This window comes from Nansenia antarctica (genome assembly GCF_963989245.1).
Source record: "Nansenia antarctica genome assembly, chromosome: 4".
Lineage (NCBI taxonomy): Eukaryota > Metazoa > Chordata > Actinopteri > Argentiniformes > Microstomatidae > Nansenia > Nansenia antarctica.
In genome coordinates, this window is record NC_137689.1 from 32,361,875 (window position 1) to 32,469,031 (window position 107,157).

The 107,157-nt window shown below is 45.8% G+C and overlaps 1 protein-coding gene across 1 annotated transcript; it reads right to left on the bottom strand.

Annotated features, from left to right (window-relative positions):
• Positions 1–16,946: 16,946 nt before the first annotated feature.
• Positions 16,947–83,230, bottom strand: kcnj6 (potassium inwardly rectifying channel subfamily J member 6; the record flags this gene model as incomplete). Its single annotated transcript, XM_080529920.1, has 2 exons — positions 82,308–83,230; positions 16,947–17,305 (listed from the first exon to the last, which is right to left on the bottom strand). Exons 1-2 carry the CDS (start codon positions 83,209–83,211, stop codon positions 16,947–16,949), a joined length of 1,263 nt encoding a protein of 420 aa, XP_080386046.1. The 5' UTR covers positions 83,212–83,230.
• Positions 83,231–107,157: the final 23,927 nt, after the last annotated feature.

Genomic DNA, 107,157 nt, shown 5'->3' on the forward strand with positions numbered 1-107,157 from the left:
GCCTTTCGTACATGAAATGCAACTCAAAGCACCTTACAATAGAACATATACAACCAAAGATTACAAGAAGGGGGGGGGGGGAAACGAGACACAACAGCAGGGGAGGGGTGGGGGAAGGGAGGGGAGGGAGGGGTTACATCACCCTCTGTAGAACTTCTGCTATCTAATCGGCGGCGAAGGCTGGGGGATGGGGTGGGAGGGGGGGGGGGGTGCATGTCCATGTATGTATGAGTCCTTGACGGAAGTCCGTGTTTGTGTGTGTGTATGCTGTGGCTCCCTCCCGGCTGGTCCACAATCTCGGTGACCGCAGAGTGTCATCGCGATAACACCTCGATCGGGCCAGTCAAAACAGGTGTCCATGAGGGATGGGGGAGGGGGGGGGTGTAGAAGGCATCTTTGCATGTGAATCTTCTGGGGGAGTTTTCTGCAGACGGCCTAGCGGGCCGAGCAGGGGGGGCCCGGAATGGAGATTAGTTGTTTGGGTTAGCAATTTTCACAGCAGGTTGAGATGACCTGCTATCTGCGCTGGATCTCCTGACTTCGAGCAGTGAAGCAGTGAGCTTCTCTAATTTAAGTTTTCCATCTTGCGATTTAGTTCAGATATCAAAACAGTTTGATTACTCACTGCTCTGCCCATCTCGTTTAACATGACGGCCAGCTTAAGGGATGCAGCTGCCGTCTTTCCAATTTTCCGATAGACCAGGACAATGCTCAGGCCAAAAAGCAGATGTCCTGCTATCATTAATCCAAACAGGTTCCCCGTGTACCGATAGTGGCCTGTAGGGGCGCTATACCAGCTACTGCATGTTGAATGTACAACGAGACCAATAAAGCTCAGCTTTGTGAATGGCGACCAAGTGTGTGTGTGCACATTGATACATGGTACCAGGAGTGGGGTGACACTAGCCTACAAAGATGGATAACATTCGGTCGCCGGACGAGTTGAAGTTAAGTGGAAATGTCCACGAGAACTGGAAAGCTTTTAAGCAAAGTTTTGAGCTGTACGTGTTGGCAATCGGTCTGGAAGAGGCGAAACATGAACGTCGAAGGGTAGCACTGCTTCTCACAGTGGCAGGCAGAGCCGCGAGGGACGTTTTCAACACGTTTCGGTTTCCTGAGGGCGATGACCAAAAGTATGCAGCAGTGCTAGCAAAGTTTGAGGAATATTGCACACCTAGAAAAAATGAGACGTACGAACGGTATGTTTTTCGCAACAGAGTACAGGCCGAGTCAGAATCCATTGAACAGTTTGTCACGGACTTGCGTCTGAAAAGCCAGTCGTGCAACTTTGGCACATTGTGTGACTCGCTAATAAGGGATCAGGTCGTCATCGGCGTTGTCGACAAGAAGGTGAGAATGCAACTGCTCAGAGAATCCGATTTGAGCCTGGAGAAGGCAGTACAAATCTGCCAGGCGTCAGAGAGCGTCAAAATGCAGCTCAAGTCATTCGAGCCCGAACCAGCATCGGTGGACGCGGTGCATGAGAGAGTGCATGAGAGGGCCGCTAGCAAGTGGAACAGCAAAGGAAAGTCCTGCGCGCCCAGGCCCACAAAGGACACAGACTGTGACAGATGCGGGGGCAGACATGCAGCGAATAACTGCCCGGCTTACGGTGTGGACTGTCGCAAATGCGGTAGGAAGAATCACTACGCCCGATGCTGCCTGTCAAAGAAAGTACAGGTGGTGCAACAAGGCAGCGACACGACCGACACAGACGAGGATGACGAGAAGTGGTTCGTGGGAACTGTGGAGAACGAGGACAATAAGGAGGAGTGGATAGCCAATCTGGAAATCAATGGAACGACAATTCCTCTGAAATTGGACACGGGGGCTCAGGTGAACATACTGACGATGAAAGACTTTAATAAACTGTACAAGAAGCCAAAGGTGCATGTGAAAAAGGTAAATCTGAGAACGTACAATGATGAACCGATTCCTACAAAAGGGGTATGTAGGGTCACACTGTCAAGGAAAGGGCACTCTGTTAATGCTATGTTTGTGTTGGTTGAGGGTGATAGACAGCCCATATTAGGTCTGAAATCCTGTGAGAGATTGGGTCTCATCAAAAGAGTGCATGTAATTGACAGGTCTGTAGTGACACCTAGTGGTGCAGCTGAGGAACAGCATGAGACTGTAGCTGACACAGAAAAAATAAGGAAGCAATATAGAGACGTATTCGGTGGTATAGGATGCCTACCTGGGCAGTACAGAATCCAGTTAAAAGCAAATGCGGAACCTGTCATCCACCCGGCACGGAAGGTACCGGTGACCCTTAAAGCTAGGCTGAAAGCAGAACTACAAGCCCTTATAGAGAAGGGCATAGTGAGGAAAGTAGAGGAACCGACTGAGTGGGTCAGTTCTCTGGTGATAGTTGAGAAAAAGAATGGTGACTTGAGGCTCTGTATAGACCCAAAAGACCTGAATAAGTGGATCAAAAGAGAACACTACAAACTACCAACTAACTCTGCCATAATGCTATGGCAGGCGCGCGTTTCTTTTCTAAGTTAGACGCATCATCAGGGTTCTATAAGATCGTTCTAGACGAAGACAGCTCCAAACTGTGTACCTTTAACACACCATTTGGAAGGCATTGCTTTCTCCGCTTACCGTTTGGGATATGCTCAGCTCCAGAGGTGTTCCACAAAACAGTGCAGCAGCTGTTTGATGGTATGGAGGGTGTGGGTGTGTTTATTGACGACATAGTGGTCTGGGGCACAACAAAAAAAGAACACGACGAGAGGCTACGCGGGGTGCTAGAACAAGCACGTAAAGCAGGGCTTAAACTGAACAAGTCGAAATGTGAGTTTGGGGTGACAGAGGTTACTTACCTAGGTGACAAGTTGTCCGCGGAAGGGATACAGCCTGATCCAGAGAAAATAAGGGCAATAGTAGAGATGCCAGCGCCAAAAGATAAAACAGACCTGCAAAGAGCATTAGGGTTAGTCAACTACATGGGGAAGTTCACACCAAATCTGTCTGCAAGCTCAAAGGCCCTCCGTAGTCTACTGGAAAAGCAAAACGAATGGCAGTGGGAACACGAACATGCAAATGAGTGGGAGGTGTTAAAGGCCAACCTGATCAGAGAGCCGGTGTTAAAGTACTATGATGTTGACAAACCGGTCAAAGTCTCTACTGATGCATCCAAAGAGGGTCTCGGAGCGGTGCTGCTCCAACGACACGGCACAGAATGGTTTCCCGTCGCTTACGCATCCCGAACGATGTCATCTGCAGAGCGCAACTATGCGCAAATTGAGAAAGAGACATTAGGCGCGGTTTTCGGATGTGAAAAGTTCCATGAATATATCTACGGCAGGGAAATAATACTAGAGACTGATCACAAGCCGCTTATTGCCATTTCCAGAAAGCCACTTGGAGATGCACCGCCACGCATCCAGCGTCTCATGTTACGGCTACAGAAGTACCACATGACGCTCGAGTTCACTCCAGGAAAGTACTTAATAGTGGCAGACGCTCTCAGCAGAGCGAATTTGAGTGACACGGGCCCGAGCAGCACCGAGCAGGAGGTGCAAATCCATGTGGACTGTGTGAAGGCCCAGCTGCCTGCATCAAATGAGAAATGGGCCCAGTTCGCGCAGGAAACAGCAAGCGACAGAGAGTTGCAGGAGGTCATAGCGGCCATCCTCTCACCAGGAGATGAGGCCAGGATACTGCCAAGTCCGTATCGTCACACTAGAGATGAACTGACAGTGATCGACGGGGTACTCCTTAAAGGTAACAAAATAGTAGTTCCCGGCTCCATGAGACCAGAGATGGCTAAGTTAGCACATGAGGGCCATTTGGGAATAGAGAAAAGCAGAAAAAAAGAGGCGGGCTCGTGAGGTACTGTTTTGGCCATACATGAACAGAGATATTGAGACTGTAGTACAGCGATGTGGGATTTGCCAATAGCATAGATATATGCAGCCTAGAGAGCCGCTTCTGCCTCATAGCAAACCAACCGAGCCATGGGAAAAAGTAGGTGCAGACTTATTTCAGCTGAAAGGGAGAGACTATTTAATCATAGTTGACTACCATTCAAACTATCCAGAGTATGCGCTGTTGTCTGATACCACAGCAAAGCAAGTGATCGCTCATTCTAAGTCTATTTTCGCAAGGCACGGTATTCCAGTGACTTTAGTAAGTGATAATGGGCCGCAGTTTAGCTGCCAGGAGTTCGCAGAGTTCGGAAAACAGTATGGATTCAAGCATGTAACCTCAAGCCCACTGTACCCGCAGTCAAATGGTCTAGCGGAAAAGGGAGTGCAAATCGTGAAACGACTGCTAAGGAAAGCAGCGGAAGCGGGTGAGGACCCGTACCTGGCAGTCCTCAACTACAGAGCATCACCGCTGGAAGGTGGCCGCTCACCAGCAGAGTTGCTGATGAACAGGAGGCTCAAGACAAAGCTGCCGTCAGCAGAGCACCTGCTCCAGCGCGCTGACCACCGCACACAGAGAGAGCACCGGTCCACACAGAGAGAGGACCGGTCCAAACGTGCCTATGACAAAAGAGCACGGCCCGTGGGACCTCTTGAACGAGAGGACCTAGTGAGAGTCAGATGCGAAGGAAGATGGGGACCGGTCGCACAGGTCCTTAAAGAGACTGCTCCAAGATCATACGAGGTACTTACCGAGAATGGCAATACAATCCGCAGGAACCGGAGACACCTGTTGAAGATTCCACGCCCAGAACCACAGCCTGCAGAGAATGGCAATGACAGGGAGACTCCGGGAGAGCAAATAGAAGGGGGGCATACTCAATCAGACACGGACAGCCCTCCTGTCGAGTCACCCTCCCCTGGGGGGGAGCGGGTTCAAAGGCCGAGTAGGTCCATTGTCAAACCTAGGAGACTTGTAGAGGAGTGCTAATAACACGCACAGAAAGGGTGGGTTTATTATTTTTATTTTATTTTTTATTGCGGACTTGGAGTTCTGTTCTCAGGGTCATTACTGTTTGTTTCTGGACTCAGGTTATTTGTGAATTGATGCTGTATGGTTCCATTACAGTTTGTTTTCATTGAAAAAAAACAAAAAAAGGAAAGAGGTAAGAGAAGTGTAATAATTGTACTGTTTAGAGTACCGTTACATTGTTTATTTGTACAAGCTGGAGAGTACATCTTGAGAATTCTAGTACGTATGCTAAGCTATAGATATAGACTTGTAATATCTGTGAACTGTTATTCTCTGAGATCAACTTCATCTTAATCCTTAGAAAAAGGGAGATGTACCGGTAGGGGCGCTATACCAGCTACTGCATGTTGTATGTACAACGAGACCAATAAAGCTCAGCTTTGTGAATGGCGACCAAGTGTGTGTGTGCACATTGATACACCCCGTATCCCGAGTTTCTTGAAAAAATGTTGTCAATTGTGTTGAGAGACCAGTGTATCAATTCCATGTTTGTAGTTTCGAAAAGACAGTGCAAAGACTCCGGAGGCAGAAAGCAGACAAGACAAAGGTGGTGGGAGGGTAGAGAGGGAGCGAAAATGTATCACTGTAACCTCACTGTATCACTGTAACCTCACTGTATCCTCACTGTATCCTCACTGTATCATCCCTGTATCATCACTGCCATCGTTCGGTTTTAGTACTCCAAGGAGCCACGATGATTCCAAAGCCACAGGACAACATAACAAGCATACTGTGAGGTTCTCGTCCGCATATGTTTCCATTGTTTCATAATCAAAGGCGAGTTGGAACATAATGCTGATCAAGAATGAAAACACCTGATCATCTGAGGGTTTTGAAACTGCAAAGGTCATTCAGATTTACCTTAGTCTGTGAGTGTGTGTGTGTGTGTGTGTGTGTGTGTGCATGCATGTGTGCATATATATATATATATATATACAGTATATGCATATATATATATATATATATATATATATATATATATATATATATAAAGAGAGGAGAAGGATATATATATATGTGCGAGAAGGATATATATATATGTGCGCACGTCTGTGTGTGGTCATATTATGGTGGCTTCAGCAATGGAAAACTTCCTTGAGTACAGAGCAAGCACACTCCCCTCCCACCCCCTCCTTCTCCTCTCTTCAGCCTATCTCAGAAACAATGAACTGCCATTTGACCCGGCTGTTGTTGGGGGCAAAGTGCGTTGTTTTATTGCTTAACTGTCAAGCGTTTTTATGAAAATCAAGTCTTGATCTATATTAAATCAAATTGTGCAGAAGCAAGGCATTTTCGACACCCGCTGATGTGATGCTGAAGATACTGAGGTTGTTGTTGAAAGGGTTCCCCGCTATCAGGGAGAAAATGTCTACAGTCAATTTGAAACTGCCATTTCAGAGCCCCAGCCTTGGAGTCAGGCTTTTAGATCAGAGACACAAGGAATTTATGGCCCTATCGTTATCTTGGAAATCATTAGCTTCATTTGGCTTGGCTGGGAAACACACACACACACACACACACACACACACACACACGCACACACACACACACACACGTACACTCGCACGCATACATGCACGCACACATGCACACACACAAGTGCAAATTCACTGCATCTTGTATGAATCTTGAAATCTAAACAAGGCGAGTGTGAGGAGATGTCAGGGAGCAGGGCTGGACTGGGACAAAAATTAGGCCCTGCCATGTGGCTCAGACCGGCCCAACACAATCGGTCCGACACCGCCGATCAACATGCTGGCAGTCTGTTGAATATACCATTTGTAAACCGCTTGTTAAGTCGTGACGTGTTTCCGGGTCCAACGTTAGCTGAGGCGCTGTCTTCGAAATGCCTAAATAATAATCATAATTAATTATATTTACATAGCGCTTTTCCGAGGCTCAAATACCCTGACAATATGGAGAAAACGGGAAAGTGCTGTGTCCCTTGTTGTATGAATAGATCCGAGTCTAAAAAACGATTAAACTGTCATTCTACCGCTGTAGTTCACAGGTACTCTGGTGCGGGGAATTTCTGGTTTGGACTTGGAAATGGCTAAACGTCACTTTTGACGTCAGACTTAACAAGCGGATAGAGCGGAGTAAGTGACATGGACAGCAAGTATACCAATGCAAGTGTGAACCAGTGTACTCACTCACTGTTGACGTACTCCACGGTGATGAGACATGGCTGCTGTATCTGTAGTAGGCCTAGCCCCCACAGTCGATCCAGAGAACATATCTGTCAGTTTCTGACATTTTGAGGTATCCTCTGCTAGCTTCTTACTTGTTTTCTCCCTAATATTCTGGGCACCCCCTTTCACTATCTTATCTACGAACATGACACTGCACTTGGGTTGTCGGCCGAGGGATCAGAGTGGGGGAGGGGGCCGATGGACAGCAGGGCCTAAGCATGTGATTGGTATAAACGGGGGCCCATGTGTTAGTATAAACGGGGGCCGCCGCTTGATTCAGCGCTAGTTGATGCCGTGCTATTTTGGCCCGCGCTAGTTTGGGGTCGGCCGCGCTAGTTTTATATATACAGTATATATATATATATTACAATTTTTAATTACTATTTTTTTTTGGGGGGGGGGCAGCCCGACCGGCCCAAAACTAGCGCGGCCCACCTGCCAGCGGGCAGGTAGATTGTATGGCCAGTCCAGCGGTGTCAGGGAGTCTCCTCGGGTGTCAGTCAGGCTGTAACGGCCAAGCTCCACCTGCTGCGTCGCATCAACTCGCCATCGACGTTGCGTCAACTTCCCGTTGTCCAAGCTCCACCTGCTGCGTCGCGTCAACGTCAACGTTCTACTCTAGCTCCACTGGCATTTTTTGTATACGGGAGTAATTTCACCCTTGACTGCAATTATGTCCACAACAATAACAACATCATACAGAACATTTTACAATCAGGGTAATATTTTATCTACATATTCCCAAATAGATAGTTGCTAGTTCAGTAGATGTTCAACTAACTGTCAACAACATTTCAACTAACTAACCACTAATCCTAAACCTTGCCCTAACCTTAAATCTAACCCTATCCTTAACCATAAATCTAGTTACATATCAACAGAGTTGCAGTTGATAGTTTGAGCAGCTGTGGATCATCTATAAGGGAATAAAGTGTGACCCCAGTCAAGTAGGAAATGTCATACTGTCATATGCTCCACCGAGCGCGAGGAGAGCTCAGAGCGCTCGGTTATTAACAAAGACGTTCATAGCGGGAATTTCTGGATCAGGAGAGCACCTACATTCTCTTACATCTCTTTCATCAATTATGGGTACGTATAGCTTAATTTATCCACATCTGCTAGCGGTTTTAATACACTTATTGTCAAGGATGAGCCGTTCGTCGTCCATTACTGCAACAAGAGTTCACCACAGGTGCGGTGATTGACGCCCCACGTGGGTGCCCCACGGCGCCCACGTGGGGCGTCTCATTGTGACATCTGCGTCCATCCACCGTCAAAACTCAACCTTTTTTGAAAGTCTACTTTGGACGCAGCCATCGGACGCAACGCTGACGTGACGCAACGCAGCAGGTGGAGCACCTTTCATTGATTACAATGCATTTGATCCCAATTTCGGACGCAACGTACATTAGACGCAACGCTCGATGGCCATGGTGGAGCTTGGCCGTTATGTAGCGCCTGGTCCCACCATTAGTTGGGCTTTTGCATAATAAAGCAATTCAATGCAAAGTACTCTGAAGTTAAGCAATTATGCTGCTAAACTATCTGAAGTCTAAACTCAGTCTTAATTACAATCTACCATGTGCAAAGCTCTAATGAGAAATCTAGTCCATGAACATCCTGCCCCTCCACGGCCTGTGGTTCTGTCTCGCTGGGCAGCCTCACCTCTGGTTTCCAGATCACTGGGAGAGAAGAGAGAAGATTTCCTCCCCTGCTGTCGTCGTTAGCACAGAGTGAGAGCTGAGAACTAAAGGTTACAACTGTCACCCAGGTTACAACTGTCACCCACCCAGGTTCTCTGACGGAGATGAGGGAGACCCCTCACCATGGGACGCGCACTCTTGTGTACCTCTCACTGAAGGCCCCTGTTCAGTCACGTCTGGCGTGAGGGGCCTCCCTCATCTCCGTCAGAGAACCTGGGTGACAGTTGTAACATGGGTGACAGTTGTAACCTGGGTGACAGTTGTAACCTTTAGTTCTCAGCGCCAGTGAGGCTTGCAAAGAGACAGCGCCGCCTATAATCTGTCCTAATAAAGAGATGCAACACAGCAAGCGGGCTGTTTCATCCATAGGGCTTACACACCGGCAGTTCCGAACGCCGGTTCGCGTTCGCGTGCCGAAACCTCCGAACGTTGGCGCTGTCTGGCAAACGATAGACTGGTATGAACGCGGGCTCGTTCGTCAGACAGCGCCAACGTTCGGAGGTTTCAGCACGCGAACGCGAACCGGCGTTCGGAACTGCCGGTGTGAAAGCCCTACCAGAGAACCACTCTTCACTTCACTCGGTTCGATACTGCAAAACACCCCGATCGCCTGGATCGCCTGGATCGTCTGGATCGCCTGGATCGCCTGGATCACCTGGATCGGCTGGTCCGAACTGGAAATCGACAAAGAATGTACCCCATCTATATCATGCAGACCAGCACTGAGGACAGTCTGGGCCATGGAGGCTCAGTCATGACCAGGCTGGAAAACCTTTCAAAGCCCAGCCAACAGCAGCAAACAGAGTCTAGACTGGAGTGCCCCTGGATCCCCACAGAGGGGCTGCAGTCCCTTAGGAATGGAAGAGAAGGATATTCCCCTGTTGAACTGTTGAAGAGGTCCTGTAAGAAGGAGAGGGTCACAGACAGAAGGCTGTGAAAGTACACAAAAGCCTCCATTTTAGGTAAAGACCTCTGGTGGATGGCACTCTGGATTGTGGATCGAGGCAGACCTTCCGAGACTAGAGTGGACCTTTCACGGGCCAAACCCATAGATCCAAACCCATAGATCCATTACCTCTGGATGAGGCTGGAATAATAATTGGCCCTGTGCTTGGGACAATAAGTCCCTGAGCAACGGGAGTTGCCAAGGGGGTGCGTAGAATCCATGAGCTATCTGTAACCTCCCAGGGCAATCCGGCCTATCAGGAGTAGGGAGTCGACAAACCTCTGGCTCTGGCTCTGTTGAATGTTGTTGGGACTTGGCCCTCTGGAGGGAAGGCATACAGGAGTGTGCATGGCCACTGTTGAACTGTGAGATAGAGCGGTCATGGTCACAGGATTCTGAGTAGTTTAGTTAAGCTGGAGCTAGCTACAAGAATATGACTATAGTACGCTTTGGAACAGTCAACCAGTGGAAAGGATGAAATGGTAATGGTGCACTTGCTGCGTCTCTTTATTGGGTTAAGGTTAGGTTAGGGTTATGGTTAGGGTTAAAATAAACCTAAATGCAGGGTTAGGGTTAGGGTTAAAATAAACCTAAATGCAGGGTTAGGGTTAGGGTTAAAATAAACCTAAATGCAGGGTTAGGGTTAGGGTTAAAATAAACCTAAATGCAGGGTTAGGGTTAGGGTTAAAATAAACCTAAATGCAGGGTTATGGTTAGGGTTAAAATAAACCTAAATGCAGGGTTAGGGTTAGGGTTCAAATAACCCTAAATTCAGGATTATGGTTAGGGTTAAAATAAACCTAAATGCAGGGTTAGGGTTAGGATCAGGGTTAGGGTTAGTTTTCTGGGTTAGGGTCTGGGTCAGGATTAGGGTCTGGGTCAGGGTCAGGGTCAGGGTTAGGGTTAGGGTTAGGGTTAGTTTAAAATAAACCTAAACCTAAATATTAGGCTTAGGGTTAGGTTTAGGGTTACGGTTGGGGTTTAGGATTAGGGTTACCTACCTAAACCTAAATAAACATCTAACCCTAAATAAACATCTACCTCCTGTACAAAGCGTGATTGAATAGGCGTCTTCAGGGAAAGGTACACAAGAGTGCGTGTCCCAAAATGAGGGCCGAGTCGAAAAGTGAAAAGAGAACAAACAAGCTGACATTATCCCCTGAACAGAGTCAGACAACTCAATTCCCATTTTGCGGGACCAGGTGTTGATTCATTTTCAATCAAAGTACAGTTCTGTAATCAAAACATTTCTCAAGTTTAGGTCAAATAATTCAACAATGGAATGATGAAAATGCTGAGCAAACCATCAATATGTTTCAGATATGTTGTTATTTAACAAGGAGAGACCTCACTAATTCATGAACAGAAGAAACGGTATCTGCAGTGGCAACCGTTGGCAAAGAGAGTCAATCCCCAAAAGAGTAGAGTCCTGCTACCATTTATTGGTTCTATAGGCTGTAGACCACCTGGTTGAGAAAGTGGTTTAAATATTTAAGAAAGTGGTTTAAAGATTTCTCAGTATCATCAAATCATCACAAAAGTTAGAATACTATTTTAACCAATAAAAGACAGTGAGATACGTATTGACGCATGTAACTATTGTGGAAGATGATTTATGATCAAAAATTCACGGTAACATTACAAATCAATACAAGCATGATTAATTATGTGGCAATATATGAAAAATAAGAATAAATACATCAAAGGAAAGCAGTCAACATAGCCAACATGTCTGTTTTGTTCAACCTTTGATCAGAATTGGACATTAAGTTGCTGCAATACCACCTACTCTAGATAAACTCAATTAATTAGGTAACATCAGAGTGATTATACAAATAATGCATATATATGGATAATAATTTCCCAACTTCTTAATCTCTGTCTTTAAAGGAATACTCAGCGTCATGACATTACCAAAGGAATATCTTTACACTTTCAGATTCTCACTGCAGTGCTGCTGAATGAAGGGACCTGCTCTAGGTTAACTATCTCTGCCAGAAGTCGCTCCACTATTTCATGGCTACGTCATATCACGGAGTATACCTTTAAATCATATAGAACCATATTGGAAATGAGGAGACAGAAGACTTGTTAGATAACTCCATACTGGCTATAGAGGGGCAATTTCAAGTAAAGTATTTGGTAAATGTTCTTCATGTTCTACAGGTTAACAAACCAAAGTCACAGATGTATGATATCACTGACAAGCAGAACTAAAACGTTCTGGGTTCTGCAGAAGATAAACAAATCTGGTTATGTCTGTCCACTCTATGGCTTTACAGTAGAAGTACAAAAGATAATGACATGATAACATGGTTAGGTTAAATAACTCCATGATTTAGATTAAATAATTTCTGATTAAAAGGGCAATCTGGGATTCAAACAACAACAAAGTGGTTACCAGCGGTTTTGGTAAATAGCTGGAGAAATGTAACCACTCTCAAATACCTAGACGGAGCTGTGGATGCAAGGAGCGACCATCCATGAGATCAAAATGATAGTTTAACCATGTTTTGAAGCTATACAGTGTTTACATTGTTAACAAAGTAAAGTTTGTAAAACAAACTTAGATTTTGGGTTCTGATGGTAAAGACACTTGAACTAAGCTCATGAGGCATAAGTTGTAGTATTCAAGAATCCGCTATATCTCATTTTAAGGTGCAGGTCAGGATTAGGACATGCTTCTTTGTCAAGTCCTAGTGTGCAATCATCTGTCCGCTAGGGGACAGACACTAACCTAGACTTTCTGAACCCCCCCCCCCCAAAAAAAAAAACGGGACTCACTCCAGAACAAGTTATGGAGTTTTGAATTGTTTTAAGATTTAACACTTCAGCGACCAAGAACTAAGTCAGCCAAAAGCTAAATCTAAAGACACCCTTGCCTTTTAAAGATGTGTTCTTACTGTCGTAATCACTGTATACTTTCAGAGAGATCTTCTATCATTGCTTAGATTAAGCCTATAGTACTACTGTAGCAGTTAAAGTGAATGCAGGCATCTCTTCCACTGGGTGAGCTTCACTCTGGCCTGTGGCTTAGAGGAGGTAGACCACCTCATCGCCATGGCAACCTCAACATCCACAGCACACACACACACACACACACACACACACACACACACACACACACACACACACACACACACACAACTTTACACAGGCCACTTTAAGTTTCCAGGCAGCAGAAAACAGAAAATGATACTTTTCCATCAGCAACCCGGGTCAGTGCAGTTCGGATCGGTTCGGGTCAGGTCGGGTCACTTTTGATCTGTTCTGGTTTTCCATTATACACAAACCGACCCGGACTAGTAGACGATAGTAGGCGGAGTTACGCGTCATAACAGCGCGCCATGGTGGTGACGTATATTTTCACGAGACACAACAATAGCAGAATGCCTTTCCCTCGGCATGTGGTATATTATTAACCGTGGTTTTTTGGAGAGAAAAGAGAGAAGACAGAAGAGCGAAGACAGAAGGAAGGATACTCGAAAGAGGAATGCTGAAAAGAGAAAGAAACTACTGTGGGCTATCGTAAGGAGATGGCTACTATTTTAGCTCACTGTAGCATCATTGTTATGTTCAGGAGATGGCTACTGCCTGATTGTCTGCATGTTTGAATCATTTCTATTGGATTTTGTTCTGCACATATGTTGTTCTACACATAATAAAGTCATGTTTTTTGAACCCTTAAAACCACTGCCTTCACTTGTCTGCTTTATGAACTGTAGCATCATTGTGTGCCGTGTTATTCACGGACTAAACCTATCACCGTCGACACAGCGCGGAGCGAATTCCCTGGTAAAACGATTCTCTGTCAACGGGAGTTGCGGTGCTGCACTCTCTCTATATATTTCGGGCTAAACTGTGCAGTGTAGCCGGCGTCCTGGTTCCTCCAGCAACCGGACACTTCCATAAATAACAACTAATATGTAATATGTAAATATGTATAATACCATGTTCATTGATACAATGATGCCAGGGATGGAAAGGGGTGAAGGGGGATGATGAAGCGCTGGACTACTGAACGGCAGCACAACACAACGGGGAAATACGATTTGACAAGGAAATAGGATGTTCAACACGGGTTGGAATCTCTGTACTTGATTTATTAAGACAGTCAGCGAATGGTTCATCAGCACAGTACCACAGCATCGGCATTCAACGACATCATTATACAGACAGGCTGATAGATACGATTGCAGCGCTGTCTTGCTGGTGCGGGGCTCCAATCTCCGCGTTTATAGATCGATATAAATAGATCAACATAATGCAGCACTATCATGCACAGATCAGCCTTAAAACATGTAACGTTAGATATATAACGGAGCGATGTATTTCTACGGAAAAGGCTGACTGACGCGGGCATTTGAATGGAATTCCGGGGTAGAAATATTCTCTGCCCCCGCTGTCAACTGGACAAGCGGTGCTGCGAGCAGCAGCGGCCGGGTGAACTCCCGGTTCATCGAGTTTACGGTTAAAAGCATAACTTCTCGGGGTGTCAGCGCGGTGGTTAAGGGCTCAAAATGACCGTAGACAGATGGTGAAGTTAGCAAAGGAGTATTGTGTTTGTACCACCTCCACAGCCGGTGTTATTCACGGGCAAAGACGGTGCATAATAGCGATTTTTGTGTTGTGCTTGTTGTAAATAAAAGTTCTATGATTCATTGAAATGACATTAAACTAAGATAATACGATGGTCAGCATAATTTTTCGAATCTTTAATAATAAGCTATTACAGAAACTGTAGTGACATTTTCCTAGAGCGAATGTGGTATTTCAAGATGGCGGTTAGTGAAGAAATCTATGGACATGGGATGACGATTTTCCATTGACCAATCAACGGTGTGCAGCGTCACACGTCACACGCAGCCTGGCAAAAAGATCCGGATATGAAATTGTAGATGAAATTGTAGACCCTGGGGTCGATGTGGAGCTAAAGAAGCGAGCCGAAGCGAACCGAACCGACCTGGGACGACTAATGGAAAAGGGGAAAAGAAGCAGACCGAAGCGGGCTGACCCGGGTCAGCACCGTAGTGGAAAAGCCCCATTAGTTTTACTTTTGGAACAGGGCCATTCTCTGATAGGTGACTTTTGGAACAGGGCCATTCTCTGATAGGTGACTTTTGGAACAGGGCCATTCTCTGATCGGTGACTTTTGGTGAGAAGCTTGAGGTGGCCAAATGATAACTAAACGAGTGAACACACACTTCCACTATTAAACTACTCCTCCTCTCTCATGTGATGATGTCATACGATAGCCCTAAATCTCCCAACATGTCATCATGTCATCTGTCCCTAACTTTTATGGCTTAATTTTATCTAGAAATTACAATAATAGTTGTGTCGGGACAGATGCATCATTGGGACTAAAGTATTTTATGGGTTATTTTTCGCTTTAGAAGAATGTACACAGATGATGACAACACACAGTAATATAGGAGAGGGAGACCCACATTCACATTCACACATGCATCACTTTGACTCACTTCAGCTCAATCTCCCCTTGAGCCTCTGTTCCTGGTTTAAAGGGCATTGCACAATGGACACCAAGGGCGCAAGTCACCAGGAGAGTGGACAGTTAGGCTGCTGACCCTCCAGGCAGGGTTACTGTTATAGTCTGGTCCCAGATCTGGATGGGCTTTAACCACCAATTGTCACCGTCATGCAAATTCTAAATGACATGAAGAGTTGCTTGAAGCCCAACCAGATCTGGGCCCAGGCTGTGAGGGTTAGGTGGGTTCCAGGTGTTTGGTTTAGAAGACACGCACAGCCAGGATGGACACACCTCCTCCAGGAGGAGAATGGTCTAGTCATTGGTCTAGTCTAAGCAGGGTTTGCCTCCAGTATTGTTAATATATCCACGGACCCTCATGGGCATCCGAAGTGATATAAAGAGTTTACCTCGATCAATTCTCTTCATCGATATCACATTTTTTTCACAACTTTGCATGCTATACGATGCCACCATTTTTTTCCAGAGACGGTAAACACGGCCTAAGTCACATCCAGTTTTCTCCAACTGGAGAATGTGTCATGTCCGGTTTCAACGCCAAATTTCCTCTCAACTCCAAAAAATCAAAAAAAAAAAAAAAAAAAAAAAAATCTGATACATGAGAAAGGTCAAAGGTCAAAGATGGTGCCAACATATCTCCAAATGGCCTAAACATATAGGTGTCCGCCTAAACATACCTGTACTAAAACAGGTACAAAGTTGCATTTGCTCACATTACTAGCATCAACTTTGGCAAGTACTAATAAGACCCTGGAGTACTGATTCTTAGATGATTTGGGCTTGGTTATCAGGTTTCCAAGGTGATATTCACTGTAAAAGCTGTTGTTTTTTTAGGCGGAGACTGAATTTGAGATGTTTTATAATGTTCTAGCTCTATTTACTCTGACACAGTAACATAGATTTTGATTCTGACACTTCTACAGCCACCCCACATGTGTTAGCTTTCATTTGATAACAAGATCATTATGAAGGCCCTTGTGATTGTGGAGATATTCTATATTCACTGTGGGCATGTCATTTCGAGCAGAAAACCAGAAAAATGAGGTGGATAAGAAGAGGTTAAGAGGGATTTTGTCTCACCTACAGTATCACTACTGTCGTTATTCGCTTATATACATGATATATAATAAATTAACTACAGGGAATTTTTTGTACATGCTTATACAGTATATGACTGAAAACCCTTTATGTAAAGAAAGCTTCATACATAAGGCGTAGAATATTTACACACCTGGTCTAAATGAATCTGTATCAAACATCTTCCGGTCAAATATTCACAACAAAACAAATCCTGAAATATATACAAAAAATACAAATGCAAATGCCCTAGAATATATATGTATATATAGGTTTTCATCTTTGAATTAAAAAACAGAAAATAATATGAATTTATATCTTCCAAGAGGAAATAAACATTGTTTTTAAAACATGCAATTGCCCGCCGAGCTTTCCAGGCCTGCCATCGACATCTGGAGGTACTGTATCTTTGGGTCACAGATGACACCATGTTGTGGGCAAAAGCTGTCCTTGTTGCAGGGCTCCTTGGACCACCATACCTGTAATCAGGGTTCCCTTTTATCTGCCCTGACCTCTGACCTGGGACCAGCTAGCCAGGTTAGCTGGCCACGAGGAGAGGTGCTGTGTTAGGCCTCTCACAGCTCCTGGCCCGGGGTTCTACACCATTTTTTTTACACTTTCGATTCGCTCTCTAGGTTGCCAATGTCACCGTTCCTCTCTGTCTGCTCCTCGTTGCCCTCCTCCTGGGTACCCAGGGTGCACTTCTTCTCCCGGCCTTCCACCTCCGTCTCCAGGAAGCCCTGCTGGCTCAGCTTGCTGGCGCAGGACCAGGTGAGGGGCAGGCGTGCGCGGGCCGTCATCTCTGCCAGCTCCCGGGCGCTGCAGGCTGGCGTGTTGGTCTCGTAGGTGTCGTGGAAGCTGTTGTAGTCCACCTCGTAGAAGCCGTCCTCCAGGGTCAGCACCGGGGTGAAGCGGTAGCCCCACTTCACCTCGCTGGTCACGTAGGAGCTCCTGGCCTGGCACGTCATCCCTGCAGGGAAGAAAACATGCTGTTAGAATCAGAATAATACATAATAACGCATTTTATTTGTATTGCGCTTTTCAGTGCTACAGAGTTAAAAAAGTGCTACAGAGTTAAAAACAAAAACAGCCTAAAACATAAGTTAAAAACATAGTAAAAAAACACAAAATAAATCACAAGAATGAACACAGGTTCAACAGTCAAAGGCCTTTTTGAATAAAAAGGTTTTTAGGCCTGTCTTAAGAGTCCAGGCTCTGTACTGCCCATAGCTGTACTGTAATGCCCTTAGCTGGCTAGGAAGGCTGAGAGCCTTAGAGACGTTCTCTAGTCTTGGAACGACACAGGTATACAGCGAGTGGGTGTGTCTCCTCATTATATTATAAATAATTGCAATTATGTTATCATGCCACTGAACATAGGTTTGCAAATCTCTTGCCTAGGGTCTTATCTGCTGAGACTTATTTCGTGTCTAATGAAGAATTACCATTATATTATACAGGTAGACAGTAGTACACTTCTGTGTTAGTACACACTTACTGTAACACTCAATGTCATACCAAGCCCTGTAAAACCACCCAGGGCCAGCTGATTTATTGATCTCACAGTGGCTTTCAACTACTCTTGGTAAGAAACATAGCCACTAACCACACTCCCACCATTTTGCCTTTGATGCAGTAATTCACTATACACAGACCCCAGAGAGATACAGTACAGTACTTATATACTGTATATACTCATGGTCTGCAATGCTATGTCCAGTAGTGCGGCTGGCTCATTACAGCCATGTTACTGATGTTCCTTCAGTACTAGGGAGGGTGGCAGTCTTCTCAGTGCTTATTATCAACTATTTAGCATGCAAATGCTGATAAGCCAGCACTTATGAATGGTCATTCTAAGCCTTCTCCCCAGACCTGCTCCCCAGACATTCAAACAGTAGGATAAAAGATACAGTACCAGACTCCCTGTGCGAATCTGCAAGCCAGCAGTATGTCTTTCACAAAGCCAAACCAAGCCCATTCTGCATGACTGTAGCCTCTGACATTGTCCAGATTATACTGCCAGTCATCAGAATGAATGGTGCATTTAAGTAGAGCCTTGTCCCCTGATTAGTTTCTCAGCGAAACCAGCAATCTTCTTACTTCCATTAATAATGTATTGGGTCAAATATAATGATGTGTTAATAAGCATCGTTTGTGCAAAGAGAGAAATTCTTCGAAGGGGGAAGTGTAAGGTTTGGGGGGTCGCTCTTATTGTGGAGCGACCCTTTGGCGTCCTCTGGTGTTTATGTATGTATTTTTGTCTGTCCTAATTACTGTAATTGCTACCTGGTGTGTCTTGTTTAGCTGTGGCTATTTATATCCCTCTGTTTCCTCTCTTGTTGTCGGTTGTTCACTATATGTTGCGTTCATTATGTGTGTACGGGTCTTCGTAGCCTTATCGTTCCTCGTCTGATTAGGAAATAAGTATCGATTGACTATTGTAAGTACTAGGGATGTCCCGATCCCATTTTTTCACTACCGATACCGATACCTGGGCTTCAGGTATCTGCGATACCGATATCAATCCGATATTTGTATTTATTGTTTTACTCCTGAATAATAACAAATACTTCCCCAGTATATAGTCCACAACAACAGTTGGCTATTAAAGACTGCCAGCCTTTATTCAAGCAACAAAAACAGTACTCTGCAGTACTCAGTGACCAACTGGTTTAAAGTTAAAACAATTTAAACTGCAGCATTCAGCATTGTAGAAAAAAAAAAGAGTTAATGTCTGATTTCTAGTTTTAGTGCCTTCATGTTTTTATTCTATTTATCTTCTCTTACAAATGGCAAATCAATTATAGCACCCTTTTAAAAGTGTAGCCGTGACGCTGCTGGTGGTGAGACCAGAAACCAGTCGCAGAATCAAAGGGGTGTCAACAATATCTGCTTTTCGTTTTTTTCATAACAGGCAACTTTTAGTTTTAAAGTACCACTCGATATAATATACAACAGTTTAACGATCACTAAATACTTATAATCTGTGGGTTGGATTCACTGTTGCCAGAGGCTACCGGTAAGTGATACCTGGCTTGTAAACATACTTTCGTTTTAGAACGAAACGTTAGCCGCTAGCTGTTAGCAGCGTTTTTAGCAGTCACCATTCTTGAGCAAAACATTGATACAAACAAACATTCAAATACTCGTGTCGTCTTGAATTTTTTTCCGATTTCAATGTATGACGCATCATTTGAAAGCTTACCATCTGTAGTTTCAGATTATGTAAACAACCGAAAAATTACAATGTGACAACTGACAATGAAAAGAGCTACCTGTAGGCGAAATCATTTTTCTGTTTTTTACATGTGCTTAAACTACAGATTGTAAGCTTTCAAATGATGCATCATACATTGAAATTGGAAACAAATTGAAGACGACATGAGTATTTGAAAGTTGCTACACCTGAAATCACTAAGCAGAGAAAATGCCTTTTGAAGATGTTGTTTTTTTCTCACCTTCACAGCCAGGTAATGGGCGGTAACAATGTCTGGTTAACCTCACCCCCAACCACTCAGCTGTCAATATCTGTCTGTGTTACTCACTGGGTCAGACAGCTACAGTATAGCTAACATTATTACCTAGCAAGGTATTACCTAAGCTAATTAGCCAGCTTATCATTATGGAGGCTTTATGGTTGTTGTAACTATTATTCTTTTAATGAAACAAAAAAGTCTTGAATCAGAATCAGAATTTATTTTACAGTACACAATAATACATATCTTTGACTGTGGTTCTTCAACATTAGCTTTGCAGCAAGGTACATAATCACAATAATACCATCATCACAATAATCACAAGTAAATAAGTAAAGTAAGTAATGAATTAAAGAAAAGGTGCTGTGGCGTCTGGTGGGCATGTGGTGTCTTTTGCCTCATCTGAACAGAATTCTCTGATCAAAAAGATACTTCTGTCTGGCCAGATCCGGGGGGCTTGACATCAAAGCTGAAACAGACAAAAATAAACACAGTTAGCTAGCTGTACACGGTTTCAACAACACAACTTATAAGAACATGTGCTATGCGATTGTTTTAGAAAGTATTACGCAATACCACACAACTTACTAGCTAATGCTAGCTAGCTAACACGGCTAGCCCAAGCCAAGTAACAAAAGACAAACAGTTAACTAACTGTACACAGTAGCAACAACACAACTTATAAGAACAGAATAATGTGCTACTATGCGATTGTTTTAGAAAGTCTTTAAAAGGCAATACGACGACACAGAACCTACTAGCTAATGTTCGCTAGCTAACGCGGCTAGCCCAACACAAACAAAGGACTGTATGCTACTCACCCAAAAGCAGAACGTGTTGTGGTATGTTGTTGATCCCGTGAAATCCGTATGTTGTCCAAGTAAAGTTTCATTTCTTGGGGACTTTCTTTGTGCCTTCAGTCATTACTGAACAATTGATGAGCTGAGCAGTGTTCATCTATGAATAAACTCAGAACACATTCTCATTGTAAACATTAAAACAGGGCTTCCTTTGTCCCTCCCCGTTGAGCTCAACAGCCAATCACACCCAAGTGTGATCCTCGTGTTATTTCAGCCACAAGCATGACAAACAAGCCTATTTTGTTGCTAGATTATAGTTATTTAATGAACGTAAAACTGTTCGGAAAAATAACGAGTGGGTACTTCACATCTTCAAGTTGAATGTTAGCTGAAAAAACGAAAATCTGAGTTTTACGTCAGAAATACTTTGAAGACGAATTTGACGTATTTCTGTTTTCCGAGACGTGTCTTATTACATCGTCAGTAGACACAAATGGTTTATGATTTCACCAGCTAGCATCATGACATTGTCAGACTCATTACACACAAAGACATATTACTGAACGGGCCTACCGGGCCCAGGCCCAGGGGCCCCAGAGATCAGGGGGCCCTTTGCATTTCTTGTCGCAGGGATGCCGGTAGAAAATGTCCTACTGTAACTGGGACAAATGAGATTCCTTATATGAACGTAAAAAAACTATTTTGAATAAACTTTTGAATATACTATTTTGAACAATTTTATAGGGGCCCACGTCTTGCAAAAAAAAGAGAAGCTTGTATGGGCTACATAGTTTCTATAGCCTACTCAGATTCTAATGTGAATACAGGCTACATTCCCATTAGATTAATGAGTAGGCTATAGAAACTAGACACTAGAGGGCGCCATTAAAGTTTGTGTACTGGGGACAGGTCACGAGGTCACACTGGTGCAGGTCTTTTACATATCTTTTATTAAGGCTGAAGATGATAAAAGCCCACAAGGACTACTCCGCGTAATTATCGATTGTGGCCTGCAATCTATGTTTCCAAATGTCTATGTTGCGCTGCGGCTATTTTTGACTCTGCCTGTAACCAAGTGCGAATGGGAGCGGTCATTCTCTGTGCTGTCCAGGATTAAAAACAAATTGCGGACTAAAATGACGCAACACCGTCTCAAGGCTCTTTCTCTCATGGCAATTGAGAGCGAACTGACCAAATCACTGGACGTTAATGATATCGTGGATGATTTTGCACGAAGCAGAGCCAGGAAAAAATGCATTGCATAAGGTAAGACTATTTTATGATTAATTTAGTCTTATAAAGCCATCCTGTGGTTGCTATATATGACACCATAGTGTTGCCAATTGTTTTTGGTTGAAAGCGGTGTATTTTGTTACTGTACATGTACTGTTGTTGGCTTCAATTGAGTGTGGCATGCCTGTGTTGTAAATCCTGTGTCGTTGAAATACAGGTGATTTTTTTCTAGTTATTGTGCTGTTGGCTGTGAGTGTTCCTCCGCTGTAAAACCTGTTGAGATGCAGGTAAACGTAGGCTATGTCTTATATGCTGTTGGCATTGTGTTTACTTGCGCTCTAAAAAAAAAATGTGTTTGCGCTGGGGAGGGGGGGGGGGCCTTTCTACAGGTCCAGGCCCAGGGGCCCATTTTTTCATGATCCGTCTATGATTACACACAGGTAGCTACTAGCCAACTCTCATGCCCGTGACCACTGACTACTACTGTTGTCATCATGTGAGTGACACGCCGGATCGCGAGCCCCAGATCGCTGCCTATTTTTTTTCTGGTGCGATCTGCGATCCAGCATTCAGGACCAATATCGCGGCGATATGCGATATCAATATCGGATCGGGACATCCCTAGTAAGTACATTGCCCTGCCTTGTTCTATTGACGGCGTTTTTGGGAGACTAAAGCCATCTCCTCTTTTGTTTTGTTGTTGTTTCCTATTGTTATTTAAACATTTATCGGAGACTTGATTTCTCCTCTTTTGTTTCATCGCTTACTGTGCGGTTATTATTAATTCCCGTTTGCTCAAAATAAAGAGTACCTTTATTTTTTGAATTATACTCCTGCATCCGTCTACTCTGTTCTACTCTGCACCTGGGTCCAAATACATTATCCCATCGTAACAGAACAACCGACCCAGCAGACCCAGCAGAGGCAGATCAGATTCGCACAGTGCTGAATACCCAGAGGGCTATGGTAGCCCAGCAGGAGCGGAACCAGCTGGCGATGTTAGCTGAGATCCAAAAGCTGACCATCGCCGTGAATAGCCTGGTGGCCGCTCAGGCCAACCCCACTCCACCAGCGGCAGTAGCAGTAGCAGCCGTGCCTCCTCTACCTCCGGTGACCACTCGGGAACCCCGACTACCTCCTCCCGAACGCTATGATGGACGTCCAGAGGGCTGCAGAGAGTTCCTGACTCAGTGTTCATTGATCTTCAGCCTGCAGCCCCTGACCTTCCCCACCAAGCAGTCCCGAGTGGCCTACATCATCACCCTGTTGACGGGCCGTGCCCTTTCCTGGGCCACGGCCGAGTGGGAGAGTCAGTCGCCGGCGTGCTCTGACGCTACAGCATTCACCCTGGAGTATTCCATCGAGTTCCGCACTCTAGCTAAGGAGGCGGGGTGGGAGGAGTATGCCCAGGGGCTCTCGGAGGCGATGAAGGACCAACTTGCCCTCCGGGAGCTCCCAGAGCGGCTAGACGGCGTAGTGGAGCTCTCGGTGCGTGTGGACAATCGGCGCCGAGAGCGATCACGTGAGAGGGGCTCGTCGAGGGGCGCTCCGTCCCAACCTCCTCCTGCTAGGGAGGCGGCTTGGTGGTTCCCGGAGGAGACCACGGAGGAGGAGGAGGCCATGCAGCTGGGCGCAGCACACCTCTCCAGCTCAGAGAGGCGGTGTCGGCTGGACGAGCGGCGCTGCTTCCGTTGCGGTCGCAAGGGTCACCGCTACAGCGCCTGTCCAGGGACCTCGGGAAACGGGGCAGCCCGCTAGTGTTGGGAGGGGTACTAGCGGGTGGGGACATACCCTCGGGTTTCAATGACCCACAAACTTTTTTTTTTGTTAAGGTGCGGTGGGGACACTGTACCCAGCGAGTTCGGGCTCTGGTGGACTCAGGGGCAGCGGGGAATCTAATGCACGAGGGCCTGGGGGTGGGGGGTTCCTTTGGAAGAATTGAAGGAACCGGTTCCTGTTAGAGCCCTAGACGGTCGGCCATTGGGGTCGGGGACCATTACCCAGCGCACTATGCCAGTACATATCCAGGTGGGAGGGGGTCGTTGGGAACTCATACAATTTTTTATTGTGGCCTCTCCTGATTGCCCTATTGTGTTAGGTCACCCCTGGTTAGCTTCTCTCAACCCCCGCATAGAGTGGTCCACAGGTCGACTCTCCCTTGAAGCAGGCTCCGTCACGGTGCGTACTGAGTCTCCGCCCACGACTCTCGTATCCCCGTTGCAGTCCCAGTTCTCGCCTCTCCCCCATTCCACCCCTCTTCCTAATTCCCCTGGCCCTTCTTCCCTTTCCAGCCCCGACCTGACAGGTGTGCCTCAGATGTATTGGGACCTGGGGGAAGTTTTTAGTAAATCTCGGGCCGAGAAATTACCCCCCCATAGACCCTATGACTGTGCCATCGATCTGCTGCCGGGTACTGTGCCGCCGCGGGGACGCCTGTTTTCCCTCTCCCGCCCGGAGACCCTCTCCATAAACAAATACATGGAGGAAGCACTGGCCGCGGGTCATATCCGTCCTTCCACCTCGCCCGCTGGCGCAGGCTTCTTTTTTGTGGTAAAGAAAGACGGGGGACAGCGTCCCTGCATCGATTACCGCGGACTAAATGACATTTCCATCAAAAACCGCTATCCCCTGCCCCTCATGGATACCGCCTTTGAGTCACTGCAAGGAGCGAGGGTGTTTACCAAACTGGATTTATGGAATGCATACAACCTGGTGAGGATTAGGGAGGGGGATGAGTGGAAGACGGCTTTTAACACGCCTAACGGACATTATGAATACATGGTCATGCCCTTTGGTCTCGCCAATGCACCCGCAGTTTTTCAGGCCCTTGTCAACGACGTACTGCGGGATTTTATTGGTCGTTCGGTGTTTGTTTATCTTGACGATATCCTTCTTTTTTCTAAGGACAATACACTTCATCAACATCATCTACGTCAAGTCCTCCAGCGCCTCCTCCACCACCAATTATTTGTCAAGGCAGAGAAATGTGTCTTTCACACCGACACAGTGTCATTTCTGGGGTTCATTATAACACGGGGGATTTACGCATGGACCCTGCCAAGGTTAGTGCCGTGTTAGACTGGCCCCGCCCCTCCTCCTTGAAACAGTTACAGCGGTTCCTAGGGTTTGCTAATTTTTATAGACGTTTCATTCGCAATTTTAGCGCCCTAGCTGCCCCTTTAACTGCCCTTACTCGGTCCACCCTCTGTACGTTCGCCTGGTCCTCGGAGGCGGAGGGCGCCTTCGTGGACCTCAAGCAACGGTTCCCTGCGCCTTTTTCTCACGTCGGCTGTCCTCTGCAGAGCGTAATTACGACGTGGGAAACCGTGAGCTGCTGGCCATCAAATTGGCCTTGGAGGAGTGGAGGCAGTGGCTGGAGGGGGTGTGGTGTGGACGGACCACAAGAACTTGGCCTACATCCAGGGGGCTAAGCGCCTCAATTCGCGTCAAGCCAGGTGGTCGCTGTTTTTCACACGCTTCCATTTCTCCATCTCCTTTAGGCAGGGGTCCAAAAACGTCAAGCCGGACGCCCTCTCCCGGCAGTTCGATCCGGCGGACCGGGAGGAAAAACCCCACCCCATTGTTCCGGAGGCCCTTATTGTTGCCCCTGTGTCGTGGGGGATCGATAAAGTGGTGAGAGCGGCGCTCAGGCGGGAGCCTGATCCGTGGGGAGGACCCCCGGGGAGGTTGTATGTGCCCAAGACTGCGCGCTCACGGCTGCTGCAATGGGCGCATGCGTCGTCCCTCACTGGCCACCCCAGGGCTGCCAGGACCCTGGACTTTATTCGCAGGAGGTTCAGGTGGCCCACAGCGGAGGCGCCTTTGTGGCAGCCTGTCCTGTGTGTGCGTGCAGCAAGACCTCTCGCCAGCCTTCAGCAGGGCTATTCCGACCCCTATTCCGACCCCTCCCCATCCCCAAACGCCCACATCCCACATCTCCCTTGACTTCATTTCAGGTCTCCCTCCCTCTGACGGGTTCACTACCATCTTGGTGGTAGTGGACCGTTTCTCCAAGGCGGCCCACTTCATTGAGAAAGCATTTTTTGTAAATTAATAGCTTTCCTATCCTATATAACATCGGGACCTCGTTCCTCCGAATTCGACGCCGGGAGGCTGAGTCGGGATTACCAGCGTTATTAGCTAGCTACCGCGGCTAAACCAGCTAGCCACCTTTACACTTTTTAAACAGGCTTTTTTCTATCGGGATACCTCCCCGAACTACTAACAACCTTATATACTCTTATATCACATATCTCTGTAATACTCCTAGCTCACCATAATCATATTATTTTTCCATAATCAAATTGTTTTTCTCTTTCTCTGCAAATAACACTACTTTTCTCTTTCATGGCTTGCCAGCGCTGCCTGGAGCTTAGCCACCAGGTTGAGGAGATGAAGGGATGAATCTCGACTCTACACCAGATCAGACAAAGGGAGTCGTTTCTTGGTTCATTTTTTGACACATTACGTGAAACAATAATTACAGACATAGAAAGCACACAGACCACAACATCAACATCAAAGCCTCCACCTCCACCTGTAAGCCCCATCATAGATGAAACTCACTCTGTCCCTACATCACCAGGGACTTGGACCACCGTCAGGAAGAGGAGTCGTACCATCAACTCCCCTGGCACCAACCCCCCTGAGGTCCTCCTGCTGCGGAACAGCTACGAGGCGCTGCAGAGCCACCAGTCCACACCGAAGCCGAAGAGAGCCAGGGCCTGCACCACCACCCCCCCCCTCCCTCTCTCTCTCCCCCTCTCGCACCCTGTGTCCCCTACAGGTCCATCACACCGCCAGCCGAGGAAACTACACTTCATGTCTCCTCCCCGCCCCCCCCCCGCGCTCTTCTCCCCCGCCCCCCCCCCCCCCCCCTCTGTGCTTGTAATAGGCTCGTCCATGGTCCGCCATGTTGCAGTCCCGAAGGCCAGAACCCTCTGCATCCCAGGTGCCAAGGTGAGGGACGTCGCCGCGGTCGTCCCGATGATGGTGGAAGAAGACCCCCAGGCCACCTCCGTCATCGTCCACGTGGGTGCCAACGACATCGGACGGGAGAGGTCGGAGGAGCTGAAGGACAACTTCCGAGCCCTCATCACCACCGTCAAAGATACAGGTAAGACCTGCATCATCTCGGGCCCCTTCCCGAGTCCCAGGTATGGCGACACCAAATACAGTAGAATTCGAAGTCTTCACCTTTGGCTACAGGGATACTGCTGTCGTATGCAAATCCCATTTATAGACAATTTCACCACGTTCTTTAACCGTAGTGAGCTGTTTGCGAGAGATAGGTTTCACCCAAACAGGTATGGTGCCCGCCTGCTGTCCATGTCCATGGACCTCGCTGTCCAGCCCTGGACCTGGCCGGTGTCCAGACGAGACTGATGTGGGATGAGTCCGATCCATTCCTCTAACACCAAACATGCCATCCAGACTATTGTCTCCCATCGGACTCCCACCACCACAAATAAGGTAATACATGGCGCACATATGAGAAACGTATTACCCATTTCATTAAGTATTCCCTCGAGTCAGTCCCAGTGTCAAAATGACATCTCCATGGCAATTTTGAATATCAGGTCCCTATCGAACAAAAAAACATTTATCATAAATGAGCTCATTTATAAACTCATTTATAAACATAAACTCGACTGTATGCTACTCACAGAAACCTGGCTAGATACAAATGGAGCAGCAGCCCTTATTGAGGCATCTCCCCCCAACTACAGTTTTTTCCAATCAATCAGAAATGGAAAAAAGGGGGGAGGAACAGCTACCATAGCTTCAAATAACCTAAACTGCAAGAGCATATCCTTTGATATATTCTCCTCCTTTGAATATCATGCCACAGTTATGGCATGCCAACCACCTATTCTAACGGTAACTGTATACAGGCCGCCGAAACCAGCCCCTACCTTCCTACCTGACTTCTCTGAGTTCCTATCCATTATCCATCCCAACTATGATAGGATTATTATCACTGGTGATTTTAATTTTCATGTTGATAATGAGGCTGACTTGAGGGCTAGGGATTTTATTGACCTCTTGAAATCTATGGATTTTATCCAACATGTCAATGAACCCACTCACAATCATGGCCATACCCTTGATCTTGTGATTACAAAGGGTCTTGAGGTCTCAATATCAGGTATCAGCGACCTGGCCCTCTCTGACCATTTCTGTATTTTCTTTACCATTGTAACACGTAAAGCTGAAAACAATGCTGAACGTGTTGTTAAAAAACGTTATCTTACCCCTGCAGTGGCTGAAAATGTCAAAGCTTTAATGAACAGTAATCACACAACTCCCACGTTATATGAAAACGACTTAGTAATTACCTTTAACAATAAAGTAAAAATGGCCCTAGACTCCCTGGCACCTACCAAACTAAAAAAGGTTGGAGCCAAGAGGAGAGCACCATGGTGTAACAGTGAAATAAATCTCCTAAAGAGAACATGTAGGAAAGCTGAGCACAGATGGAGAAAGAGCAAATTATAGATTGATCAGAATATTTTTAAAGAACATCTATCTGCCTTTAACTTGGCAATGCGAAATGCTAGGAAAATGTGCAGCCCACTTCAGGGATAAGATATCAAATATTAGAATGTGTATTACTCAGGAAAGACTAGGTTTGTGTAACACTATAGATCCGCCACCACAGAACATGACTATGAGCATGTTCACCATGATTAGTACTGAAACATTAGGTAAAATTGTGTCACAGCTTAAACCGTCTACGTGTCCTCTTGACCCTATTCCTACCACCTTTTTTAAGGACATTTTTGAATCTGTGTCTGATGTAGGGCTGCCACAAACGATTATTTTCATAGTCGACTAGTCACCGATTATTTTAACGATTAGTCGACTAATCGGATCATAAATTACAGCTTATCGCACAATTACTCAATCGCTCTTATTTAGCTATCATCTTCTAAATCAGCTTCTAAATTTAGCTTGAAGTTGTTAGTTGTTGTTGTAGGCATGTGCTAACTAAAAATAAAGACAATTAAAATGATTGTTCACTCAAAAATAGATATTTTAATGAACTTTGCAGATTTATTTCTGGCATCACTTGCATGTAATGTAATGTAAAGAGTAGTAGAGGGTGCAAACTGCTGAGTAAAATGAGGTAGGCTAGGCACTAGGCAACCAAAAGAATACAAAAACAAAAATAAATACTTGTACAGAGTACAAAAGTTTTGCTTTGCTTCACTCATCTCATAGTAGAACGCGCCTTCTTAGCACTGTAACGTTAAGACAACATTTTTAGCTATTTGATAAGTATCGCTTTGATGACAACGTAAAATAATGTAAGAAGGCTTTTAACGTAACGATATCGTTAGCCAATAACAAGCTAACTAGCTTACCGAGACGAGCCATCGTCTTCCTCGTCATCTGCCACAACGTGCTTCCTTTTTAGATGCTCGCGCATCATAGACGTGCTGCCATGATAAGCGAGTTCAGCTTTGCAAATTTTACATTTTACATTCTTTTTTTCAACGTTGTGGTTGAAATGCTCCCACACTTTAGAGGTACGAGGACAGGAAGACATTTCTCTGTTTGTTTTTCCGGGGAAGTCACGTGTGCCCCGGATGACCGACACTGCGCATGTACATCAAAGACACTGGGAGACGCTAGCCAGTGGCAGCTTCAGGGAAGAAAAACGAATGCTTATCGAATGAAATGAATGGTCTTTATTGTCATTGATATAGTACAGGTACCAAACAACGAAATTTGGGAGGGGGGGCTCCCCTGGTGCTAGGCAAAAAAAAAAAAAAAAAACGCTTATTTCAGCTCCAAAAAAACATGCGACTACGGCGATTACCAAATATGTCGGCGACGATTTTGGTAGTCGACGTCGTCGTGACTAGTCGACTAATCGTGGCAGCCTTAGTCTGATGACATACTAGGCATTGTAAATCACTCCCTACTTAAAGGGATATTTCCAGCGGCGCTTAAAACTGCCCTGGTTAGACCCACCCTGAAGAAAAGTTACTTAGATCCTTCTGATCGCAAAAACTGTAGACCAATATCCAATCTCACTTTTCTAAGCAAAATTTTAGAAAAGGTAGCGTGTAAACAGCTTCATGAATTCTTAGTCTTAAATAATAGGTATGACCCACTTCAGTCAGGTTTCCGATCATACCACAGCACAGAAACCGCTTTGCTTAAGGTAACTAATGACCTTAGGATAAATGCAGACTCAAAAAAACTCTTGATTCTTGTACTCTTAGACTTAAGTGCAGCCTTTGATACGGTAGACCATTCCATACTTATTGAGAGACTTGAAAACTGGGTTGGCCTCTCAGGTCCGTTCTTAAACTGGTTCAGGACTTACCTGGCTGACCGAGACTACTTTGTAGCCCTTGGTGACCATAAGTCAAAAAATTATAGCACAACCTGTGGAGTTCCCCAGGGGTCCATTTTAGGACCGTTGCTTTTTAGCCTATACATGCTACCCCTCAGTTCTGTTATCAAGAGGCATAGCGTTAACTACCACAGCTATGCTGACGACACTCAGCTTTATATCTCATTAACTCCCAACGACTACTAGATGATCGACCACCTGATAGATTGTATTGCCGATATTAATATTTGGATGACACAAAACTTTCTCCAACTCAATCAAGAAAAAACAGAGGTATTGATCATTGGCGAGAAAACTGGGAGAGAGAAATGATCTGCACACTTGAAAATACTAGCTCTTAACACTGACAAGTGTCAGGCTAGGAATCTTTGTGTCATAATTGACACAGATCAACATTTTGAAACTCATATTAATAATACTATTAAAACATCCTTCTACCATCTAAGAAACATCACTAAGGTACAATCATTTCTCTCCCAGGCAGACACTGAAAAATTAATGCATGCGTTTGTTACTAGTAGGCTAGATTACTGTAATGCTCTCCTGACAGTTCTCCCCAAAAAAATGATTAATAGACTACAAATGGTTCAGAATGCTGCTGCTCGTGTCCTTACTAGGACCAAACGAAGAGCGCACATCACACCTGTCTTGAGATCACTACACTGGCTCCCTGTCAGTTATAGAATAGACTTTAAATAATTAATAATTTTGCCATTTAGCAGACGCTTTTATCCAAAGCGACTTACAATTACGAATTACAGGGACATTCCCCCTGGAGTAACTGAGGGCTAAGTGCCTTACTCAAGGGCACACTAGTAGTGGTGTGGTTTCAGTCGGGATTTGAACTCACAACCTTCCGATCACAAGTCCAACTCACTATCCACTAGACCACCACTACCCCTCTTTAAGATCCTTTTACTAGTCTATAAGTCACTCCACTGCGATGCACCCAATTACATGGTGGACATGCTCATAAGATACACACCAGCTAGACCCCTAAGGTCTAGTGGCACGGAACTTTTAATAGTGCCAGAGGCTAGGACAAAGAGATTGGGAGGATCAGCTTTTAGCATATAGGGGGGGGGGGATACTGTAAGGTTTGGGGGGTCGCTCTTATTGTGGAGCGACCCTTTGGCGTCCTCTGGTGTTTATGTATGTATTTTTGTCTGTCCTAATTACTGTAATTGCTACCTGGTGTGTCTTGTTTAGCTGTGGCTATTTATATCCCTCTGTTTCCTCTCTTGTTGTCGGTTGTTCACTATATGTTGCGATCATTATGTGTGTACGGGTCTTCGTAGCCTTATCGTTCCTCACCTGATTAGGAAATAAGTATCGATTGACTATTGTAAGTACATTGCCCTGCCTTGTTCTATTGACAGCGTTTTTGGGAGACTAAAGCCATCTCCTCTTTTGTTTTTTTGTTTTGTTTCCTATTATTATTTAAACATTTATCGGAGACTTGATTTCTCCTCTTTTGTTTCATCGCTTACTGTGCGGTTATTATTAATTCCTGTTTGCTCAAAATAAAGAGTACCTTTACATTATCCAAATCCAAATATCCAAATACATTATCCCATCGTAACAGGAAGTCGAAAAAGAAAATCGAAACTGGCCATTTAAATGATTTTTCTTCTTTGGGTAAAGGAATGTGTTGAAGCACCAGTTCTCACACATGAGAAAGAGGCTCTCATCGTTCACATAGCTCTGCAGTAACATAGAGATGAACTGTACCTCTTTTGACCCGCACATCACGTTTTATTTTTTTCTTATTTAAACAGGTTTCATAAGACTTCTTAGGGGGTGTTCACACTTGACTTATTTTTAAAGAAAAAAAGCGCGGCCTTCAGCGCCTTTTTACATACAACCCAATGGGAAAAGGGAAAAAACTGCCTTTTAAAAAGCGTGAGAAAAGCGCAGCTGCCGCCGCCTTTTTCAGTTGAACTGAACTTGACTTCTTTTTTTAGAAAAAAGCGCAGCCTTCACCGTCTTTTTACATACAACCCTATGGGAAAAGGAAAAAACGGCCACCTTTTAAAAAGCGTGAGAAAAGCGCAGCTGTCGCAGCCTTTTCCAGTTGAATTTATTTAACTTTTCAGAAAGGCACTGTGTGTCATCAAGCGCCTTTCTGACAGCTGACCAATCAGGACGAGGAGAGTAGGTACGCGTGTACCTTAGAATCGTAGAATGTTTTAGAATGAACTCGTGATTGCTACTGGTGTTTCATAACGTGGTTCCAGTGTTAGCAGCATTCGGCAGAAATCTTCATTTTCCGCAACACTGTTGCAAATATACCCAGTTCAACACAACACAGCTTGCAAATATACCCAGCGATAGACTTCGTAGTCGTAGTCGTAGCCTCGGGGAGTAAAAGGGAAGCCTGGTCTGCCTCTTAGACATGACTACATCGTAATGATTACAAAGATGCCACTTGAAATGCATGAAATCCAAGTTTATTACATATTCGTAAAAAAAAGTGCAACTTCTCTGCTTTCAGAAACTGTTAGAATTTTTTAGATTGGGCATATAGTTCATGAATTACGATAGTTTGAAGGAACGCTGTAAAATCCTGTCTAGACGCGAATCTATCGGCATTAGTCAAATACATGCTCACATCCAGTCATCTGCTCACTGCTCTCCATCAAAAATGGCACATCCATCAATAATATTACATAATAACAACTGCTCTGATTAGATTGCTTAGATTGTTTAATACGTCAACGGGGGAAAGCGAGATGAACTCGCGAGTATCATGCTTCCTCCATTGAACGGAAAGTCCTATCTATTCCATTCAAAGTGTTTTAGCCTTCCCCCTTTCCACTGGTAATAAGGAATTGGCAAGAATAGATCGATATAAATAGATCAACATAATGCAGCACTATCATGCACAGATCAGCCTTAAAACATGTAACGTTATATACAGGGATGCACATAACATTTTGGGGCCAGTGCTCAGAGGAGCACCTAGGGATGCTGCTTGGTGCTCCCCGAGCTCGCGAGTCACGACCCGTCCCACAGGATGGATGAAAAAGGGATACATGGATAACTTATATTAGCAAAACGACATTTATTCATAAATAAAGATGAACGAACAAATGATTGTGTGCAAAACAAAAGAAACAAATGCAAAATCAAATGACTGCTCTTTAAGCATGAAAGTCTGTCAGACTCCTTTAAACACAATGAAATCAACTGATCTCTTTAAGCACTGCTCTGTTCTGTAAACACTGAAATCAACTTTTCAACAAAAAGTTACAGCCTAAGCATTTATTTATACTACAAGCTTAATCGTCATCATCACTGCTCTCTTGACTGCTGTAAATTATCACTGTCCTCAATTTCAACCATGGTAGAGGATGTTTTTTTTGTGATCAAATTGTTTTTTTGTTTGTTTTATTTTTTTGGGTGCGCAAAAGCGCCCTCATGCGGCTGATCTGCCGCGCAGCATGCATTTTGGCGACGCATGCGCACTGGCGCACCAGTTATGTGCACCCCTGGTTATATATATAACGGAGCGATGTATTTCTACGGAAAGGCTGACTGACGCGGGGGCTCATACAATCTCCGCGTATGTGTGAAAGAGGCTTAAATGTTGAAATAACAGTAATACAATGTTCATTGATAAAATGACATAAGGGATGGAAAGGGGTTTTAGAAGGGGGATGACGAAGCGCGCTGGACTGAGGAACAGCATAGGCACAGGACATAGCATAGTCGTAACCTCGGGGAGTTAAAGGGAAGCCTTGTCTGCCTCTTAGACATGACTACATCGTGGCTTCAGTTGGGTTGTAATTGTGCTTGCTGCAGAGCACGATGTTATTGCTGATATTTTTGTTTTAATCCTGTTCTTTTACCAACTGTTAAGACAACAATAAAGTAAACTAGTTACTTTAGCTAGCTAAAGATATTGCCCCCCCAAATCATTTTACAACTTGTTATAATTATGTTACGATGTTTCTCCGCATTGATATAAGCAACGCAGGGTGCGCTCGTAAATTCGCTCTGAGAGCGCCGGAGCGCACACTGGGTTCAAGGTCATAAAGGGACCAGGTAATTTGATTGGACAAGAGGCATTCCATGAGTGCTGATCAGATTTCCAGGGCGAATTTACGAACACAGCTAGCGAACAGAAGACGAAAAAACCGTCAGATCAGATATATAAACAGGTTATTTTGATAAACTGGACACATTTTGGGAATATATATGGTTACTTTCTCGCCTGAAAACATATTAAAACTTCTGAAAATGACATGTTAACACTTGTATTGCCAAAATTACAGCTTTTAGCCAATGGAGGTTTAAAATGGACGATTTAAATTGTCCGCTGCTAGCCGGTGCGAAATGCATTCTGGGAAAAAGGCGGTGAAGGCTGCGCTTTTTTCCCATCAGTTGTATGTAAAAAGGCGCTGAAAAGGCGCTGAAGGCTGCACTTTTTTCTAAAAAAAGAAGTCAAGTGTGAACGCCCCCTTAATGACCCTTAAGAACCACACCAGCCAGTTTTGCTTCCTGGCTTTTGTAGGAAAGAAAATACACAAAGAATGGATACACCAAATGGTACCTTAGTCATTCAGAGCTATTTGGGAGAGTAACGTCAGCGATGAGCAATTCACATTTTCAAAATGTCAAAAGGTTGTTTGACTCACTCGCATAAGGAGGGTTATAATTGACACTGGTTGCCTATTAAGTCTACAAACAGGCTAGCTATTTCACACTTCTGAGCTCTATTCTGAAATAAATGTAATACTTCATGGCACATGGGAAATCGTTTTATAAAGAGCTAATTGGCAAATTTGGCAAATTGTGCAGCACCAGGATGCCATATAGACTACATGACTAATGTGGGTTAGGGTTAGTTTAAATGAACACTGCGTGACAAGCAACACTCTCATTTATACAGCTGTCATGCCTAACTAGCTCCTTCGACATGTTGCGTTGCTGCAGGGCTTTGAAATGGCACAATTATTGAGATTATAACATTAAAAGTGGAGAGAGGTCAACGGGGGGATTGTTAATGAACATGCGATTCGAAAATAATTGGTGCTCTGGAGTGTACCCATCAACAGGATATCGAGTCAAGCGAGGAGACGGAAAATAGGACTTCTGTATACTTAGAGAGAATGGATTTGTGCGTGAGTGTGTATGTGTGTGTGTGTGTGTGTGTGTGTGTGTGTTTGTGTGTGTGTGTGTGTATATCTGTGTGTATGTGTGTGTGTATTCATAGTGTATCATGCTGCGGTTTAATTTAACTTAACCATTGAACCTGAAACCGTGCAGCCGTTGTGCTGCAGAAACAACATGGTATAGCTTAAGGGTTCTAGCAGCAATGTGTAACCATGGATACTGAACACCCAGGTCTCACACTAAACCCAGCATGACAGTATTCATGAATGCGAAACGGTAAAAGTGATATCATTGTACAAACAGTTTCTGTTTCGTGGTTCAACAAAGGCCTCCCCAACCACTCCCTCAAGGCAACCACTCCCCCATTACACTACCTGTCATTATCAACCTGTCATCTGTCAGTGGGGTTGTCAGCTAACCCTCAGGAAACAAGCTTGCAGGGCTGACATGTTTACATTGCTAAATAATAATAATAATTCAAGGTTCATGATTTCATGATTATTGGCATGTGTGCCAAAAGTTTATTACATCCCATTATACAAGTACAAGAAAATACAATTCTTATGGCTTCAGTTTCCGTTGACATTGCAGCAGCAAGAGAAAACAAAATGACAATGGAAAAAATGGTAAAAGGAAACAATAATAATGTTGTGTCTGTGTGTATGCATTTATCATTATAGCCCATAAGAGACACCCGTCTGACAGAACTGATTGAAAGCATGCTTGAAAATAGGCACTTCTTCGTTGAGCTAGGAGGAAAGAAAAGCAGGTGGCGAAAACTCAAGAATGGCCTTCCACAAGGAAGTGTGCTTGCACCACTTCTCTTTAATATCTACACCAACGACCAACCAAAAAGCGCAGACACCCGCCGCTTCATCTATGCAGACGATCTTGGCATAGGTGCACAAGCCACTGATTTCACAGTTGTGGAAGACAGACTCTCCAACGCTCTGGCAGAGCTAACACCGTACTATGAAGAGAACCACCTACGTGCAAACCCATCTAAGACACAGGTGTGTGCCTTCCACCTGAGAAACCGTGAAGCCAAGCGCCAACTGAAGGTCCGCTGGTCAGGAACCTCCCTTGAACACTGTGAGCACCCAGTCTACCTAGGGGTAACCCTGGACAGATGCCTCTCTTTTAAGACCCACACTGAGAAGACCAAGTGTAAAGTGAGTGCGAGGAACAACATCATCCGCAAGCTCACTGGCACAACCTGGGGTGCTAACCCACAGACCCTGAAGTCAACCGCACTAGCTCTCTGCTACTCAGTTGCCGAGTATGCCTGCCCAGTATGGGAGCGAGCTGCCCATGCCAAGAAGCTGGATCCCGCCCTCAATGCTAGCTGCCGCCTTATCACAGGCTGTCTGAAACCAACACCAACAGACCGTCTATACATCCTGGCAGGCATAGCCCCACCAGAGATACGACGAAATGCAGCAAGCAAAAAAGAGCGCCAACAACAGTCTACTGACCAAAGACATCCTCTCTTTGGCCATGTGCCAGCCAAAAGCCGCCTTAAATCAAGGAAAAGTTTCCTGAAGAGCGTCCCGCCCCTCGGAACACCGAGCACAAGCAGTGAAAGAGTCACTCGGTGGGAAGAAAGGCTGGACAAACTCCCACCAGCAACAACAATGGAGCTAAAGGCGAGCGAGGCACTGCCCCCTGGAGCAGACACCAACTACGCAGTGTGGAAATGCCTAAACAGGATAAGATCTGGTGTTGGACTTACAAAAGCCACTCTCGCCAAATGGGGATACCTAAATGACGGGGACGTTGTGTGTGACTGTGGCACTGAACCACAGACCATGCAGCACCTCCTGATATGCCCCCTGCTGGAACAGCCCTGCACATCAACGGACTTGGCAGAGTTCAATGAGAAGGGACAGCAATGTGTTCAGCTGTGGTTGAACCAGATCTAGCCAAGCCTTGTAACTGACTCTCTTGTGGACACGAAAAGAAGAAGCCCATAATGCATCTAGTTCCACATATTCTACAGCAAATCTACAAATCAGCAACATTCTCCAGCATCAAGCTGCTAAATATAAATATGAGTGCAATTCGTGAATTAATCATTATTTTTGATTCCACACAACATTACCGTTCATTACAAAAGCATTTACCTTTTCTATAATATCTTTGATAAAGCTAGCTAGCTAACAAGCTAACACTTGTTTGGCTAGTGGAGTAAACACACACACACACACACACACACACACACAAAATATGTGTATGTTCATACACAACAAACAAAACCACACTAACAAAAAACGAACAAACAAGCTTCTAAAAGGTTAGCTAGCTAACAAGCCAAGGCTAGCCTAGTAAACACGGACACAGCTTAGAGCTTACTCACTACACTAGTTAACAAACTAACATGTTTGGCTATGCTATGTAACTCACTGTCGGTGTGTCTGCAACAAACATACAAACTTGTACAGACACAGCTTAGTAAACAACGCAAGTAACTCACTTACCCAAAAACAAAGCAGAAGGTGTACTGACAGACCACAGTCCTGTGAATAGTATGTTGAACGATGAAACTTTCTCTGTGGATAGTCCTTGATGACACTCGCACATGGCTATTTATGAGGATGTGGGAAAGGGACTCAAAAATAAATAAATAAAACTACTACCTCCACCCAAGTTTGCTAACGAACTGCAGGTATTTAGTGACTATTGGTTATTGATTGGGTTCTTCATCGCGTACATTTTGTCCTATGCCAAAAACCGAAAAACTATTTTTTTCACAACATGGCTTGTTTGGCTCGATTGCGATGTTTCACAATTCCCGACATGCAGACCTTTTCACTGTGACAAATATTATTTTCATGTTTAGATGAAATCTAGTCTTATCCTGAGTTGTCCTTCAAGCTAATAGTCTAGCAGCAAGTCCTCAAAAAAGGCTTTAGTTTTCGAGATACCCCTACCCGAGGTAGAACAAATGACAACAATGATTTTTCTTATCTTTAGGGTATCCTATTAATGAAATTGATTGTTGTCAAATGTTATTTTTGGGGAAAATAATTTTTTTGGGTTGTTCTTTAGAACTACCCCAATCCCTGAAAAAGAGCCAAATTAGACCAGGCCGAATATGGGGAAGGTGACAAAAAAGCCCATAACTTGAGAATGATCACTCCTTTCCTCTTCAGATTTGCTGAGGTACCTAAATAAATACTGAATTATAGTCTTGTAAACATAGCTTAAGTTTAGACGGAAATTGCACTTTTTGGTGATAGGAACATAGGACTCCATCACTTTTCTCTCATTTATCAGAAAAACTGAAATCCCTAAAAAATGTACCATTACTGAATTGTCTAGGGTGCTATTGAACACTAACCAATAGTTGTATGGAAATATCTCATACAGTTCTATGGCAAATTAGATTTCTTTAGACATAGGCCTACCTCTTCTCTGATAGTCAAATTCCGAATGGGGGATAAGTGGCATAATAGCCTATAAGTTAAGAATGCTCACTCTGATGGTCCTCATATTTGGAGAGGGAAATACCAGGTGGCTGAACTACATCACCAAATAGTCATAATAAGAGTAACCCAATAGAATAAAGTTTATTAGTTCTAAATTGCAAACCTCTAAAACATGTAAATAGTATAGGTTTTATTGAAACTGGAACCTTAATTCAAACTTGTTGTGCTCAGACCATGCGTAACAAATGTGTAAATCTATAAAAAGAAATTAGAGATGGAAAGGCTACCCTTTTGAAAACGACAATTCTAAAAGAGTTAACAGCATACTGCATCTACATACCGTAATATCACCTCTGACTTACATATATCTCTGTACTTGCTGAGAGAAAAAACTGCTTGTTCTAGCTGAGGTCAAATTGATCTTAAAATTGAGGGAAAATGGCTTTCAAAAGTGCATAATGTGCATCTGCAATTAGATAGTCACATGTGTGTTACATGGCATTGTTGTGAAATCTCAAAAACCGTTCAAATCAATAAATAGATAGAGAAATGTGTGGATAGAGAGATAAAGATATCAGTATAATGGCCAAAACATTGCTTGTGTATCTGATTAGGTTATTTGACACTGGTGTATGGGCTGCTGGTGTATAAGACACACAACTACAGCATCATGGATGTTGTACAGTAGTTTTTAAGACTCTCTGTTTAAAGGTTACAAGAGTTGGGTCTGTCTGTCTGGGTGCCATTGGTATGTAACTCAGATGTGTCTGCTACTGATATTTAACATTGTGCAGCAAGAAGGGTCATTTGCATTGACTATAACTAGGGCTCAGAGTTCTTATTCAATGGCCCAGTGCTGATGTTAAAATGGCAATATCCTGTCTAGTTTGACAGTCTGTTGAAGGTAACGAAACAAATACTGGAATATTGTCATTACTACATAAAGATGCAACCAAAGACTAGAGATAGTGTTAGTGTTGGAAAAAAGATAGTGATACCAACATTAAAATGACTAGTGACCGTGTCATTCTTGTACATTGCATTGCTCGAAAAAGTAAGAATGCGATTACAAAGTAGCATAAGAGAGCATTTAACAAAGAGTACGTGGTCAGAACAGCCCATGATCATTGCATGTTAAGCAGTGCAATGGGTTGAATTCAAGCTACAATGCTCGGCGCTTGAGTTGCATTGGTCTTCATGTTCCAACGTGCCAGAAAACTCAAGTCAGCAAATTGTAAAGGTTCTCAACCTAAATGGCAAATAAATTGATGAACATAGGACATTGTAGTAAATTGGTTAGGGCAGGATCAAATTCTTCTGTGTCTTTCACTTTTACATGTATTCCTGGGCCGCCCATGCACCCAATGGATGTGGTTCATTCATAGGGACATGGTGGGTTAACTAAGGCATATTACACACTTAAGAAATGTACCATGATTATTTTCACCCCAAAAATGAATTCATCATTTGGACCAGTAGTAATCTAATCCCTGAGCAATGTAAACAAACGTAAATCTACCATTATACATTTTTGTGGACATATTCATAAGAACATCCATAAAGCCTATCCAGGGTCTAAAACCTTTGATGTCTGTTAATATCTGCAACTTCATCATATTTTAGCCGCTGGATATCAAGTATGAATGGGGACTTCAGTATGAATGGAATTTTTCAAATTGATGATTAAGCTCTGTGAATGTGTTCACCGGGTCTGTCATTTTTTGGACATTATGTAGAGGGGAGACACATGCTCTGTCTGGGGGTTTAGAGAGGTGTTCTACTGCTGTCATGATAGAAAATGCCCCCCAGAACCCGCCCCGCCCCAACCCACTCCTCTAAGACATAGCTCCAATGTTACCTCCCAGTTTCACTTCCTGTGGGAGTGGAAGGCAACAGGAAGCTCAGACCTGCAGTAAGCGTTGTGCTGTGCCATGACATGAGAAGAATAATGCTTTGTGTGAGATGGCAGCCTGGTATATTTCCTAAGCTTCTGCCTAAGGTCAAGACAAAAAACTAAACAGAGATAATGGACGTGGTCTGTGTGCTTGAATGGACAAATGTCCAAATATTTACTGCAGTTCTGTTCCAAACGTTATTTCCAGATAGTCATAGTTTGAATTACATGACTTAGCAGATCTCTGAAATCGACCATTAACAATTAATTGACACTGGCAGAAGCTTTACACATATTTTCATATTTTCCAAACACACAACAATGCGAGTGTGTGGTTTCTTTCTCAGTCCCTGATGCAGATCCTAGACAAGCAGGAAAAGAGTGCAGTGACCCTGCAGTGGGCAGGCCCAGCAGAACTGAGCCCAAATAGAACTGAGCCCAAATAGCAGTGGAGGAAGAGGGGTAGAGGTGGAGAGGGAGGGGGGGGGTGCTGCACAGTGCTGCACACTTGGGGCTGGGTAGAGGGGCGGACTAGGGACTAAGTGAAGAGGGGAAGCTCAAACTAGAAGACAAGGCAACCAGTCCAAGGATAGAGAGGATAGAGGGACTACAGGTGACAACCAGGCGCAACCTTTTACTACCACAAATGGCGGTTTTCCACTACTACTTTTCTTTAGCCTTTCTCCACTGCCAACAGTACCCATGCCATTTTTAGTACCCGTGCCATTTTTAGTTCTTGTTCGGAATGGGTAGCGAAAGGTACTTTTTTGCCAGGCTGCGTGTGACATGTGACGCTGCACACCGTTGATTGGTCAATGGAAATCATCATCCCATGTTCATAGATTTCTTCGCTAACCGCCATCTTTAAATACAACACCAGATTTCGCTCTCGGAAAATGTCACTTACTGTTTCTATAATAACGTATTAATAAAGATTAATGATAACCATCGTATTATCTTAGTTTAATGTCATTTCAATGCATCATAGAACTTTTATTTACAACAAGCATAACAAAAAAAAATCGCTACTATGGCGATGTCCTGTGCCTATGCTGTTCCTCAGTCCAGCGGCAGTCAAATGCCGGTAGATTCGCGTCTTGCTCCCTTTAACACATGTCGGCGTTTCCCTGGTTGCGAGATCTAAACTACTAGAACTGAAAGCGGCAGGTAACAGGCACGTAGCATCCATATGCTGTATACATAAATACATATATTTGACTACCAGCAAGACACCGGAGCACTCGTATCTATAACAAACGCGGAGATTGTATGAGCCCCACGTCAGTCAGCCTTTCCGTAGAAATACATCGCTCCGTTATATATCTAACGTTACATGTTTTAAGGCTGATCTGTGCATGATAGTGCTGCATTATGTTGATCTATTTATATCGATCTATTCTTGCCAATTCCTTATTACCAGTGGAAAGGGGGAAGGCTAAAACACTTTGAATGGAATAGATAGGACTTTCCGTTCAATGGAGGAAGCATGATACTCGCGAGTTCATCTTGCTTTCCCCCCAGTTGATGTATTAAACAATCTAAGCAATCTAATCAGAGCAGTTGTTATTATGTAATATTATTGATGGATGTGCCATTTTTGATGGAGAGCAGTGAGCGGATGACTGGATGTGAGCATGTATTTGACTAATGCCGATAGATTCGCGTCTTGCTCCGAAACCGGAGCTGTCGGCGCAGACAGGATTTTACAGCGTTCATTCAAACTATCGTAATTCATGAACTATATGCCCAATCTAAAAAAATCAAACAGTTTCTGAAAGCAGAGAAGCACTTTTTGAACTTATTTTTTAGGCTTATTACGGTGGTTCACCAACAAAAAAAAGCACAGTGCTCAACGTGTCAGGAGAAATAAAAATAGAATCGGGGCTTTAACACATGTCGGCATTTCCCTGGTTGCGAGATCTAAACTAGTCTACTAGAACTGAAAGCGGCAAGTAACAGGCACTTAACGTTACATGTTGTAAGGCTGATCTGTGCACGATAGTGCTGCATTTGGACATAATTCTTATCGCATTTCCCCCCGCTGATCTGTATAGCGGGGGGAATCTTATGATACGTAACTCCTCCTACAGTCCCAGGTTGTTCCTGTATAGTGGAGAACGATTTCTATATGGAACTTTTCAAAAGCGTGCCGAGGCGAGCCGTGCCGAGCCGAGCCGAGCCGGTCAATGGAAAAGCGCCAAAAGAGGTCACAAAGAGGACCAATTAGATAATTCCATACAGAGATAGCAGAAACAACCTGAGATACAGCTAGGGGCCAAAGGTTGGCCACTTCTGAATAAACCATGTAAACAGCATAGGGCAGCAAGATGACACTTTATGCTGTAAATGGTTTAGACTACATTCAGAATAACTGATTTCTGTTATTTTAAATGTCACAGATTCCTCTGAATGGTTGTTTTGCAGCCATCCTCTTTGAGCAGGTTTGGTGTGACTGGTAGGGTGGGGGGGTTAGGCGTCCATACAACTACTGGTTAGTGTTCAATAGCACCCTAGACAATTCAGTAATGGTAGTAATGGTATCTTTTAGGGATTTCAGTTTTTCTGATAAATGAGAGAAAAGTGATGGAGTCCTATGTTCCTATCACCCAAAAGTGCAATTTCCGTCTAAACTAAAGCTAACTTTACAAGACTATAATTCAGTATTTATTTAGGTAAATAGTTGTCTGACTATTTGGTGATGTAGGAGTAGGACAGCCACCTGGTTCATACCTCAGCAAATCTGAAGTGGAAAGGAGTGATCATTCTCAAGTTATGGGCTTTTTTGTCACCTTCCCCATATTCGGCCTGGTCTAATTTGGCTCTTTTTCAGGGATTGGGGTAGTTCTAAAGAACAACCAAAAAAACATATTTTCCCCCAAAATAAAATTTGACAACAATCAATTTCATTAATGGGAGACCCTAAAGATAACAACAATCATTGTTGTCATTTGTTCTACCTCGGGTAGGGGTATCTCAAAATCTGAGGGCCCTTCCTGCTAGACTATAAATTAGAAATCTCTGAGGAGATTCTAGCATGGAGATTTTGGCATGTTATCTAAACTATGCTAACGTAACCTTCTGACTTCCATAGGAATCCTGTCTGTTGGAGAGGGCGCTGCTAACTGTTAGCCTGTGCTGAGGTAACAAAGTGGAGAAGGAAGAACCAGAGACGTTTTCACTCCTGGCCGATGACAACTCAGGGTATGGTGACATTTAATCTAATCCTGAAAATAGGCTGAACCATCCCTTTAAGTAGTTGAAGGTTTTCTACAAACTCCAAATAAGTAAAACGCTTGCTCTCTTATTGCACTTTCTACAAAAGGTGAGTAAACACATCAATTGAAATGGTAAATGGACTGCACTTATATAGCGCCTTATTCCAAAGTGCTTTACAATGGCCTCTCATTCACCCATTCACACAACAATGGCGGCAAACTACCACGCAATGCCGGTCTGCTCATTGAGAGCAATTTGGGGTTCAGTGCCCAAGGACACCTCGACACATGGCCAGCCGGGGATCGAACCATCGACCTTGCGATCATTAGATGCCGGCTCCTGGATCGGAATACACAGGTACTCCAGAGAGAGAGAGACAAACTAACTGGAGTACAGAATGTTGCGGGATGTTAATCTGACCCCAAAATGACTTTTTCAGTTTCTGAACTAGTTTAGTTCGGGCAGGTGAGATGGCTGGTTACCAAGGACACCCAAGCCTTGAGACAGGGGCCTGTCATTAAAGGGGTCTGACAGTGCGGTCGCACCTCAGCAACTGATGACTGCCACTGCAGAGAAGCCCCTTGAGCGAGACACTGAAGAAAAACACTAACGTGCTCAAACGCAGGAATTTCAATGACCAGCAACAGCCCAAAGGTAAAGGGAGCGAAAGGCAGGCATCACACCCACACATCGTCCTCGCTGAGTACATTTACGTAATCCAAGCCCTAGCGCCAGAGCCCAGCATCGCGTGCGTGTTTGTGTGTGTGTGAAAGTCTGTGTGTGTGTGTGTGTGTGTGTCTGTGGATAGTTGACAGCAAGCTAATTAAAATTCAAAAATTCCAAATGAGTCAAGAGCTGCAGGAGAGGTGCCCTGAGAGCAACAAACAGACATAGTGCTCTTTTGATTCTAGGCTTATTTTGCCCAGCGCATATTTCTCACCTGCCAGTGACCTAAAGACTCAGACGATTGGACACATTAAGGATGCGTGCTAAACTTCCTGGCCATTTCTATTCTAGTATCAGAGTAACTGTTTAGTAAGAGAACGTGTTTAGAAAGTGTCTTTTGTTTGTTTTCATACAAAATAGTGTTTATTTCAGATACTGTAGTGGAAGATCTTTTCCTAATTTCCAGTGAAGTAGTCGCCATCTTGTTTATTATTATAGTTGTGACATTTCTGTGTTGAATGTTCTAGTTTTTGGTTCCCGCTTGAGAAGCACTATTTTCTTGTTCCCGCTGCGAACCAACTTTTCAGGTTCCGAACCAATTAATTTAATTTACTGAACGTGCCGGCCGGTTCAACATTAGGTTCGGGAACCGGCACAGAGCCTTTGTGGTGTGAAAGCCCTAACTGTGGATAAAAGTGTCAGCGAAATGGTGTGTACATCACTATATATTTTGCTCCTTACCGTACAATATCAAACCGACCAAGAACATTCACTCTTTAGAGTAAGTCTGCTGAGAATGATGAGAATGAGAACTTCCTTAAAGTGGTGATGGGCTAGAAATTTAAGATAAACTGTAGCCTACAAAGCAAAACAGATCCATACATGTCTATCCCTATCTCCTGGCGACGGCGGTACACTGTCTTATTCACTGTCTCCTGGCTGGGCGGTACATTGTCTTATTCACTGTCTCCTGGCTGGGTGTTGTGTCCTGTTTATACCGCCAGTGGGCGCTAGTATGCTAGTGATGTATGCAGTTACGGAAGTGATGTATGCAGTTACTGATGTAAAGAAGAAGTTGAATAAACGTGCGAAGTGAACAGCAGCTGCGTGTCTCCCGGTCTCCTTTTTCCTAACTACTTTCTTCACTACAGAATACCACATTTTTGGCGACGAGGATGGCTATTTCCGTACCCTTACCTACACCGTTCATGCCTGTGCCAGGCGAACCTGCTATTTCTTTTCCTACTTGGTTGAGAATGTTTGAAAATTACATGCTTGTTATTGATGCTACCGGAGAAAAATGGCCTGAGGAAAGAAAGCGCGCGGTTCTTCTCCATGCACTTGGGACCGAAGGACAAAGACTGTTCTACACTCTAAAGGATACGGGTGTTACCTACACTTCTGCCGTGGATGGACTGAAAAAGTACTTTGTTCCTAAGGTGAATGTGATTGCTGAACGTCACAAATTTCGACAGAGAGCTCAGGGTCCTGACGAGACGGTTAATCAGTTCCTTGCTTCATTACGCGAGCCAGCTGCAGCTTGTGAATTTGGCGTCATGGAGGAACAAATGATTCGTGATCAACTGATTGAGCGTGTTGCTAATACACGCATACGAGACAGACTTTTGCTTGAATCGGACTTGTCTCTGGACAAAGCTACTTCAATGGCCTTACAAATCGAGGCTGGACTACGGAACTCCAACGTTCTCTCTGGAGCTACAGCTTCGGTGAGAGCCATCGAGAAACAGCCGACGAGGAGGAGGTTCGACAAGGGCAAGAAGAAAGCTCCGACGACGACTGCACCTGCCACGGTCCACAGCCAGCCAGCTACAACTGGGAATCAGCGCGCCTGCTTCCGATGCGGATCCACAGGACACTTAGCTAACAAGCCTACATGCCCGGCGGCTAAGGTGACTTGCAATACATGCGGAAAAGTTGGACATTTTTCCAAGGTGTGTAGATCGGCTCAAAAAGAGGTGCGTGAGGTAGTGGTGAATGACGTTACTGTGCTTTACATGCAGGGGGCCGTCGTGAATGATAAAATTATGTGTACTGTACGAGTTGATGCAAATTATCATTCCCATGATGTTGAGCTGATAGTGGATACAGGCTCATCTGTTTCTATTATTCCAGAGAGTACTTACCAGACACTTTTCCATACATGTGTCCTTGCTGAGCCTACAGTGAATCTGCTTACTTACTCCAGAGAGAAAATTCCTGTTAAAGGTTGCATGCATGCTACAGTTGTTCATAATGGACATTCAGTTACAGGTTCATTGATAGTGGTTGAATCAGGAAATGCATTGCTGGGACTAGATTTATTTGTAGCATTGCAGATGTGCATTGAGGGTAACAAAATTATTACTGTTAGCCCTGCTAGCTCTCCTACTGTGCTCCGAGCACCTACTGTACAGAGTACCACTCCACAGACCGAACCAGAGGTTCTAGTACAGGAGTTAGGGTGTGCAAAAGGTTTTATGCACAAAATACAGGTTAAACCAGATGCTGTGCCAGTACAGCAGAAACTGAGGAGGCTTCCGTTCTCAGTGAGGCAGGCTGTGACTGATGAGCTCGCAGATCTACAGGAAAAAGGCGTTATAGAACGTATAGACGCATCTCCATGGGTTTCCCCTATAATTGTGACCCAGAGAAAGGGGGGAGGAAAGCCTCGCCTGTGTGTTGACCTCAGAGAACCTAATAAGGCAATCATCAGTGACTGTCATCCCTTACCGCACATGGATGAACTGTTCGCTGAGCTCCGTGGAGCCACAGTCTTTTCTACTATAGACTTAGCCTCTGCTTATCACTAGTTGCCATTGCATCCAGATAGCCGTGATTTAACTGCGTTTATCACGCATGAGGGTCTCTTTCGTTTCTGCCGAGTGCCATTTGGCCTCGCTTCTGCTCCTTCAGCTTTTCAGAAAATGATGTCGACTGTACTGCCAGGCCTGCCAGGCGTACAGGCCTACCTGGATGATGTGATTTGCTACGGCGTCACACAGCAGGATCACGATGTCAGCCTACGGAGAGTGCTACATGCTCTAAATGAAGTGGGACTTAAACTGAACATGCACAAGTGTAAGTTCAACCAGAAAGCTCTGCGCTTCCTGGGCCACACTGTGTCCAAAGATGGTCTTCATCCTGACCAAGACGGGGTCAGTGCTGTGGCGAACGCGCCTGCCCCGCACGACACATCCTCCCTGCGGTCCTTCCTAGGACTTGCATCGTGGTACAGTAAATTCATACCTGACTTCTCTACTGTGGTGGAACCGCTACGTGCTACACTCAGGGAATCTACTGACACTAAGTTTGAATGGACAGCGGATGCAGAGTCCAGTTTTACTGAGGTTAAGAGACTGATTACTGAGAGTCCTACCTTAGCATTATATGATCCTGAGTTACCTACTTATGTCACTACCGATGCTTCTAACTATGGATTGGGGGCTGTAATGAGCCAGATTCACCCAGACAATACAGAGAGAACCATAGCTTTTGCGTCCAGGACACTTTCTCCTGCAGAGAGAAAGTACTCTACCGTCGAGCGTGAGGCGCTGGCATGCGTTTGGGCGGTGGAAAGGTGGAGAACCTACCTGTGGGGACATCATTTTGTCCTACGCACAGACCACCAAGCGTTGACAACCCTACTCACTTCCAGGGGTACGGGTCGCGCAGGTCTGAGAATAGCGAGATGGTCTGCACGTCTACTATGCTTTACTTATGATGTCACTTACCATCCAGGGAAACGTAATGTGACTGCTGACTGCTTGTCCAGACTCCCTCTGCCTTCGACAGGAGAGGTGGAGGAGGAGCCAGACATGGTGGCTACTGTGTTCACAGGTTCCTCACATGCCATATCTGTGACCGAGTTCACTGCTGCCTGTGAGGCCTGTCCTGAACTGACTCAACTGAGACAGCAGATACAGAAAGGTTGGCCAAAATGCAGTAAGAATGTGACAAAGGAACTTGCTCCATATTTTAGAGTGAGAGATGAACTGGCTGTGGATGAACTACTTGTCATGAGAGGCCCCGACCGTGTGGTTCTTCCTACTACACTACGGTCTAAAGTTGTAAACTTAGCTCATGAAGCGCATCAGGGAATAGTGCGTACTAAACAGAGACTACGAGAGCTATATTGGTGGCCGCAAATGGACAGATGTGTCCAGACATTAGTAGGCTCATGTGTACCCTGTCAATACAATGACAAAACAGCCAAAACTGCGCCTGCACCACTTACCCCAGTGGAACTGCCAGGTGGACCATGGGAGAAGGTGGCCATTGACATTGTTGGTCCCTTTGACTGTGCGACATGGGACTGCCGTTACGCTATTACACTCACAGACTATTACAGTAAGTGGCCAGAGGTGGCGTTTGTCTCTACTGTAACTACAGAGGCGGTTATTAGCTTCTTGACTACAGTGTTTAGTCGTGAAGGTAACCCTTCCTTCCTGGTCTCTGACAACGGATGTCAGTTTACCTCCCATGCTTTTGCAAGCTTTCTGGGAGAGAGAGAGATAAAGCACCTGCGTTCCAGTGTTTATTATCCAAGAGCCAACGGGGCTATTGAGAGATTTAATCGAGTTCTCAAAGAGTGTATTCAGACGGCTGAGAGAATGCACAAGCCATGGAAACATGCAGTAACAGAGTTCTTACTGAACTATCGCGCTACGCCGCATGCTACTACAGGAGCTACTCCCTTTGAGTTGCTGAGGAACAGAAAGATGCGTACAAAACTAAATGTCCTCCCTGTCTCACACCAAATTAAGTCACATGAGAAAGTGCAGGAGACAGTGAGCAAGCAACAGGAGAGTAAGGAGTACACAGACAGAATGAGGGGAGCGAAAGTGCCCATGTTCCAAGTGAATGACACCGTACGTGTCCGCAGACCGGAGCATGTAAAAAAGGGATCATCAAGATTCACAGAACCGCTGACAGTAGTTAGTAAAGCAGGACAGAATACATACCTGCTCAGTGATGGTCGAAAATGGAATGCATCCAAGCTTACACGCTTCCCCAAGGATGCTCTGTCTGGCACCAGTGGTGAAAAGGAGATTGAGCTAGAGGAGTTCATGGTGCCCGAGACAGAGAATGTGTTTAATGAACCAGGTCCAAGAAGGAACCTTAGAGTCAGAAACCCACCTAGGTGGCTGGTAGACTTTGTGCCGTAGAGAACGTACTAAAAGGGTAGGATAAGAACACGGTTCTAACTTAGTACAAAAAGGTCCTACAATGCAATGACAAAAGTGAATGTTCATTTCATGTTTCACTGTCAAACTGTTTATTGTTGTTATTCATTCTGCTGATTCATTCATTTTCATTTCCTTCGTTTTCATTTTATTTCAATTGTACTGACACCAGTCTACAGAATATTGCATTCTTTGAGTACTGTAATTCCTTTAAGAAAGGGGGAAATGTTGTGTCCTGTTTATACCGCCAGTGGGCGCTAGTATGCTAGTGATGTATGCAGTTACGGAAGTGATGTATGCAGTTACTGATGTAAAGAAGAAGTTGAATAAACGTGCGAAGTGAACAGCAGCTGCGTGTCTCCCGGTCTCCTTTTTCCTAACTACTTTCTTCACTACAGAATACCACACTGGGCGGTACACTGTCTTATTCACTGTCTCCTGGCTGGGCGGTACACTGTCTTATTCACTGTCTCCTGGCTGGGCAGTACACTGTCTTATTCACTGTCCCTCTGCCAGGTGAGGAAGTGCTATGCTTGTAGCTAGAATAGAACTGAGAGTTCTGAGAGTCTTTGAACTGTTTCTATACACCTGCATCTGTTATCAGTCTGGTGCAGAGCCCAGCCACCTAGTCTTAGATCTACCCACATAACGTATGTAAGGCAGGCTGCTGTGAGAGGGACAGTAGGCTAGCTGCTAATGCAGAGTGGACCTCTGGTCTGTCACAATAAAGGACTAGCCGCCGCAGAGGGACAAGCTGAAGGCTGATCTCTGTAACCCAGGCAACAATTCAACGTCACTCCCACTGATTCACTACTGGTGTATATGAGTAGTAATAACGACTGAAATAAGTATGAAAACGAGAGAGGGACGGGCAGAAAAAGAGAGAGAGAGAGAGAGAGAGAGAGAAAGAGAGATGAAAATGAAGAAAATTTAAAAAGAGATCAAAATGTTTAGAAACGTCCAGAATTTTAAAAACAGCAAGTATGAGATGGAATACTCTTCTACCTTCCAATAAGGTTGAGTAACTCAACTCCATCTTTCATTGAAGTGGAACCATCTTTTATAACCAATAGATATTGCCAATTATGGCAATCACTTTATTGATAAAGTATGTAATGCACAGAGAAGCAAACAGCAGGGCCCTGCTTGATGGAAACAGAGTCTAACAGTTGGATTTGGGTGCAATTTATTTGAAATATAATCAATTTTACAGTCTTGATACATGAGAAAGTCTGATACACTGATGGTGACAAAATGTGACAGGGCATGGTTAAAAAGTCCACAAGTAGGGCAAAATAATGTTTCTGTTTTTTCCAGATTATGAAAGGGTAGATTGTAAGCTTTAAAATGATGTGTCATACATTGAAATCTGAAACAAGTTGAAGAAGTCATGGATAGTTTAATGGTGATACCCCCTGAACCACCGTACTGAGATATCCAGCCTCAAAGTCTTCAGAGACGTTTTTCACAGAGGTAATGGGTGGGAACAATAGCTCCCACCCTAACAATTAACTCCACCCTAATCACTCCCTCAAGACAACCACTCCCCCATTACACTACCTGTCATTCCCTACCTGTCATCTGTCAGTGGGGTTGTCAGCTAACCCTCAGGAAGCAAAATTGCAGGGCTGACACGTTTAAATAGCTAAATAATAATAATAATAATAATAATAATAATAATAATTCAAGATCCATCATTTTATTGCCATGTGTGCCCAAAGTTTATTACGTCCCATTACAAGTACAAGAGAGTAAAATTCATGGCAATGGAAAACATTAGGCAAGATACAATTGAGCAATACAATAATAGAATGGTAAAACATTATAATGTTGTGTCCGTGTGTATGCATTTATCATTATAGTCCATAAAGCATCTAGTGGGACTTGGTGTAGTTCCTTCCCATCCCATCTGGGCATCAAAGCTGTAGCCTAATAAAAAAGGAATACAGTACATTTAAAATGATTGCCCACTGTTACCAACAAAATACTACTATGTTCATAAAATAGAATTGCTTATACAATGACAATGACAAATACCTGAAGTGCTGGTGACTCAAGGTGTCATCTCTCAGAACCTCTCACCTCGTCATTCTATAACAAAGATGTCAGGTCAGAGGTGTGGACACACTGCTAGTGTAGGTTTTCCATAGACTCTCAGTGTACTGTTGTTGTACTGTAAGGAGTAGGCTAGTGAAATCATTTCAATCCACAGTATTATTCTACAGCAAATCTACATATCAATGAATTAATCCTTATTTTTGATTCCACACAACATTAGCGTTCATTACAAAAGCATTTACTTTTTCTATAATCTAATATATCTCTAACAAAGCTAGCTAGCTAGCTAACAAGCTAACACTTGTTTGGCTAGCTGGTACACACAAACACACTAAAATGGTGCATGAAACTTATTACAGTATGTTGCATGTTTAGTAGGTCTGCAACAAATGTATTTATTCATTATGTTTTATCTTTGACAACCTATTTCTTCCTCCCACCATCTCCTATTAGTTTTGGAGAGGGGTGGCACAATCGTGGTGAGCAGTTTCAGTGGTTTAATATGATGCTAACAAAGGCGGTATCTACCTTACTCACAAACAACAAATAACTGTTTGGCTATCCTAAGTAAAGAACACAAAATCCTAGTAAACAACACATGTAACTCACTAAAACTTACCCAAGAACACAGCAGACGGTCTGTCTGTAGACGACTGCTCCATGAACTGATGTGGAGATCAGTCTGAAATTCCGTTGTCTTCTTCGTCATCGTCAGATTCGGAGTTCGGAGTTCCCGTTATGTATAGTCCAATATGAAGGAGTTCATTAATTGCCCACTGTCGATATTTCTGCCTGCTTTAGTAATTCTGTTGATAACGTTAGCGAGAGCTTCAGCATCCATTTAGTCAACAAACAGGTCCACACACACATGGCTCCTTAAATACAGCTGGGGTGGGCGTGGCTACACACACTGCCACACTAATACCCCCCACCGACTTTGCTAACTAAATGTAGGTATTTAGTGAATGTAAAACTGTTGGATATGATATTGAGTGGGTTCTTCATTGCTTCATTTGTCGTCCTATGCCAAAAACCGGAAAAAAACATTTCTTCACAACAAGACTTGTTTGGCTCGATTGCGAGCTTTCACAATTGCCGAGATGAAACCCTGTCACAAATGTCTCCAAATGGCACAATTTGTGACAGGGTTTCATTAAAAGCTCCTGTATGTAAGGAGCCATGTGCGAGTGGATCTGTTTACAAGTTTACAAGATGGATGCTGAAGCTAATGCTATCAACATAATTTCAAAAGCAGGCAGAAATATCGACAGTGGGCAATTAATGTACTCCTTCATATTGGACTATACGTAATGGGAACTCCGAACGGGAACTCCGAACTCCGAATCTGACGATGACAGATGACAACGGAATGTCAGACATTGATCTATTGACCATATCAGTTAGTCCAGTAGTAATAGGGTTACACCCGGAACAAATTTGTAACAAGCTGAATTTTTCAGGATATGTTCAGAATACCTTTAGGAATGACATACTAAAAGTCCCCGTGAATCCCCCTTGTGCTCTCGGAGATATTCAAGATGGCGTCCAAAATGTCTGCCATTTGGAGATTGCAATTAAAAGGTCAAAATATGTTTTTTAGGGTAAGTAAGTCAATTTCATCATTAGTTTCTTGAATGGAGACATTTCATAATAATAAATCACTTCAGTCATCATCCTCATCATCAGAAATTGGTGTTGATTCTTCAGTTTCTCCCTCATCATCTAGTAAAGATGGCATTGGTGCTGCATTGTTGCATGTTTGACCACTGCACTTTGTACACAAGGCAGAGCAGTGTACCCCCATCTTCCTGCAGCCACATGACACTCCACAGCCATCTGCTCTGCAGCCACAAGAGATCATGTTGAGCAGAGTGTCTGGAGCAATGGGGCGGTCAGTTTCAACTGGAGTCAAGATATCCTCCATTTTCCATCCCCAATCTGTTGGCTGCAATGGCCTTCCCATCCATTCCTGAACAATGAGATATGTTCTGAATGAATGTTGCTTGGCTGCAGCACTTGTTGGAGGCAAAGTTGCCAACTGGAAGGATGAGGAAAGTGAAGTTCCGCTGATTGCCTTATTGTAAGCAATGTATCGGAACTGATCCAGTGATTCACAACTGGAAGCTCCATACAGCTTCAGGAGGAAGCTTTCACCTGCTTGTTGTACTTGCTGATGACTACTTGCAGCATTGATGAATGTGTCAATTAGATCATACTCTTTCTTCTTATGCACCAGATTGAATGCGATACAGAGCAGATACAGTGTCACATCCAGTTATAGCATGTAACACCATCAGATATTTACTGGTGTTACCAATGCTCCCTTGAATGTCATGAACCCTGTAGGCCTACACAGTTGTGGGGTTCTTGCAGCATAACATGTAAAGGTCCATGTTTGTGGTTGCTTGAGCTACCAGCATTACCAGCAGGTCAGTGTCAGTTCCAACAACAACGACTGGTTTGATTGACTCTGCCAATGACAGAGCAGTAGAGACTATCAATGCATCTGCATCAGCTTGTGCCTGCTTCACCTGAACACCTGCTTGACTCAGCAAGTCACTGAGCATCTCATCAAACGCTCCTTGTTGTGGCTATTTGCTAGAAATGCTGCCTGAGTTGTTGTGGTTGGCATGTTCTGATCAAATAAGATGTCACTGAATGTGTACTTCTTTGCCCTGCGCAGTTGCTCTGCTGCCTTGGTAGAGATCATGCTGTAGCCATCAAACACAGTTACAGCACCAGCCCCATAGTGTTTCAGGATGTAGGCAATGTAGCAATGGCACACATCTCCGTAAGTAGATGGCTGTGGCCACACCACAGACTGCAACAGATGGCCTCCATCTAGAACAAACTGGCAGTTCTTTGGAATGTTAGGTTGTACAGGGGCAAATGACTTGAGAAGAGTACCTAGAACACTCTTGGTTGTCTTTCGCATGACACCATTATGAAACAGGGATGGAGGTTGAGGAGCAAGCTCATATGACATGAACTGCTCCATGTCAGAACTTGTCTTTAGGACACAGGTGATCCTGTTGAAAAGGAGACTGGGATTCACTACCATGTTTTGTCCCCTGACATTGATGGTGTTTTTATCCCTTATAGTCTTGACTTTGTCAGTGCGATGCAGTGTGATTTCTGATAACTTTTTCCTGTTATCCTGGAGGCTGCAGCCAGACCAATCTGGACTGCATTGTCACAATTGACGGATGTGTCAGCTATAACACCAGTAGCTATAGACACTAGGTGATCAGGCTGGTAACCTGCAAATGGTGGATGTATCTCCAGCCACTGCATAAAGACATCATAGTCTTTGCTGTCTTTAGCCTGAGTGGATGATCAGAGATCTTTGTGTTGTTCAGAGGTAGCACTATGCACACCGGTGAACTTCTCCAAAGCATCACACACAGGGACGCAGTAAGGCAGTGCATGCACCCATTTGGTCAAGGTGCTGTCTGTTATTCCTCTACCATGGGTCATCCCTCCACTAGTTTTCAGCATCCTCATCAGGAACTGCTCAATTGTCTGGTCAGAGAAGTTGCCAGACCAGAACTCGTTGGCTCGACGGATGGTGAAGTACCCCTTTGAAGAGAACAATGTGTACTCCTCAGGTGGCATGACTTGTTGGATGGAGTTCATCTGCTGCAAGTACAGTCTTGCAGACTTGGCATATGGAAGATGACCTGCTGCATGGAAATGTGGGATCATTCCCTGCACACAGTGAAGATGAAACTTCCAGTTGCCTGTCCTTTCGGCTCTGATGAAGTTGAGCATGAGGAACACCTGGTTGATGTACTGTACCCATAACTTTCCTGTTCTGCTCTGTGTGGCAGCTTGTTCCAGGTGATGAGTGAGAAACTGTTGAAACTCTCGTAGAGTTTCATCTTCGTTGACCTGAGTTGCATCTTCATCTTGGTCAACTATATCTTGATACAGATTGACCAGATGTTCCTTGTCAGTCTGATTTGCCCAGTCTGACTTCTCTAGCAGTACAGAGATGAGGGCCAACAAGGTCAGAATGTGAGCACGCACTGCTCGAGAGAAGGCATGACCTTTGAGCATATGCACCACTGAACCTTTGGCATACACCCGTTCCCACAGCTCTGCCAGCCCGCTTCCTGTCATGATCTGCCCAATGCTGCCTAGAAATGACATCAGCAGGTGGAACCCACCAAGTCGCACCATCACTTTGTCCAAGTCTCTGGAGGCAGCAACTATCTCAGAGGCCTTTTGATACAGGGGTTGGTCGAATGTGACTGGGCAGATCTTGAGGTTGTAAGCGAGCCTTATTCAATATTGACAAATGTGATTGGTGGCAAATAAAAACTAACAATAAAGACATTGTGTGATTAGACAAAATAATGAATAGCATTAGACAGGCCCCTCTTTTTCTAAAAAATGACTTCAAAGTTACAAATGGGCCTGGGCTTAATGGGTACACTATGTGAATTTTGTGTCATCGTCACATTAATGACCTTGTAATCTTGGTTAACTTTAATTTTAGCAGTGTGTCAATGGTGAATTTGGATTCCTTGTATGAGAAAACATATATTTTAACATTTTTATTGCATTTGTATTATGTTTTAAGCCTAAGATATGGTATACAGTGGTGAACAGAGCGCGGACCCACAGGCAGTCCACATTATCGCCGGAGATTTTAATCATGCCGACCTGAAGGTAGTACTACCCAAGTTCTATCAGCATGTTAAATGTGCAACAAGAGGAGAAAAAACACTGGATAAGGTATACACCAACATCAAGCGTGCTTACAAGGCTAGACCGCTAGCTCATCTAGGCATGTCTGACCATGTGTCAATCCTCCTGATCCCAGCCTACACTACCATGAGGAAAAGTGCTCCCATCACCACTAAGACTGTCAGAACCTGGCCAGAAGGGTCCACTCCACTGCAGATCTGCCTAAATGACACCTCATGGCAGGAATATGAGCATGAGGACCTGGAACAGTTCACGTCGTCGGTTCTGAACCACATAGTGAACTGCACCAACTCAGTCACCGTGGACAAACGGGTCCGGGTCTACCCCAACACGAAGCCATGGATGACTGGGAAGGTCCAAAAACTGATCAATGAGAGGGACAACGCCTTCTTCGCAGGGAAGGGCACACTGCTGTACAGCACCACCAGGGCTAACCTAAAGCGCGGCATCCGAGAGGCCAAGGCAGACCACAGAGAGAAGATTGAGGAATGCTTCCTGAGCAATGACTCCAGGCGGATGTGGCAGGGGGTTCAGCACATGACAAACTTCAGAGCCAACAGGCTCACAGCCGCAGAGGACGACCCCCTGCTGGCGGAAAAGCTGAACTCCTTCTACGCCCGGTTCGACGAGTGGCGAACGGAGGTAACCACAACACAAACACCACTCTCTCCAGCTCTCAGCAGCCTCACCCTCACAGAGCATGAAGTGAGACGCGTGCTGAAGGCAGTGGACCCCAGGAAAGCCTCTGGGCCGGATGGCGTCCTGGGACGGGTGCTGAGGGACTGCGCCGACCAGCTGGCCGGGGTTTTCACCAACATCTTCAACCAGTCCCTGTCCCAGGCCACCATCCCACCCTGCCTGAAAACCTCAACTATCATCCCAGTCCCGAAGAAAAGCACGGTGAGCTGCCTAAACGACTACCGCCCGGTGGCACTCACACCAATCATCATGAAGTGCTTCGAGAAACGAGTCCGGGCCCACATACTCACATGCCTCCCGCCCAACCTGGATCCATACCAGTTCGCCTACAGAGCCCACAGGTCCACAGAGGACGCCATCGCAACGACTCTCCACGCCACTCTATCCCACCTGGAGAGGGGAAACAGCTACGCGAGACTGCTCTTTGTGGACTTCAGCTCTGCCTTCAACACCATCCTTCCAGACAGGCTAGTGACCAAACTACTAGACCTGGGACTATCACACTCTATATGTGCATGGATCAAGGACTTCCTGTCCGACCGCCCCCAGAGGGTGCGGGTGGGCTCCCACACCTCCACAGCCCTCAGACTCAGCACTGGATCCCCCCAGGGCTGCGTGCTAAGCCCCATCCTCTACAACCTCTACACCTACGACTTCACCCCCGTCCACCCCAGCAACTCCATCGTAAAGTTCGCAGACGAAACCACCGTGGTGGGCTGCATCTCGGGGGGGGACGAGGCGGCGTACAGGGATGAGGTAGAGCAGCTGAGCAAGCTGTGCAAGGTTAACAACCTGCTGCTGAACAAGTCAAAGACCCAGGAAATCATCGTGGAAAAAATCTGAGATCCAGCCCCTGCTCATCGACGGAGAGAGCGTGGAGAGAGTCTCAACCCTCCGATTCCTGGGGGTGCACATACAGGATGACCTGTCCTGGAAGAACAACACAGCAGCCACCATCAAGAAGGCACAACAGCGGCTCTACTTCCTGAGAGTCCTCAGGAAGGAACACAACAAGCAGGAGATACTGGTGGCCTTCTACCGCGGCGTAGTGGAGAGCATCCTCACCTACGGCATCTGCAACTGGTTCTCCAGCTGCACAACCGCGGAGAGAAATGCGCTACAGAGAGTCGTGAGAACAGCCCAGAAGATCACCGGCGCCCCCCTCCCCTCTCTGGAAGAGCTGTACAACACACGCTGTCTCAGGAAGGCCTCCAAGATCTCCAGAGACCCAACCCACCCTGGGTACGAACACTTTGCCCGGCTGCCCTCGAAAAGGCGGTACAGGACCATGGCCGCAAGGACAAACAGACTGAAGCACAGCTTCTACCCCAGGGCCATCCAGGCCCTGAACACAGCAAAGACCTAGGTTCTGGGCCCTGGACAGTCTGGACGGATTGATGGCAGCTGCTGGATTGAAAAAATCAGGTGTAGTGCTGAGGCACAAATGTGTACATTTCAAGCCTGCAAACTGCGACACTTTAAATGAATGTGCAATAACACTATGTGCAATATGACAACCCTAGTCGTCTTATCTGTACAGTATAGTATAGTGGATAGTGTACATAGCCTTTATTTATGTAAACCAGCTCCTTTCCCTTCTTGTTTTTTTAGTTTTTTTTTCTTTCCTAGCACCAGGGGAGCCACCCCTCCCAAATTTCGTTGTTTGGTACCTGTACTATAGCAATGACAATAAAGACCATTCATTCATTCATTCATATGGAAAAATCTCCAAATAGCGGCAATTTTGGACGCCATCTTGAATATCTCAGAAAGCACAAGGGGGATTCACGGGGACTTTTAGTATGTTATTCCTAAAGGTATTCTGAACATATCCTGAAAAATTCAGCTTGTTACAAATTTGTTCCGGGTTTGACTCAATTCTGAGCTAATGCTCTAAGTTCACTATTCATGGGACAGTCGTCTGCAGACAGACCTTCTGCTGTGTTCTTGGGTAAGTTTTAGTGAGTTACATGTGTTGTTTACTAGGATTTTGTGTTGTTTACTTAGGATAGCCAAACAGTTATTTGTTGTTTTGTGAGTAAGGTAGATAACGCCTTAGTTAGCATCAGTTATTAAACCACTGAAACTGCTCACCACAATTATGCCACCCCTCTACAAAACTAATATGAGATGGTGGGAGGAAGAAATACATTGTCAAAGATAAAACATAATGAATAAATACATTTGTTGCAGACCTACTAAACATGCAACATACTGTACAGTATGTTTCATGCACCATTTTAGTGTGTTTGTGTGTACCAGCTAGCAAAACAAGTGTTAGCTTGTTAGCTAGCTAGCTAGCTTTGTTAGAGATATAATAGATTATAGAAAAAGTAAATGCCTTTGTAATGAACGGAAATATTATGTGGAATCAAAAATAATGATTAATTCATTGATATGTAGATTTGCTGTAGAATAATACTGTGAATTGAAATGATTTCACTAGCCTACTTCTGTAATACAGTACACTGAGAGTCTATGGAAAACCTACACTAGAGAAGTGTCCACACCTCTGACCTGAAATTTGTGTTACAGAATGAGGAGGTGAGAGGTTCTGAGAGATGACACCTTGATGAGTCACCAGCACTTCAGGTATTTGTCATTGTCATTGTATAAGCAATTCTATTTTATGAAGATAGTAGTAGGCTATTTAGTAAAAGTGGTGTTGGTAACAGTGGGCAATCATTTTAAATGTGCTGTCTTCTTTTTTTATTACAGCTTTGATGCCCAGATGGGATGGGAAGGAACTACACCGAAGTCCCACTAGATGCTTTATGGACTATAATGATAAATGCATACACACGGACACAACATTATCATTTTTTACCATTCTATTATTGTATTGCTCAATTGTATCTTGCCTAATTTTTTCCATTGCCATGAATTTTACTCTCTTGTACTTGTAATGGGATGTAATAAACTTTTGGCACACATGGCAATAAAAAAATCATGAATATTGAATTATTATTATTATTATTATTATTATTTAGCAATTTAAACATGTCAGCCCTGCAATTTTAGCTTAGCAACCGGTCAAATGGTCATTTGGAGGGTATCACCATTAAAATATCCATGACTTCTTCAACAGATTTCAATGTATGACACATAATTTTAAAGCTTACAATCTACCCTTTCATAATCTGGAAAAAACAGAAAAAAGATTTTGCCCTACTTGCGGACTTTTTAACCATGCCCTGTCACATTTGGTTGTCCGCCTAGACATACCTGTACTAAAACAGGTACTAAGTTGCACTGGCTCACATTACTAGCATCTAATTTGGCACAAGTACTCATCAGACCCTGGAGTACTGATTCCTAGATGATTTGGGCTTATTCAGTCAGGTTTCCAGGCAGATATTCACTCTAAAAGCTGTAGTTCTTTTAGGCGGAGAGTGAATTTTAGATTTTTCACAATGTTCTAGCTCTATTTACTCTGACACAGTAACATATATTTTGATTCGGACACTTCTACAGTCACCTCACAGGTGTTAGCTTTCATTTGATACCAAGATCATTATGAAGGCCCTTGTGATTGTGGAGATATTCTATATTCACTGTGGGCATGTCATTTCGAGCAGAAAACCTGAAAAATACGACCGATAAGAACAGGCTAGTAACCTGAACACAATCATCCGCAGGCTAGCTACTTTGTATCGTGTACATTTATCTGAACGATTCCATTTATTGTGCAACCAGTGAAATATGACTCGGCTGACAGTCACTTTGGTGGCATGTGTGAATGCGATTCAGACGAGTTGACATCAGATGTTCCATCGTTTCCTGTTCTCGGTGAATGGTCTCCAGTAACTTTTTTGTCCTCTTCTGATAACCATTCCAAATTTAACTCAAATGTTATATTTGGAAATATATCCATCTTTGTTTGAAACCAACACACTGATAGATAATTTGATAGATAACGATCGTTAATGTAGTCTAATTAAGGATCATTTAATAGAACACGTGTACGGCGGAGTGATAGTTAAAAGTCCCAGTGCTGTTATACTGTATATCGGCACTCATGGAATGCCTCTTGTCCAATCAAATTATTTGGTTGTAACTAACTGTTGTATAATCTTCTTTGTTATATGTTTAGTTATGTTATGTATGTTGGTGTTATTCTTCTTTGTTATATGTTTTGGGATGGTTTCTTTATATTGTAACGGACTGAGTTCTAGTGGGTTAACGTTACTGTTGCTTTTAGAGTGGTTGTTGTTGGATGACGTTCATCCGGGGGAGGGAGGGTTCTGGGGCTGGGAGCGGAAGAGGAGGGTTTTAGGCGAGAGAGCGGGAGAGTGAGACGAGAGGGTTGAGTGCTGGGTTTGGTTATGATTGAGTGTGATATTGAGAGAGATATAACTTGTAACTGAGAATAAAGCTGGTAATCAAGAACCCTCCGTCTGGTCTGTGACAACGTTACAATATGTTTTGTGTTTCGGTTCGGCGTATGGGTAGTTGTTTTCCTCTCCACTCCACCAGGCTCGGGGCCGAGGGGCTACCCTTTTACCACCCCGAGACCTGGTTGAGGGGCTCACCCGGGCTATATTTCTGGACACCCCTCCAGAAGCCACGTCATCGTCTCGTCATCTAATACCGACAGACCATGCATCCCGTTGGGTGGAGCAATCCAGGATAACATGGTCTGCAGTTTGGTCCTCTGCGCCACACTCGCACGACGCATTTGGGGCCAAGCCCCATCTGTGCATTGATGAGCGGAAACGCCCGACGCCGGTCCGGAGACGATTGAGCCTCACCCAGTATAGCCTTGGCAAGTCCATCTCGAGGGGCTCAGGGCCGGCGACTGGGATGTGGTCGCGGAGTTTGGAGGTGTTTGCCTCCCACTCCGCGCGCCACATATAATCCGCCCATCCTGCCGCACTGATGTTAAGATCTCTGCATTGCTGCCTGAGATCCTGTGCGGCAGGCACAAATGGGTGTCTCGACTTGAGACGCCGGGAGGGCTCCGCTGTTATAGTGACACTCACACACACTCACACTCACACTCACACACACACACACACACACACACACACACACACACACACACACACACACACACACACTCTCACTGTTTGGCTAATCCATGGGAGGGTAGTTCATTTGGAGGTTATTTTATTTGTTTGATTTGTGATTGGTTAAAAGTATGCATGCGGGGAGTGATTGGCTTAGATAGAAATGGGGGCGGGCTTAATGAATGTAATCTGGGTGACAGGGGAAACGGGAGGTCAGTTGTAGAGAGAGATGGGAGTTGGTGAGTTGAGCTCTGAATGATTGCGTGTTTTGTTAAATCTTTTCTGTTAGTTCGTTCACTGTTGATTGTTTACATGTACTAATGTATCAATGTGTTTTGTCAGTTTTACAATCTGTTTAATAGAGGAAGAAGGAAAATCAAATCGAATTGTGTCAAGTCTCATCATTTCACCCGCACTGCCGGAGTAAGCAGAAGATTCACCCATTCAGCTCACTAGAGGAAGAGCTGAACACTCACACATACACACACACACACACACACACACACACACACACACACACACACACACACACACACACACACACACACTATACACTATACACTAGGAAATAACAACTTTGAGACTGGCCTCACAGTGTGAAAAGACTAAATTTCGTTGTATGGAATACCATACTGTATTAATGACAATAAAGACCATTCATTCATTCATTCATCATTAATCCCTGTAAAAAGTTCAAATAATCATGTATATTATATACTGCTTAGATGGAGACCACCCTCATTAAGATCATCAACGACCTCCTCATCGCTCATAGCCCCCCATCAGCATCCTCATCCTCCTGGACCTCTCTGCAGCCTTTGACACTGTCTCCCGCACCATCCTCCTCAACCGCCTATCAACCCTCCTAGGTGTCACCAGCACAGCCCTCTCCTGGTTCCAATCCTACCTCTCCAACAGGGAACAATTTGTATTTGTATTTGTTACCATCAACAGCTCTAGTTCCCCCCCAGCCCCAGTCAATCAAGGCGTGCCTCAAGGCCCTCCTCTTCACCATCTACCATTTTTTCCGGACTATAAGTCGCATGGTTTGGCTGGTCCTGCGACTTATAGTCAGGTGCGACTTATATATCAAAATATATATCATTTCATACTGACTGACATGAACCAAGGAGTAAAAAATCAGCAAAATCAGATCGCATAATAGCAGGGGCGCCTAGCGCACTTCATTAACATATGAACACTCCCACAATGAGTAATATATGCACGGGAGTCTTACGTCTTATGTGTGGGCGCCTAGCGACACCTGCATAATAGCAGTAGCGCGTATGAAGCGCATAATAAGGGTGGCGGTAGGTCTTAACCTGGCGGTGCGTCTTAATTAAGACTTAAGACGGCAAGTTAAGAAGTGCATAATAGGGCCCTCAATGTGTTACGTTAACATACCGGACACCTATTCAGACTGTTGTTCTGTGTGCTATTGTGTAGTTGAATAACTTGCCTAAATGTCTGTTCTTGGTCTTGGATTTTGTGAAATAAATTTCGATATAAATGCGACTTATAGTCCAGTGCGACTTATATGTGTTTTTTCCCTCTTCATGACACTTTTTTTTGGACTGATGTGACTTATACTCCGGAGCGACTTATACTCCCCCCTCAGTCCCTGGTCAACTGGCTGCACCAAATAAAAACCTGGATGTCATTACATTTTCTCAAACTCAACAGTAAGAAAACAAAGCTCATGGTTGTGGCACCCAAGGCGCTGCTCCGGAAGTCAGCTGACTTCAACCTCGAGGTTGACGGATGCTCCATCTCCCCATCTCCCAAAGTCTGCAACCTGGGTGTCATCCTTGACTCCACACTCTCCTTCCAAACCCACATCAAGTCAGTCACCAAATCCCCCTTCTTCCACCTAAGGAACGTTGGCAGACTCCGACCGTCACTCTCTGGGTCTGTTTCCATGCTTTTGTCACCTCGCGTCTGGATTACTGCAATGGTGTACTGTTACCCAACAAAACCCTGGACAGGCTCCAGTATGTCCAAAACCCCGCTGCCATGGTTCTCACTCACATAAAGCCATAGCAGCACATCACCCCCACCCTCATCCACCTCCACTGGCTTCCGGTCACTGGCATCTCCTACAAAATCCTCCTCCTCACCTACAAGTCCCTCCATGCCCAGTACTTATCCGACCTCCTCCGCCCACATGCCTCTACCCCAAACCTGCACTCTTCAGACACCTGCTTGCCACCCACCCATTTATTATTAGAAGTTTTGTTCACATTTACACAATCATCATGTTTACATACACACAATCATCATGTTTACATACACACAATCATCATGTTTACATACACACAACCGTCCTCTCACATTGAAAACATGTTACTTTATAAATACTTAGATTATAGATTTAATAGTGTCCATGGAGGTTTTTGGACTTGTTAACCCCCCTTTCCCCTCCCCTCCTCCTCTCCCCGGTCCCCTCCCCCCTACCCTCCTCCACTCCTGACAGCATCGGTGCTGAATGGGCACAAGAAGATGCACTTTAAGGTCTGTCATCATCCACTCTGTGTGCCTCCCTCTCTCTCCCACTCTGGCTCCTAATCGCCACTCACAAACAATGGTGCTAATCAGAGACAACAAACAGGACAATTACCATGCAGATTGACCCCCCCCCCAGCGCAAACACTCATTATCCAATAAGACAAGATGGCAGCGTGCTGAAGCCTCCAGCCGACACCTCTCAGGTGTGTCGCAAAGTGCACATGTTGAGGTAAGTGCTAGGGAGTCAGGCAGGGGGAATTTCATTGTTTTGTCTGAATGGAACAGGAGTAGGTAGTTATTGTTGTCCAGTCTGCTGTGTTTGAAAGCACAACTCCAGCATAAGCATCAAAGAGCAGAAAAACACAAGGAAAGAGCACAGAGATGATCTTTTGTTTCTGAGTAGGGCAGTCCCACTCATATTTGCCGTTTCATTGGATAGAGTTAGTGAAGATAGACAGGACAGTAAGGACTAGAGGGCCAGATTCTAACCCATGCCGACATGGGCGTGTGTGTACTGTAGTGTACCCGTGGTGCTAGACCTCTGGACCATCCCAGGCCACAGGCCACAGCACCGAGATGATCAACGGTCACTTCTGTGCTGCACTGGATTGATTTATGTCATTTTGTGGCAGCAGGGGACACTTCTTGCTGTCTGGGGCGGCTGTGCCTCAGGAGGTAGAGCCACCGTCTAATGATTGCGAGGTTGGCAGATCGGCTGTTGGAGCCCCGGCTGGGTCACATGTTGAAGTATCCTTGGGCAAGACACTGAACCCCAGAATTGCTCCCAGTGAGTGGGCCGGCGCCTTGCATGGTAGCTTGCCGTCATTGGTGTGTGAATGTGTGAATGAGAGGCTATTGTAAAGCGCTTTGGTATAAGGTGCTATATAATGGCGCTTTTCCATCAGCAGCCCAGGTCGGTTCGCGTCAGGTCGGTTCAGCCCGCTTTAGCCCGCTTTTGATCAGTTCTGGTTTTCCATTATACACAAACCGACCCGGACTAGTAGGAGGAGTAGACGATAGTAGGCGGAGTTACGCGTCAAAAAGCTTCCGGGTGTACACAGCAACAACAGCCGTGATTTCTTTGGAGAGAAAGAGAAAGAGAGAGAGGAAGCTATGTACACATAATAAAGTCATGTTTTTTGAACCCACCACTGCCTTCACTTGTCTGCTTTATGAACTGTAGTATCATCATCGGGAAACGCCGACAAGACGCGAATCTACCGGCATTTGACTCATGAGTGAACGGCGAAAATGGCTGGACGGCACAGCAGCAGCAGCGGGTGAACTCCCGGTTCATCGAGTTTACGGTTAAAAGCATATGAAGTTAGCAAAGGAGTATTGTGTTTATACCACCTCCACAGCCGGTGTTATTCACGGGCAAAGACGGTGCATAATAGCGATTTTTGTGTTGTGCTTGTTGTAAATAAAAGTTCTATGATTCATTGAAATGACATTAAACTAAGATAATACGATGGTCAGCATAATTTTTCGAATCTTTATTAATAAGCTATTACAGAAACTGTAGTGACATTTTCCAAGAGCGAATGTGGTATTTCAAGATGGCGGTTAGTGAAGAAATCTATGGACATGGGATGACGATTTCCATTGACCAATCAACGGTGTGCAGCGTCACACGTCACACGCAGCCTGGCAAAAAGTTCCGGATCTAAAAATGTAGACCCTGGTCTCGAAGGGGAGCTAAAGAAGCGACCCGAACCGAGCTGACGCGACCTGGAACGACAAATGGAAAAGGAAAAAGAAGCAGGCCGAAGCGGGCTGGCCTGCTTTGGCCCTGTAATGGAAAAGCGCCATTAGTCCATTAACCATTTACTTCTTCAAGAGGACTGATAAACTGTACCTGCAAGGCTACACCAGATACGACAGCCCACTGCAGTAGACACAGTCTCACACAGATGAAGTTATGAGTCTGACAAAGTATTTGGCTGCACCAAAAATAACAGAATAACTTTTGCACCATAGTACCATCAACCTCTGATTGTCTGATTGTCTGATTGCTTGTGGGAAATAGCTATTCGACGTCCTCTGGGTTTTTGCTCCAAGGCTACGATACTGTTTCCCCGACGGCAGTAGTTTGAACATTTTCCTATTTGGGTGACTGGGGTCCTTGATAATCCTTACGTCCTTGCTGACACACCGATCACTGTAGATGTTCTGGATGGAGGGTAACACACAGCCACTGTAGATGTCCTGGAGGGTAACACACAGCCACTGTAGATGTCCTGGATGGAGGGTAACACACAGCCACTGTAGATGTCCTGGAGGGTAACACACAGCCACTGTAGATGTCCTGGATGGAGGGTAACACACAGCCACTGTAGATGTCCTGGAGGGTAACACACAGCCACTGTAGATGTCCTGGAGGGTAACACACAGCCACTGATCTTTTCGGCTGTCCGCACTACCCTCTCCAGCGCTTTGTGGTTTTGGGCAGTGCAGTTCTAGGCAATGTTCCAGCCTGTCAGGATGCTCTCTGATGTTCCTCTGAAGAAGGCCCCTAGTATCTTGGGCCCTACACAAAACGTTTTCAGCCTCCTGAGATGAAAGAGGCGGCGTTGCGCTTTTTTCACCACTTGGTGTGTGTTGGTTGGTGTTGGTTGGTGTGTTCATCCCAGGTGAGGTCGTTGGTGATGTGTAATGTCATAATCAAAGATTTGAAATGTAATAATGAAGATTGATTACAACGTCAAGAAGATGATTATTATGTAAGCAAATAACTTCAAATGTATCGGACAGGGTTTTTGTTTCAGCTCCATCATTTTTATGGAAGAGAAAGTACTTTGTTTTGATGATGTGCAACTAAAATCCAAAGCAAAAATATTTAGGATAGCCATGCCTTCATGTAATGGTTGTCTTGTTGCACACGTGCGTTCCATGTTTGCTGAGGAGGAGGACAGTAACGACAGCATCATGTTCACTGCTATGTTCATTGCTATATACAATACAAACTCTCAGCTCAGCCCCTCTGAGGAACCATGACCCATTGATCTGACATCCACTGTATCCAGTCAGACAGCTGTGGGCCAGATCTGGTCTTGTGGTGGCACATATGGCTCAGTGCCGGAAACGGCAAGTAGTATACGGGCCAGACCTGGTCTGTATGTGGGGGGTGGCTAGCCCTGGTCTGTATGTGGGGGGGGCTAGCCCTGGTCTGTATGTGGGGGGGGCTAGCCCTGGTCAGTATGTGGGGGCAGGGCTAGCTCTGGTCTGTATGTGGGGGGGGCTAGCCCTGGTCTGTATGTGGGGGGGGGCTAGCCCTGGTCTGTGTGTGGGGGGGGCTAGCCCTGGTCTGTGTGTGGGGGGGGCTAGCCCTGGTCTGTGTGTGGGGGGGGGCTAGCCCTGGAGAAAGTAGGCCATTTGCTACGGTCCAGCTCTGGTCGGAGGAATGTAGCCCTGATACCTTCCATCATTACTGGGTCACTTATGAGTCTGACAAAGTATTTGGCTGCACCAAAAATAACAGAATAACTTTTGCACCATAGTACCATCAACCTCCCACAGAAGGAGAAGACAGCAGGTAAATGTAAGGCTACCGCCCACATGCAGAACTGATGGGACAGAATATCTAATAATAATCAGATACCCGTTGGTTGATGTGGCCTGCTGTTTAGATAACGCTGGTTGCATAATCACAGTGGGCTTTCCTGCACACTTCGTTTGCTCAGGGAGATACAAGCTTGTACCACCCTTCATCTCTCTCTCCCTCTTTCTCCCTCTCTCTCTCTCACACAACACACACGCACACGCACACGCACACGCACACACACACACACACACACACACACACACACACACACACACACACACACACACACACACACAGTAACTGCAGTTGCCATGGCAACCTCACAAATGGCAACCTCACAAACTACTGCCAATGATGGTACTGTTGCAGAGAGCAAGGCAGATGGGGAGAGAATGATTAGTCCTTACGTTCTCACAACAACATCCTTGTTTATGTTTTCACGTCTAACCAATATGCAGTTGCAGTTTAGACTGTGAACTGATGCAGTAGTATTACCTGCATTGGTTCCCAAGGTAAGGCTATCTGGGAGATCAAAAGCTGGTATTGATTCAGGTTTTAACACTTAATCAGCCATGAGTAAAGAAAAATGTTTCTTTCACTCAATGTTTGCACTCGATCAAATTTCAGGACCCTCCTTTCATGAGTTTTCCTAGATGCGTTCTACCACCCAGTATCGTTATATTTTCAAAATCACATTAGGATAAGCTAGTATAAAGCTACAGTATTTTTCTGTTTTTCTGTGTAGGAAGCAGGCTAATTTACAAGCGGCCAACTAGTGGTCGTTGTGTGTAAATAGCAGCTTGAGCATTGTAATGACTCCCAAGGCGACTCTTTTAGTAGGTAAAAAAGGCACGACTGTTCTAGTGTTAAGCAAAAGGCCAAATGCAGCAAACCAGTAGTCTGCTTCTACCTTCCATCTCTGCAGCCCTTACTTCCACCTCATCACTGCGTCCAGTCTAGCTCCCTGGTCCTCCATACATCTGGCTAGCTCCCTGGTCCTCCATACATCTGGCTATACATCTGGCTAGCTCCCTGGTCCTCCATACATCTGGCTAGCACCATGGTCCTCCATACATCTGGCTAGCTCCATTGTCCTCCATACATCTGGCTAGCTCCCTGGTCCTCCATACATCTGGCTAGCTCCCTGATCCTCCATACATCTGGCTAGCTCCCTGGTCCTCCATACACCTGGCTAGCTCCCTGATCCTCCATACATCTGGCTAGCTCCCTGCTCCTCCATACATCTGGCTAGCTCCCTGGTCCTCCATACATCTGGCTAGCTCCCTGGTCCTCCATACATCTGGCTAGCTCCCTGGTCCTCCATACATCTGGCTAGCTCCATGGTCCTCCATACATCTGGCTAGCTCCATGGTCCTCCATACATCTGGCTAGCTCCCTGGTCCTCCATACATCTGGCTAGCTCCCTGATCCTCCATACATCTGGCTAGCTCCCTGGTCCTCCATACATCTGGCTAGCTCCCTGGTCCTCCATACATCTGGCTAGCTCCCTGGTCCTCCATACATCTGGCTAGCTCCCTGGTCCTTCATACATCTGGCTAGCTCCATGGTCCTCCATACATCTGACTAGCTCCCTGGTCCTCCATACATCTGGCTAGCTCCATGGTCCTCCATACATCTGGCTAGCTCCCTGGTCCTCCATACATCTGGCTAGCTCCATGGTCCTCCATACATCTGGCTAGCTCCCTGATCCTCCATACATCTGGCTAGCTCCCTGGTCCTCCATACATCTGGCTAGCTCCCTGGTCCTTCATACATCTGGCTAGCTCCATGGTCCTCCATACATCTGGCTAGCTCCCTGGTCCTCCATACATCTGGCTAGCTCCCTGGTCCTTCATACATCTGGCTAGCTCCATGGTCCTCCATACATCTGGCTAGCTCCCTGGTCCTCCATACATCTGGCTAGCTCCATGGTCCTCCATACATCTGGCTAGCTCCCTGGTCCTCCATACATCTGGCTAGCTCCATGGTCCTCCATACATCTGGCTAGCTCCCTGGTCCTCCATACATCTGGCTAGCTCCCTGGTCCTCCATACATCTGGCTAGCTCCCTGATCCTCCATACATCTGGCTAGCTCCCTGGTCCTCCATACATCTGGCTAGCTCCCTGGTCCTCCATACATCTGGCTAGCTCCATGGTCCTCCATACATCTGGCTAGCTCCCTGGTCCTCCATACATCTGGCTAGCTCCCTGATCCTCCATACATCTGGCTAGCTCCCTGATCATCCATACATCTGGCTAGCTCCCTGGTCCTCCATACATCTGGCTAGCTCCCTGGTCCTCCATACATCTGGCTAGCTCCCTGGTCCTCCATACATCTGGCTAGCTCCCTGGTCCTCCATACATCTGGCTAGCTCCCTGATCCTCCATACATCTGGCTAGCTCCCTGATCATCCATACATCTGGCTAGCTCCCTGGTCCTCCATTGATTGATTGAAAACTTTATTAGAATGTTTGCAGAAGTAGGTACATGAAAGTACATATTACATACAAGGTCAAACTAAGAGGATAAAAACCCAAGAAAGCCACTGGCTTATTTCAATTGGGGTCCTTGATTTTCAATTCATCGTTACATGTAAGACAGACATAAGAAAAGAACTAGTACTATCTACATGATAATACAGACAAATAACTATTACTATCTACAAGATAAACGTACATCCATCATGGGAAGAACAATACAACAAAACATAAGGTATGTACAGCGGGTAGGACAGGTGGGGACATACACCACAGGTGGGGGCGGGGGACAAAACACAAAGTATGTACAGTGGGTAGTTCAGTTCTTTTAATCTGATTTTTGTTTTAGAGGGTCCAGTTACGGATTGCAGCCTCCTGTAAATGTTTTTTGAGAGTGGTTTTGAAGGTGGGCAGTGTTTTGCACTCCTTTAAGATTATAGGAAGGGCGTTCCACATCTTTACTGCATAGTTTGCAAACGAGTTTAAACCCTTGTTTGTGGTGCAACGCGGTTGAACGTGGTTCGTGGAGCTTCCTCTGGTGTTGTAAGTGTGGACGTTGTTCACTTTTTGGAAGTATGTTGACAGGTACTTGGGTGTCTTTGTGGTGTAGCGTATCTTGAAGACTAGGCCCAGTGCAAGCTGCTGCACTCTGTCAACTACTCGTAGCCAATCAAGGCTCAAAAAATGAGCAGCGGTTAGATGTGTCCTAGGGTTGAGGCCTAGCAGAAGCCTAACCAGTTTATTTTGGGCTGTCTGGAGTCTTGTTTTATGGGCCTTTGTGGTTCTATAGTACCATGATGTTACGGCATAGTCGAAGTGACATTGAATGAGAGCTCCTGATAGGGTCCTCAGTGTGTTTTTACTGACAAGTGAGGATATCCTGTACAATAATCTAGTTTTCTGGTTCACTTTTTTGATTACTTTTGCTGCCATTTTATCTCCGGAAAGATTTGCCGCTAAGATGGAGCCCAGGTATGTAATATCCTCTTTTCTTGTGATATTAATGTTACCCACTTTTATTTTAAAATGTTCAGCCTTTCTGAGTTTAGATGGGGATCCGTATAGGATGGTTTCAGTTTTACCTAGGTGTATTGATAGTTTATTGTCAGCTAGCCAGATGCAGATTCTACTCAGTTCAGTGCTTAGCGCTTTTTCCACCTGCAATATGTCCCTGTCAGAGACCAGCAGAGCCGAGTCATCCGCGAACAGGAACAAATTGCAATTACATGCTGATGACATGTCATTCACATATATTAGGAACAGTAAAGGTCCCAATATGCTTCCTTGTGGAACGCCGCAGGTCACTGGGAGGGGGGGGGACAGTGTTCCGTTCACACTAACCACCTGTTCCCTCCCCTCTAAGTAGGATTGCATCCAGCTCACCGATGTTCTATCGAACCCAATTGCTTTCAGTTTATCTAACAATATGTGGTGATCTACTGTGTCGAAGGCCTTCTGGAGGTCCAGCATGACCATGCCGCAGTACTTGCCCGAGTCCACCTCATGGTTGATGTGGTCGTTCAAATAGAGAAGGCATGTGTCAGTGGAATGGGATGTTCTGAATCCTGATTGAAATTCATACATCAGCTTTTTTTCGGTAAGGTACCTATCGACCTGTTCATAAACTATTTTTTCCATAAGTTTCGAGATGGAATTAAGAATAGAAACAGGTCGGTAGTTGCCTGGGTCTAATTTGCTTCCTTTTTTATACAGTGGGGTTACCCTTGCTATTTTAAAGTCAAGGGGGACGTGTCCCTGTTTGATGGAGAGGTTTATTATGTGGGTGATGATTGGGGTAATGGAGGCAGCTGAGTCTTTTAGAAATCTGGCTGGAATATTGTCATGGCCCGTGGCCTTTTCTGAGTGTAGAGCGCCTAGCTTTATAAACACCTTATCGTTTGACACCATGGAGAGTTTAAAATCATCATTGCGTACACCCAGTTTATTGTAGAACGCACGGATGTGCTCTACACCATAACGCCCTGAGTGGGGTGGTAGATTGTTAACTAATTTAGTGGCTATGGTTGTAAAGAAAGTGTTTAAGCACTTAGCCACATCCAGCTTGTCTGTAAGGAGAGAATCACCAGATTTTATGCTGATGTTTGTAGACCTGGTTTTGAGTTTTTGACTGCAACCTAGTTGGCTATTAAGTAGCTTCCAAAGGTCACGTGGTTTGTTTAAGTTTTCTTCGATTTTGTTATCGAGGTATTCTTTCTTAGCAGATTTGGTCATGGTAATTACCTGATTGCATAGTTTGTTGCATTGTTTTTTAATTTTCTCAAAGTGGGTTTTGTGATCTTCGTTTAAGTGTTTCACTAATTTTGATTTGCATTTTTGAACTTCAGAGCATTTTAGGTCTCTGACTTTCATAGCATTTAGAATGTCCGAATTCATCCATGGTTCCGATCGGGTTTTAACCCTGGTGGTTCTCATGGGGGCTATACTGTCAATAATATTTAGGAATTTGGTTTTGAAACCTAGCCATGCCTCTTCAACCTGTGTGCATTTTTCTTCATCTAACCAGTCTTGATTCTCCAGTTTATGGTTTAAGGCCTCACTAGAATAGGATTTAAGGGATCTAGTGGTTACAGTTTTATGACCGCCAGCCTTGGGTTTATGTTTTTTACGAGTGCAAAAGATCATGTAATGATCACTTAGCCCACATACAATAACCCCACTCTTGGAGATTTTGGACTCATCCGATGTTAGAATGAGATCTATGGTGGTTTGAGTAGAAATACACACCCTAGTGGGTTTGGTAATTTGTTGACGGAGACTGTGTAATTCAGAAAACCTAGTGAAGGATTTGAAAACGGATGCTTCATTTCTGAGCATGTCCGTGTTCAAATCTCCAATAAGAATCTTTTCCACACAGTCAACGTCATCCAAGCACCCCTCAAGAATATCATAGAAATCACTCTGATCGGGAGGTCTGTAGATAGTACCAACCAGCACCGGTTTTGCTTTGTTAAAGATAATTTCAACCCAAACAGATTCTAATTTGTCATGATTCAGGTCATCACGGGTGTTAAAGATAATATCGTTGTGAATGTACATGCAGACACCACCCCCATACCTGTTTCTGTCGTTTCTGATGACTGTGTAGTTAACTATTTCAATCTCTGGGTCTTTGATGGATTCATCAAACTTGGTCTCAGAGAAGCTAAAAATATGAACCTTGCTGTCATGGAACATTTCTCTGATTTGGTCCAGTTTAGGCACAAGACTGTTCACATTAAGGTGAACAATATGCAGGCCCTTGCTGCTGTGTCCAAATAGAGAGTTTATGTCCTTGACTTGGAAATAGTCACCACCATTCTGGTCATCGTCACGTTGAGGATTGGGGGATGGGGGGGGGCGCCCATTGTTCAACGGTTTCGTTGTAGAGTCTCCGGGTGGAGAAGGGGGGGGTCGTCGTCGGGTGGGGGAGGGAGGGGGGAGGGGGGGGTTCGTCACCGGGTGGGGGAGGCCTCTGTGTTCCCTGGATAGCTGGTGGAAGTTAGGTCTGGCTAGCTCCCTGGTCCTCCATACATCTGGCTAGCTCGCCGGTACTTTCCGCTCCTGCATCTTTCTTGAGTACATCCCAAAAATAGCAGCTATAACAGCTGTATATACAATAGCGTCAGAGCGCCAATAACAGAATAGGTGATAGCAGCAGAGTCTGCATATCAACATTCTTAATGTAAACAAAATACTTGTGCAAAGAAGGTGTGCAGGTTGCAGTTACTGTCATACAGTGTGCAATATGGTGCAAGTGGAGTGGTCTAGAGTTCAGGTAGATAGTGGCCAAGTAGTCAAGTTTTCATAATGTATTGTTAGTGCAGTGGGGGGTTGCCATGTGCCAGTGTGTTTCCCTAGGAGTCTGATTGCTTGTGGGAAATAGCTATTCGACATCCTCTGGGTTTTTGCTCCAAGGCTACGATACTGTTTCCCCGACGGCAGTAGTTTGAACATTTTCCTATTTGGGTGACTGGGGTCCTTGATAATCCTTAGGTCCTTGCTGACACACCGATCACTGTAGATGTTCTGGATGGAGGGTAACACACAGCCACTGTAGATGTCCTGGAGGGTAACACACAGCCACTGTAGATGTCCTGGAGGGTAACACACAGCCACTGTAGATGTCCTGGATGGAGGGTAACACACAGCCACTGTAGATGTCCTGGAGGGTAACACACAGCCACTGTAGATGTCCTGGAGGGTAACACACAGCCACTGTAGATGTCCTGGAGGGTAACACACAGCCACTGTAGATGTCCTGGAGGGTAACACACAGCCACTGTAGATGTCCTGGAGGGTAACACACAGCCACTGTAGATGTCCTGGAGGGTAACACACAGCCACTGTAGATGTCCTGGAGGGTAACACACAGCCACTGTAGATGTCCTGGATGGAGGGTAACACACAGCCACTGTAGATGTCCTGGAGGGTAACACACAGCCACTGATCTTTTCGGCTGTCCGCACTACCCTCTCCAGCGCTTTGTGGTTTTGGGCAGTGCAGTTCTAGGCAATGTTCCAGCCTGTCAGGATGCTCTCTGATGTTCCTCTGAAGAAGGCCGTGAGTATCTTGGGCCCTACACAAAACTTTTTCAGCCTCCTGAGATGAAAGAGGCGGCGTTGCGCTTTTTTCACCACTTGGTGTGTGTTGGTTGGTGTTGGTTGGTGTGTTCATCCCAGGTGAGGTCGTTGGTGATGTGTAATGTCATAATCAAAGATTTGAAATGTAATAATGAAGATTGATTACAACGTCAAGAAGATGATTATTATGTAAGCAAATAACTTCAAATGTATCGGACAGGGTTTTTGTTTCAGCTCCATCATTTTTATGGAAGAGAAAGTACTTTGTTTTGATGATGTGCAACTAAAATCCAAAGCAAAAATATTTAGGATAGCCATGCCTTCATGCAATGGTTGTCTTGTTGCACACGTGCGTTCCATGTTTGCTGAGGAGGAGGACAGTAACGACAGCATCATGTTCACTGCTATGTCAGTATACAATACAAACTCTCAGCTCAGCCCCTCTGAGGAACCATGACCCATTGATCTGACATCCACTGTATCCAGTCAGACAGCTGTGGGCCAGATCTGGTCTTGTGGTGGCACATATGGCTCAGTGCCGGAAACGGCAAGTAGTATACGGGCCAGACCTGGTCTGTATGTGGGGGGGGGGGCTAGCCCTGGTCTGTATGTGGGGGGGGCTAGCCCTGGTCTGTATGTGGGGGGGGGGCTAGCCCTGGTCAGTATGTGGGGGCAGGGCTAGCTCTGGTCTGTATGTGGGGGGGGCTAGCCCTGGTCTGTATGTGGGGGGGGGGCTAGCCCTGGTCTGTGTGTGGGGGGGGCTAGCCCTGGTCTGTGTGTGGGGGGGGCTAGCCCTGGTCTGTGTGTGGGCTAGCCCTGGAGAAAGTAGGCCATTTGCTACGGTCCAGCTCTGGTTGGAGGAATGTAGCCCTGATACCTTCTATCATTACTGGGTCACTTTTAGTCTAAATGTGAGGGACCAGTACTGGATGACAGTTGAAGCTTTGTGTCACCTCTGGTACTGTATGTGGTGTATGGCTCTGATAAGGCGCTTTTCTGGCTAGCTCCCTGGTCCTCCATACATCTGGCTAGCTCCCTGATCCTCCATACATCTGGCTAGCTCCCTGGTCTCCCATACATCTGGCTAGCTCCCTGGTCCTCCATACATCTGGCTAGCTCCCTGGTCCTCCATACATCTGGCTAGCTCCCTGGTCCTCCATACATCTGGCTAGCTCCCTGGTCTCCCATACATCTCATCCATAAGGCGCTTTTCGACAGTGGTGCCAGTGTGTGCCAAGGCTTGCTATAGCTATAGACTTGCTATAGCTACAGCTATAGAGCCCAGAGCCTAGTGCCAGCATTACTCTGCTGACAGGGGATTGTTCACTGCTATAACACATCATTATGTCATGCATGAACATAGATTATGCCACCTATGGTGCATGCTGTGGTAATCTCTCACAGACTGACTGAGACAGATGATGTTTATTGAACCAAAAATAGTTGAACAACCACTGCCTAATTTATACAGTGTGTTCACCGGCTACCCTCAGATTTAGTACCGTACTTGATCATCAGCGTATACCATCAGACTTCCACTGCCTCTTCAGTAAGGTGGATTATATTGTCACTTACAGCCAGACAGTTTCCACCATTGTAATGAATTGTCGACATACAGCAGATCTGATTTGCAAAGCAAATGAGGCTACGTCTGACTAGACGGCACATTTGACGGTTTTGTGTACTTTCTCTTTTTATTACTGTGCACAAGAGATACTATACAATACATTACGTTATGTATTCAAATAAGACTCACTAGTGACCTTGCCAAATCAGATGGGTGTCAGGGTGAAGTAGTTATTCCTTCAAAGCCAAAGTCAGCTGACCACAATATCCAGCCTCTCAGAAAGCAGGTCACAAACAATAAAGTGCAGTCCATTAAGTGTAAGATGATAGCACCAGACCCCATCAGCCACTCCCTCCTAACACCACGGCTCTTCAACAAGGAAGGCCGACCTATTTATTAACAGCTGTTGAAGACCAGCCATTGAGAGATTAGAATGATCAGGCAATTTCCTTTTCCATGTCTAAATGATTCCCTTTCCTAATTTCCTGGGAAACCTTTTGTTGGAGATGCCTCCAAGCATGAAGGGAGGAACATGCTCTCTGTAGGAAGGTTGTAAAAAAAGATAATACACATTTTACACCCCGTACAATTACATTAGTATTTTTATTGCCGTTCTATCATCGAAGTGCTGATATGCTTCAAACCAACCGTGGCTGAATCTAATTGAAAATGACAATTGAAAAAATAACAGAGTCATCGACGCAGCTTTTTTTTCCAGCTTTTTAAAACAGCAGCTTCTCTCGTCTGAGCTGGGTCGTCTCATTGACATGGCTGATATCAGCCACAACGAGTCAGGAGGACACTGAAAGAAAGAGAAGGAGAAAAAAATATTCCCTTTTTTTCGCAGGATGTTCCCTCTGTTACACAAAACAACAGCGTCTGCAATGATTTCTCAGAACAAGCTCAAGGCTACCCAGACAAACTATCACAGCACCCTGTGTGATGAGAAATAGAGGTTTGCAGTCAGACCTTCCCTGGAAGTAAGAAAACCAACTGACTGGGAGTAAAACAACCTGGTTTAAAGACAAACAACCACACTTCCTGCTTGGCATAATAATACTAATGTGCAACAAACAGACTGCAGTCCTATCCATTGTGTTTGTGCAGTCGACACAAGCGGAGTCATTTTCCACACAGTCTGGTTGGACACCCACGCCTAGGTGTCTGGGACCTGCTTTTCAACGATCCATCTGCAGAGCTCTTGGTTCAGTAAACATCCCCCTGCAGGTTCGCTGTTAGAACGTGGCGTTTGTGCTCACAGTGTCTGGCGAGCTGACAAATTGAATTGTGTCTTTCCCTCCTTAGTGGGCGTGTGAGGCGCGGTGCGTTGTGGACCTGTGGCAGAGCCTCTGTGCCTGGTATAGAATGACTCACTCACATCAGTGTTAGATCACTAACTCAACATGAACATTCACAGGCAGAGCCAGGTGTGGAGACCTGCTTCTCACCCCATCATCAAGTCATTTAGCTGCTTTTCTGTCACCTCTGAAAAGACAAAGTCACTCAGCCTTAATGAATCTGCACTGTTGCTCCCCTTGAAACAGTGTTCTAATTGATGACATTGCATGTCTGTGTCAGTCCTCTATCTGACAAAGGTGTTTTGCTTGAAGTTATCCCAGACGGTTTTGTTTGTTTTTTCTGAGAGAGACTTGGCTCAGCACCCAAGGAGACAGACACAATGTAAACATAACCTTCAGAGAAAAAATCTTTTGTATTCCTTACCACCAACTGAACATAACTGCCAGCTGGCAACATCACAAAGCAGTAATCTGGTACTGTCAGTAATTAGTCTGGAGTTCTGGAGAGGGCAGTCAGTGCACTTTTCTCTTCCTCTGCTATACTCTCCTTCACCTCTCCTCTCATTCCTTCCTCTCTCCATCCTCCTCCTCCTCTTCTCATCCACATTTTCCTTACTCCTCACATCCATATCCTTTTTGCATGCTTTCTATCTCCTCCTCTCATCCTTCTCTCCCCCATTCCAATTGTTTTCCCCCATTTTTTCCCCATTCCTCTCCCCCATTTCTCTTCATTCCTCCCTCTCTCCTTCCTCTCCCTTCTCTTCCTTACCTGTTCCTGGAGCTTGTCTGTGTTTCGAGGATTCCCACGAGTCAACGGAACGAGTCAACATCACAAAACAGTCCTCTGGTATTGTAGACAATTAGTCTGAAATTAGTCTGGGGCGGCTGTGGCTCAAGAGGGAGAGCCGGCGTCTAATGATTGCAAGGTCCGCAGATTGGCGGTTCGAACCCCGGCTGGCCACATGTCGAGGTGTCCGTGGGCAAGACACTGAACCCCAAATTGCTCCCAATGAGTGGCTTGCGCCTTGCATGGTAGCTTGCCGGCATTGGTGTGTCAATGTGTGTGTGAATGGGTAAATGAGAGGCCATTGTAAAGCGCTTTTTAAACTCTGGAGAGGGCAGTCAGTGAGGTTGATTCCAGCAAAAGAAGGAGACACAGAGAGAGAGAGCCAGGCAAAATTGAATGCAGCAGAAACTAACAAAACAACAAACAAGAATGACAACAATTGATTCATATCGAATGGATATACAGAGCCTACTGTAGTGACCCCCACAAAGTACCGGGTGTATTGGCAACATAACCGCTCACTGTGTTGATTATTCTTTAGTAGATGCGCCCGTTGAGGCTAAACTGCTCCCTGTCGTCGGTGTCTGTTTCTACCTTGTTGTGCTTATTATACCTGGGGGCTCATTTATAAAAAAGTACTTGAACGTCATCTTTGACTTGCACGTAAGCACATTATTCTAAATGGACATAAGCATTATTTATAAAACGGGCTGCACTTGTTTAAAATTGCGTACGTGCTTCCTTCTATAAATACCAACGCAGGTAAAATGAATGCAGGTGAATGAGGTTTGTATTAACGCCCTGTGATAGCGGCTCAATTATATCGGCTGAATTAAGCCAAGTGCTATAATATAGGGTAGGCGTTCGTCTGGAAGCTGGAGAGGGCAGAGAAGGGTGGCTTCTCGGTAAGTTGCGTTTGTAACGTTTGATCATGACAACTAACCAGGCAAATGCTTATACTCAGTACTCAAGTTGTAAAAGAAAATCAGGGGAGGTGGTGGATTTGATAATGAGGAAAATTTTAGCATCCCCTCAGCGTCAGTGACTTCAGTGTCAGTAACTTAGTAAAAATGTCATTGCATGTGTACGTGCCCACTCGCACCTTGAAATAGCAGTAATACCACGTTCATTGATAAAATGACATAAGGTAGGCCTATGGAAAGGGGGGATAGCAGTTTTAGAAGGGGGATGATTTTGACAGTTTTTATTTCAGGGGGGATGCCATCCCCCCTCATCCCCTCAACTCATCCCCTCAACTCGAGTGCTGCTTATACTGTAATAATATAATGGTCTTATTCTTATCAGGTGACATTGAAAACATGGCTGCGAACTCCCTTTGCGAACTCCCAGACACCGGAGAAAATCCAGTATAATTTAGCGAGTGGCCGGGCAAGGTCTGTTGTGGAACGCACTATAGGTAGGTTGAAGGGGAGATAGACAGCTCCGGAGGGATATAAAGAAAGACTGAAATACAATCATAAACATCAGTTCCCTTTAAATCTTGAATTAAACTCATTTTCTCGGCTGATAACAACATCGTTAATTTTATTACGAGCCTTCGCATGAATTACAGTAGGCAGTGCGGCTCATATGCCTGTAATAAGTCCGCATAACCAGTAGGTAATGTGCGTACGCAAGGTCAATACCCGACGTAGAGCTACGATCGTTTCCACGGTCAAATTGACTCACGTTGAAATTGTATAAATCACTACGTTGACGTGGTTTTCTACGTACGACACGGGTAAGACCAAATTTGATCCAAAGTACTTTCTATAAATGAGGCCCCTGGTCCTACGTGGTGGTCACCACAGTAGGCCTACCAGACAATGAAATGCAGTTTAGCATCTAGCCAGAAGTGCAAACAGTGATATAGATAAGTGATATAGTGCAAAGTGTAGACAAAATAGGATATATACAGTTATGAAATGACAAATGCAGTATGATAAGTACAGTAGACAGTACAAGTGAAGTAGTACAGTAGAAGTACAAGAGATGGATAACAATAACCTTTGTACAGTTATGGTATGATATGTACAGTATGCTGTATACGGAACAAGGGCGATGGGTATAGTTCATATGTAGATGTATAATTAGAGACTAATATGAACAAATTAGGTATAAGCAAAATATGGTATGTGCAAAGATAAGTATGTGCAAACAGCAGATAAATTGAGTGGCCACAGTGACTGGGTGGGGGGGGGGAGTACACAGGTACTGGGAATCAGTCACTCATGTTGGCGGGGGGGAGGGGGGGATTGTTCATCAGAGTGACAGCTGTGTGGAAGAAGCTATTCTGGAGCCTGCTGTTACGGGACCTGGGGATACTGTACTTCTTCAGTATTTTGGATGGTAGGGGATCAAACAGACCATGGCTCGGGTGCGAGGTGTCCTTAATGATGCTTACCGCCCTCCGCCGACACCAATCTGCCTGGAGGACTCGATGGTAGGCCGTTTGGTGCCGAGGCAGGGCCTTCCAGTCGAACACAGAGCAGTTGCCATATCACACTGTGGTGCAGTTAGTTAGGATGCTCTCGATGTAGGACTGGTAGTTGGTCAGAATCCTGGGAGACAGGAAGTAGAGGCACTGCTGCACTGCTGTGCCTGTCTGACCAAGGAAGAGGAGTTGTGGCTCCAAGAAAGGGCCTCAGAGATGTGGACACCGAGGAATTTGAAGCTAGGGACCTGCTGCACCTCCATGTCATTGATGTAGATGGGAGTGTTTACACAATGTGTGTGTGTGTGTGTGTGTGTGAGTGTTCTTGTTTTTGTTTTGTTTTGTTTTCTTACGAAACATCTGTTCTACCATCCGTAGTCTTGTCTTACCAGACTTTAACCATAATAGGTAAACCTCAGACACGACAGGAGTGGCTATAGTGAGACTCAGCCCTCGTTAAGCTGAGTGCACACCTGACTGACCTGTTCCTCCTCGTTTTATTCTACACCGAAGACCGTGGACTGCTGCTTATGTAATCAGGCGAAAAAATGTCTGCCGTGTTTGCAATGGCTCATGTGGTTACACAACCAGGGATGCACCTGCCTTTTCCTATTGGTAATGTAATCTGATTTTATTTGCATCTCCCCCACAATAAGCCTATTGTGCAGCGGATCACCTTAACAAAGGCCTCTCTGTGTGCCAACAGCATGGTGTACATAAAGACTGAATCTACATTAATTGAGTTATATCTCCTCCTCTGTTTTCTCTCATGCCTTTCAACGTCTCCCTCTCAAACATCAGTGAAAAACCAGGTAAGGAGACGGAGAGAGAGAGAGAAAGGATAAGCACACACAGACCTTGTTGCGATAAGAGATACACATTGAAAACCCCATTTCCCCCACCATGCTAGCTGCTTACCTGTAGCCTCCACCATGCCTTCCAGAATGACCACAATCTCCAGATCCTCTTTGGCCAGATGGGCCTGGGAGATGTCCCAGAAGGGGCTGTTCTGGTTAATCTCATGACAAATGATGAGTGGAGACACCAGGAACAGTCTGTCGTCCCCCGTGTCATAACCTACGTTCATGTCCGTCTGGTTGAGGGGGATGAACTCCCCTTCCTTGGTTTGCTTGGACTTGATCAGCTTGGCCCTGATGGAAGCCTCCACGATGTGGGAGTTCCGGAGGTCTCCGACCCTGAACATCAGGCACAGCCGGCCGTCCCTCATGGAGATGACGGCACTGGTGGAGAACACCAAAGTCTCCGCGCGCTTCTTGGGCTGCGAGATCTTGACGAACATGCAGCCCACCATGAAGGCGTTAACAATGGAGCCCAGCACTGACTGAATCAACAGCAGGAGTATCCCCTCCGGGCATTGGTCCGTGATCACCCTGTAGCCGTACCCGATCGTGGTCTCTGTCTCTATGGAGAATAGAAAAGCAGACACGAACCCGTGGAGGTTATTGACGCAGGGAACCCACGTATTGTCCCCTATATGGTCCAGGTCGCCTCGGACATAAGCGATCAGCCACCACGCGAAGCCGAACAAGAGCCAGGTGACGGTGTATACCAGGACGAAGATGAAGAGGTTGAACCTCCACTTGAGGTCCACCAGCGTGGTGAAGATGTCTGTCAGGTAGCGGTAGGTCTCCCGGACATTGCCATGGTGCACGTTGCACTTGCCGTCTTTACGGACGTACCTCTGAACCTTCCTTTTGGCCCTGTCCTTGTCCACCAGCTGTTTGGGCGGGTCCTCACGGACCTGCTTGGGCAGTTTCTTGGGCTGTCGGAAGGTGACCGGGCTCTCCACATCCTGCTCCATTGGGGCTTCTAGATGGAGTCAAGCCTACAAGGAGACATAACACAAACAAATAGGGCAGTTGAGACTGAGACACAATCGCGACTACCTCATGCTCTATAATATGTAATTTATTTGACGCTTTTATCCAAAGCGTCTTACATTGCAGTGAATGCATGCATTAATTTTTCAGTATATATGGTCCCAGCGGGGGCTATATAATCAGCATTCCATCCCACAATGCCTCATTCCAGTTGCTGGAGACCATCACACAGATAGCAGGACGTCACTATAGTTTTAATCTCAGAACCCAGTATTCAGATCTTGTGATTCTCGATTGAGGCTCATGGGGCATAGGAAGTGGGTCTCCTAAAGTCATTGCTGTACCCCTCAGGTTCAACCCCACATGGTTGTTAGTTGTCAGACTGACTAAGTGAGACTATAGATTAGCCTAGTTAATCTAATAACAGTTTACTTGAAAATGCATTACTATGTAATCATGATGGACCTTGTAATTCCTGTAGCATATGTCAGGGTCAGAGGGTTAATATGCTGGCTCTAGAGTGCTATTTTCTATGCCATCCATATTGCATGATATTTATAGCATTTCAATCAATTTAGCATTGAACAAGGTCATAACAGCAGCTTGTGATGTTGCCAACATTAAGAGCCGCTTCAATTCACAACATTTTTGGTCATGCTTCATCTTTGTCGGGTAGGCAGAGAGTGTTATAAGGAACTTCTCAGCAGCAAAAAAATGTAGATGGTGGTGGTAAAGTCACAGTCTGAAAAGAGCGAGACCCCTGCTCAACACACCCCTGACATCCCCATCATCCTAAATCCCTCCACCAGAGGTTTGTTGAGGTCTTAAGCTGACGTTCCAGTTAAACCATAACCACAACTAACGCAGTGTGCTTCTGGAATCCTCTAGATTAGACAGCTGTCAGAATCCATTGTGTCTTTGAGGGAACTGCCAAGCAGCAGAGTACTGTACAGTGATGCTCACCCACCACTACATTCTATTTAGTTGACTACTCAGAAGTGAGAGTTCAAGGTGAGTTTTGTCCTTTTCTCCTCATGTACAATGAACTGTAATCAAGGATTGTATTGTGATTGGTAGATGATGGAGCTGTCCTCAATGTTGGTCTGAATAATTTGTGACAGATATACACTCACTGTATAAACACTTTATTAGGAACACTGTACTAATACTGGGTAGGGCCTCCGTTTTCTCTCAAAACAGCCTCAATTGTTTGTGGCATTGATTCCACAAGATGTTGGGAACATTCCATTGAGATTCTGGTCCATGATGACATGATTGCATCACTCAATTCCTGCAGATTTTTCAAGTCCAATTTCAAGATGTGAATCTCCCGCTCTACAACATCCCAAAGGTGTTCTATTGGATTCAGATCTGGTAACTGGGAAGGCCACTGAAGAACACTGAACTCATTGTCATGTTCTTGAAGCCAGTTTGAGATGACTTTTGCTTCGTGACAAGGTGCATTATCATGCTGGAAGCAACCATTAGAAGATGGGTACATTGTGGCCATGAAGGGATGCACATGGTCTGCAACAATACTCAAATAGGCTGTGGTGTTCAAACGATGATTGATTGGTATTAACGGGCCCAATGTGTGCCAAGAAAGTGTGCCATGGACATATATATATATATATATTGATATATTGATATATATATATATATACACACCATATTATATATATACACACCATATTATATATATATAATATGGTGTGTATATATAATATGGTGTGTATATATATATACACACCATATTATATATATATATATATATATATATATATATATATATATGTCCATTCATACACATGGGAATCCCACTGGCTAGCCGTTGGTTTAGAGACGTTTGAGGCAGGTTTAGAGACGTTTGAGGTGGACCGGCAGGCGTTCACATACACTTCAACCATGCGTTGTAAACCCACAGTAACTCCCCTGTAAATGAGAGACCATTCTGAGCCTCTGTCTCTCTCTCACTAATGCGTATTCTGTGGTTGACTGTTTTATACAAACTATACAATACTGTGTAGCATTTCTACTGAGTGAAATTCATTATAATTACTATTTAGTGTGTCATTGTGAAATGAACAGTGGATTGAACGTTTCATTCGATGACGAAATATACTGTTTCAATGCACTGATTGGCTTTCATGCCATGTATTATATGTTTTGACAGTTACAGTGCATTTTGCAAAAGAAATGGTGTTTTTGCAAACATGCTAACTGTTTAAGGGAATGGGTTAACTGTTTTGAAAAGTTGCTCAAGTAATCAAGAAAACTGTAACACTCGTCATGCTTGTAGGTATTTCTCACACAGACAGACACAAAACAGGTCTTTCCACACTACTGAACACACATCTGTGCAGAATGATGGACTTCCTTACAGTCAATTATGCACTTGAATTACAAGTTCTTTATCTCTGCTTTGAGCTCTTGTTTTGTGAGATAAATGGTATATGTATTGCGGACAGATCATCCCAATTTAAAAGAAAATGTGGGTGTTTGAGGTCCCTACGAGCTGTGCCACTGCATCGCCAGGTATAACAGAAATGTTGCCTCAGAGGACAGTCCGTGTGGGCCATTTCACTGACCCATTAACACTTTCTGTGGACGGCCATAAAAAGGCCATCGTAAACTTGTGATCCTTGTGTCCAAAAAGTGATGTGTGTTGTTCCACAAGGCCACTGGGTTTCCTTATCTGCACAGTCTTAGCTCATCTCAACTGTCTCTGTGCAGAGGAGATTACTCAGAGAAGTCCTCATGATTTAGAGTGATGGTGACTCGTTTTTTGGAAATAGAAGACATGGCTGGGAGCGGGAACAGACACTGGCCAATCAAGATAAGGGGTAGGGGGAGAGCGTAGGGGAGAACAGACATCCCTTCTCTCAGTGGAGTGCACAGACAATGAGGAATGGAGAAAAAATGGAGGGGAGAAGCACTGTAAGTGGGTTGTAATTCAATTAGCCAGATCAGCTAATGCTATACACAGGATGAATACATACGATGAAAAGCTAAGCTACAATAACAAGAAGTATGCTAAAACCTTCCATCAAGACAATGTTGTTAACACGGGCCTATAAGGTGCATATCAATGTGTTTTTTGTGTATTTTACAAAGACTAAAGGACACCCGATTTAGGGTAAGTAAGTAAGTAAAGCTTTATTTATATAGAGCCTTTCGTACATGAAATACAACTCAAAGCACTTTAGCGCAAAGCGCATTTGTCTTGATGTTTCCTTAGCTGGGGCTCTGATGGAGATGACAGATCTGGGGGATGTGAGGAGGTCCTAGTGACTAATAGAATTACCTGCCTATTGTCTATATCGCTGCCGGTGGCCGGCGGCACAAGGATTAGTCAGAGCAAGCGAAACCTTCCCTGGCCTACACTCTCTATGAATAGTTGTGTAGCTGGGCTGGGATCTGCTTTTCACTTCATGGTCTTTCATTAGTTATTTGGTGGCTCATTTGAAAGCCTAATTAAGACACATTTGTGACACGGTCTGGTGAAAAGGTTGCGCAAATGAACAAAACTTTTTTTGTTTTCATGTTATGAATGAATGAATGAATGAATGAATGGTCTTTATTATTGTCATTGCTATAGTACAGGTACCAAACAACGAAATTTGGGAGGGGTGGCTCCCCTGGTGCTAGGAAAGAGAAGAAAAAAAAAGAAAGAAAAAAAGAAAAAAGAAGGGAAAGGAGCTAGTTTACATAAATAAAGGATATGTACACTATCCACTATACTATACTGTACAGATAAAACGACTAGGGTTGTCATATTGCACATAGTGTTATTGCACATTCATTTAAAGTGTCGCAGTTTGCAGGCTTGAAATGTACACATTTGTGCCTCAGCACTACACCTGATTTTTTCAATCCAGCAGCTGCCATCAATCCGTCCAGACTGTCCAGGGCCCAGAACCTAGGTCTTTGCTGTGTTCAGGGCCTGGATGGCCCTGGGGTAGAAGCTGAGCTTCAGTCTGTTTGTCCTTGCGGCCATGGTCCTGTACCGCCTTTTCGAGGGCAGCCGGGCAAAGTGTTCGTACCCAGGGTGGGTTGGGTCTCTGGAGATCTTGGAGGCCTTCCTGAGGCAGCGTGTGTTGTACAGCTCTTCCAGAGAGGGGAGGGGGGCGCCGGTGATCTTCTGGGCTGTTCTCACGACTCTCTGTAGCGCATTTCTCTCTGCGGTTGTGCAGCTGGAGAACCAGTTGCAGATGCAGTAGGTGAGGATGCTCTCCACTGCGCCGCGGTAGAAGGCCACCATTATCTCCTGCTTGATGTGTTCCTTCCTGAGGACTCTCTTATGAAAGTTTAAGTGTTGAAGAGCCCACTCAATATAACAAACAACAGTTTTAAGATCACTAAATATAATAATTATAATTTGTGAATTGGATTCACTGTATTGTGTCCTGTCCTGTTTCAGGCTACTGGGTAAGTAATTAAATTAATTTAATTTTGCCATTTAGCAAACGCTTTTATCCAAAGCGACTTACAATTACGAATTACAGGGACATTCCCCCTGGAGTAACTGAGGGCTAAGTGCCTTACCCAAGGGCACACTAGTAGTGGTGTGGCTTCAGGCGGGATTTGAACTCACAACCTTCCACAAGCCAGAAAATGCGTCTCTCTCTCCCGCTGCGCGCATGACCTTGTCTGGATGTATTAAATTCATTGCATGAAAACGAAACTGTGCGTTATTTCCCGAACTTTCCAACCCTGATTAGCTTCCGAAGTCGGACGAGAGAATAATGTCACCGATCATCCATATAGAACAACCACCTCCACACTCTGCCGGCGAGCGAGACTGCCCTGCCCGATCGGACCCTTTTTCGGGAGCGGGGAACATAGGACCCTTTTAGATGTCATTGATTTGCCTTCCAATTGTACAGTCAGACAGCGGGACCTTTGCTATTTCTTTTGCAGCTTGTGGGCCTAGCATCTTATTAACAATTGCTGTGCATGCTGGCAATATTACGGACTCGGCTATAGTGTGTGGCTTCTTCGCCTTAGCAACAATTTCGGCTACGAGGTAACTAGCCTCCAATGCTTTCTCTGAAACTTTGGCGCACTTCATCATTACCTGTTCTGGACAGCTATGCTTACTTTTCATCCGAACAAAATATTCAGCATCCTTGCTAGCTTGTGATGGATGATCTGTTGTCAGTTCGTCATGTTCCATGATTCTGCTTGTTTGCTTGTTCATTTTTCTCGAAATGTCTTTGACACACTGACCTTACGCTGAACCCGGTATTGACATTGTGAAATGGGAAAGGGCCGTGCGAGACAGAATATAGAATAATTTGACGGCACCCCTGAAGACGCCAGGCGGCGCCCCAGTGTGCCGCGGCACCCCGGTTGAGAAACGCTGCACTAGACCACCACTACCCCCCAGGTGAGTGATACATGGCTTGTAAACACACTTACGTTTTAGGACGTGTTCAAAAGCAAGGACTGTGTGATCATGTGTAGTAATGTGTTTTTAGCATGTTGATGTTCTATCAGCATGTTGTGATGTGCTAAACATGCAGTTAGATATTCATAGCGGTATTCCTTCTTAGCTGCTAGCTAGCTACCAACACAATGGTAGCAAACGTGTCTGATTCAGATTTTGAGGTTTTAAGAGCGATTTTCTCTAGTATTTGGTTTGAGGTGTACCAACATTCAAAAAAGCATATCTTCTTCAACTACTGCAACATATCTTCTTCAGATTTCAATGTATGACACATCATTTGAAAGCTTACAAATTGCAATTTTATAATCTGTAAAAAAAAAGAAAAGAAAAATGACCTTGCCCTACTTGGGGACTTTTTCACCAGACCCTGTCACATTTGATGAATTAAGTCACTTTTAATTGTGCAATGTTTTGGCTGTGTTGACTGATATCTTGTTTTTACATTCATATTACCTTTCCTTTTGTCACTGTCTCAGCAGCTACCTTAGTATTGTTGTCAGAGGAAGTGTGGTTTATCTAACGGGAGCAGGGATATAAGAGGAAGTGTGGTTTATCTAACGGGAGCAGGGATATAAGAGGAAGTGTGGTTTATCTAACGGGAGCAGGGATATAAAGGGCAGATCTGGACTGGTGCTGGGCTGCTCCAGGGGGGCCAGGAGAACAAACAGGTGTTAACAGAATAACCCACAAGCTCTTGGAGCAAGGCTCCTTATCTCATTCATGTAGTGAAGCACCAAGTCCAGCACTTCAAAATGCACACGTTCTTCAGCCCCCTCCCTGCCCCCCACCCTCCTGGCCCCCCCGGCATTATGTAATTGCACAAATCTGCAATGCAGATTTTTCAGGTGCGCTTTCAAGCTGTGAATCTCCATTCTACCAAATTCTAAAGGTGTTCTATTGGATTCAGCAAGTCAAAACACGAAAATCTTCACAATGACAAACACATTTCTTGCTTATCACTCATTTTGCAGCTCTAAACCACACAGTTAACAAAACACAAAATACAATTCTCTACATTTGGCACACTCTTCCTTGATAAAATCTATTGTGTTCACATGGAAAACAGCACAGTCATACAGCACAGTCATACAGCACAGTCATACAGCACAGTCATACACCACAGTCATACAGCACAGTCAGAGAGCAGCACAGTCCACCCAGAGTACACCTCAGCAAAGGCCTAGCCGGTGTGATTCCCATGTGTATGGAAAGGAACAACACATTCATCGTCCGTTAAATTGACGTCAAATTATTTTTCTTCTTCTCCTTCCCTATGACATTCTACCTACAGGATGTGGCCACGCTCCGTTTCTATGGCAACCCAATGCTGACACTCTCAATAAATGGTCCACAGATCATCAGCGGCCCACCTGACAGCTCTGACAGGAAGGAGAGGCTGATGACAGAGGAACAGGCGCACAGCCACAGACTAGTTTGACATCTCATTTGAAATAATAGGCACTGCAACCATCAGAAATTCAAAACCACAACATTAATCAGACCATAAAACAGCCTCGCTTTCTGTCACTTTAATCCCAGCAAATATCATTGTGACTCTCGAACTATTCATACATTATTCATAAGCATTATTAATGCAGTGACTGTACCTACGTATCTCTGACGGCTATGATGCTATCTAGGTTACGGTATGTAACTTAGCAACCAGTGTTTTCAGCAAGAAACCTTCATAAACATTACAGAATGAATGGGACAGCACGTGTGTGTGTGTTTGTGTGTGCGTGTGGAATGGAATGGAATGGACTTTATTTGTCATTGCTACAGTACAGGTACCAAACAACGAAATTTAGGAGGGGTGGCTCCCCTGGTGTTAGGAAAGGGAAAAAAAAAAAACATTTTAGAAAAAGCATAAAAGCATAAAATCACAAGAAGGTAAGGAGCTGGTTTACATCAATAAAGGCTATGTACACAATCCACTGTACTATACTGCACAGATAGTCAACTAGGGTTGTCATATTGCACAAAAGTATTTTTTCACATTATTTTAAAGTGTCACAGTTTGCAGGCTTGAAAATGTACATGTTTGTGCCTCAGCACTAGCTGCCATACAATCCGTCCGGACTGTCCTGGGCCCAGAACTTAGGTCTTTTCTGTGTTCAGGGCCTGGATGGCCCTGGGGTAGAAGCTGAGCTTCAGTCTGTTTGTCCTTGCGGCCATGGTCCTGTACCGCCTTTTCGAGGGCAGCCGGGCAAAGTGTTCGTACCCAGGGTGGGTTGGGTCTCTGGAGATCTTGGAGGCCTTCCTGAGGCAGCGTGTGTTGTACAGCTCTTCCAGAGAGGGGAGGGGGGCGCCGGTGATCTTCTGGGCTGTTCTCACGACTCTCTGTAGCGCATTTCTCTCTGCGGTTGTGCAGCTGGAGAACCAGTTGCAGATGCAGTAGGTGAGGATGCTCTCCACTGCGCCGCGGTAGAAGGCCACCATTATCTCCTGCTTGATGTGTTCCTTCCTGAGGACTCTCTTATGAAAGTTTAAGTGTTGAAGAGCCCACTCAATATAACAAACAACAGTTTTAAGATCACTAAATATAATAATTATAATTTGTGAATTGGATTCACTGTATTGTGTCCTGTCCTGTTTCAGGCTACTGGGTAAGTAATTAAATTAATTTAATTTTGCCATTTAGCAAACGCTTTTATCCAAAGCGACTTACAATTACGAATTACAGGGACATTCCCCCTGGAGTAACTGAGGGCTAAGTGCCTTACCCAAGGGCACACTAGTAGTGGTGTGGCTTCAGGCGGGATTTGAACTCACAACCTTCCACAAGCCAGAAAATGCGTCTCTCTCTCCCGCTGCGCGCATGACCTTGTCTGGATGTATTAAATTCATTGCATGAAAACGAAACTGTGCGTTATTTCCCGAACTTTCCAACCCTGATTAGCTTCCGAAGTCGGACGAGAGAATAATGTCACCGATCATCCATATAGAACAACCACCTCCACACTCTGCCGGCGAGCGAGACTGCCCTGCCCGATCGGACCCTTTTTCGGGAGCGGGGAACATAGGACCCTTTTAGATGTCATTGATTTGCCTTCCAATTGTACAGTCAGACAGCGGGACCTTTGCTATTTCTTTTGCAGCTTGTGGGCCTAGCATCTTATTAACAATTGCTGTGCATGCTGGCAATATTACGGACTCGGCTATAGTGTGTGGCTTCTTCGCCTTAGCAACAATTTCGGCTACGAGGTAACTAGCCTCCAATGCTTTCTCTGAAACTTTGGCGCACTTCATCATTACCTGTTCTGGACAGCTATGCTTACTTTTCATCCGAACAAAATATTCAGCATCCTTGCTAGCTTGTGATGGATGATCTGTTGTCAGTTCGTCATGTTCCATGATTCTGCTTGTTTGCTTGTTCATTTTTCTCGAAATGTCTTTGACACACTGACCTTACGCTGAACCCGGTATTGACATTGTGAAATGGGAAAGGGCCGTGCGAGACAGAATATAGAATAATTTGACGGCACCCCTGAAGACGCCAGGCGGCGCCCCAGTGTGCCGCGGCACCCCGGTTGAGAAACGCTGCACTAGACCACCACTACCCCCCAGGTGAGTGATACATGGCTTGTAAACACACTTACGTTTTAGGACGTGTTCAAAAGCAAGGACTGTGTGATCATGTGTAGTAATGTGTTTTTAGCATGTTGATGTTCTATCAGCATGTTGTGATGTGCTAAACATGCAGTTAGATATTCATAGCGGTATTCCTTCTTAGCTGCTAGCTAGCTACCAACACAATGGTAGCAAACGTGTCTGATTCAGATTTTGAGGTTTTAAGAGCGATTTTCTCTAGTATTTGGTTTGAGGTGTACCAACATTCAAAAAAGCATATCTTCTTCAACTACTGCAACATATCTTCTTCAGATTTCAATGTATGACACATCATTTGAAAGCTTACAAATTGCAATTTTATAATCTGTAAAAAAAAAGAAAAGAAAAATGACCTTGCCCTACTTGGGGACTTTTTCACCAGACCCTGTCACATTTGATGAATTAAGTCACTTTTAATTGTGCAATGTTTTGGCTGTGTTGACTGATATCTTGTTTTTACATTCATATTACCTTTCCTTTTGTCACTGTCTCAGCAGCTACCTTAGTATTGTTGTCAGAGGAAGTGTGGTTTATCTAACGGGAGCAGGGATATAAGAGGAAGTGTGGTTTATCTAACGGGAGCAGGGATATAAGAGGAAGTGTGGTTTATCTAACGGGAGCAGGGATATAAAGGGCAGATCTGGACTGGTGCTGGGCTGCTCCAGGGGGGCCAGGAGAACAAACAGGTGTTAACAGAATAACCCACAAGCTCTTGGAGCAAGGCTCCTTATCTCATTCATGTAGTGAAGCACCAAGTCCAGCACTTCAAAATGCACACGTTCTTCAGCCCCCTCCCTGCCCCCCACCCTCCTGGCCCCCCCGGCATTATGTAATTGCACAAATCTGCAATGCAGATTTTTCAGGTGCGCTTTCAAGCTGTGAATCTCCATTCTACCAAATTCTAAAGGTGTTCTATTGGATTCAGCAAGTCAAAACACGAAAATCTTCACAATGACAAACACATTTCTTGCTTATCACTCATTTTGCAGCTCTAAACCACACAGTTAACAAAACACAAAATACAATTCTCTACATTTGGCACACTCTTCCTTGATAAAATCTATTGTGTTCACATGGAAAACAGCACAGTCATACAGCACAGTCATACAGCACAGTCATACAGCACAGTCATACACCACAGTCATACAGCACAGTCAGAGAGCAGCACAGTCCACCCAGAGTACACCTCAGCAAAGGCCTAGCCGGTGTGATTCCCATGTGTATGGAAAGGAACAACACATTCATCGTCCGTTAAATTGACGTCAAATTATTTTTCTTCTTCTCCTTCCCTATGACATTCTACCTACAGGATGTGGCCACGCTCCGTTTCTATGGCAACCCAATGCTGACACTCTCAATAAATGGTCCACAGATCATCAGCGGCCCACCTGACAGCTCTGACAGGAAGGAGAGGCTGATGACAGAGGAACAGGCGCACAGCCACAGACTAGTTTGACATCTCATTTGAAATAATAGGCACTGCAACCATCAGAAATTCAAAACCACAACATTAATCAGACCATAAAACAGCCTCGCTTTCTGTCACTTTAATCCCAGCAAATATCATTGTGACTCTCGAACTATTCATACATTATTCATAAGCATTATTAATGCAGTGACTGTACCTACGTATCTCTGACGGCTATGATGCTATCTAGGTTACGGTATGTAACTTAGCAACCAGTGTTTTCAGCAAGAAACCTTCATAAACATTACAGAATGAATGGGACAGCACGTGTGTGTGTGTTTGTGTGTGCGTGTGGAATGGAATGGAATGGACTTTATTTGTCATTGCTACAGTACAGGTACCAAACAACGAAATTTAGGAGGGGTGGCTCCCCTGGTGTTAGGAAAGGGAAAAAAAAAAAACATTTTAGAAAAAGCATAAAAGCATAAAATCACAAGAAGGTAAGGAGCTGGTTTACATCAATAAAGGCTATGTACACAATCCACTGTACTATACTGCACAGATAGTCAACTAGGGTTGTCATATTGCACAAAAGTATTTTTTCACATTATTTTAAAGTGTCACAGTTTGCAGGCTTGAAAATGTACATGTTTGTGCCTCAGCACTAGCTGCCATACAATCCGTCCGGACTGTCCTGGGCCCAGAACTTAGGTCTTTTCTGTGTTCAGGGCCTTGACGGCCCTGTGGTAGAAGCAGTCCTTCAGTCTGTTTGTCTTAGCGGCCGGGGTCCTGTACCTCCTGGTCGAGGGCAGCTTGACAAAGTGTACGTGCCCAGGGTGGGTCGGGTCCCTGGAGATCTTGGAGGCCCTCCTGAGACAGCGTGTGTTGTACAGCTCCTCCAGAGAGGGGAGGGGGGCGCCGGTGATCTTCTGTGCTGTTCTCACGACTCTCTGTAGCGCGTTTCTCTCCGCTGTTGTGCAGCTGTGGAACCAGTTGCAGATGCCGTAGGTGAGGATGCTCTCCACTGCGCCGTGGTAGAAGGCCACCAGTATCTCCTGCTTGTTGTGTTCTTTCCTGAGGCATCTCAGGGTGTAGAACCGCTGTTGTGCCCTCTTGATGGTGCCTTTTGTGTTGTCCTTCCAGGCCAGGTCATCCCGCATGTGGTGTATCAGGAATCGGAGGGTTGAGACTCTCTCCACGCTCTCTCCGTCGATGAGCAGGGGCTGGATCTCGGACTTTTTCCTCCTGAAGTCTACGATGAATTCCTGGGTCTTTGACTTGTTTAGCAGCAGGTTGTTAACCTTGCACAGCTTGCTCAGTTGCTCTACCTCATCCCTGTACGCCGCCTCGTCCCCCCGCGAGATACATCCCACCACGGTGGTGTCGTCTGCAAACTTTACGATGTAGTTGCTGGGGTGGACGGGGGTGAAGTCGTGGGTGTAGAGGTTGTAGAGGATGGGGCTTAGCACGCAGCCCTGGGGGGACCCAGTGCTGAGGCTGAGGGCTGTGGAGGTGTGGGGGCCCACCCGCACCCTCTGGGGGCGGTCGGTCAGGAAGTCCTTGATCCACGCACATATAGAGTGTGATAGACCCAGGTCTAGTAGTTTGGTCACTAGCCTGTCTGGAAGGATGGTGTTGAAGGCGGAGCTGAAGTCCACGAAGAGCAGTCTCGCGTAGCTGTTTCCCCTCTCCAGGTGGGATAGAGTGGCGTGGAGAGTCGTCGCTATGGCGTCCTCTGTGGACCTGTGGGCTCTGTAGGCGAACTGGTATGGATCCAGGTTGGGCGGGAGGCGTGTCAGTATGTGGGCCCGGACTAGTTTCTCGAAGCACTTCATGATGATTGGTGTGAGTGCCACCGGGCGGTAGTCGTTTAGGCAGCTCACCGTGCTTTTCTTCGGGACTGGGATGATAGTTGAGGTTTTCAGGCAGGGTGGGACGGTGGCCTGGGACAGGGACTGGTTAAAGATGTTGGTGAAACACCCGGCCAGCTGGTCGGCGCAGTCTCTCAGCACCCGTCCCAGGACGCCATCCGGCCCCGAGGCTTTCCTGGGGTCCACCGCCTTCAGTACGCGTCTCACCTCATGCTCTGTGAGGGTGAGGCTGCTGAGAGCTGGAGAGAGTGGTGTTTGTGTTGTGGTTACCTCCGTTCGACCCTCGTCGAACCGGGCGTAGAAGGTGTTCAGCTTTCCCGCCAGCAGGGGGTCGTCCTCTGCGGCTGTGAGCCTGTTGGCTCTGAAGTTTGTCATCTGCTGAACCCCCTGCCACATCCGCCTGGAGTCGTTGCTCAGGAGGCATTCCTCAATCTTCTCTCTGTGCTCTGCCTTGGCCGCTTTGATGCCGCGCTTTAGGTTGGCCCTGGTGGAGCTGTACAGCGGTGTGCGCTTCCCTGCGAGGAAGGCGTTGTCCCTCTCATTTATCAGTTTTTGGACCTTCCCAGTCATCCATGGCTTCGTGTTGGGGTAGACCCGGACCCGTTTGTCCACAGTGACTGAGTTGGTGCAGTTCACTATGTGGTTCAGAACCGACGACGTGTACTGTTCCAGGTCCTCATGCTCATATTCATGCCATAGGGTGTCATTTAGGCAGATCTGCAGTGGAGCGGACCCTTCTGGCCAGGTTCTGACAGTCTTAGTGGTGGTGGGAGCACTTTTCCCCATTGTAGTGTATGCAGGAATCAGGAGGATTGACACATGGTCAGACATGCCTAGATGAGCTAGCGGACTAGCCTTGTAAGCACGTTTGATGTTGGTGTATACCTTATCCAGTGTTTTTTCTCCTCTCGTTGCACATTTTACATGCTGATAGAACTTGGGTAGTACTGCCTTCAGGTCGACATGATTAAAGTCCCCCGCTATGATGTGAATAGCCTGTGGATCAGTGCTTTGTTGGCTACTAATGACGTCATATAGTCGCGCCAATGCTACTTTGCTGTCTGAGCTAGGCGCTATATACACACATGTAATTAGCACCACGTTAAACTCCCTAGGGAGGTATGTGGGTCGGCATTTAACAGTCAAGTATTCTAGGTCTGGGGAGCAGTGGCTACTTACAGTTTTCGTGTTTAAGCACCAGCTATCCTTCGTCGATATTATGATCCCACCTCCTCTTGACTTCCCGCTAAGCTCCGTTCGGTCAGCGCGATGTAGCGTGCGCCCCTCTAAGCTAACAGTAGCGTCCACAATGTTGTCATTTAGCCAGGTTTCGGTCAGAATAATCACGCAGCTATCCCCAACGATGTTGTTTTTGGCCACCTGTAGTCTCAGTTCATCCATCTTGTTCGTCAGGGATCTGACGTTAGAGAGGAAAATGCTTGGTAAAGCTGGTTTGTTTGGGCTTCTCCTCAGCCTTGCTAGCAGGCCTCCCCGGCGGCCTCGCCTTTTCTTACGGTCTCGCCGCCGGCGTTTCCGCCTCAGGGAGGGGACTGTGAACCAGTGCTCTCCTGGTATCCTGGCGATATCCTTGTAAATTCTGTATTGCTCCAGGAAATCCGCCGTGTGTGTGCGTGTGTGTGTGCGTGTGTGTGTGCATGCGTGTATGTGTGCGTGTGTATGTGTGCATTTGTGTGTGCATGTGTTTGTGTTGGGGTGTGTGTGTGTGCGTGTGTGTGTGTGCATGTCCATGCGTGCATGTGTGTGTGTGTGTGTGAGTGTGCGTGTGTGTGTGTGCATTTGTGTGTGCATGTGTGTGTGTTAGGGTGTGTGTGTGTGTGTGTGTGTGTGTGTGCATGCAAGTGTGTGTTTGTGTGTTGGGGTCAAGGTGCGAACCTTCATGAGGATAACAGGGCAGGACGCTGGCCTACACACACACACCCTGAACTCTCTCTCTCTCCTCTCTCTCTCACACTCTCAAAGACTCACTCTCTAGCACCAAACCCCTCCTCACCTTTAAATACATCCCTCCCCCTCCCCTTAGGAACTGACCTCAGGACAAACACAACAGGAAAATCCATACTGCTCAGCTTCCATCACACCTAGAAGACACAACACACCACACACACACACACACACACACACACACACACACACACACACACACACACACAGACAGACACACATACACACAGACACACACACACACACACACACACACAGACACAGACACACACACACACACACACACACACACACACACACAAAATGATACAAACAGAGAAGTCATGTGCACCCTCCCTGCATTACAGATAATGAAATAAAAAAAAAATGAAGCCTAGAGTCACGAAACCTGAAATAACAACGTAGTGACAATATCAAACCCAACAGATTGCTCTCCCTGAAAGTGGAAGTGTCCCTGATTCATTACTGTAAGATACGCTAACCGAAGGACTAGGCCTCCAGCACAAACTCAACCCCCACTGAAACAATACACAATATGTAGCCACCCACCCAGTGGAGCCCCTAGACTTTTGGGGGCCCTAAGCAAACAACATTATGGAGGCCCCTGGTAAGGGTCTTAGGCGGTTGACGATGTGGAACATTTTCAATTTATTTATTTCCCTGACACTAAAATATAATACGGTTTTACGAAGTTCGCGCATATGCGCGCGCTCGTGTGTGTAAGTAAAAAAACTGTCTGAAACAAAGGAATTCATTATAAATGTCATAATGTATTAATTAACAGTCACACACACGTCCGAGTATTTGATCAACAAAGGAGGATATGTGTAGTAACATCAAATTGGAGCAATATAAATAATGAAATATCAACTCACAATGGTGCTTATTAGAACTCTTAACACACTTACATTCTGAAACTGCTGGTGTTTTCACATTCTGAAACAGCAACATTAATATGTAATATCAAACAGAGCAAGAACAACAAATAAATAAACAAATAAATCAAAAAATCAATAAACAAGTATATTCTGAAACCGCTGGTGTTCTTATTTACATTTTACATGACTCCACTGGGTCTGTCTGTCTGCCTGCCTGCTTGTCTGTCTGTCTGTCTGCCTGCCTAAGACATCTTACTTATTTTGCACTCTGCATCTTATTTACATTTTTGCACTCTGCAGCTTCTATCCACTTACCACTATCCTGGTGTCGTTTTTCATTGTCTTCTCGTTTCTTTTTTGGTGACCAGAAATGTGCGATCGCTTCATGATTGCTGCTGACAGTTGAGAGGCAGCGAGAAGTCTTTAGGTTATTTACATAACCCCGGTTCTCTGAGTAGTATTCGTGAGTATCTCACTATGGGAACGCCCCCTGCGTGACCTCATCAGAAACTGAATTACACTGCGCCAGCCAATTGGCTGGCCCAGGCGACGCTTGTGTCACGAGGGACGGGACCCTCCGCCTATATAAAGCGTACACACAGCGTCTGTCGTCATTCAAAACAAGCAACCTCTTTCTCACTTCTAAAGCAAGGAGGGTGGTCCGGTGAGATACTCACGAATACTACTCAGAGAACCGGGGTTATGTAAATAACCTAAAGTTCTCTTTCATAGTATTCGTTTCGTATCTCACTATGGGAATATACTTACTCCCGTATTGCCAGACCTGCCTGTAAAACGACAACTGTCCCAGAATGGACCCTCACACTCTAGGAACTACGTCCTAAGAGGAACCCAAACTGAGGACTGAGTGTGATAGCGTTGGAGCCGTAACATCCAACCTATAAAATCTAGCGAACGTGTGGGGCGAAGCCCAGCACGCCGCCGCACACACCTCCTGAATAGACACCCCTTTAAAGAGTGCCCAGGAGGTCGCCAAACCTCTAGTAGAGTGCGCACGTAAGCCCGCGGGGGGCTGTAGACCCTTACTAGAGTAAGCCAAGGCAATAGCCGCCACTACCCAATGGGAAAGGCGTTGTTTCGACACTGGCTTTCCCGTGTGTGGATACGCCCAGGATACAAACAACTGGTCACCTTTCCTGCAACTCTGAGTCCTGTCTATGTAAACACGCAGCGCGCGGACAGGACATAAAGTATGCAACCGCCTGAGCTCTTCCGAGGCAAAAGGCGGGGGATAGAAGGCAGCCAACTCTATAGGGGTGGAAGAGCCTATAACCTTCGGAATAAAGGCTGGGTTAGGCATCAGACTGACCCTAGAGTCCCCTGGGGAGATATTTGTACACTCTCGGTGCACCGAGAGCGCATGGACTTCACCTATGCGCTTAGCCGAAGCCAAAGCAAGCAATAGGACCGTCTTTAGCGTTAACACTTTCACCTCCACCTGTTCCAGCGGTTCGAACGGTGGGCAGGAGAGAGCATCTAGTACCATAGGGAGGTCCCATGAAGGAGCTAACGGCCTAGACGTAGGCAATTTCCTTCGGGCCCCTTTCATAAACTGGCACACCAACGGGTGCTGGCTTATCGACTTTCCACCCAGGCCAATATGACAAGCCGAAATAGCTGCCAAATAGACCTTAACGGTTGAGAAAGCCTTACCCCTCTCAATCAAGTCCTGTAGAAATGACAGAATAACTGTCACAGAACACTGAAAAGGGACAGCGTGTGACTCTGAGCACCAAGTCTCGAACACACGCCACTTATGCCCATACAACTTTCTAGTTGATGAGGCTCTGGCGCACTGAATAGTGTCGATCACCCCTTGGGGAAGACCCACTAGTGCAAGGTTGATCTCTTCACGGGCCAGGCCCACAGAGACAATCTCTCTGGGTGGGGATGGAATATCTCCCCCCGCGCCTGGGTCAGCAGGTCCCTGCGCAGCGGTAGTTGCCATGGCGGACCGGATAGGAGATGAAAAATCTCCGCCAACCAGTGCTTTCCCGGCCAACGCGGGGCAGCACCATGGACAGATCTCCTTCCCTCACTCTGGCCAGAGTCGGGGGAATGAGTGCCACCGGTGGGAACGCATACAGGAGGGTCCTCGGCCACTCGTGCGCTAATGCGTCCACTCCCAGCGGGGCTCTCCGATCGCGCAGAGAGAAGAACAGGGGACACTGGGCGTTCTCTGCCGTAGCATAAACGTCCACGGTCGCTTGACCGAATCGTGACCAAATCTGTTTCACTACTTCGGGGTGAAGTCTCCAGTCTGCGTACAGTGGGTTGCCCCTGGACAACAAATCTGCTCCGTAGTTCAGAATGCCCGGTACATGGGTTGCTCTCAGCGACCGCATGTGTGCACTGCTCCACACTATCAGTCTGTGTGCCATGGTGTGTAACTGGTGGGACCTCAGTCCCCCCTGTCTGTTTACATAGGCAACGACCGTGGAGTTGTCTGTCCTCACCAAAACATGATGTCCTCTCAACCACGGGAGGAAATGTTTCAGAGCCAAGTGAACAGCTAGCAGTTCTAGGCCGTTTATATGGGTAGAACGTAAGTGCGGGTCCCAACCCCCGTTTATCGTTCTCCCTTCGAAAGTGGCACCCCAGCCTCTCAGAGAGGCGTCCGTGGTGATTACTTTTCTGTTCAGGCCAGGTCCCATAGAAACACCCTGTGTTATGAAACCTGGGTCCTTCCACTGGTGCAGAGCCAGTGAGCAATCCCTGGAGACCCTCACACGACGGTGACCGTCGCGGTGGGGGTCCAGGTCCAGAGAGGCCACCCATCGCTGGATGCCTCTCATGTACAGGCGCCCCAGGGGTATGACCACCACAGCGGAGGCCATCAAGCCTAACAACCTCTGGCATTGTTTGAGGGTAACTATGTTGCCCCTGCGAAACAGCGCTATAGTCGCGCGCATCGTCTCCACTCTTTCTGGAGACAAAAACGCCTTGGCTCGGATAGAGTCCAGTGCGAGCCCTATAAACGCGATGCGTTGGGAGGGTGTCACCATGCTCTTTTCCATGTTTATTCGGAACCCCAGATTCGTTAGGTGTTTCGAAATGAAACTCGCGGTTGGTGGCTGCCACTAACCAGTCGTCGATATATGTGGCCACTCTGATACTCCTCTGTCTGAGAGGGGCCACTGCTGCCTCGATGCATTTTACAAACACCCTTGGGCTTAGTGACAGGCCGAAGGGAAGGACCACATATTCGTACGCTATCCCTTGGAAAGCGAATCTCAGATATTTCCTGTGTGGAGGATATATCGGAATGTGGAAATAAGCGTCCTTCAGGTCGATTGATGTGAACCAATCCCCTGCTCGTATGAAACTTAGCAGGGAAGAGTGTGTCAACATCCTGAATTTGTATTTTCTGAGATGCTGATTCAAGACACGGAGGTCTAGAATAGCCCTCATGCCCCCCCCTTTCTTTGGGACCAGAAAATACTTCGAGTAGAAACCTCTGTGGGTCTCCTCGAGAGGTACAACTGTTATAGCTCCTTTCTCCCTTAGAATGGAGATTTCCTCCTAGAGAATATTGGCTCGTTCGCCCTGAGCTCGAGAGTACAGTATTTCTCTGAATGGGGGTGGAGCGACACTGAATTGGAGCCTGTAGCCCCTTCGTAGTGTCCTCAACACCCAGGCTGACTGTGTGCAGTCTGCCCATTCCCGTTGATGCGTGGAAAGCGGGCTGACTGGCCACACCGTCACATGCGAGTTGTTGGCGCCCCCTTGTGGCCGGGGTGCGCAACAGCTGCCTAGCGTGCCTTCCCGCGCTGTGCACGGTCGGGCCGCTTTCTGCATCACAGCCGCGGGACGGGCTAGTCCCACGATCTGCGTTATGGCAGAGAAAGATTTTTTTTTCAACATCTCTTTTATTTTTATGCTTTTCAACATTGTTAACAACGCCCTTGGCACTCTGCCTGGATGCGCTTGTCGGGACATTTTTAATACATTGTGCATTAACGTGCTTGAGTGACAAACAACTTTGTAGTATGAACAGTCTCTCAGCTTTCCCCCGGAAGGCGTGTGAACACGGACGCCGACCGTGGTCTTGCACTTTGTATGGAACATGTCGTACCGAACTTGGTCTGGAACGGAGCTGGGAGGGTACAGAGCGGTCAGCGAGGGGGGCCGACTGGACTCGCTCTCCTCCCGAGGAGAGGCTGTCAGATCACCCGCTTCTTCTTCCTCGCCGACGCGGCGGCCGGGGGAGGGGGCGGGGACGCCTGAGGTCTGTCCCGGGGAGCCTGTTTTCTGGCCCATGGTTTCCTGGGACCTCTGGGTGCCTGGGGCGCTGCCTGCTGTCTAGCCGCTCTGGGGATCTTGAAGGCAGGGGCCGGGCGAGAGATAGCCTGCGCATATGACTGCCGTGGCTGGGTCACATGCAGGCGCTGCGGGCTGCGCTCTTCTCGGAAGGCACAGCTCCATAGCCTCATCCTCTCTCTTTTTCTCCTCACATCTCTTCTGCATTGAGGTGACTGCTGCACCGAAGAGACCCTGTGGTACGATAGGGGTGTCGAGAATTTCTTCTCTCTCCTTCGCCGACAGGTTGGTGAGACCGAGCCAACGCGCCCTCTCCTGCAGTACAATGAGAGCCATGGATTTACCCGTGGCTTGAATGGCCGTCTTGTGGAGACGGAGGATGTGATCCGTTATAACGCAGATTTCCTCCCATAGGGTAGGCATATTGTCTGGGTTAGCGGTCATATCCTCCTCCAGCTCAGCCTGGTAGGCTGATAGGAGTGCGGAGGCATTGAGAGCCCTCGCTGTCAGTGCCGCTGCTTTGTAGCACTTGTCTGTAAGGCTAGCCTGGAAGCGGTCCGACTTGGAGGGTAGGGACGGGGCAGCCGAAGATACGGGGGTCTTCGGGTGCAGGTGGCGCGCCACCACCGGCTCGACCGGTGGGATGTGGCGGAGGCCGAGGGAGTCCATCCCCTCACAATCCAGTCGAGAACCCCCGATTATTGGGTGTTTCTCGCTGAATGGCCGTTCTTTCCACGTAACTGCTATCTCATCGAGTAGCTCGGGGAAGAACGGCATAACTTGTTTCCCCGTCTTAGCCGCCGTCTGCAGTCTTTTGCCGTCAAAGCGTGCCATAGCAGTTTCGGTTTGGGCGACGGGCCAGGGGATATTCAGCCTCTCCGCTGCTCGCTTGTACATGTCCTGCATGTCGCAGTCCATGGGAGACGGGGCGGAGGGTTGGTTACCTCCGTCAGGCGTGGGGGGCTTTCCAGCTCCGCGCCTACCGGTTGATAATGAGGAGTCTTCCTCATCATCGGTGGACAAAATGAGGTCTGAGTCACGCGACCCTCCCTCATCATTGTCCGAGTCTCTCTCATAGCGAGCAGCGGTAAAGCTGTCCATCCCCTTGTCATCCAGTACCGGGAAACCGATGTCAGGGCTATGTGGCACTAAGTCCGCCCAGCATGGTGTCGGTAAACCTGGAGACATGTCCGCGTTAGACTGTGATGGCAGCGTTTCGGCTGCCTTACACAGAAGCGGATCTTCTCCCGACAGGCTAGCCATGCGACTTAGCCGTCGGCGGAGAGATTTCTTGGGGAACACTGCACAGTGGATACACTCATCGGTAGAGATAACAGCGGCCCGGGCGTGGATTAATCCCAGACACACTGCACACTTAGAGTGAGTGTCCCAGCTAGCCATTGACTTGCCGCACGGGCAGGTCTTCCGGCTAGTCTCGGCTGTGCTAGGTCCGCTAGCCTCAACGTTAGCCATTTCTGGCTAAGGGTTGTAGGCTAGCTGCTAGCAGGCCTCGCTACTTCACCCGTTAGCTTGTCAGCTATCAAGGGAAAACAGAGGGGCCAGGGGAGGGATATTACTATCTACCCGCTAGCAGTGCGTTATAGAGATAAAGTTATTCCTACTTTTGTCTCTCACACTGGGTATTGCTACCCGTAACCGTTCGGAGTATTCCTACTCGCAGAACAGGGAGTATTGCTACATGCGTCGTTCAGAACGAGGAGTATCGCTACTATTTTCGTTCCGAGCAAGGCGAGTGTTGCTACTCGAATCGTAACACGGGGTATCGCTACCCCGAGTCAGAGTATTCCTACTCTTCAACAGAAGTATTTCAACTCCTGTGAACGTCAACGAAAGTGCAGTTTAGCAGCAGAGCGCCCGTCGGCACGAGTTTGGTCGCTCGTATCTGTGGACTGTTTAGCTCTAGCCACCCGCACAGTTGTTGTCAGCTCCAGTGAGAAGCGAGAAAAGGTTTTTGAATGACGACAGACGCTGTGTGTACGCTTTATATAGGCGGAGGGTCCCGTCCCTCGTGACACAAGCGTCGCCTGGGCCAGCCAATGGGCTGGCGCAGTGTAATTCAGTTTCTGATGAGGTCACGCAGTTTCTGATGAGGTCACGCAGGTCACGCAGGTCTCCCATAGTGAGATACGAAACGAATACTATGAAAGAGAACCATTTCAAGCTAGAAGGGGGCGGGTCCCCACTAGGGGGGTTTTGGGGCAGCGGCGTGGATACTGCCAATAGTGGTTACGGATATGGATGTCCGTGGTGTTATAGATCATATAATAACGCCGTAATTGCAGGGAATACTTTACCAAACTAGCTATTTCACAATGAAAAGTAGTTAAACTCTTAACTACCCTCATATTGTTTAGCTTGTCAAACTAAAACTGTCATTGGATGAATGTATGCGCAGCGCGAGCAGACTCAGAGCGACTGAACGCTGAATGCCATGATTTCCATTGAAAATACATTCATCCAAGGACAGTTTTAGTTTGACAAAAAGGCCCTTTTTGTTTGGTGGCCCCATGCAATTGCCTTGGTTGCCTCTATGGACGGGGCGCCTCTGCACCCACCCACACACACCTACCCACTCTCTCTCGCTCTCTCTCTCTCTCTCTTTCTCTCGTTCTCCCTCTCTCTCTCTCTCTCTATCTCTCTCTCTCTCTGTCTGTCTGTCTGTCTGTCTGTCTGTCTCTCTCTCTGTCTGTCTGTCTGTCTGTCTGTCTCTCTCTCTCTGTCTCTCTCTCTCTCTCTCTCTCTCTCTCTCGCTTTCTCTCTTTCCAACTAACCGGTATTGTAGTGATCTCACCTTTACACTAATGTGAAGGATATTCCCCCTCTCTCTCCGGTTTCTAGAGAGATCATAATTGCTCTGTTGAAAAGAGCAAGTGTTGAGGCCAGGTCTTGTTTTCAAGCTGGGCCTCAAAGGAGGGGGGGGGGGGTGCACAGCGGCAGCCTCCGCAAAACAATCGCTCCTCTGAAAGGTCAAGCCATTTCCACGTGGTGCTCCAATCATATTAGCGCCGCTGCATTTCCTGCTGTGGGACATTACGACGGCTCCTTTTGTCCTGCATCACGAAAAGAGATCTGACCCTCCAGTCAGCCTCAAGTCGCCCTGCCTGGACACGCTTTACAGAACTCTTCATTCAGGCGCTGACGCACCTCATCGTCGATTCGTCGCTCTTTTGGCTTTTATTTGCCGATGCCCAGTCCTGCCGCCCGGGCTCCAGACAGCCTCCCTGCACAGTAACAGCACACTTACCGAGACTGATGGGTTACCATGCCTCCCCCTGATGGGAGAACTCCTCCAGGTCTCTGCACGGACCTTTATTTTCTCTTTTTTTCCGTTCTTTTTCTATTTTCTCTCTCTCTCCTTCTATCTCTCTCTCTCTCTCTCTCTCTCTCTCTGGTTCTGACACCTTCATCAGCCACCACTGTTAGGTTCAGGTAACGGGCCGGACATGGGACCTATTAGATCCAACATGCTACAGAATCAACCTGGGCCAAGGTCTGGCTTTTTAATGGCAAAGACAAGGCTCTGGCAGGCCGTGTCGGCTCACTCCTGGCCTGATGAACCTGGGACACATCCGGATGCTGATCGAGAACTGACGTGGGCCAGATCTGAGCCGTCAGTTCTCACTCTGCCTGGGATACTGCATGCATCTGAAGAGGTTTGGAGTCTTGGCTAAATGAATATGTATCCAGCTTTGTGAGGAGCTGAGTAATTGAGCCGACCCAGGGGACCCGCAGCAGACTCCAGAGGAGATTCGATCAAGGGCCTTTGGAGCCAAGAGGTGGTGCTGCTTACTGTTTTGTATCTTACTCTGGCTGGATAATTTAATCTGGCAAATCAACCGAAAGAAACCTGACACAACGCTGTTCCACATGGCCCACCCCTGGCAGGTTAGATTAGCAGTGGGATTGGTGATAGAGCTGTCAGGAGAGCCGTCACGCACAGCGAGGGGGCAAGCGAGAGAGTGCAGGGAGCAGATGAGAATCAGGTTTTCATTTTCACTCTCCGCTCTTCTCTCTCTTCTCTCCTCGCTTGCTTGGTGGGATGGAGGAGGAGCTTCTCCCTATATTACCTTTCCCACGGTCTCCCGAGACTACCTCCTCATCCTCCTCCTCCTCCTCCTCCTCCTCCACCAGGACTCTGGGACTGCGTTTAGAAGGATTGCTCAGCCACCAGAGGATTCCGTTGTCGTGATTGACAGGTGTGGTGTTGTTGACAAAGCTACCGTACAGAGACTCTCTACCCTCCTCTGGCTGTTTGACTGGAGACAGCAGTGATGGATTCACTGCCTGGTTCCTCTCAGCCGAGGAAGCTTCCCATTGTTTGTTATAGTTTGTCATTGTTTGTTATAGTTTTTCATTGTTTGTTATAGTTTGTCATTGTTTGTTATAGTTTGTCATTGTTTGTTATAGTTTTTCATTGTTTGTTATAGTTTGTCATTGTTTGTTATAGT